Raw genomic sequence first — 144179 nt, forward strand, 5'->3', positions numbered from 1 at the left:
TACAGAAGAGTGGGCCTGGTTGGCAGACATCTGCCAGGTCCTTGGAAACTTTGAGGAGTCTACCCAGATGGTGAGCGGGGATGCTGCAATCATTAGCGTCACCATTCCTCTGCTATGCCTCTTGAGAAGTTCCCTGCAAAGCTTAAAGGCAGACGCTTTGCGCTCGGAAACGGAGGCGGAGAAGACAGTATGTCGCTGGATAGTCAGAGCACCCTCATGTGTATATCTCAGCGCGTTTTGGAGGAGGGGGAGGAGCATGAGGAGGAGGGGGAAGAGACAGCTTGGCCCACTGCTGAGGGTACCCATGCTGCTTGCGTGTCATCCTTTCAGCGTGTATGGCCTGAGGAGGAGGAGGAGGATCCTGAAAGTGATCTTCCTAGTGAGGACAGCCATGTGTTGCGTACAGGTACCCTGGCACACATGGCTGACTTCATTTTAGGATGCCTTTCTCGTGACCCTCGCGTTACACGCATTCTGGCCACTATGGATTACTGGGTGTACACACTGTTCGACCCACGGTATAAGGAGAACCTTTCCACACTCATACCCGAAGAGGAAAGGGGTTCGAGAGTGATGCTATACCACAGGACCCTGGCGGACAAACTGATGGTAAAACTCCCATCCGATAGCGCTAGTGGCCGAAGGCGCAGTTCCGAGGGCCAGGTAGCAGGAGAGGCACGGAGATCAGGCAGCATGTACAGCGCAGGCAGGGGAACACTCTCCAAGACCTTTGCCAGCTTTATGGCTCCCCAGCAAGACTGTGTCACCGTTCTCCAGTCAAGGCTGAGTCGGCGGGAGCACTGTAAAAGGATGGTGAGGGAGTATGTAGCCAATCGCACGACCGTCCTCGGTGACGACTCTGCTCCCTACAACTACTGGGTGTCGAAGCTGGACATGTGGCCTGAACTCGCGCTGTATGCCCTGGAGGTGCTTGCTTGCCCTGCGGCTAGCGTCTTGTCAGAGAGGGTGTTTAGCGCGGCTGGGGGATTCATCACGGATAATCGTACCCGCCTGTCAACTGACTGTGCCGACAGGCTTACACTCATAAAGATGAACAAAGCCTGGATTTCCCCAGACTTCTCTTCTCCACCAGCGGACAGCAGCGGTACCTAAACAATACGTAGGCTGCACCCGCGGATGGAAGCATCGTTCTCTATCACCATAAGAAACGGGGACCTTTTAGCTTCATCAATCTGTGTATTATATTCATCCTCCTGCTCCTCCTCCTGAAACCTCACGTAATCACGCCGAACGGGCAATTTTTCTTAGGCCCACAAGGCTCAGTCATATTACATTTGTAAACAAAGTTTTTATGTTTCAATTCTCATTAAAGCGTTGAAACTTGCTCCTGAACCAATTTTTATTTTTAACTGGGCTGCCTCCAGGCCTAGTTACAAATTAAGCCACAGTAACCAAAGCGATTAATGGGTTTCACCTGCCCTCTTGGTTGGGCATGGGCAATTTTTCTGAGGTACATTAGTACTGTTGGTACACCAATTTTTTGGGGCGATCGCCTACAGTGTAATCCTAGTAATTTTTATGGGCTTCGCCTGCACTCATGGTACAGCAAGGTGTGTGGGGTTGGCCTACACTTTTGCTACGTAAATGAAACTGGGGCCTTGTCTATACTGCAACTACTGAAATGTGAAAGAGACTGTTATCTCCCTAAACTGCTGCAACGGGAATGTTACTGTGGCCTGTCTTGACTGCTACTACTACTGAAATGGAACTAATACTGTGCTCTCCCTATACTGCTGCTTCGGAATTGTTACTGGGGCCTGTCCAGACTGCTACTATTACTGAAATGGAACTAATACTGTGCTCCCCCTATGCTGCTGCTAGTGATATGTTACTGGGGCCTGTCTTGACTACTACTACTACTGAAATAGAACTAATACTGTGCTCCCCCTATACTGCTGCTTCGGAATTGTTACTGGGGCCTGTCCAGACTGCTACTACTACTGAAATGGAACTAATACTGTGCTCCCCCTATACTGCTGCTTCGGAATTGTTACTGGGGCCTGTCCAGACTGTTACTACTACTGAAATGGAACTAATACTGTGCTCCCCCTATACTGCTGCTAGTGATATGTTACTGGGGCCTGTCTTGACTACTACTACTACTGAAATAGAACTAATACTGTGCTCCCCCTATACTGCTGCTTCGGAATTGTTACTGGGGCCTGTCCAGACTGCTACTACTACTGAAATGGAACTAATACTGTGCTCCCCCTATACTGCTGCTAGTGATATGTTACTGGGGCCTGTCTAGACTGCTACTACTACTGAAATGGAACTAATACTGTGATCCCCCTATACTGCTGCTTCGGAATTGTTACTGTGGCCTGTCTTGACTGCTACTACTACTGAAATGGAACTAATACTGTGCTCCCCCTATAATGCTGCTAGTGATATGTTACTGGGGCCTGTCCCTAAGGCTACCACTGAAATGTTACTAATTCTGGGCTCTGCCTATACCGCTGCTAATGCTATGTCACTGGGGTGTGGAAACGGAGGCTTCCCAAAGTCATGATGGTGGCGAGGCCATTTCCCACCAACGCGGTTACTGTTAAGGTGCATATAACCACGGACACGTGGAGAGGACACATAGTTCCTCAAAAACATCCCCCTCCTCCTCAAACAATGAAAACATTCTTGGCAAATACCTTTGCATTGGTCCGTCTGGTGGCAGTCCAAGAATTTCACCTTTACCGACACAACAAGAGAGCCCCCCCACCATCCCCCCGCCACGGCCCACTTAATCCTGGCCACATTCCGAAAACCAACTAAATAAAACCGCGCTACTAGGTCCGCAGTCGCCACCACATTCCCACCAACGCGGTTACTGTTAAGGTACATAATACCAGTCTGACTGGGGCATGCACTGTGGGCCGAAGCACACCTGTATTGTATGTGACGTTAGCTCTGCTGAGCAGGGCACTGCAATGGGATACATTTATGTACCGCCGATGGGTTCCAGGGAGCCACCCATGCTGTGGGTCCACAGGGACTTCACATTAGGGATTTGTACCTGCCAGTGTCTATGTATTAAAAACCCCGGTCAGACTGGGGCATGCAGTGTGGGCCGAAGACCACCTGCATTTAATCGGACGTTACCTCAGCTGTGCTGGGCAATGCAATGGGGTATATTTATGTACCGCCGGTGGCTTCCTGGGACCCACCTATGCTGTCGGTCCACACGGAGTTGTAACTGCATGTGTCTACTTATAAAGAACCCCAGTCTGACTGGGGCATGTAGTGTGGGCCAAAGCCCACCTGCATTAAACCTGACGTTACCTCAGCTGTGCTGGGCACTGCAATGGGATATATTTATGTACCGCCGGTGGGTTCCAGGGAGCCACCCATGCTGTGGGTCCACAGGGACTTCACATTAGGGATTTGTACCTGCCAGTGTGTATGTATTAAAAGCCTCGGTCAGACTGGGGCATGCAGTGTCGGCTGAAGTCCACCTGCATTTAATCAGACGTAACCTCAGCTGTGCTGGGCAATGCAATGGGATATATTTATGTACCACCGGTGGCTTCCTGGGACCCTCCCATGCTGTCGGTCCACACGGACTTCTACTTATAAAAAAACCCAGTCTGACTGGGGCATGCAGTGTGGGCCGAAGCCCAGCTGCATTTAATCTGACGTTAGCTCTGCTGTCCAGGGCACTGCAATGGGATACATTTATGTACAGCCGGTGGGTTCCAGGGAGCCACCCATGCTGTGGGTGCACACGGAATTCCCATTGCGGAGTTGTACCTGCCTGTGACTATTTATAAAAAACCCCGGTCTGACTGGGGCATGCAGTGTGGGCCGAAGCCCACCTGTATTTAATCTGACGTTAGCTCTACTATCCGGGGTACTGCATTTGGACAAACTACAGGAGCAATACAGCGCTAATGAGATGTGCACAGCTATGCTAGCATAGGAGTCTGCTGTAGGCCCGCGATTGCTGAGGGTTTGTGCAGAGGCCTATGTCCTTGGTGCAGTGAAAGTCCACTTCCTGCCTATGATTGCTGAAGCTGTGGGCCGAGGTCTATGTCGTGGGCGCAGTGCAAGTCTGCCATGTTTGGCCACTCAGATCAATTTTTTTGTTCATGTCTTGGGCTTCCTAGGACCCCCCCCTATGCTGTTGGTGCAAACTTAGTTCCCATCGCGGTGTTTCACCTGTCTTGCACAAAGGCACTGACTGACTTGGGTAGAGGGCAGAGCACTGATGGCTTTCCCCTTGCAGTGTGGATTGAGCTATGCGACACCTTGACAGAATGAATACTGTGTGGCACATGGATTCCCCATTGCTATGCCCACGTTTGCAGCTCCTGATGGAGGTGGCACAGGATTGGAGTTCTCATTGCTTCTGTACAGCATTGTGGGCTATCGCCCCGCCCCTTTTAAAGAGGGTCGCTGCCTGGCCCTGCCAACCCCCTGCAGTGTGTGCCTGCGGTTCCTCCTCATGGCAGACGCACTTATAAATAGACATGAGGGTGGTGTGGCTATGAGGCCAGCGTGTGGCATGGGGGCAGCTGAAGGCTGCGCAGGGACACTTTGGTGTGCGCTGTGGACACTGGGTCATGCGGGGGGGTTGGGCAGCATGTAACCCAGGAGAAGTGGCAGCGGAGTGTCATGCAGGCAGTGATTGTGCTTTGTTGGAGGTAGTGCGATGCTTAGCTAAGGTATGCCTTGCTAATGAGGGTTTTTCAGAAGTAAAAATTGTTGGGAGGGGGGCCCACTCTTGCCGCTGTTGTGGCCTAATAGTGGGACCTGGGAACTTGAGATGCAGCCCAACATGTAGCCCCTCGCCTGCCCTATCCGTTTCTGTGTCGTTCCCATCACTTTCTTGAATTTCCCAGATTTTCACAAATGAAAACCTTAGCGAGCATCGGCGATATACAAAAATGATCGAGTCGCCCATTGACTTCAATGGGATTCGTTACTCGAAACGAACCCTCGAGCATCGCGAAAAGTTCAACTCGAGTAACAAGCACCCGAGCATTTTGGTGCGCGCTCATCTCTAGCCCTGACTCATCACTCGAATGGATCTCCTAAATTCCCTTTTTCTCCTTGCCCCATGACGTCAGTGAAAAGTTTGAATGGAGCGGTGGTTGAGCATATATGTTGCTGCTGCTGTAATCAGAAGGAATGGAAGTGATAGAAATAGCCAAGTGATATGTTTATAATCTACTGACTGTGGGGGATTCAGCGTCGGGGCATCCAGTGATCATATATGCGTCACTTATCCTGTAGAGAAGTGATTAAAGGGGTTGTCCCGTGGCAGCAAGTGGGTCTATACACTTCTGTATGGCCATAATAATGCACTTTGTAATGTACATTGTGCATTAATTATGAGCCATACAGAAGTTATAAAAAGTTTTATACTTACCTGCTCCGTTGCTGGCGTCCTCGTTCCCATGGAGCCGACTAATTTTCGCCCTCCGATGGCCAAATTAGCCGCGCTTGCGCAGTCCGGGTCTTCTGCAGTCTTCTATGGGGCCGCTGGTGTAGAATGCCGGCTCCGTGTAGCTCCGCCCCGTCACGCGCCGATTCCAGCCAATCAGGAGGCTGGAATCGGCAATGGACCGCACAGAAGCCCTGCGGTCCACGGAGACAGAGGATCCCGGCGGCCATCTTCAGCAGGTAAGTATGAAGACGCCGGACCGCCGGGATTCAGGTAAGCGCTGTGCGGGTTGTTTTTTTAACCCCTGCATCGGGGTTGTCTCGCGCCGAACGGGGGGGGGGGGGGGGGGGGGTTAAAAGAAAAAAAAAAACCCGTTTCGGCGCGGGACAACCCCTTTAATATCTATGAATAGACATATAAAAAAGTAATACATACTGGTTGAGATCTGAATCATGCAGTGCAATTGAAATACTTGTATGCAATAATTACACTAGGGGAAAAAACGTATTAGAAATAAAATATTGCAATGTAAATTAATTTTTTTTTCCAGAATTGAGTATTCTGTGGCTATAGCCTTTGTGTTTATTTTATTTAAATGATTTATTTTTTATACTTATGCATGGAGTAAATGGGGACTCCAAAACAACGTTTTGCATAGGGTACTGTCTAATCAAAGGCCAGACCCCAATTACACAGAGCATACAGAACAGCTCTGACATTACATGAGCCAGAGGCTGAGCCTCATAGACCGTAGCTAGCAGACTTGGAAGATATATTCAAGCCTTTAGGTGCCATAGCAACCCATGGGGACCCTGTGATCACATCGCAGGGCTCTGATGGGTGACCGAGGGAGCCCCCTCCCTCTGTTAGCCTTTTTTTATGTCGCAGTCAAACTCTCCGCAGTAGGATCCAAAGTTTTTACTATACCAGGTGTTGGCGTAAGTGCCCGGCTGTCATCCGACAGCTGAGCACTCGCTCTTCCCGGTATGGGAGATCAGCGCCGCACTAATGTAGTAACGAAAAAGACGGTGCTACAGAATAAAGCTCCTTAATGGTGGTCGTCAAAAGACATATGAGTGGTTTTTAAGGGGTTAAGATATTGATAGCACCAAGGATAATAATAAAATTGGTCATTAAAATACAAAACAATAATAAACAAACAATAAAAAAAAACACATTGGTAAAATGGACCCTAGAGTTGATAAAAACTGGTGCATGCGCAGGGAGCCTACATGGCACCTATGCCACACTGCTCAAGTCCTATGGACAAACAAGAAATGAAATGAATGGGGATGGGCAGACAAGAGGGGAGTGTTTGGATAGCATGATACATTGCTGATTTTCTCCTGCATCCACCCCATACAGCGGATGCTAATAAAGAGACACCAACACCACTCCTTCTTGTTACTTAGCATAGTTGTGATGTTCTTGCCAGTGGTTTACTTGACTAGGGTATTGTACATAAGCTTTCCTTTCTACACTTGTAACTAATCCACCTCCTTATCCCTTTAAAAAAGCAAAACCAAAAAAACACAAAATGCTGAGTAATGATGGACAATAGTGGACACAGTAGCCTTTTTAGTAAACAAACATTCATTAACCCCTTCCCGCTCCAGAGCGTAAGTTTACGTCCTGGCAGCGGGGTACTTCCCACAACAGGGCGTAAACTTACGTCCTGGGGATAGCGCGAGATTACTTATGATCGTGCACTATCCCGCAGCGGGAGCCGGCTGTCAGTCACAGCCGGCGTCCCGCTGCAACAACGGGGGTGCATTGGCGATGCGCCTCCTGCTATTAACCCCTTCCCTGCCGTGATCTATGTAGATCACGGCAGCAGAAGTGGTCACAGAGGGAGCGCGCTCCCTCTGTAAAGTTGCCGGGCTCTCGTGATATAATCGCAGAGAGCCAGGCCTGTTGCCATGGCAACAGGACGCCAGACACTGGTGTCCTGTAGTGCCATAGCCTATGATAGCTGTATAAGCCCTGTCATGCCTTATCACAGTGATCATCAGTGCTGTGCTGCAAGTCCCTCAGAGGAACTCACACTGTGTAAAAAAAAATTTTTTTTAAAGAATAAAAAAGAAAAATGTAAAAAAAGTAAAAAAAACTTTTTTTAGGCTATTTCTCATATTAGCATAAAAAAAGGTAAAAAAAATTTAAAACCCCCAAATTTGGTATTGTCGCGTCCATAACAAAGCGTACAATAACTTGCACATGCTTTTGACTGTGCACGCAAAAAAGTGTACAAAAAACCGCTAAAAAACGGAGACAAAATGCTAATTTTTAACATTTTACCTCTTTAAAAACGCAATAAAAGTGATAAAAAAAGCTGTATGTAACCCAAAATTGTACCAATAAAAACAACAGCTCGTCTCGCAAAAAATAAGCCCTCAGTGAGCTCTGTAGATAAAAAAATAAAAAAGAGTTACAGGAGTTTGAATGCAGCGATTTAGAAAAAAAAAGACTTCCAAAGAAAGGGTTTTTATTGCAGAAAAGTGGAAAAAGCTAAAAAAAAATATAAGAATTTTGGTATCATTGTAACCGTACCGACCCGCAGAAAAAATGGATTGTGTCTTTTATGATGAATGATTAACGCTGTAAAAAAAAAAATAAAAAAAAATCTATGGCAGAATTGATGCGTTTTCTCTTCCTGCTATCATAAAAAAATAATAAAAGTTTTACAATATAGTCAATGTATCCAAAAGTGGCACCAATAAAAACTACAGTTTGCCACGCAAAAAACAAGCCCTCATACGGCCGCGTCAACAGAAAAATAAAAAAGTTATGACTTTTGAAAAATGGAGAAGAAAATCCGCCAAAAATCGTTGCATTCTCAAGCCCAAAATAGGTCATGTCATTAAGGGGTTAATTAAAAAAAATCAATCATTTCATTTAAACATCTTACATATGAAATAACCCTAACACATCAATTGGTCAAGGAGAACTATCCAGAAAGAGGAGACTGAGGATGGCCATCTTAAAGCAGTACCATAATTGAGCCTGCCTTCCCAGTTGCACCATGCCAACTCTGGAGGATGATAAAGATGCTTAAGGTTCCGCATGGCTCATAAACAGCCAGTTCTCCAGAACCACCCTGGTGGAAGTAACACTTAACCATTGTGTATATTAGTTATTAAAATGGGCTGCTCATACCTCTAAATGGGTCCTGAAACCACCCCAAAAATCACCATCTGTGACCTCCTGCCCACAGCTGCCATGACAAAAAACCCACCAACCCTCCAAGCACGCACACAAGCACCTTCTATATAGAGCAGGTGGGTGGGCTGCTAACTGATCCCTGGGATTGAATAGAATTCCAGAACTCCTCCAGATTCTGGAAGGTACCCTACTCCTCCCTAACCCACATCCTAACTCCTCACTCCCCGTCAATCAGGTTGAATCATATCCAAATCAACCCCCTCACACCACCTAGCTTATTCTTTTGGCCCCTTAGAGCCTTAACCCTTCAGTTCTCTCCAAACCCAGTCATGACGTGCCTAATCTATACTATGCCTACAAAGAATTTACTGGGGCAGAGGGAAATCAAAATACTATACTATGCCCATCCATAATAGTGCAAAAATAATTTGTTACTTGCTGTGTTAGGAACTAGAGATGATCGAGCACACTCGTCCGAGCTTGATGCTCGTTCGAGCATTAGGGTGTTCGAGATGCTCGTTACTCGAGACGAGCACCACGCGGTACTCGAGTCAATCCCATTTCCTTCCCTGCATGTTTAGTGCTATTTTTGAGCCAATAGACATTCAGGGAAGGCATTACCACTTCCTCCTGTGACGTGCCAGCCCAATCCCACCCCCCTGCAGTGAGTGGCTGGTGAGATCAAGTGACCGCCGAGTACTTAAAGTGGTCCCGCCTGTGGCTCGCCTCAGACACACACTGGGAGAGATTAGGGAAAGTGCTGCTGCTGCTACAGGGAGAGTGTTAGTGTAGGATCCTGTCCTCAAGAACCCCAACAGTTCCTTCTTAGGGCCACATCTGACTGTGTGCATTACTGTTGTGGCTGCTGGGAGCAGTTTTGCACCCAAAATTTTTTTCTTCATCTTGGGCTGTGAAGGCTATTACAGCTATAGCATTCTAAGTCTGCAGTCTGTAATGCAGAGTATAGGGAAAGTGGTGCTGAGACAGGGACAGTGGTAGTGTAGGATCCTGTCTACAAGAGCCCCAACGGTCCTTCTTAGGGCTACCTCTGACCGTGTGCATTTTACAGGTTGTCTGGTGGGAGTACTAGTACATCACTATTGCACAGCCAGACCTTTTTGCAGTCTTCCGTATAATTTTTTTCTGCCTGCAGTTTGCGTTACATTACCGCTGTCAGCCTCCAACTGCATGCCAATAATTCCATAATTTTTTACATCAGTCTGTGTCTGCACAGAACTTAACGCACAGCATACGGCCACAGACACTGATAGAGGGAAAGTGATATACACGCTATATAGCCTGTATTCTTTTTAAAAAAAAATTAAAAAAGAAACTCCTTCTTAGGGCTACCTCTGACCGTCTGCATTTTACAGGTTGTCTGGTGGGAGTTGTAGTGTATCACTATTGCACAGCTAGGCCTGTTTGCAGCCTTCCGTATAATTTTTTTCTGCCTGCAGTTTGCGTTACAATACCACTGTCAGCCTCCAACTGTACGACAATAATTCCATAATTTTTTACACCGGTTTTTGTCTGCAGTGAACTTAACGCACAGCGTATGGCCACAGCTACTGATAGAGGGAAAGGCATATACACGCTATATAGCCTGTATTCTTTTTCAAAAAAATTTAAATAAAAGCTCCTTCGTTGGGCTACCTCTGACCGTCTGAAATTTACTCGGTGTCTGGTGGGAGTTGCAGCGCATCACTATTGCACAGCTAGGCCTGTTTGCAGTCTTTCATATAAATTTTTTCTGGCTGCAGTTTGCGTTACAATAGGTCTCTCAGCATCAAACTGTACACCAATAATTTCACAATTATTTACACCGGTCTGTGTCTGCAGTGAACTTAACGCACAGCGTACGGCCACAGCCACTGATAGAGGGAAAGTCATATACACACTATATAGCCTGTATTCTTTTTCAAAAAGAAAAAAAAAAATCCTTTGTTGGGCTACCTCTGACCGTCTGAAATTTACTGGGTGTCTGGGCATCACTATTGCACAGCTAGGCCTGTTTGCAGCCTTCCGTATTCTTTGCTTCTGCCTGGAGTTAGCGTTACAATGCCACTGTCAGCGTGAAAGTGTATGCAAATAATACCATAATTATTTACACCGCTCTGTGTCTGCTCTATTTGTAATCCACCATGCTGACGGGTAGGGGTAGGGCTCGAGGACGTGGACGCGGGCGAGGACGAGGAGGTCCAAGTGAGGGTGTGGGCACAGGCCGAGTTCCTGGTCCAGTTGAATCGCAGCCGGCTGCTGCGGTATTAGGAGAGAGGCAAGTTTCTGGGGTCCCCAGCTTCATATCACAATTTATGGGTCCACGTGGTAGACCTTTATTACAAACAGAGCAGTGTGAGCAGGTCCTGTCGTGGATGGCAGAAAATGCATCCAGCAATGTATCGACCACCCAGTCTTCTACGCCATCCACTGCTGCAACTCTGAATCCTCTCGCTGCTGCTCCTCCTTCCTCCCAGCCTCCTCACTCCATGAAAATGACATATTTTGATGAGCAGGCAGACTCCCAGGAACTGTTCTCGGGTCCCTGCCTTGATTGGGAAAAAATGGTTCCTCTCTCACCTGGGGAGTTTGTCGTGACCGATGCCCAACCTTTGGAAAGTTCCCGGGGTCCGGGTGATGAGGCTGGGGACTTCCAGCAACTGTCTCAAGAGCTTTCAGTGGGTGAGGAGGACGATGATGATGAGACAGAGTTGTCTATCAGTGAGGTAGTAGTAAGGGCAGTAAGTCCGAGAGAGGAGAGCACAGAGGATTTGGAGGAAGAGCCGCTGGACGATAAAGTGACTGACCCCACCTGGTGTGATAAGCCAACTGAGGACAGGTATTTAGAGGGTGAGGCAAGTGCAGCAGCAGGACAGGTTGGAAGAGGCAGTGGGGTGGCCAGGGGTAGAGGCAGGGCCAGAGCGAAGAATCCACCAACTGTTTCCCAAAGCACCCCCTCGCGCCAAGCCACCGTGCAGAGGCCTAGGTGTTCAAAGATGTGGATATTTTTCAGTGAGAGCGCGGACGACCGACGAACAATGGTGTGCAACCTGTGTCACGCCAAGATGAGCCGGGGAGCCACCACTACCAGCCTCACCACCACCAGCATGCGCAGGCATATGATGGCCAAGCACCCCACAAGGTGGGAGGAAGGCCGTATACCGCATCCAGGTCGCACCACTGCCTCTTCCCCTGTGCCCCAACCTGCCACTCAGATCCAACCCCCCTCTCAGGACACAGGCACGAGCGTCTCTCGGCCTTTACCCACACCCTCACCTCCGCTGTCCTCGACCCCATCCAGCAATGTCTCTCAGCGCAGCGTCCAGCTGTTGCTAGCACAAGCGTTGGAGCGAAAGCACAAATACGCCACCACGCACCCGCATGCTCAAGCATTAAAGCTGCACATTGCCAAATTGATCAGCCTGGAGATGCTGCCGTACAGGCTTGTGGAAACGAAAGCTTTCAAAAACATGATAGCGGTAGTGGTCCCACCCTACTCGGTCCCCAGTCACCACTATTTTTCCCGGTTTGCCGTCCCAGCCCTACACCAGCATGTCTCCCGCGATATCAATCGTGCCCTCACCAACGCGGTTACTGGGAAGGTCCACTTAACCACGGACACGTGGACAAGTACAGGCGGGCAGGGCCACTATATCTCCCTGACGGCACATTGGGTGAATTTGGTGGAGGCTGGGACCGAGTCAGAGCCTGGGACCGCACAAGTCCTACCCACACCCAGAATAGCAGGTCCTTCCTCGGTTCTGATATCTGCGGTGGTCTATGACACCTCCTGTAACCCTCCTCCTCCTCCTACGCAACCTCTACCTCTCAATTAAGAAATGTGAGCAGCACGTCGCCAGCAGTCTGTGTGGGGCGGTGCGGCAGCACAGCGGTGGGCAAGCCTCAGCAGGCCGTGCTGAAACTACTCAGCCTAGGTGACAAGAGGCACATGGCCCCCAAACTGTTGCAGGGTCTGACAGAGCAGATAGACCTCTGGCTTTCACCGCTGAGCCTCCAACCGGGCATGGTCGTGTGTGACAACGGACGTAACCTGGTTGCGGCTCTGCAGCTCGGCAACCTCACACACGTGCCATGCCTGGCCCATGTCTTCAATCTGGTGGTTCAGCGGTTTCTGAAAAACTACCCGCACTTATCTGACCTGCTCGGCAAGGTGCGCCGCGTCTGCGCACATTTTCGCAAGTCCACCACGGACGCTGCCACCTAAGGACCCTGCAACATCGGTTTAATCTGCCAGAGCACCGACTGATGTGCGACATGCCCACACGGTGGAATTCTACTCTGCACATGTTGGCCAGGCTGTATGGGCAGTGTAGAGCAATAGTGGAATACCAACTCCAACATGGGCGGCGTAGTGGTAGTCAACCCCCCCAATTCTTTATTGAGGAGTGGCCTGGATGCCAGGTCCCCGGAAACTTTGAAGAGTCTACCCAGATTGTGAGCGGCGACGCTGCAATCATTAGTGTTACCATCCCGCTGCTATGCCTGCTGAGAAGTTCGCTGCAAAGCATAAAGGCATGACAGTATGTCACTTGATAGCCAGACCACCCTCATGTCTATATCTCAGCGCGTTTTGGAGGAGGAGGGGGAAAAGCAGGAGAAGGAGGAGGGGGAAGAGACAGCTGGGCACTCTGCAGAGGGTACCCATGCTGCTTGCCTCTCATCTGTTCAGCGTGTATGGGCTGTGGAGGAGGAGCAGGAGGAGGATCCTAAAAGTCATCTTGCTAGCGAGGACAGCCATGTCTTGCGTACTGGCACCCTGGCACACATGGATAACTTCATGTTAGGCTGCCTTTCTCATGACCCTCACATTAGACACATTCTGGCCATCACGGATTACTGGGTGTACACCCTTCTCGACCTACGTTACAAGGAGAACCTTTCCACACTCATTCCAGAAGAGGAAAGTGGTATGAGAGTGATGCAATACCACAGGGCCCTGGTGGACAAAGTGATGCTAAACTTCCCATTTGACAGCGCTAGTGGCAGAAGCCGCAGTTCCGAGGGCCAAGTAGCTGGGGAGGCGCGGAGATCAGGCAGAATGTTCAGCACAGGCAGGGGCCTTTGCCAGCTTTATGGCTCCCCAGCAAGACGGCATTACCAATCCCCAGTCAAGGCTGAGTTGGAGGGAGCACTGTAAAAAGATGGTGAGGGAGTACATAGCCGATCGTACCACCGTCCTCCGTGATGCCTCTGCTCCATACAACTATTGGGTGTCAAAGCTGGACACGTGGCACGAACTTGCGCTGTATGCCCTAGAGGTGCTGGCTTGCCCTGCCGCTAGCATTTTGTCAGAGAGGCTGTTTAGTGCCGCTGGGGGAATCATCATGGACAAGCGTACCTGCCTGTCAACTGCCAGTGCCGACATGCTTACACTCGTAAAGATGAACAGAGCCTGGATTTCCCCAGACTTCTCTTCTCCACTGGTGGAGAGCAGCGGAACCTAAAGATTCTTTTTCGCTGCAACCGCAGATAAAAGCACTCTTCTCAATCACCGGAAAAGCGGGGCATTTAGCTTTGTCAATCTGTCTCTGATATTAGTCCTCCTCCTGCTACTCCTCCTCCAGAAACAACATGTCATCACGCTGAACTGCCAATTTTTCTGCAGCCCAAAAGGCTCATCTAGCAATGTTTTTACAATTTTTAAAAGTTTCAAAAGTATTGATATTTTAATATGAACCAATTTTTTCAACAGGGTGGCCTCCAGGCTCTGTTACAAATTAAACAACAGCAAGTTGTATCTTTAAAAATATTTATGGGTAAACTTGTACTCTTGGTACACTAATTTTTCGGGCCCAGGCCAACACTCTTATCCAACTAATTTTTACGGCCTTCGCCTACACTCATGGTACCCCAATGTTTCAGAGGTTGGCCTATACTATCACTACAAAAATTTTACCGGAGTCTGCCTGCCTATACTTCTGCTACAAAATTGTTACTAGGGTCTGCCTATATTTCTGCCACATAAATGTTACAGGGGTCTGCCTTTACTGCTGCTTCAAAAATGTTACAGGGGTCTGCCTCTACTTCTGCCACGTAAATGTTACAGGGGTCTGCCTCTACTTCTGCCACGTAAATGTTACAGGGACTGCCTACACTTCTGCTACAAGAATGTTACTGGGGTCTGCCTATACTGCTGCCACGTAAATGTTACAGGGGTCTGCCTATACTGCTGCTACAGAACTGATACTGGGGTCTGCCTATACTGCTGCTACATAAATGTTACTGGGGTCTGCCTCTACTTTTGCCACATAAATGTTACAGGGTCTGCCTCTACTGCTGCTACAAAAATGTTACTGGGGTCTGCCTATACTTCTGCCACGTAAATGTTACAGGGGTCTGCCTATATTGCTGCTATAAGAATGTTTCTGGGGTCTGCCTATACGGCTGCTACAAGAATGTTACTGGGGTCTGCCTATACTTCTGCCACGTAAATGTTACAGGGGTCTGCGTATACTGCTGCTACAAGAATGTTACTGGGGTCTGCCTATACTGCTGCCATGTAAATGTTACAGGGGTCTGCCTATACTTCTGCTACAAGAATGTTACTGGGCTCTGCCTATACTACTGCCACTTAAATGTTACAGGGGTCTGCCTATACTTTTGCCACGTAAATGTTACAGGGGTCTGCCTATACATCTGCCACGTAAATGTTACAGGGGTCTGCCTATACTGCTGCCACGTAAATGTTACAGGGGTCTGCCTATACTGCTGCTACATAAATGTTACAGGGGTCTGCCAATACTTCTGCCACATAAATGTTACAGGGGTCTGCCTATACTACTGCTACAGAAATGTTACAGGGGTCTGCCTATACTGCTGCCACTTCATTGTTACAAGAGTCTGCCTATACTTCTGCTACCAAAATGTTACAGGGGTCTGCCTATACTTCTACTAATGAAATGGTACTGGGGTCTACCTTTACTCCTGCTACCGAAATGTTACAGGGGTCTGCTTATACTCCTGCTACCAAAATGTTACAGGGGTCTGCCTATACTTCTACTAAAGAATTGGTACTGGGGTCTGCCTTTACTCCTGCTACCGAAATGTTACAGGGGTCTGCCTATACTCCTGCTAACAAAATGTTACAGGGGTCTGCCTATACTTCTACTAAAGAATTGGTACTGGGGTCTGCCTTTACTCCTGCTACCGAAATGTTACAGGGGTCTGCCTATACTCCTGCTAACAAAATGTTACAGGGGTCTGGCTATACTTCTACTAAAGAAATGGTACTGGGGTCTGCCTACACTACTGCAACCAAAATGTTACTGTAGTCTGCTTATACCTTTTCTACTGGAATGTTACAGGGGTCTGTTTATACTATGGGTGCACACAGACTGCCTATCGTGGTGTTTTACCTATCCGGATCAAAAACACTCAGTGACTAGGGCATGAATTGTGGGCCGAGGCCAATATGTATTTTCTCTTGTGTTACCACAGTTATCTGTGAAACGTGTTTGGGCCACTGAAGAGGAGCGTTACTGCCTTAATTACACCTTCACAACTGTACTAGCATCGTAGTCCGCTCTATGCCCACGTTTGCTGAGGGTGTGTGCAGTGGCCTATGTCCTCGGCGGAGTGAAATGTTTATTACTTTCTTTTGGTTCCTTTTGCTCGCCTATGCTGTGGGTGCACAAATACTACCCATTGCGGTGTTTTACCTGTCTGGCACAAAGTCACTGACAGACTTGGGTAGGGTGCAGAGTGCAGATGGCTTTCCCCTTGCGGTGTCGATTGAGCTATCCGACACCAACACAGAATGGATAGTGTGAGGGGACCCGGATTGCCCATAGCTATGTAACTCGCAGCACCTTGGGTACCACAGTATGTTTGCTGGAACCAAGCCGTTCCAAGCGCCTGCTCACATACTTCCCACACAGGCTACAGTGAGTTCTGGTCATGGTTTCTTGGCCTTGTAAGGCCACCTCCTCCTCCTGCTTGGGGTCAGGGGATCAGCACTGGGCATCATGTATTTGCTCTCGTATTACCACAGTTATCTGATACACTGCTTTGGGCCAAAAAAGAGCGTTACTGCATTAATGAGACGTTCAATGCTGTGCTAGCATCGAAGTCCGCTTCATGCCCGCGATTGCTGAGGGTGTGGGCTGAGGCCTATGTCCCGGAGGAACTGCAACTGCGGCAGGTTGGGCCTGTGGAACTTTTTCCTGGCTAATCCAGTCATTGGAGCAGTAAAAAAAAAATTTAACTGATTCACTGAGCCCGTCGCAGATGAACTAGCATCGAAGTCCGCTTCATGCCTACGATTTCTGAAGCTGTGGGCCGAGGCCTATGTCCCGGGGGAACTGCAACTGCGCCAGGTTGGGCCTGTGGAACTTTTTGCAGGCTAATCCAGTCTTTGAAGCGCTGAAAGAAAACGTAACTGATTTAATGAGCCCGTCGTAGATGAAATAGCATGGAAGTGTGCTTCATGCCCGCGTTTGCTGAGGATGTGGGCTGAGGCCTATGTCCCGGGGGAACTGCAACTACACCAGGTTGGGCCTGTGGAACATTTTCTTGGTAATCCAGTCATTGGAGCGGTGAAAGAAAACGTAACCAATTTACTGAGCCCGTCGCAGATGAACTAGCATCGAAGACCACTTCATGCCTATGATTGCTGAAGCTGTTGGCCGAGGCCTATGTCCCGGGGCAACTGCAACTGCGTCAGGTTGAGCCTGTGAAACTTTTTCCTGACTAATCCATTGGAGCGGTGAAAGAAAACGTAACTGATTTAATGAGCCCGTCGCAGATGAACTAGCATCGACGTCCGCTTCATGCCCGCGTCTGCTGAGGGTGTGGGCTGAGGCCTATGTCCCGGGGAAACTGCAACTGCGCCAGGTTGGGCCTGTGGAACTTTTTCCTGGCCAATCCAGTCTTTGGAGCAGTGAAAGAAAACGTAACTGATTTAATGAGACCTTCACGGGTGTACTAGCATCGAAGTCCGCTTCATGCCTTCGATTGCTGAAGCTGTGGGCCGAGGCCTATGTCCTCGGCGCAGTGTAAGTCTGCCATGTTTGGCCACTCTGATTTCTTTTTTGTTCATGTCTTGGGTAGCCTAGGACCCACCTATGCTGTGGGTGCACACAGATTTCCCATCGCGGTGTTTGACCTGTCTGGCACAAAGACACTGACTGACGTGGGTAGGGGGCAGAGTGCAGATGGCTTTCCCCTTGCGGTGTCAATTGAGCTATCCAACACCTAGACAGAATGAATACTGTGTGGGCACATGGATTCCCCATAGCTATGTAACTCATGCCCACGTTTGCAGCTCCTGACGGAGGTTGGCACTTTATTGGAATGAAGATTGAACGTCAATTTCTCATTGATTCTCAACTGCATTGTGGGCTGTCGCCCCCCCTTTTAAAGAGGGTCGCTACCTGGCCCTGCCAACCCTACACAGTGTGTGCCTCCGATTCCGCCTCATGGCAGACGCACTTATAAATAGACATGAGGGTGGTGTGGCTATGAAGCGAGCGTGTGGCATGAGGGCAGCTGAAGGCTGCGCAGGGACACTTGTGTGCGCTGTGGACGCTGGGTCATGCGGGGGGTTGGGCAGCATGTAACCCTGGAGAAGAGGCAGTGGTGTGACCCGCAGGCAGTGATTGTGCTTGGTTGGAGGTAGTGTGGTGCTTAGCTAAGGTGTGCCTTGCTAATGAGGGTTTGTCTGAAGTAAAAATTGATGGGGGGGGGGGGGGGGGGGCACACTCTTGCCGCTATTGTGGCTTAATAGTGAGACCTGGGAGCCTGAGATGCAGCCCTGCATGCGGCCCCTGCCCTGCCCTATCCGTTTCTGTGGCGTTTTCATGACTTTCGTATGTTTTCCAGATTTTCACAAGTGAAAACCTAAGTGGAGCATCGGTCATATACAAAAATGCTCGAGTCGCCCATTGACTTTAATGGGGTTCGTTACTCGAAACGAGCTCTCAAGCATCGTGGAAAGTTCTACTCGAGCAAGGAGCACCCGAGCATTTTGGTGCTCGCTCATCTCTATTAGGAGCACATTAGAAGTTTGTAAACACTGTAAATGTTTGTAATTACATTATCTGTTTCAAATGCTTCATGTAATTCCTTCTACACTGCGTGCAGTCTCTATATACAGTGTTATATTCTGTACCTGTTACAGTTGTAGATTGCAAATATATAAATCCATTTTTATTTCACTGCCATAATGTCTCATAATGCATAATTTTCATTCTCCCATGCTTTCATATCCTGGTAGAAGCTTAGAAGTCACATGATTGTGTGATTAAATTGAGCTAAGTTGCAATAGCAGACAAAGCCTATGGACTAAAAAGACGCTGTATCTAAAAAAAGTTTATTAAGTACAGTTTCCTGAACAAAGATTTGGAGCTGCATACAAAGCCAGGAATTCATCTGAAAAGTATATATGAAAGAATCCATGGTAGCAGCTCTCATCCTGTTTGTGGAACTATTCTCAGCATGATCTATTGTGCAATTGACCCTTCACTCTGCACTCTTAACACGCCCCGCCTGTTCTCACAGATTCCAAGTTGGATTACTGCCCTGTAGCTGCTCATTTATAAGTACAAAGGGACATAGTACAGTCAGAGCTGTAATCACAGGACACAGAATGGCTCTGAATATTGCTGCAACGCTTCTCCTGGCTACTGGAGTCACTCTCCTAATTTATCTCATGAAATGGTGGGGAAGTGTTAAACAGAAGAATCTACCCCCAGGACCTACACCTCTACCTGGATTGGGGAATGTCTTTAAGATCAACCCCTCAGAACTGCCACAGTCTTTAGTTAAGGTATGTACACTTACTTGTAGTTTTAGTCTTATTAGGATGCTGTATGTCATATAAAGAGATTTAGAAAGTGTTCCCCCTAGCTGTCCAGTATCAATCAGCTGCCGTTCAGGACATTAGAAAGTTGAGTTGACATCCTTTCTCCCTTGCACCTACTGTGATAATAGATAGATAGATATGAGATAGCTATGTATATATTATGATGTAGAAACGTTAGGCTGTCAGACATTTTGTGTGTGTCAAGCCATGGGCTGGTACAATTGTAACTTGTCTTCACCGGAAGTATGAGTGGAGGCAAGTGTTATTCAGTTTGACAGGCAGGTGATGCCCACAGGCTGTGATTGGCTGCTGAAGGCTACTCACACTCACTACGGCCGAGCATTTTCCCTAACTGCGACTCCACTGTTCCTAGTGGTAGGTGAGAGGCCAAAGCTGGCTTTTGTTCTTTTCAGGCTGACCTCACAGACTGCGACCCCGCTGCTGACACTGCTAGTTCACAGCCCGTAGCTGTAACTCTTTTTACGGACGACCATCTTCCCTGACTTGGACCCCGCTGCCATCGCTGTGCCGCTCCTCTGCCGGCAAGCAGTCACCACGGCACTGCAAGACTTGCTTATATGCCGCACTGGACAGTCTTTGCACTAGGCCTCATGGCTGTGGCTCTAAGAGTTGTGCAGTGGCGTTGGTTTTGGGCCCCTCTTCCCCCACGGACATTCCCCACCGCTATACTTACACCATTTCCTGGTACATGCTGCCCTGCGCTCAGCTCTCCCTGCTCCACTGACACACTGCCGTCCGGAAGCCTGTCTGCGGTGTGTGTGTGTGCTCCCACTACTGCTTCCTCTGCATGGATGCATTTACAGCATCCCAGTCTCCGGTGGGCTCCAATCGCTGCCGGTTGTCGCCGGGCACAATGGTCTCATGGCTCCCCTGTTACTCCGGTGCCTTTACTCCGGTCCTTCTAGCTCTGCAATGCAGTCAATCACCAACAAGGGGCCCGGCATGGGCGTTACCCGTCAACACCCTCGCTTCCAGCGTCAACAAGGTACAAAAGTACCCCATGGGCCTACCTCAGCTTCAATTTTATGTTTGGCAGTAAGGCTATACTGTGTGTACCCTCTGACAACCCCCCCTTTTTGTCTATTCTATCTTTTATTTGGCAAGCAACTGTGCAGATGGCAACTAGGAGGCAGATGGGCGCTAAGCTAAAGGCGCAAGTGACTGAGGTACTGGGAGAAGATGATGTCCAGCACCAAGCCATCGTGAACCCCAAGCCAGAGTTGGATGACCCCAGAGGAGAGCAGACTATGGGTCGATATCGAGGAGATCCAGGAAATGCAGGTCTGCAGGTGGACTCTGACTGGGACTTGACTATGCAGAGGACCCTGTGGCATTTGGACACCAAGGACCCAGCTCTACGCCTATAGCTCATCATCAAGATGAGCAGGACCACAGCTGCGGTAAGAAAGGCTGCACAAGAAGCTGCAGCTACAGCTGCAGAAAGTCACACCGGGCATAAGCACCAGCTGCAGATGGCAGAGCTCAAGGCGTGGATTTCAAGAACACAGACAACTGAGTTCAGTGGCACGAGGACTGTGCAACCCCAGTAAGAATACTGCCCTGTCCCAGAGACAGTAGGGTACCTGGACATTTTCCCAAGGGGGTTTGGAAAGGTCTGCCACCAGTACCAGCTGTCCATCGAGCAATGGGACAGGTACTTGACCCTGGGGTGTACAGGTAAGGCCCTGAATGTGTCTGCAGAAATCTCTAGAGAACAGTATGGTGACTACGCAGTCATCAAAGCAGCCCCGATCCAGCAATGGATCCAGGGGCAACCCATTACACAGTCTGCTGCCCTGGAAGATACAGTGCTGCAGGAGCAGTTGCTGGAGACTGGTACAGTAAACATCCACCAGTTCGTCCTTGACTGTGACCCCCAAAGTTGCAGACAGCTATGTCGGCAACCAGAGGCCTGACCTGCGGAAATCTGGAACCAGCTGCAGAGAGGGTAAGCAGAACAGTGACTCTAACAGACCCTCCCCCCTTGTCTGTAGCTCTTCAGGGGATCTGCCCCCCCCTTCCTCCAGGCCTCCTATGGAAACCCCGCAGATGTTTAGTCTGCAACAAAGTGAGCCATGTCAGCACCATTTGCCCTGACATGAAGAAGATAGCCTCTTTCTTCAAGCCCCCTACGTCTGCCACAGGTATTCTCCTGATGAGTGGGGGTGGTGGGGAGGACACTGGCAACCTGCAAACTATCACTGTGGGAAAGACTGTGATTGTGGAGATGCATGATACTGATGCAGAAATGACCATCACCCGCCTTGAACTGGTGTCCCCTATGGACATAATTTCTAGAAGGGTTGCGTCTGTGATGAAAATTGGGGACACCCACCCTACCCTGCTAATGACCCAGGTGTGTCCCGATTGGGGCGTGGGGAGGGATTTGCGGGAGGTGGAAGTATACAATAATCTGCCTGCAAATGTTTTGCCAAGATCTGATGAAATGCACCAGGATGAATTCATTGGTTCTGTGAATAAAAATGTTGATGTAATCTGTGATCCTGCAGATGTCGGTGATGCTCTGGAAGGGTGTAGCAATGACAGTGATGACGCGATGTGCTTCCCTCTTGAGCTCACTGAACTGAGGCAGCATAATGATGCTGAGGTGTCCTGTGAAACTGCGGAGCTCAGTGATGTCACAGAGGATTCCCCCATATCTCTGATAATAAGTACAGACAATGGTCAAAGATATAACAGCAATGTGAGTTGTACTCGGTTGGAGCCTGCATGCAGCATCGCGTGGTGTGATGTGACAGGTGAAAGCCAACTGGTAAACAACCCTGAACCAGAAGTATGCCCGGCTGGATTGAGAGAGGTGGTATTCCCCCAGAATCCAGCTGGCACCTGCTTAGAGTCGGCTCCAGAGGGGCCCCGTGGGTCCTGGCCTTAACATCCCTCCTGGCTGCCCCCAGCCAGGAGTTCTAGGCTACTGAGCATTCGGATGCCAGCCTGGGGGGTGTTAAGTGACCTTGCGAGGGAACCCTCTTCTGCGTCCAATGAGGGAGAGATCCCAATGTATCTGCTAGCCACTGTCCAAGTGGACGAGTCCATTGGGGATGCAGATTTCAACATGCAGCATGCTGGGGATGAGTAGTCCCAGCTGCAGGAGGGCCTGCTCCCTTCATATCTGCCTTCACTTGGAAACCAGGGAGGGCCCAGTTGACAATTCACCAGGTGAACACTGGTAGCCACCCCATGGTTAGGCAGTCAGCCTATGGCATTTTCCCAGAGGTGTGGGTGGATATGAAGTGGGGGAGCAAGGAGATGTTGCATCTGGGCATCTTCCAGAAGCCCCAAAGTGCATGGACCTCCTCTTGTAGTCCTTGGCAATTTGTCATGTACCGGACACAGAGAGGGGACAATAGCTATCGGTCCCGTCTCTGTCCTTAATCATTTTAGCAGTATTGTAAGCTTGAAGTCATTAGAATACAGGCTGATTTGTATTCAGCTTTCCCTGGCTCCTGCACGCATGCAAAGCGAAAGCTCAAATCATCAACCTCAACCGTTATAACACACTCCAGTGCTCTACAATATGCATAGGAACAAAATGCTGCCACCGCCAGTTTGTCTACTGTAAACTGGAACCCGATTTATGAATTATGAATACAATCTTTGTATATGGTTCGTTGTTAAATCGTACAAGGCTTGAACTGATAAATTTTGGATTTATTCTAGATAAGGCCTGGCAGTGCAATATATATAAAATGTACAAAGATATACAAGAAAAGAGGTTGTTGCATGGGAGAATAACGAAAACACAGGTAATACACACTCAGCAGATTTAAAACAAACAGGAGAAATTAAAAGAAAGTTACCAGATTTGGATTTCGGGTCCAATATCTGCTTGTCGGGGTTCCAGAAACTGGGGGACCATCCATATGCCGCAGCACACACCTGTGGAGTGACTGTTTGGACCTGTGGAATCCTGCATTTTAAAGGGACCCTCAGTACACACCTTCTCCCGACCCCCTCTGAGGTCATACAGAGATGGGAGGGTTGGATTTTTAGGAACTCTGAAAATTCATAATTCCCTAATTTTAGTAATATCTCAGCGGGAGGGCCTCCGATCGTGAAGATATGCCTGCCATGAATATCTATGCATGAATATCAAGCATGAGGCAGAAATCATAACCAGGTATGGGGTTACATAGTTGGAGAGGGTTCCTGAGTGCTTTCTGCACCCTGAGTACCTTGTAGAGATGAGCAAGGTGGGGGCGGGGAGCGGGGGGAGAGTGAGAGAGATCTTGCATGTCTAGCAGCTTTGCCTTTGTCCTTTGCCCATGGTGCTTTCACCATCTTCCAGAACCAAGTTCCACTGGGAGACAACTTCTCCTTCCACACGGCTGTCAGATTCTTCGGCCCCCAGGTCTTCAGGGCTCTTTTGGTATTATGCCTGCTGTTCAGCTCTTAACCCTGTTGAAGCAGCTCATGCCACCTCACTCCACTGCAGACAGACTCCTGATGTCCCTAGTTTGCAAACCACATATACACATTAGAATATATAGGTTGGGGATATTGTTTACTTTGATTATGCACATAACTTTAGTACAGTGTACACACAGTCTGCAAATTTTATCATACACATATGAGGTGGATTTAAGTTATGCAATAAAAGTTAAGTCTTATGGGGGTTACATCAGGCTGATGTACCTTTTGGGCTGCGTTGATAGTGCTGATGATTGTTTAGCCTGACTCACATTAGGGGCAGTGTTGGAATATAGGACGAAAATAGGACATGGTGTGATTTTTGCAAACAATGGAGTCTATTTTTGTGCAGGTTTTGTGCATCTCGCAATGCACAAAACTTGTGCGAGAATTTTGGCAGTATGAATACGGCCTTAAACCACCCCAATTGTTACATACTCAATTTATAATGTTTTCTCTGTTTCTGTAGCTGAGTAAGACATATGGACCTGTCTTTACCATCTACATAGGAAACTTCCCAATGATAATACTGACTGGGTACGATGCTGTGAAAGAAGCACTGTTGGACTGCAATGACGCATTAAGTGATAGGGGACAAATAGGAGCAGGAGAAATTTTTACTAAGCATCTTGGTAAGCTATTTAAGTAAGTTAATAAAATTACAATAAATTGATACTTTCCTGTGATTTCAATGGGAATTATTCAATAATGCTGTGTGCAGAACAAAAATTTCTGATAATTATGATAATTGAAAAGTGGCAAGACCATTATGTTAAGCAGTCTATATTCTTGTTAATGCTATGAAAGTTTTCATGGCTTATACAGTATGACACAAATATCAGTTTAGTGGGTGATGATCGAACAACCATTGAACAAACAATTGATCATTTCACAGATGTAGCTGTACAAACTTTGGTTCATATTGGGCATCACAGTTCTTCAAACTGGCAATACATATTTAAGTACAACCGGCAACAGGCAAAAAACATTTCTGGGAGTTTTCTTTCAAAAGAAAGATCATTCATGAAGAAGATCTTTAATTTTAAACAAAAGATATTTTATCTGACTATGGGACACAAATTTCGAATGAGGCCAACTTCTTTCTAGACAATGACCATCTGTCATCAGTTGGCTGAAACAATTATTCATTTTTAAATTTCATGTGACAAATGATTATTTTGCTTGAAATTGTCCATTTTAACCCCTTAACGACCAGCCCATAGTGTTTTTACGTCCTGCCCAAGTGGGCTTTATTCTCTGAGGACGTAAAAACATGCGTCCTACAGAGAATAAAGCCCCGTGGGCTATGGACGTGACAGCTCCATGCTGTCGGTGCCCGCAGGTAGCTGTCATCCCGGGCTGCGGGGACCCCCCCCCGGCATTGCGATCGGCGCTATCCAATGAATAGCGCCGATCGCAAAAAAATAAATAAACCTGTGAAAAAAGATAGATATTCAGCTGCCCTGATGGATCGGATCCATCAGGGCAGCTGAAAATACTCACCCACCTTCTCCACGCTGCCCGCTGGCGGCCTTCTGCGCATGCGTGCCAGACGATTACGTCACGCGCATGCGCAGAACCCGGGAGCCCCCGGCAAATTCAAAACCTCCTGGCTCCCGGCTCCTGAAGGTAGCCGGGAACCAGGAGGTGTTACGGGCGATCGCGAAAAAGTTTAAAAAGTAAAAAATAAGTGCTAGTTTCACCTCCCCTCATGGATCGGAAAATACCACCTAAGTCCTCCCCGATGTCCCGATAGTCCGGGACCCGAAGTCCCGATCTGCGCATGCACGCCCGATGATTGACATCGGGCGCGTGCACAGAGGGGCTCGAGCCCCAGGAAATTCAAAATCCCTCTGCTCCTGGCTGCCATGTGTAGCCAGGAGCAGAGAGATTATACCGGGGACATGATCACTGTCATCCAATAGATGACAGTGATCATGTAAAGTTTAAAACAAAAGTGTGAAAAAGTAAAAAAAAAAAAAGTTAAAGTTTTAAAAAGTTTAAAAAAAGTTTAAAAAGCATACATTTCATCTCCCCTCATGGATCATATCCGTGAGGGAGGATGAAAGTACGCACATAAGGCCCCCAGATTTATCCGCGGACCTTACCCCAGCTTCTGCGCACACGCCCGTCGCCAAAATGGCGGGCGCATGCGCAAAAGCTGTGGATTGCCAGGATAATTGAAAATCTCCCTGCTCCTGGCTACAAAACTGAGCCAAGAGCCTGGAGATTTCACAGGGGGCCGCGGTGAGCGGTTCCTGGTCATGTGTTCGCCGTTATACAATGGATAATGGCGATCACGTAAAAGTTTTTAAAAAAAAATTGAAGTTTCATCTCCCCTCACCGATGCGATCGGTGAGAGGAGATGAAACTTTTTACCGGAGGCCTCTGTATTTGTACCCCGACGCGATCCTCATCCGTGAACTTACCCGGATTCTGCACATGCGACCGCCGGCAAAACACCGGACACATGCGCAGGAGTCGGGGAGCCCAGGAAATGTAAAATCTCCTTGCTCCCAGCGACCAACGGTCGCCGAGAGCCTGGAGCAGTGACCGGTGGCCTCGTTGAGCGGTCCCTGGTCACGTGATAAAAAGGTAGTGATCTACCTTAGGTCGGTCTCACATGACCGGATAGGGTCCGGTAATACGCAGATCAATCGCATTGGATTACACAATTCCGCTCACATTAGTGGGTTGGAATTGTGTAATCCACTCGCAGAAAAGAGAACGCAGCAGGTTCTATTTTACCGCGGATATCCGCAACATAGAGCCCATTGTGTTCCATGGTTGCGGATATACCCGCAGCCCATACGCAACTACGTTGTATACGGGCTGCGGGTACCCGCGTCATCGCTAAGCGACGGTGCGGGAAATACAAACAAAAAAAAGGTACTGCGCATGACCGCCTGTGTGAGTACGCAGTTATGCGCAGTACATTACGCGTCCGTACGCAGGGTCACAGCTGGGCTCACAGCTGGGATCCGCTGCGGGCCTCCGCAAGCAGATTCCGCCTACGGCTGCGTGAGCCCGGCGTTATTCAGACTGCTACCTGTGATATGTATTTTACAAGAAGCCCCGGGAACGCTAGCCTTCCTGCAGTTCCAGGAGCAGCTTGTTGAGCGCCTTCTGTGTGAGACCGTCGCACTTCATCAAGCTTACAGAGACTCATGGAACGCCACTTTTTACACCCCATACCCGCTACTGAGGTCAAGAAATGACCCCCAAAAAGCATGAGAGGAGGGGGGATACCGGTTTTATTGCCCCATGGGCCCATTCCAACCAGCCTCCGTAATTACCCCTGTCTTCGGAAATACCACACAGTTCACATTATTACTTTTATCTAAGATTTGCGAACGCCAAAAAGGGCGCAGAGTGTGTGTGGGCGGGGGGGAAAATTTTTAGGGAGTCAATTTTTATTCCGTACAAATAAGCAATGGGGCCTGGGATTTATTCAGTTGTGCCCTGAAATCCAACGGGTGTTCCCTCCTTTATAGGCCTTGCGATGGGTCCTGTAAGTAAATTGGGGCCACAATGAGTATGTTTCTGAACACGGGACAAACGGGGGTATCCATTTGGGGGTGAATGTCTTCATTCCTATGTGCACTGTACAAAAAAACTGCTTTTAAATTTAAAAAATTGCCAAAAGAAATTGAAAATCGTAACTTTTTCCTTCTGCTTGGCTTAGATTCATTCAAATATTGTGGGGTCAAAATATGCAGTACACCCCTAGATGAATTTGTTAAGGGGTCTAGTTTTCAAAATGGTGTCATTTGTGGGGGTTATTTATAGTTTTGGCCGCTCAATGGCTCAATAAGTGGGCAATGGGGCCTGGAATTTATTCAGTTGTACCCTGAAATCCAACGGGTATTCCTTTCATTGTAGGCCTAGCCATGAGTCTTGTAAGTCTATTAGGGCCACAATGGGTATGTTTCTGAACACGGGACAAACAGGGGTATCCGTTCCTCAAAATGCTAAAAAGTAATGTTAAATTTGTACGTCTCCTAAATGGTTAAAAAAAAAACGAAAGTTTTTCCAATGTGCGCCCAAAATAAATTAAACGGGTGGAAATATAAATCTTAGCAAAAATTTCTATATTATGTTTGCACATATTTAAGATATTGCAGTTGGAAAAGTGAACATTTTTTTTCCCAATTTTGGCGCTTTTAATAAATAAACACAAATTCTATCGGTCTATTTTTTCTGGCTAAATTAAGTACAACATGTGGCGAAAAAACAATGTCAGAATTGCTTGGATATGCAAAACCTTTCTGGTGTTTTTCCATGTTAAAGTGACACATGTCAGATTTGCAAAATTTGGCCTGGTCCTTAAGGCGCAAACAGGCTTGGTCACTAAGGGGTTAATCAACTTTAGTCCATTATTTCTGCATTGAGCTGCAAGAGTCGATAAAACGCAAAGAGAGGAGCGGTGCTGTTTAAGGGATAAAGGATGAACAGACGTTTCCATAATCTTAGATGACTCATTTAACAGTGTTAAAGGGGTTGTCTCGCGAAAGCAAGTGGGGTTAAGCACTTCTGTATGGCCATATTAATGCACTTTGTAATATACATCGTGCATTAAATATGAGCCATACAGGAGGCTGGAATCGGCACACGTGATGGGGCGGAGCTACGCGATGACACATAGAAGGAGGCGGAGCCAGAACATCGCTGCTGCCGGACAGACCCGAAGGCAGAAGACCCTTCTGCACAAGCGCGTCTAATCGGGCGATTAGACGCTGAAGTTAGACGGAGCCATGGAGACGGGGACGCCAGCGCAGGGAAGGTAAGTGAATAACTTCTGTATGGCTCATATTTAATGCACGATGTATATTACAAAGTGCATTAATATGGCCAAACAGAAGTGCTTAACCCAACTTGCTTTCGCGAGACAACCCCTTTAAGTATATTTATATGTTTTCGCACCGTTGACAGGTACATGATAAAAAAGTGTATTTTAACTACAAATCTCTACACCTTTTGGATGCTGTAGGCTGTTAGGATAGGCTGGGAGTTATGGTTTCCCAATAGCTGGAGGTTCACACAGGTAAGGAACCTCTATCCTACATATTTGCTTCTGCTGTGCTTAAATTAAATACATAATTGCAGTGATACCCATTATGCAACAATTCGGTGGAGCATTGTTGTTTCTTTTATCAATGGAAGACACAATGCAGATGTGAACAGAAACATTAGCTGAATATCTTAAGGGGGATGGGGGGAAGTAGTTTTCGTATAAAAGATGAAAAGCTTATGCATACTATAATAAAAATTCTGCAGTAAGTATATTGAAATTTTCTTGATTGCACATAGAGGCCAAAAATCTGATGGCTTATCTCTACTTGACAAGTCTGTAGGGGTTGTCAGGTGTTTTAGAATTGCTTGTCATCTATATTCATTACAAAATATAAAGGATTTGAAACACAGAACAAGCCAAATAAACTTCTTTAAAGGGGTTGTCCCACGCCGAAATGTTTTTGTTTTTTTCAATAGCCCCCCCGTTCGGCGCGAGACAACCCCGATGCAGGGGTTAAAAAAGAAAACCGGACAGTGCTTACCTGAATCCCGGCGCTCCGGTGACTTCTTACTTACCTGCTGAAGATGGCCGCCGGGATCTTCTCCCTCGGTGGACCGCAGGGCTTCTGTGCGGTCCATTGCCGATTCCAGCCTCCTGATTGGCTGGAATCGGCACGTGACGGGGCGGAGCTACAAGGAGACGCTCTCCGGCACGAGCGGCCCCATTCAGAAAAGAAGAAGACCGGACTGCGCAAGCGCGTCTAATCCGGCGATTAGACGCTGAAAATTAGACGGCTCCATGGAGACGAGGACGCTAGCAACGGAACAGGTAAGTGAATAACTTCTGATAACTTCTGTATGGCTCATAATTAATGCACAATGTACATTACAAAGTGCATTAATATGGCCATACAGAAGTGTATACCCCCACTTTGTTTCGCGGGACAACCCCTTTAACTCTGCTAGCTCAAGCTGCTAATATGGTGCCCACCTGGACAACAAAGAATTAAATATATAGACAAAGTTGGGCCTACTTGAGTTAGAATCTATTTAAAGGGATTGTCCAGAATTAGAAAAAACAGTTTTCATATATAGCACTCCATCTATGTGTAGTTGTGTCTGATACTGAATCGACCCCAATATACTGAAGGGGTTAGGCAACAATACCATAAACACACTATGGATAGGTGTGGTGCAGTTTTTGTTAGAAAAGCAATCATGTTCTTCCTGTTCTGAACCCACATGCTTGATCTTACAGGCATCATTGCAAGTAATGGAGAAAGGTGGAAAATCCTTCGTCGATTTTCTTTGACATCTTTGAGAAATTTTGGAATGGGAAAGAGGAGCATTGAAGAAAGAATCCAAGAAGAAGCCTGCTGTCTCACTGAGAAATTTATGAAAGATAAAAGTGTGTGGAGTTTCAAAAATATCTATCTCATATTCTTAACCTGGCCATATATATTAGATCAAGAGAATAGACCTAAAAACTGGCAGTGGAGAAGGTGCAACACTCCAGGTTAAAGCATGTAGGAAGTGACCAGAGGTGTGGAAAGCTTCTCCTTTTATTTAATAAAAATACGGGATCAGCTTATGAAAACACGTTTCGGGATAACCCCTTCTCTTGCCCTGGCTGACCCTCACTACACAGGCAAAGAGGATCTCATTATTAACCCTTTTTGGGACCCACCAATTGCTTGTATATTTTAAACACCAGCTGAACTGATGAAGGGGTTATCCCCGAAATGTGTTTTCATATGTTGATCACATATTTTTATTGAATAAAAGAAGTTTTTCAAACCTTTGGTCACTTCCTACATGCTTTAACCTAAAGTGTTGCGCCTTCTCCACTGCCAGTTTTTAGTCCTATTCTCTTGCTCTATCACTATCACCAAGGTGGTGCATCATCTGGTCAGGCAACAGCTCTACCATTGAAGATACCATTCTACTTTCTTCACCACATATTTAGTTTCATCATTAACCATAAACACAATCATACGGGTTTTGCTCCACTGCTGCTTCTTTCCTCCTTGTCCACATAAATATTAGATAGCAGTTAGTCCACAACTGTCCAGAGTTCCCCATGAACATGCAAGCTCAGACTGTGGGAGCAAAGTGTCGCGGCAAAAATATATGGCCGTCTAGGGAAAGCGGAGTGTACCTCGTGAATGACGTCATATGACCCATGCTACGGCGATAGCCTGATGAGGGACAGCAGAGTGTACCCTGTGACTGAAGTCTAGGTGACCCGTGCAGTAGAGCTGCCACACCTAGAGTTCAGTACGTCATATGACGGAGGAATTAAATGACAGAGCCCACACAGTTATGGATTCATCAAAGAATTCCCAACAAATCGATGTCGGGCATCTTTATTTATAGTCCCCTTGCATTGGGGTGTCGCAACATCATTGGACAATTAACTATGCAGTTTATTGGTTAGTTTCCAATCCAACATTTGTCATAGGTCAACTTAACCCTTCATTTGCATACCTTCCAGAATCTTCCAAGTCAGCAGTGAATAACCTCTTGATGGAGTGCTGAGGGGCCCAAGTAGCTCGAAGTTCTTATCTTATCAACACACATGTATTCCCTGTACTTTAGCAAAGCATGTGGTCGGCCATTTTGTGTAGTCCTTTTCATGACTCTGTGGCGTAATATTACTTATATACCCACATTTACATACATATAGGCACACATACATACATGTGCACCTTCATATATACATACACATACATATGCACATATATACATATACATACATGTATATTCATATATATACACATCCACATATTTCTAGTTTATGAACATTATTCTCTAGTTTTAGTGTGAGGCGTCAACCCCTCCCTTAGTATCTTGTTATTCCTAGGGCCCCTTCAGCTAACATGTGGAAGCTTCTTGATATTCTTATCTCATCTAGACATATGTCCCTAGTTTGTGAAGTAACTTCTCCTGGTATATTTCAATGGCGTCTCTCATTGCGCATTTTAAATTCATCTAATTACTATAATACCTTACAATCAAATAATTTCCATTACATCTCCTCCTCTTATATGATTTGAAACTGGGCAATGCAATCTTCCTGCGGTGGCTTCTTAACGTCCTCCTCTTCACAGTTAGTAAAATATATATATATTCACATCACACATTATATTCTATGTTGCTATTATCTTATGCTTTTGTCAAGGATGACTCCTGTGATAACAGGTGTCTCATTACCAGTTCCTGGTCTCATAGGTAGTTATAGTGCTTTAATCACTTTTTAACATACCAGAGAGCATTACCTGGACCTTGGTTACTTGCTCCTTAAGAGAACAGCGACGCACATGATTTATTCTTACATCATGTATATACTCACCCAATATGCTACTTGATATGTCAACTCCTAAAGCTTCACACACTATACTCTAACTCCTAGAGTTTAAATTTCTAAGAAACACAACACTTTATTATCTTCCCGATCAGCCCTATTACTGCTACTCTTAATATTTCAATATATGTTAACTCAAAGACACATATACAATTTTATTATCATGACACAAATATGTATTCTTCATTGTTTCCACTGTTTTGAGATCACCTCTGCTGTCCTACTATGTTATACCACGCAAATATCTCATTCTCCTTCCTGACCCCAAACTAAACTATCCTACAGGAGCAGGTTGCCTTACCTAACACTGGGAGAAGGGCATAAACGTCTTGGGCTCTCTTCAGGAGTCCACACCCTTTACCCATACAAGGTAACACCCCGTAGGGCATCCCCTCGCTGGAACCTATGGCAGCTATGCTATCCCTGGGTAGGAGAAGGAGCGTGCGTGTGTCTTCATGAGACAAGCAGAAGCGGAACACAATATTGTAAAGAGGTGTTTAGGAAACACATTTCAAAGTACAGTCCATCTTTGTTCAGCTGTCCATAACTCATGCAGAATGCAGTCTTTGTAAGCGAACAGTACTTGCTGCTTTACTCTGTGGTTCAATAGCTTCATAGATCAGGTAAGCTAGTATGATAGAGATCATGGAGATTTCTCCTTAGAGATGATACTGGAGGGACAACAATTCCACAATGTTAGAACACATATAAATATTAGACTTTTTAAAGTTTATATTTGTCTGTTTCCCAGTCTCAATCTGTGATTCATAATTTGTGTTTTTCATCAATCAGATAACAATTCTTCAAAAATGCTCATTATTGGTCATTAAGTTAGACTGAGCATATTTATACATCTCTCAACCTACATTCTATACTTTAACACTCTAATTAGGCTGAGCAGCTAAGCTGGCATTTTAAAATTCTTAACACATTTTATCACAATCCAAACATTAAACACTGAGGAGAATAAATGGATGGCGTCTACTGGGCCTGTAGATTTACTGCCTGAGCCTCATTTGCTCTGGCCTGAGATCATATCAGTAAAGTTCAGTACTCCCACTGCAATACCTATTGCTCCCAGTAGGGTGTCATACCATTACCCCTTCCCTCATTATTATTATGAGGATAAGTATCACATTTATTTTTCATAGGATACAATGATACATGATTACTCTCCTGCCATGGTCACTCTCTGGCAGTGACCAGCGTGAACCCAGTTTGTTTTCCCTTCAGGCTTCACTGAAGTGGCTGTTATCATCAGAACATGTTTCCAATATCCTGGCTCCAGAACAAGTGTTGTATACACGGAGTCAGGATCTGGAAGGGAAGCAAACACTGGTTTATGCATCAAATAAGAATGTTTTTACAGGGCCTGGACATATCCAGAGAAAGTACCATACTGTATCTGCAACTTCTGCTGAAAGTACCGCCCTGTACTGGAAGCTAATCCAAAGGGGATACAATGCAGAAGGAAGGGTGGCAGGGAGTGTGAAAAGCCGTTATTTCTATTGTCTCTGGAATCCCATAACCACAAAATTACCTCGTTCAACAATTTGGTTGCTACCTCTGTAGTGGCAAAACGATACCTGATCGGACAGGCCTTAACGTATACAGATAAGCTGTCAACACAGATATGGCATAATATACAAATTTGCAACCTTTAGAAGTGGGTAGAGCGGCCCAGGTGTGTGCCTCTGTGCTGTCTTCACTACTCTCCCTATGTATGTAAAGCACAGGTCATATGCTCCTGGGTATACCTGGCTGCGACCGTGCTGAATCCAGGAATAATCCAATGTTGAGACACAAGGTTTCACATCAGTCTTTGACTGGTGTGTTTCTCCGTGTGCACAATGGGCCATCATCGAGTAGAGGGCATGAGAGAGACATAGTCAGTGGTCTCCTCACACAGGCCGGCATCCGTCTGGCTTGCCCCTGCCTTCGTCCAGCAGCTCAGTTATCAAACTCACTGGAGGGGCCGGGGTTACAGGTTTGGACGTTGACCTAACCCTCTTACCCTAGGTCTTGCTACACCTGCCTTGGCAGCAGTGCCCACACGTGCGTTTCCTTTTGCTTCTATTCAGTCCTCCTCTATTATCCCTAGTTATGTAAGCAACATAAGAGCCTGCATGTTAGGCAGTAATCTGTGTATATGTCTGCCTTACCCTCTGCCGCTCTACATGCTTCTGTCAGGGCCTTCACTTCCGCCTCCTGTGCTGACAGATGAGGTGGAAATGGTTCTGCTTTTGTTACCTCATTCTGTGTGACTACTGCATACCGCTGTACCTGCCATGTTCCTGGCATCCTCAGCCATCTACAAAACAAAACTTGAAAATCTGGGTTAGCCATCAGTTCATCATTTTACATATTCAAACCCCTCAGTTTCTTGTGACATGAGGGTAATGCGGTCAGGTGACAGGAGTGCATCCTATTACTGTAACTAAAAAAAACAACTAAAATATTCTCAGTCTTTCTCCCCCCTTCTAAATCCAGCGGAAGACCAAAGTGCGGTATAGCGCCCAATCCAGCCACATGGCTTCTGCCAGATTTAGCAGTACACCACAAAACAAAACAAAATATGGGGGTAGAAGAAACTGTACACGTTTCAAAATAAATACCACAATCCTGCCCTGATACATATACTGGGCATATCCTTGAGATAAAAATGTGTTAATCCTATATATTTATTTATCTCTCCGCCAATTAGGAATGCCAGACAAAACCAAGAGTCTGACTGTAATATACCTGTGAGGACTGTATAGCACTTGAAATAAGCAGAACTAATACATATATTCTCAATATATATCATACACAGCCTGAGCTGTACATTTTCTATGTATGTTATAATTATTTAGTACTCATGTTCACAATTTCTCTAGCACAGGTGAAATACTAATTTACCAAGGGCATTACATGCATCATTCTTTCTGGTCAGCTAAAATGTTGTTGTTTCTCTGAGTGATAAAAGTTTTCTTTTTGTCCTGAGGTAGGTGAGATTCAGCTTATTCACCACCGTGAGACCTGGGTATGCGCAACCTGGGTAGGACGTTGAAGTGAGCCATTATATTAAGCTTTATATCATCACCCATCTTGGTCACTTTGGGGTGGTATCAGCCCCATAGGGTACAAGACGGAGGTGGATTTTTTCGCCTAGTGACCCGTCGTGACGGCACTGGGGTGGTATCAGCCCCAGACGGCTGTGCCTAGACAAAGGGGGGGGGGAGCATCCACCTATGTGATGACATTTGTACATGATTTTGCAGGATACACCTGAGGCTTAGTAATAACCAGTTGGATCATGGAAGGCTCACTGGGAAATGAGGGGGAAGGGGAAGTATGTGTTCAAACGCCCACTAGGCAGATAATCCAGGAGACAATAAGCACCCCTGTCAGATGCGCTGATTGCAATAGATTGACTTATAAGAGTGTCGATAACTTAGACTATACAGACACAGTAGTGACAGATGACGGAACATCTTCGCATACGCAGACAATTACTGGACTGGGACAGTGTACAGAGTTTATACAAGTTAACTTTGACAATGACAATCTTCGCAAGCAACTTTATGCTCAGACACTAGACATCCAGGAAAGGAGAAAGACTATAACACAGCTGAGAGAGATTGGGCGGAGGTATGGGACGCTGTATAGACAACTTACGGTCCAGCATAACAGGTTAATATTACTGACTTGTTACCCTGCTGTACTGGTGAGACATCTGCATATGGAGACCACCAACCGCTGCCCCCTCACATAATGTGTTCAGAATGCAGTATTATATGTTTTGTTGTTATCTGAGCTGTTGATAGAATTTCCCTTTACATTTAATAACTGCATATCTCTATAGTATTTGTACATGGTTTATATATATTTTGTTTTCTGCCTCTTTCACAACCAGTAGGTGGCCACTGCTGGGAAGTGACGGTTTTTGTAAGAACACAATGTCAGCATTACAATATAGACACTTAGTTTTAGCTGATGCATGTAATGCCCGCATTCTCCACCAAAAATGTCGCGGCAAAAATATATGGCCGTCTAGGGAAAGCGGAGTGTACCTCGTGAATGACGTCATATGACCCATGCTACGGCGATAGCCTGATGAGGGACAGCAGAGTGTACCCTGTGACTGAAGTCTAGGTGACCCGTGCAGTAGAGCTGCCACACCTAGAGTTCAGTACGTCATATGACGGAGGAATTAAATGACAGAGCCCACACAGTTATGGATTCATCAAAGAATTCCCAACAAATCGATGTCGGGCATCTTTATTTATAGTCCCCTTGCATTGGGGTGTCGCAACATCATTGGACAATTAACTATGCAGTTTATTGGTTAGTTTCCAATCCAACATTTGTCATAGGTCAACTTAACCCTTCATTTGCATACCTTCCAGAATCTTCCAAGTCAGCAGTGAATAACCTCTTGATGGAGTGCTGAGGGGCCCAAGTAGCTCGAAGTTCTTATCTTATCAACACACATGTATTCCCTGTACTTTAGCAAAGCATGTGGTCGGCCATTTTGTGTAGTCCTTTTCATGACTCTGTGGCGTAATATTAAATATTACTTATATACCCACATTTACATACATATAGGCACACATACATACATGTGCACCTTCATATATACATACACATACATATGCACATATATACATATACATACATGTATATTCATATATATACACATCCACATATTTCTAGTTTATGAACATTATTCTCTAGTTTTAGTGTGAGGCGTCAACCCCTCCCTTAGTATCTTGTTATTCCTAGGGCCCCTTCAGCTAACATGTGGAAGCTTCTTGATATTCTTATCTCATCTAGACATATGTCCCTAGTTTGTGAAGTAACTTCTCCTGGTATATTTCAATGGCGTCTCTCATTGCGCATTTTAAATTCATCTAATTACTATAATACCTTACAATCAAATAATTTCCATTACATCTCCTCCTCTTATATGATTTGAAACTGGGCAATGCAATCTTCCTGCGGTGGCTTCTTAACGTCCTCCTCTTCACAGTTAGTAAAATATATATATATTCACATCACACATTATATTCTATGTTGCTATTATCTTATGCTTTTGTCAAGGATGACTCCTGTGATAACAGGTGTCTCATTACCAGTTCCTGGTCTCATAGGTAGTTATAGTGCTTTAATCACTTTTTAACATACCAGAGAGCATTACCTGGACCTTGGTTACTTGCTCCTTAAGAGAACAGCGACGCACATGATTTATTCTTACATCATGTATATACTCACCCAATATGCTACTTGATATGTCAACTCCTAAAGCTTCACACACTATACTCTAACTCCTAGAGTTTAAATTTCTAAGAAACACAACACTTTATTATCTTCCCGATCAGCCCTATTACTGCTACTCTTAATATTTCAATATATGTTAACTCAAAGACACATATACAATTTTATTATCATGACACAAATATGTATTCTTCATTGTTTCCACTGTTTTGAGATCACCTCTGCTGTCCTACTATGTTATACCACGCAAATATCTCATTCTCCTTCCTGACCCCAAACTAAACTATCCTACAGGAGCAGGTTGCCTTACCTAACACTGGGAGAAGGGCATAAACGTCTTGGGCTCTCTTCAGGAGTCCACACCCTTTACCCATACAAGGTAACACCCCGTAGGGCATCCCCTCGCTGGAACCTATGGCAGCTATGCTATCCCTGGGTAGGAGAAGGAGCGTGCGTGTGTCTTCATGAGACAAGCAGAAGCGGAACACAATATTGTAAAGAGGTGTTTAGGAAACACATTTCAAAGTACAGTCCATCTTTGTTCAGCTGTCCATAACTCATGCAGAATGCAGTCTTTGTAAGCGAACAGTACTTGCTGCTTTACTCTGTGGTTCAATAGCTTCATAGATCAGGTAAGCTAGTATGATAGAGATCATGGAGATTTCTCCTTAGAGATGATACTGGAGGGACAACAATTCCACAATGTTAGAACACATATAAATATTAGACTTTTTAAAGTTTATATTTGTCTGTTTCCCAGTCTCAATCTGTGATTCATAATTTGTGTTTTTCATCAATCAGATAACAATTCTTCAAAAATGCTCATTATTGGTCATTAAGTTAGACTGAGCATATTTATACATCTCTCAACCTACATTCTATACTTTAACACTCTAATTAGGCTGAGCAGCTAAGCTGGCATTTTAAAATTCTTAACACATTTTATCACAATCCAAACATTAAACACTGAGGAGAATAAATGGATGGCGTCTACTGGGCCTGTAGATTTACTGCCTGAGCCTCATTTGCTCTGGCCTGAGATCATATCAGTAAAGTTCAGTACTCCCACTGCAATACCTATTGCTCCCAGTAGGGTGTCATACCATTACCCCTTCCCTCATTATTATTATGAGGATAAGTATCACATTTATTTTTCATAGGATACAATGATACATGATTACTCTCCTGCCATGGTCACTCTCTGGCAGTGACCAGCGTGAACCCAGTTTGTTTTCCCTTCAGGCTTCACTGAAGTGGCTGTTATCATCAGAACATGTTTCCAATATCCTGGCTCCAGAACAAGTGTTGTATACACGGAGTCAGGATCTGGAAGGGAAGCAAACACTGGTTTATGCATCAAATAAGAATGTTTTTACAGGGCCTGGACATATCCAGAGAAAGTACCATACTGTATCTGCAACTTCTGCTGAAAGTACCGCCCTGTACTGGAAGCTAATCCAAAGGGGATACAATGCAGAAGGAAGGGTGGCAGGGAGTGTGAAAAGCCGTTATTTCTATTGTCTCTGGAATCCCATAACCACAAAATTACCTCGTTCAACAATTTGGTTGCTACCTCTGTAGTGGCAAAACGATACCTGATCGGACAGGCCTTAACGTATACAGATAAGCTGTCAACACAGATATGGCATAATATACAAATTTGCAACCTTTAGAAGTGGGTAGAGCGGCCCAGGTGTGTGCCTCTGTGCTGTCTTCACTACTCTCCCTATGTATGTAAAGCACAGGTCATATGCTCCTGGGTATACCTGGCTGCGACCGTGCTGAATCCAGGAATAATCCAATGTTGAGACACAAGGTTTCACATCAGTCTTTGACTGGTGTGTTTCTCCGTGTGCACAATGGGCCATCATCGAGTAGAGGGCATGAGAGAGACATAGTCAGTGGTCTCCTCACACAGGCCGGCATCCGTCTGGCTTGCCCCTGCCTTCGTCCAGCAGCTCAGTTATCAAACTCACTGGAGGGGCCGGGGTTACAGGTTTGGACGTTGACCTAACCCTCTTACCCTAGGTCTTGCTACACCTGCCTTGGCAGCAGTGCCCACACGTGCGTTTCCTTTTGCTTCTATTCAGTCCTCCTCTATTATCCCTAGTTATGTAAGCAACATAAGAGCCTGCATGTTAGGCAGTAATCTGTGTATATGTCTGCCTTACCCTCTGCCGCTCTACATGCTTCTGTCAGGGCCTTCACTTCCGCCTCCTGTGCTGACAGATGAGGTGGAAATGGTTCTGCTTTTGTTACCTCATTCTGTGTGACTACTGCATACCGCTGTACCTGCCATGTTCCTGGCATCCTCAGCCATCTACAAAACAAAACTTGAAAATCTGGGTTAGCCATCAGTTCATCATTTTACATATTCAAACCCCTCAGTTTCTTGTGACATGAGGGTAATGCGGTCAGGTGACAGGAGTGCATCCTATTACTGTAACTAAAAAAAAAAACTAAAATATTCTCAGTCTTTCTCCCCCCTTCTAAATCCAGCGGAAGACCAAAGTGCGGTATAGCGCCCAATCCAGCCACATGGCTTCTGCCAGATTTAGCAGTACACCACAAAACAAAACAAAATATGGGGGTAGAAGAAACTGTACACGTTTCAAAATAAATACCACAATCCTGCCCTGATACATATACTGGGCATATCCTTGAGATAAAAATGTGTTAATCCTATATATTTATTTATCTCTCCGCCAATTAGGAATGCCAGACAAAACCAAGAGTCTGACTGTAATATACCTGTGAGGACTGTATAGCACTTGAAATAAGCAGAACTAATACATATATTCTCAATATATATCATACACAGCCTGAGCTGTACATTTTCTATGTATGTTATAATTATTTAGTACTCATGTTCACAATTTCTCTAGCACAGGTGAAATACTAATTTACCAAGGGCATTACATGCATCATTCTTTCTGGTCAGCTAAAATGTTGTTGTTTCTCTGAGTGATAAAAGTTTTCTTTTTGTCCTGAGGTAGGTGAGATTCAGCTTATTCACCACCGTGAGACCTGGGTATGCGCAACCTGGGTAGGACGTTGAAGTGAGCCATTATATTAAGCTTTATATCATCACCCATCTTGGTCACTTTGGGGTGGTATCAGCCCCATAGGGTACAAGACGGAGGTGGATTTTTTCGCCTAGTGACCCGTCGTGACGGCACTGGGGTGGTATCAGCCCCAGACGGCTGTGCCTAGACAAAGGGGGGGGGAGCATCCACCTATGTGATGACATTTGTACATGATTTTGCAGGATACACCTGAGGCTTAGTAATAACCAGTTGGATCATGGAAGGCTCACTGGGAAATGAGGGGGAAGGGGAAGTATGTGTTCAAACGCCCACTAGGCAGATAATCCAGGAGACAATAAGCACCCCTGTCAGATGCGCTGATTGCAATAGATTGACTTATAAGAGTGTCGATAACTTAGACTATACAGACACAGTAGTGACAGATGACGGAACATCTTCGCATACGCAGACAATTACTGGACTGGGACAGTGTACAGAGTTTATACAAGTTAACTTTGACAATGACAATCTTCGCAAGCAACTTTATGCTCAGACACTAGACATCCAGGAAAGGAGAAAGACTATAACACAGCTGAGAGAGATTGGGCGGAGGTATGGGACGCTGTATAGACAACTTACGGTCCAGCATAACAGGTTAATATTACTGACTTGTTACCCTGCTGTACTGGTGAGACATCTGCATATGGAGACCACCAACCGCTGCCCCCTCACATAATGTGTTCAGAATGCAGTATTATATGTTTTGTTGTTATCTGAGCTGTTGATAGAATTTCCCTTTACATTTAATAACTGCATATCTCTATAGTATTTGTACATGGTTTATATATATTTTGTTTTCTGCCTCTTTCACAACCAGTAGGTGGCCACTGCTGGGAAGTGACGGTTTTTGTAAGAACACAATGTCAGCATTACAATATAGACACTTAGTTTTAGCTGATGCATGTAATGCCCGCATTCTCCACCAAAAATGTCGCGGCAAAAATATATGGCCGTCTAGGGAAAGCGGAGTGTACCTCGTGAATGACGTCATATGACCCATGCTACGGCGATAGCCTGATGAGGGACAGCAGAGTGTACCCTGTGACTGAAGTCTAGGTGACCCGTGCAGTAGAGCTGCCACACCTAGAGTTCAGTACGTCATATGACGGAGGAATTAAATGACAGAGCCCACACAGTTATGGATTCATCAAAGAATTCCCAACAAATCGATGTCGGGCATCTTTATTTATAGTCCCCTTGCATTGGGGTGTCGCAACATCATTGGACAATTAACTATGCAGTTTATTGGTTAGTTTCCAATCCAACATTTGTCATAGGTCAACTTAACCCTTCATTTGCATACCTTCCAGAATCTTCCAAGTCAGCAGTGAATAACCTCTTGATGGAGTGCTGAGGGGCCCAAGTAGCTCGAAGTTCTTATCTTATCAACACACATGTATTCCCTGTACTTTAGCAAAGCATGTGGTCGGCCATTTTGTGTAGTCCTTTTCATGACTCTGTGGCGTAATATTAAATATTACTTATATACCCACATTTACATACATATAGGCACACATACATACATGTGCACCTTCATATATACATACACATACATATGCACATATATACATATACATACATGTATATTCATATATATACACATCCACATATTTCTAGTTTATGAACATTATTCTCTAGTTTTAGTGTGAGGCGTCAACCCCTCCCTTAGTATCTTGTTATTCCTAGGGCCCCTTCAGCTAACATGTGGAAGCTTCTTGATATTCTTATCTCATCTAGACATATGTCCCTAGTTTGTGAAGTAACTTCTCCTGGTATATTTCAATGGCGTCTCTCATTGCGCATTTTAAATTCATCTAATTACTATAATACCTTACAATCAAATAATTTCCATTACATCTCCTCCTCTTATATGATTTGAAACTGGGCAATGCAATCTTCCTGCGGTGGCTTCTTAACGTCCTCCTCTTCACAGTTAGTAAAATATATATATATTCACATCACACATTATATTCTATGTTGCTATTATCTTATGCTTTTGTCAAGGATGACTCCTGTGATAACAGGTGTCTCATTACCAGTTCCTGGTCTCATAGGTAGTTATAGTGCTTTAATCACTTTTTAACATACCAGAGAGCATTACCTGGACCTTGGTTACTTGCTCCTTAAGAGAACAGCGACGCACATGATTTATTCTTACATCATGTATATACTCACCCAATATGCTACTTGATATGTCAACTCCTAAAGCTTCACACACTATACTCTAACTCCTAGAGTTTAAATTTCTAAGAAACACAACACTTTATTATCTTCCCGATCAGCCCTATTACTGCTACTCTTAATATTTCAATATATGTTAACTCAAAGACACATATACAATTTTATTATCATGACACAAATATGTATTCTTCATTGTTTCCACTGTTTTGAGATCACCTCTGCTGTCCTACTATGTTATACCACGCAAATATCTCATTCTCCTTCCTGACCCCAAACTAAACTATCCTACAGGAGCAGGTTGCCTTACCTAACACTGGGAGAAGGGCATAAACGTCTTGGGCTCTCTTCAGGAGTCCACACCCTTTACCCATACAAGGTAACACCCCGTAGGGCATCCCCTCGCTGGAACCTATGGCAGCTATGCTATCCCTGGGTAGGAGAAGGAGCGTGCGTGTGTCTTCATGAGACAAGCAGAAGCGGAACACAATATTGTAAAGAGGTGTTTAGGAAACACATTTCAAAGTACAGTCCATCTTTGTTCAGCTGTCCATAACTCATGCAGAATGCAGTCTTTGTAAGCGAACAGTACTTGCTGCTTTACTCTGTGGTTCAATAGCTTCATAGATCAGGTAAGCTAGTATGATAGAGATCATGGAGATTTCTCCTTAGAGATGATACTGGAGGGACAACAATTCCACAATGTTAGAACACATATAAATATTAGACTTTTTAAAGTTTATATTTGTCTGTTTCCCAGTCTCAATCTGTGATTCATAATTTGTGTTTTTCATCAATCAGATAACAATTCTTCAAAAATGCTCATTATTGGTCATTAAGTTAGACTGAGCATATTTATACATCTCTCAACCTACATTCTATACTTTAACACTCTAATTAGGCTGAGCAGCTAAGCTGGCATTTTAAAATTCTTAACACATTTTATCACAATCCAAACATTAAACACTGAGGAGAATAAATGGATGGCGTCTACTGGGCCTGTAGATTTACTGCCTGAGCCTCATTTGCTCTGGCCTGAGATCATATCAGTAAAGTTCAGTACTCCCACTGCAATACCTATTGCTCCCAGTAGGGTGTCATACCATTACCCCTTCCCTCATTATTATTATGAGGATAAGTATCACATTTATTTTTCATAGGATACAATGATACATGATTACTCTCCTGCCATGGTCACTCTCTGGCAGTGACCAGCGTGAACCCAGTTTGTTTTCCCTTCAGGCTTCACTGAAGTGGCTGTTATCATCAGAACATGTTTCCAATATCCTGGCTCCAGAACAAGTGTTGTATACACGGAGTCAGGATCTGGAAGGGAAGCAAACACTGGTTTATGCATCAAATAAGAATGTTTTTACAGGGCCTGGACATATCCAGAGAAAGTTTAACTTAGACTATACAGACACAGTAGTGACAGATGACGGAACATCTTCGCATACGCAGACAATTACTGGACTGGGACAGTGTACAGAGTTTATACAAGTTAACTTTGACAATGACAATCTTCGCAAGCAACTTTATGCTCAGACACTAGACATCCAGGAAAGGAGAAAGACTATAACACAGCTGAGAGAGATTGGGCGGAGGTATGGGACGCTGTATAGACAACTTACGGTCCAGCATAACAGGTTAATATTACTGACTTGTTACCCTGCTGTACTGGTGAGACATCTGCATATGGAGACCACCAACCGCTGCCCCCTCACATAATGTGTTCAGAATGCAGTATTATATGTTTTGTTGTTATCTGAGCTGTTGATAGAATTTCCCTTTACATTTAATAACTGCATATCTCTATAGTATTTGTACATGGTTTATATATATTTTGTTTTCTGCCTCTTTCACAACCAGTAGGTGGCCACTGCTGGGAAGTGACGGTTTTTGTAAGAACACAATGTCAGCATTACAATATAGACACTTAGTTTTAGCTGATGCATGTAATGCCCGCATTCTCCACCAAAAATGTCGCGGCAAAAATATATGGCCGTCTAGGGAAAGCGGAGTGTACCTCGTGAATGACGTCATATGACCCATGCTACGGCGATAGCCTGATGAGGGACAGCAGAGTGTACCCTGTGACTGAAGTCTAGGTGACCCGTGCAGTAGAGCTGCCACACCTAGAGTTCAGTACGTCATATGACGGAGGAATTAAATGACAGAGCCCACACAGTTATGGATTCATCAAAGAATTCCCAACAAATCGATGTCGGGCATCTTTATTTATAGTCCCCTTGCATTGGGGTGTCGCAACATCATTGGACAATTAACTATGCAGTTTATTGGTTAGTTTCCAATCCAACATTTGTCATAGGTCAACTTAACCCTTCATTTGCATACCTTCCAGAATCTTCCAAGTCAGCAGTGAATAACCTCTTGATGGAGTGCTGAGGGGCCCAAGTAGCTCGAAGTTCTTATCTTATCAACACACATGTATTCCCTGTACTTTAGCAAAGCATGTGGTCGGCCATTTTGTGTAGTCCTTTTCATGACTCTGTGGCGTAATATTAAATATTACTTATATACCCACATTTACATACATATAGGCACACATACATACATGTGCACCTTCATATATACATACACATACATATGCACATATATACATATACATACATGTATATTCATATATATACACATCCACATATTTCTAGTTTATGAACATTATTCTCTAGTTTTAGTGTGAGGCGTCAACCCCTCCCTTAGTATCTTGTTATTCCTAGGGCCCCTTCAGCTAACATGTGGAAGCTTCTTGATATTCTTATCTCATCTAGACATATGTCCCTAGTTTGTGAAGTAACTTCTCCTGGTATATTTCAATGGCGTCTCTCATTGCGCATTTTAAATTCATCTAATTACTATAATACCTTACAATCAAATAATTTCCATTACATCTCCTCCTCTTATATGATTTGAAACTGGGCAATGCAATCTTCCTGCGGTGGCTTCTTAACGTCCTCCTCTTCACAGTTAGTAAAATATATATATATTCACATCACACATTATATTCTATGTTGCTATTATCTTATGCTTTTGTCAAGGATGACTCCTGTGATAACAGGTGTCTCATTACCAGTTCCTGGTCTCATAGGTAGTTATAGTGCTTTAATCACTTTTTAACATACCAGAGAGCATTACCTGGACCTTGGTTACTTGCTCCTTAAGAGAACAGCGACGCACATGATTTATTCTTACATCATGTATATACTCACCCAATATGCTACTTGATATGTCAACTCCTAAAGCTTCACACACTATACTCTAACTCCTAGAGTTTAAATTTCTAAGAAACACAACACTTTATTATCTTCCCGATCAGCCCTATTACTGCTACTCTTAATATTTCAATATATGTTAACTCAAAGACACATATACAATTTTATTATCATGACACAAATATGTATTCTTCATTGTTTCCACTGTTTTGAGATCACCTCTGCTGTCCTACTATGTTATACCACGCAAATATCTCATTCTCCTTCCTGACCCCAAACTAAACTATCCTACAGGAGCAGGTTGCCTTACCTAACACTGGGAGAAGGGCATAAACGTCTTGGGCTCTCTTCAGGAGTCCACACCCTTTACCCATACAAGGTAACACCCCGTAGGGCATCCCCTCGCTGGAACCTATGGCAGCTATGCTATCCCTGGGTAGGAGAAGGAGCGTGCGTGTGTCTTCATGAGACAAGCAGAAGCGGAACACAATATTGTAAAGAGGTGTTTAGGAAACACATTTCAAAGTACAGTCCATCTTTGTTCAGCTGTCCATAACTCATGCAGAATGCAGTCTTTGTAAGCGAACAGTACTTGCTGCTTTACTCTGTGGTTCAATAGCTTCATAGATCAGGTAAGCTAGTATGATAGAGATCATGGAGATTTCTCCTTAGAGATGATACTGGAGGGACAACAATTCCACAATGTTAGAACACATATAAATATTAGACTTTTTAAAGTTTATATTTGTCTGTTTCCCAGTCTCAATCTGTGATTCATAATTTGTGTTTTTCATCAATCAGATAACAATTCTTCAAAAATGCTCATTATTGGTCATTAAGTTAGACTGAGCATATTTATACATCTCTCAACCTACATTCTATACTTTAACACTCTAATTAGGCTGAGCAGCTAAGCTGGCATTTTAAAATTCTTAACACATTTTATCACAATCCAAACATTAAACACTGAGGAGAATAAATGGATGGCGTCTACTGGGCCTGTAGATTTACTGCCTGAGCCTCATTTGCTCTGGCCTGAGATCATATCAGTAAAGTTCAGTACTCCCACTGCAATACCTATTGCTCCCAGTAGGGTGTCATACCATTACCCCTTCCCTCATTATTATTATGAGGATAAGTATCACATTTATTTTTCATAGGATACAATGATACATGATTACTCTCCTGCCATGGTCACTCTCTGGCAGTGACCAGCGTGAACCCAGTTTGTTTTCCCTTCAGGCTTCACTGAAGTGGCTGTTATCATCAGAACATGTTTCCAATATCCTGGCTCCAGAACAAGTGTTGTATACACGGAGTCAGGATCTGGAAGGGAAGCAAACACTGGTTTATGCATCAAATAAGAATGTTTTTACAGGGCCTGGACATATCCAGAGAAAGTACCATACTGTATCTGCAACTTCTGCTGAAAGTACCGCCCTGTACTGGAAGCTAATCCAAAGGGGATACAATGCAGAAGGAAGGGTGGCAGGGAGTGTGAAAAGCCGTTATTTCTATTGTCTCTGGAATCCCATAACCACAAAATTACCTCGTTCAACAATTTGGTTGCTACCTCTGTAGTGGCAAAACGATACCTGATCGGACAGGCCTTAACGTATACAGATAAGCTGTCAACACAGATATGGCATAATATACAAATTTGCAACCTTTAGAAGTGGGTAGAGCGGCCCAGGTGTGTGCCTCTGTGCTGTCTTCACTACTCTCCCTATGTATGTAAAGCACAGGTCATATGCTCCTGGGTATACCTGGCTGCGACCGTGCTGAATCCAGGAATAATCCAATGTTGAGACACAAGGTTTCACATCAGTCTTTGACTGGTGTGTTTCTCCGTGTGCACAATGGGCCATCATCGAGTAGAGGGCATGAGAGAGACATAGTCAGTGGTCTCCTCACACAGGCCGGCATCCGTCTGGCTTGCCCCTGCCTTCGTCCAGCAGCTCAGTTATCAAACTCACTGGAGGGGCCGGGGTTACAGGTTTGGACGTTGACCTAACCCTCTTACCCTAGGTCTTGCTACACCTGCCTTGGCAGCAGTGCCCACACGTGCGTTTCCTTTTGCTTCTATTCAGTCCTCCTCTATTATCCCTAGTTATGTAAGCAACATAAGAGCCTGCATGTTAGGCAGTAATCTGTGTATATGTCTGCCTTACCCTCTGCCGCTCTACATGCTTCTGTCAGGGCCTTCACTTCCGCCTCCTGTGCTGACAGATGAGGTGGAAATGGTTCTGCTTTTGTTACCTCATTCTGTGTGACTACTGCATACCGCTGTACCTGCCATGTTCCTGGCATCCTCAGCCATCTACAAAACAAAACTTGAAAATCTGGGTTAGCCATCAGTTCATCATTTTACATATTCAAACCCCTCAGTTTCTTGTGACATGAGGGTAATGCGGTCAGGTGACAGGAGTGCATCCTATTACTGTAACTAAAAAAAAAAACTAAAATATTCTCAGTCTTTCTCCCCCCTTCTAAATCCAGCGGAAGACCAAAGTGCGGTATAGCGCCCAATCCAGCCACATGGCTTCTGCCAGATTTAGCAGTACACCACAAAACAAAACAAAATATGGGGGTAGAAGAAACTGTACACGTTTCAAAATAAATACCACAATCCTGCCCTGATACATATACTGGGCATATCCTTGAGATAAAAATGTGTTAATCCTATATATTTATTTATCTCTCCGCCAATTAGGAATGCCAGACAAAACCAAGAGTCTGACTGTAATATACCTGTGAGGACTGTATAGCACTTGAAATAAGCAGAACTAATACATATATTCTCAATATATATCATACACAGCCTGAGCTGTACATTTTCTATGTATGTTATAATTATTTAGTACTCATGTTCACAATTTCTCTAGCACAGGTGAAATACTAATTTACCAAGGGCATTACATGCATCATTCTTTCTGGTCAGCTAAAATGTTGTTGTTTCTCTGAGTGATAAAAGTTTTCTTTTTGTCCTGAGGTAGGTGAGATTCAGCTTATTCACCACCGTGAGACCTGGGTATGCGCAACCTGGGTAGGACGTTGAAGTGAGCCATTATATTAAGCTTTATATCATCACCCATCTTGGTCACTTTGGGGTGGTATCAGCCCCATAGGGTACAAGACGGAGGTGGATTTTTTCGCCTAGTGACCCGTCGTGACGGCACTGGGGTGGTATCAGCCCCAGACGGCTGTGCCTAGACAAAGGGGGGGGGGAGCATCCACCTATGTGATGACATTTGTACATGATTTTGCAGGATACACCTGAGGCTTAGTAATAACCAGTTGGATCATGGAAGGCTCACTGGGAAATGAGGGGGAAGGGGAAGTATGTGTTCAAACGCCCACTAGGCAGATAATCCAGGAGACAATAAGCACCCCTGTCAGATGCGCTGATTGCAATAGATTGACTTATAAGAGTGTCGATAACTTAGACTATACAGACACAGTAGTGACAGATGACGGAACATCTTCGCATACGCAGACAATTACTGGACTGGGACAGTGTACAGAGTTTATACAAGTTAACTTTGACAATGACAATCTTCGCAAGCAACTTTATGCTCAGACACTAGACATCCAGGAAAGGAGAAAGACTATAACACAGCTGAGAGAGATTGGGCGGAGGTATGGGACGCTGTATAGACAACTTACGGTCCAGCATAACAGGTTAATATTACTGACTTGTTACCCTGCTGTACTGGTGAGACATCTGCATATGGAGACCACCAACCGCTGCCCCCTCACATAATGTGTTCAGAATGCAGTATTATATGTTTTGTTGTTATCTGAGCTGTTGATAGAATTTCCCTTTACATTTAATAACTGCATATCTCTATAGTATTTGTACATGGTTTATATATATTTTGTTTTCTGCCTCTTTCACAACCAGTAGGTGGCCACTGCTGGGAAGTGACGGTTTTTGTAAGAACACAATGTCAGCATTACAATATAGACACTTAGTTTTAGCTGATGCATGTAATGCCCGCATTCTCCACCAAAAATGTCGCGGCAAAAATATATGGCCGTCTAGGGAAAGCGGAGTGTACCTCGTGAATGACGTCATATGACCCATGCTACGGCGATAGCCTGATGAGGGACAGCAGAGTGTACCCTGTGACTGAAGTCTAGGTGACCCGTGCAGTAGAGCTGCCACACCTAGAGTTCAGTACGTCATATGACGGAGGAATTAAATGACAGAGCCCACACAGTTATGGATTCATCAAAGAATTCCCAACAAATCGATGTCGGGCATCTTTATTTATAGTCCCCTTGCATTGGGGTGTCGCAACATCATTGGACAATTAACTATGCAGTTTATTGGTTAGTTTCCAATCCAACATTTGTCATAGGTCAACTTAACCCTTCATTTGCATACCTTCCAGAATCTTCCAAGTCAGCAGTGAATAACCTCTTGATGGAGTGCTGAGGGGCCCAAGTAGCTCGAAGTTCTTATCTTATCAACACACATGTATTCCCTGTACTTTAGCAAAGCATGTGGTCGGCCATTTTGTGTAGTCCTTTTCATGACTCTGTGGCGTAATATTAAATATTACTTATATACCCACATTTACATACATATAGGCACACATACATACATGTGCACCTTCATATATACATACACATACATATGCACATATATACATATACATACATGTATATTCATATATATACACATCCACATATTTCTAGTTTATGAACATTATTCTCTAGTTTTAGTGTGAGGCGTCAACCCCTCCCTTAGTATCTTGTTATTCCTAGGGCCCCTTCAGCTAACATGTGGAAGCTTCTTGATATTCTTATCTCATCTAGACATATGTCCCTAGTTTGTGAAGTAACTTCTCCTGGTATATTTCAATGGCGTCTCTCATTGCGCATTTTAAATTCATCTAATTACTATAATACCTTACAATCAAATAATTTCCATTACATCTCCTCCTCTTATATGATTTGAAACTGGGCAATGCAATCTTCCTGCGGTGGCTTCTTAACGTCCTCCTCTTCACAGTTAGTAAAATATATATATATTCACATCACACATTATATTCTATGTTGCTATTATCTTATGCTTTTGTCAAGGATGACTCCTGTGATAACAGGTGTCTCATTACCAGTTCCTGGTCTCATAGGTAGTTATAGTGCTTTAATCACTTTTTAACATACCAGAGAGCATTACCTGGACCTTGGTTACTTGCTCCTTAAGAGAACAGCGACGCACATGATTTATTCTTACATCATGTATATACTCACCCAATATGCTACTTGATATGTCAACTCCTAAAGCTTCACACACTATACTCTAACTCCTAGAGTTTAAATTTCTAAGAAACACAACACTTTATTATCTTCCCGATCAGCCCTATTACTGCTACTCTTAATATTTCAATATATGTTAACTCAAAGACACATATACAATTTTATTATCATGACACAAATATGTATTCTTCATTGTTTCCACTGTTTTGAGATCACCTCTGCTGTCCTACTATGTTATACCACGCAAATATCTCATTCTCCTTCCTGACCCCAAACTAAACTATCCTACAGGAGCAGGTTGCCTTACCTAACACTGGGAGAAGGGCATAAACGTCTTGGGCTCTCTTCAGGAGTCCACACCCTTTACCCATACAAGGTAACACCCCGTAGGGCATCCCCTCGCTGGAACCTATGGCAGCTATGCTATCCCTGGGTAGGAGAAGGAGCGTGCGTGTGTCTTCATGAGACAAGCAGAAGCGGAACACAATATTGTAAAGAGGTGTTTAGGAAACACATTTCAAAGTACAGTCCATCTTTGTTCAGCTGTCCATAACTCATGCAGAATGCAGTCTTTGTAAGCGAACAGTACTTGCTGCTTTACTCTGTGGTTCAATAGCTTCATAGATCAGGTAAGCTAGTATGATAGAGATCATGGAGATTTCTCCTTAGAGATGATACTGGAGGGACAACAATTCCACAATGTTAGAACACATATAAATATTAGACTTTTTAAAGTTTATATTTGTCTGTTTCCCAGTCTCAATCTGTGATTCATAATTTGTGTTTTTCATCAATCAGATAACAATTCTTCAAAAATGCTCATTATTGGTCATTAAGTTAGACTGAGCATATTTATACATCTCTCAACCTACATTCTATACTTTAACACTCTAATTAGGCTGAGCAGCTAAGCTGGCATTTTAAAATTCTTAACACATTTTATCACAATCCAAACATTAAACACTGAGGAGAATAAATGGATGGCGTCTACTGGGCCTGTAGATTTACTGCCTGAGCCTCATTTGCTCTGGCCTGAGATCATATCAGTAAAGTTCAGTACTCCCACTGCAATACCTATTGCTCCCAGTAGGGTGTCATACCATTACCCCTTCCCTCATTATTATTATGAGGATAAGTATCACATTTATTTTTCATAGGATACAATGATACATGATTACTCTCCTGCCATGGTCACTCTCTGGCAGTGACCAGCGTGAACCCAGTTTGTTTTCCCTTCAGGCTTCACTGAAGTGGCTGTTATCATCAGAACATGTTTCCAATATCCTGGCTCCAGAACAAGTGTTGTATACACGGAGTCAGGATCTGGAAGGGAAGCAAACACTGGTTTATGCATCAAATAAGAATGTTTTTACAGGGCCTGGACATATCCAGAGAAAGTTTAACTTAGACTATACAGACACAGTAGTGACAGATGACGGAACATCTTCGCATACGCAGACAATTACTGGACTGGGACAGTGTACAGAGTTTATACAAGTTAACTTTGACAATGACAATCTTCGCAAGCAACTTTATGCTCAGACACTAGACATCCAGGAAAGGAGAAAGACTATAACACAGCTGAGAGAGATTGGGCGGAGGTATGGGACGCTGTATAGACAACTTACGGTCCAGCATAACAGGTTAATATTACTGACTTGTTACCCTGCTGTACTGGTGAGACATCTGCATATGGAGACCACCAACCGCTGCCCCCTCACATAATGTGTTCAGAATGCAGTATTATATGTTTTGTTGTTATCTGAGCTGTTGATAGAATTTCCCTTTACATTTAATAACTGCATATCTCTATAGTATTTGTACATGGTTTATATATATTTTGTTTTCTGCCTCTTTCACAACCAGTAGGTGGCCACTGCTGGGAAGTGACGGTTTTTGTAAGAACACAATGTCAGCATTACAATATAGACACTTAGTTTTAGCTGATGCATGTAATGCCCGCATTCTCCACCAAAAATGTCGCGGCAAAAATATATGGCCGTCTAGGGAAAGCGGAGTGTACCTCGTGAATGACGTCATATGACCCATGCTACGGCGATAGCCTGATGAGGGACAGCAGAGTGTACCCTGTGACTGAAGTCTAGGTGACCCGTGCAGTAGAGCTGCCACACCTAGAGTTCAGTACGTCATATGACGGAGGAATTAAATGACAGAGCCCACACAGTTATGGATTCATCAAAGAATTCCCAACAAATCGATGTCGGGCATCTTTATTTATAGTCCCCTTGCATTGGGGTGTCGCAACATCATTGGACAATTAACTATGCAGTTTATTGGTTAGTTTCCAATCCAACATTTGTCATAGGTCAACTTAACCCTTCATTTGCATACCTTCCAGAATCTTCCAAGTCAGCAGTGAATAACCTCTTGATGGAGTGCTGAGGGGCCCAAGTAGCTCGAAGTTCTTATCTTATCAACACACATGTATTCCCTGTACTTTAGCAAAGCATGTGGTCGGCCATTTTGTGTAGTCCTTTTCATGACTCTGTGGCGTAATATTAAATATTACTTATATACCCACATTTACATACATATAGGCACACATACATACATGTGCACCTTCATATATACATACACATACATATGCACATATATACATATACATACATGTATATTCATATATATACACATCCACATATTTCTAGTTTATGAACATTATTCTCTAGTTTTAGTGTGAGGCGTCAACCCCTCCCTTAGTATCTTGTTATTCCTAGGGCCCCTTCAGCTAACATGTGGAAGCTTCTTGATATTCTTATCTCATCTAGACATATGTCCCTAGTTTGTGAAGTAACTTCTCCTGGTATATTTCAATGGCGTCTCTCATTGCGCATTTTAAATTCATCTAATTACTATAATACCTTACAATCAAATAATTTCCATTACAAAAGTAAGATGCATGTTGAAATCCAAAATGCCTCATTCATTTTTCCTCAAATGTTCACAATTAAGAAACAGCCAGGCTGTCCCCATACATATTAGATAAAGGACTGATCCTCTTAAATTAATAAGTTAATATTAATCTGATATGTATGACCAGCATTAGTGAGCATGTTGCACACCAGACTACGCATCTGCAGTATATTTTCTAATGACAACTTCTTTGTATTTACTAACAGACACTCCAATTGACCCAATGCATATATTACGACTCACTGTCTCCAATGTCATTTGTTCCGTTGTGTTTGGTGAAAGATTTGAGTATGAAGATCAGAAATTCTTGGCCCTCTTGTCATATATGAACAATCTTCTCCAGATGTTCAACAGCAGTTTTGGGCAGGTAAATATTACAAAAAAGTGTAAAGTATATGGGTGTAGTGCCACTAACACAAATTTACAAAGATTATACAGTTTCACTACCTCTGGCAACCTCTACTCCTGTGGTTGAGGTTAGACCTGCATTGTGTCCAATATAGTCACATGTCAATGCACACAAATCCATCTGCATGTATGGGGAATACACTGTAGTAATTTACAAGTATGAAAGGACCTATTGCTGATATTTGGACACTTTGACTTGCATAAAAGAGGTCTACAGCTCCTATACAGACTGTGTTGTGGCATTATGGGGTGCAGAGGTAGCAATCACACTAGGGGATCAAACTACACAGGGTTTGTTTGCAGTCTGTAAACATAAAGATCTAAACAGTTACAACAAAAATTATTCAACCCCCGTTGCAAATAATGTTGACTTGAAAAAATTGCAGACTTTCATCTGCTTGCAAAACAAGCACAACAAATTTAAATAGCTCAACATAACTAACATAAATGCAAATCCAAGAATATTACCGTAGTAAACTGGAGGCGACTGACTGTAAGGAACGCTGTCAGAAGCAGGTATGTAGCTGTGCATCACATTTAAATCACAGAATGCGGCCATATGCTTACTGATATACTGATACAAAATGCAAGCGCAGGTATAAGCACCAAATCCCTCAGCATGCAAGTAGCCAAATTGCAGAATGGTGCAGCATTGCACAGGTGTAAAATACTGATGTACAACCACTCACACATCTACCACATATTGAGAGAAGTGGTTGCATTCAAAGGGTGCTAGAGCAAACAGATATGTGTGGTGCACTATACAGGCTTATAACCTTATGATGCCACAATCGACTTAGACTGATAGATTACCTTACACCTCAAAAATGAACCACACTGGTAATGCCACCCTGAGCATTTAAAGCCACACAGTATGCTGCAAAAGTAACAATAAATATGTGGTCGCAGTTAATGTTTTGGCCAAAATACAGAAGCATGCAAGCCCATTTCAAGGGTCCACATCCTCTTGTTGGTCCCTACGCTACCATCACAAACAAATCAAGGAAAGAAGATATATCAACTTAAGCAAATCATAGAATTTGGCCATACTTACTGATACAAAATACAAGGGCAGGTATAGACAGCACATCCCTCAGCATGCAGACAGCCAAACTGCAATATGAAGGAGCATTGCACAGGTACAAAATACTGATAAGTAACCACTCACACACCTACCACATATTGAGGGAAGTGGTTGCCTAGTACTATGCATCACATTTGCAGCAAGTCATAGCAATAAAAGGGTGCTCTACTAAGTACTAAATACACTTTTTATGAAGGGGTTAAATAATTCTGAGACTGAAGTAGTCATTCAAAGTAGCATTTTGTGTTGAATTTCGAGTTATACTGGTTGTACTCAGCTCTTTGAAATATTCTTGTGTAATTTTTTTTTGCATATAGCTGAAAGTTTTGCAAATTTGACAAATTCATTTAATTTGCAATCTGAGGGTGTTAAATAATTTGGTACTTGTGGATTATATGTCACCATTTTTTGGAATATTATTCAGGTGGTATAAATGCAGTAATAGCCTGCAAGAAAGCTTTGAATGGCATATATTAACCCCTTAATGATGCGGCCCCCTTTTGTTTTTCCATTTTCGCTTTTTCCTCCCCCCTTCAAAAAAATCGTAACTCCTTTATTTATCAATCAACATCGCTGTATGAGGGCTTGTTTTTTGCGGGACGATTTGTATTTTTAAATAGTGACATTTACTGTACCATATAATGTTTCAGTGCGTCTTGTTTCTATGATGCACAAACTCCAATAAAAATGACATGATAGCTTTATTCTAGGGGTCAGTGCAATTACAATGATACCAAACTTGTATAGTTTTTTTTTTTTACTGTATTACTCTTTTTTTTTCAGACATTTAATTTTCTTTCATTATTTTCTGCCGCCATCTTCTGCGCGCAATAACTTTTTTATTTTTCCGTCAATGTAGTTGTGTGAAGGCTTATTTTTTGTGGGATGTCCTATAGTTTACATTATACTAATTTGGAATACATACGACTTTTTGATCCCTTTTTATTGCGTTTTTTTTCTGGGAGACAGGGTAATTGAAAAAGTGCATTTCTGTGTTTTTTTGTTTTTTTTTCCAGACGACATCCAATGGGTGGGGAAAATAATGCACTATTTTGATAAAGCAGACTTTTACGGATGCGGCGATACCAAATATGTATTTTTCTTTACTGATGTAGACTTTTTTGTATTATAGGTATGGCAAAAGGGGAGTGATTTAAACTTTTATTACTTTTTTTTCTTTATTTTTACAATTAATATAACTTTTATTGATCTTATTTTCTCTTTTTTCTTGAGCCTCCCTGGGGGACTACAACATGTGATGCTTTGATCGCTCCTGCAATATGACGTAATGCTATAGCATCACGTCATACTGCAGTTTGACAGGCAGTCTATAGAGCCACCCCATGGGGATGGCTTGATAGGCAGCCTGCTAAGGCAGCTCTGGGGCCTTTTTTAGAAGGCCCCCAGCTGTCTTGACACCTGCACAGCACCCCCGATCCCCCCGTGTGTGTGTGTGTGTGGGGGGGGGGGGGGTGTGTACGGGACCCTCAAACGTTATTCGGGGGATTTACATGCCGCTGTCAGAATTAACAGTGGCATTTAAAGGGTTAATAGCTGCGATCAGCCGCACGGCCAATTGCAGCTATTGCCCGCGGGTGTCAGCTGTAATGAACAGCTGGCGCCCGCACTGTATGAAGAGAGGATGCCCCGTGACCTCTCTTCATACATACCCTGATGCTCCAGGACATAAATATACGTCCTGGAGCGGGAAAGGGTTAAAAGAGTGGTGACAGATAACCCACAAGTACCAATAATTTTGATTGCAACTGTAGTTCCATACAGGAGCTATAGATAAAAAATTGAAGTATTTGAGATAATGAAAGAAACATTTTGCAAAGGTAGACATATGCTTTAAAGTGATATAAATATTGGATTGTATAATGTATATTAATATGACTCTCAGCAATCAAAAGAATACATTTTCTTTCACTTTTTTCTTTAATTAGCTCCTTAATACATTCCCAAACATAATGTCCTACATTCCTGGTCCTCACCAAAAGATCTTCAAAATTTATGACAAGTTGAACCTCATTTTTAAGGAGTTGGTGAATACTCACAAAGACACCCTGGATGAGAACTGCCCTCGTGACTTCATTGATTGCTTCCTTATAAAGATGGAAGAGGTAGGTTTGTAGATAAATTTAGATTTTCAGACCTTTGAAAGTCATGCATGCTCAGAGGGCCCAAAGCAATCAAAGTTCAACTTTCTTTGAAAATAGGTTGTGAAAGCAATTATACCACTGGTTGCACTTGTTTTGGTTCCTATTTCATCTACAAAGTGTGTATAGGTCTTTGACAGCTTTTGATAATTAGACTGATAATAAATTGTAATTTTCCAGGAAAAAAATAACCGGGACACAGAATTTAATGAGAAAAACCTAGAGGCGACAATATTTGACTTATTCTTCGCTGGAACAGAGACTACAAGTTTGACATTGAGATACAGTTTTCTTATACTCTTGAAATATCCAGAAATACAAGGTAATCATTCTAATGTATTTTTTAAAAAAAACATATCAAGCTCTCCTCATAGGACCATTGTTATGGTGGGTGCAGAGGTAGCAGTCACACTTGACCCTGGTGCCTTAAGGAGCCTAAAGTCCTGCCACATAAGAAGACACCATTTTTTTAAATGGCACATGGTAGTTGGGGGCCTGTTACATATTTTTAAATAAAGCCCAAGAACTTCAAGTACACTCCTGACTACCCATATCCATGAAGTTCGCCAATGCCATCATTTGCTCTTTTGTTAAAAACAGAAAATACAGTTAAATACCCCTAGAAAGCTCAATTTTTACACTTGTGAAATTTAAGTTCATGACAATTCAACCAGCAGGTGAAGCATGACCACTGACAATAATGGTCAGATTGAGATTGAGCCTGGAGCTCAGTTACACAACTGCAGAGAGGCTACCTTACTGATCACAATACAAGAACTAAAATGATCAAAACAGGCAGAGATAAAAGTAACTGGGCACACCAAAGGTCAATAAAACTCAAGAGGACTTACAGAAGTTCTTGAAAAGAGTACTCACTCTGCTGCCAGGCTTCTCAGGATGGTGATGAACATTTAAATCACTGCAGGTTCCAATGAGTATTCTAATCTAGACAGTTTAGCATATGGTGATCTGAATGAAGCAGCTGTAGTTTAGATATCTAAAAGTTTCCCAGTAAAATTCTGATGCAAGCACTTTGACTAGTGATGACAAAATTAGCAGATGTAAAGACTGAAGCCTATCAAATAGGAAAATGAGTAGAAGGTCTTGAGAGCTTGTGCGCAGAAGTAATCTTGTCGGGAGCACTAGCCACACAAATTTCTCAAAGCACAGACTATATAAATCATGACCTCATCCTTATGGAAGATTGGAACAGGAACCAATGGTAATACATAGTGATTAAAAGACTTCCTGAAATCTGAACAACCAAAGCTCTCCGCAAGGAAGCTTCATAGATTTTGTGTAATAAGCCAGGAAAGAGCTTCCAAAGTTACCAGACAAGGGATATACAGTATAAAGCTCTGAAACTCAGAGCTAAAGGCCCATTTACACCAGCCGATGATCGCTAAAAAAATCACTAAAAGGCAATTGTTTTAGAGATAATTGTTGTGTCTAAACGTGCGCCCATTGTGCACTTTTCAGGCAATGCTAGCTGATCGTTAAATTCAGTCCAAACTAAAAATCATCCTTCAGCCTTATCAGCAGTTCTCCACAGGGAGTGCTGATAGCATTGTTTTCCCCTGGAGAACAAAGGATCTGAACGCAGATAATAGCCCTTGGACTATTAACTGCTTTCAGCTAAAGGCGTCATTTGCACATTTAATTGCTCTTAAGTAGCTGAGAAGCTACTTAAAAGTTTATGCAAAATGATCGTTCAAAGCTGTCACTCAAACTGTCCTTTGAGCGATCTTTGAGCGATCATTGGCTTGTGTAAATGGGCCTTTAGCAAAATGAACTGCCAAGAGATATAATCTATTGATTATATTTATATGTGGACATAGTAGACATCCTATTGGTAGCAAGGAGAAAAATATACTTCTTTGCAACAACAAAATACTCAGCAGTCATGGTCAGGATACCGCACTGTGACAAAGCCATACAAATCTTCTGGCACTGAAAGAGAGTGTTGACTTCTGGACACTCCTTTTTATATTATACAGAGGTTTTGGGGTCAGCATGCCTCATATGACCAGCCACAGTCTATTAGAAGAAACACAAACATATAAATGACAGAACAACATCACCATACCAACAGCTGTCCAGAAGTGGGCAGACTACCTTAGAAACAACCCAACATATAGTTCTCTATCTACACAACTCTCTAAAGTAAGAGGGTGCATGTGCATGAATTTTCCCTGCTACAAAAGCTGCCAAGCTAACCTAAGCTACAAATTTGAAACCCACATAAAAACAAATAATTTTGTTATTTTCACTATATAGCCTTCTCCTCACCTCTTTCCCTCTCACTTTTATTCCTCTTCTATCCTCACATTAACTACTAACCCCAGTACCCTCATGCTCACTTCTGTTCTTATTCAGCATCCTAATTTGATCATCGTCAAAGCTATAATTACTGCCTTCTAAGCCAATAGCTTAAAGTTGCTTAACAAAACACACCACATTATTTTACTATCCAGAAAGCCTAAATGCTGAATGCCACCATTTTCTTCTTCCAGGGAACATATTTTAGAAAAAAGATTCCAAAACTTCTCAAGCAATATTTCTTATTGGGGTGCCATAGTTGCCATTCTAGCTCTTTGTCAAAGGGAATTGCCACGTCCCATGGATCTGTAAATAAAAAGTTTTTTTGTATAAAAAATAATTAAAAAAAAAAATAAATTCTATTGCTTTAGAAATAAAAATTTTTTGGTTGGGGGGCATAAGATAATCTTCATTTAAATATGATTGTACAGCTAAAATACCGAGATCGTGGGGAATAATCGTATATAGGGCTTCAACATCGAGAGTACATAATATATAATGACTTTTTATTTACAGACCCATGGGACGGCCATGGGATGTAAATTCGCCCCGGCTTTTGCCAACCTGTATATGGGCCATTTTGAAAAATCGTTTTTATCACATAAATATTTAGCTTTCTATAAACGCTATATTGATGATGTTTTTAATAATTTGGAAGGGCCCTTTAAATAGTTTAGTAGAATTTATAGATATTTTGAATAATAACACTAATAATTTAAAATTTTCTAGTACCTATAGTCAGGAACAGATAATCTTTCTAGATTTAGAACTAGCCCCTATGGATAAAAGAGTTATTACGAGAACACACTTTAAAAAGGTGGACAAAAACTTCTATTTGGATTACAGTAGCTGTCACGCTAAACATTGGCTGAAAAATATACCATACGGCCAATTGAAGAGAGTTCGGAGAAATTGTACATTAAACAGTGACTACGAAAGACAAGCTGCACTTATAAAAGATAGATTTAGAGAAAAACATTATCCTTTAAAAATCCTAGAAAATGCATAGAAGAAAATTGCCGAAGAACCAAATGCGATTAATAAAAAGCCATTAATCAAAAATAAGTCTAATAAGAAAAACCTGATAAATCCATCATTTATAACAAAATTTAGTAATAATAGTACCACAATTAGAAATATTATTAAAAAACACTGGTCAATATTAGCAGGACCCATTTCTCTCGAAACATCTAGACAAGAACCCTTTATTGATCTTTAAAAGAAATAGGACAATCCAAAACATTATTTCTCCATCAAATCCTGATAAAAAATCTACTCAGTCTAAACAAATGTGCGCTAAATTACCGGGAGTATATAAATGCCAACATGCAAAATGTAAATGCTGTCATGTGATAGCTAATAAAAGAACAGAAATTGTGTATGATGAGAATATTAGTAATAAAAATTTTTTAATTAGTCAGTTTTTGTCCTGCAACACGACCAAGGTTATTTATTTAATTGAATGCCCCTGTAAGTTTAAATATATTGGTCGCACTAAAAACAAATTAAAAGCAAGAATCAATAATCACCGACTCAATATTAAAAATAACTTGCGCACCCATAGTGTGTCGAGGCACTTCAATGATTTTCATAGTGCCGACTATTTAAAAATGACCGTAACTCCAGTAGAGTGTGTAAAAATAGATTCAGTTAATGAACTATGACGACGTGAAATGTACTGGATCCACAGATTTAACACTTTATGTCCACATGGTCTAAACGAAATACTTGAAAAAATATAAAATAAAATATAGTAAAAACAATTCATTATAGTAAATTATTAGAGGATATTATGGGTATTATCTTGTTCATGGGGTTAATAAATTAATTTTTATATGCATAAATTTTTATATACATTAATTGATAGTTTTATATTTATTGATTTTATATAGAGAGGTGTCTTATAAATATAGTTAAATATGCATATGTAGATTAATTATGAACATAATTACTGGTTTATATATATATATATATATATGAATTTATAGTATAGAGTGAAATTATTTTTATAACATATTGATTGATAATTGGCATAAGAGTATTTGTTTTTATATGTAAAATTTATTCATTAAGTTCTGTTTATGAATATTGTCTAGGTGTAAGAAGGTTTATTGAAACCATAGCAATTATTACTTAGCTTATAGCGAGTGCGCACATAACATTGAACGGAGATTGCTGTTCATTAGCAATATAAATAACGTTTTGTTGAATAACTTGGAACGCAACGTGCGCTCCAAGTGCCGTACCTATGTGACGTAAGGGTTAGTCAGGAGGCTCTACCCCGCCCCCTCTAATTACGGAGTTGTCCTGCGGCGTGCTGCAGACAATCTCGTGGCTATGTAAGTTCCTATTTATGTTTGTATGTTTAATGAAAGTGTCAAGAGCTTAAAAAAGGTATTATATACCGAAACGCGTTGCTCATTGTTTACTATTAAATAAAGAAGGACGATATTTTCCTTAAATTGGATCCCTTTATCCTTGGAGCGCGGATAGTTGATTTTCCTACTTTGTGCATTTTGTATTAAACCCCGGTTATCCGGTGTAGCTTATTGTAACGGTCCTGCGGCTCTCCGTGCAAGTTCGGATGGAGTAAAGGCTTAACTATAAGTGAACTTGGATTACGGTGTCAGCGAGGTACCCTTGTAAAGGTATCCTCGCCTGGCACCAGGTGAGTTAACACTCATTTTTGTTATATTTATATAACACAGTTGAAAAATACATCGAGGCGCTTCTTCATAATATTCTTTGAATCTTTAACACCTTCTTTTTTTGAATTATGAGTAAAAAAGACCTCTGTGTGCCTCTGTATGCAATTAAAAGAACAGGGAGGTATATGGTGGTTGTTGCATTATGGATCTATGTTGTATGCTTGTATGCTATGTTTATGAAGCCTAAGTAGTTAACATTTTCAAATAATCTTTAATCATTAATTTGTTTGTTTTTGCACTTTGGATTCAATTATACTGTAATATAATACAAGACTGAAAAGTATGTATTTTGTTCTGTTCTTGTTAATTTCAGAGAAGATCCACAAAGAGATTGACAATGTAATAGGCAGAGATCGTTGTCCATCAATGGAAGACAAAAGTAAAATGCCGTATACAGAAGCTGTAATCCATGAGATCCAGAGATTTGCTGATATTGTCCCTGTAGAAATGCCCCGTAAAGTCAGCAAGGACACAACCTTCAGAGGATATCACATTCCAAAGGTACAGTATGATAGTCAACTCAACTTTTTGATTCTCCTAGGGTGGTTTTAGACACAACTATAATCGTTCGAAAAAATCATTCAAATAAGTGAAAGTGAACAATAACCATTGAGTCTAAATGCGAGCCAATGACCAAATAACAAATTGTTAAAGGGGTTGTCCCGCGCCGAAACGGTTTTTTTTTTTTTCAACCCCCCCCCCCGTTCGGCGCGAGACAACCCCGATGCAGGGGTTAAAAAAGATCACCGGACAGCGCTTACCTGAATCCCCGCGCTCCGGTGACTTCTTACTTACCTGCTGAAGATGGCCGCCGGCATCTTCTCCCTCGGTGGACCGCAGGGCTTCTGTGCGGTCCATTGCCGATTCCAGCCTCCTGATTGGCTGGAATCGGCACGTGACGGGGCGGAGCTACACGGAGCTACACGGAGCTACATGGAGCCCCATTGAGAAAAGCAGAAGACCCGGACTGCGCAAGCGCGTCTAATTTGGCCATTAGACGGCGAAAATTAGACGGCAACCATGGAGACGAGGACGCCAGCAACGGAACAGGTAAGTGAATAACTTTTGATAACTTCTGTATGGCTCATAATTAATGCACAATGTACATTACAAAGTGCATTAATATGGCCATACAGAAGTGTATAGACCCACTTGCTGCCGCGGGACAACCCCTTTAACTTTTTTTCGTTGTTCATTTAATGTTGGCATAAAAATCATTGCTAGCTCAATCACTTATCTTTCGATTTCATACAGCACTCGTTCAGTCCATGTCATTCGCTTATACGGCAAATTTGAAAGATTTAATGATCCTGAATAGAGATGAGAGAGCGTACTCGTCTGAGCTTGATGCTCGTTCGAGTATTAGAGTACTCGAGATGCTCGTTACTCGAGACGAGCACCACGCGGTACTTGAGACAATTCCATTTCCTTCCCTGAAAGTTTTGCACCATTTTCTGGCCAATAGACAAGCAGGGAAGACATTACAACTTCCTCCTGTGACGTGCCAGCCCTATCCCACCCCCCTGCAGTGAGTGGCTGGTGAGATCAAGTGACCGCCGAGTATATAAAGTGGGCCCGCCCGCGGCTTGCCTCAGACACACGCTGGCAGAGATTTGGGAAGGTGCTGTTGCTCATTCAGGGATAGTGTTAGCATCTACAAGAACCCCAACGGTCCTTCTTAGGGCCACATCTGACATAGTGCATTACTATTGTGGCTGCTGGTAGCAGTTTTGCCCTTTTTTTTTAAATTTCGGGCGTGCAGGCTATAGCGTTCTCAGGCTGCAGTCTGTACTACATATTATAGGGAGAGTGGTGGTGAGGCAGGGACAGTGGTAGTGTGGAATCCTGTCTACAAGAACCCCAAAGGTCCTTCTTAGGGCCACATCTGACCTATTGCATTACTGTTGTGGCTGCAGGTAGCAGTTTTGCCCTTTTTTTTATATCGGGCGTGCAGGCTATAGCGTTTTCAGGCTGCAATCTGTACTACATAGTATAGGGAGAGTGGTGGTGAGGCAGGGACAGTGGTAGTGTGGAATCCTGTCTACAAGAACCCCAACGGTCCTTCTTAGGGCTACCTGTGACCGTGTGCATTTAACTCCGTGGCTGCTGGGAGTTGTAGTACCTCACTACTGCACAGCTAGGCCTGCTTGCAGGGTTCTGTATAATTTTTTTTCTGGCTGCAGTTTGCGTAACATAAGCGCTGTCTGCCTCCAACTGCACGCGAATAATTCAAAATTTTTTTTACACCGCTCTGTGTCTGCCGTCAACTGCACGTACAGCATAAGGCAACAGCCCCCGATAGAGGGAAAGTCAGATACACGCTATATAGCCTGCATTGCATTTCAAAAAAAAAAAAAATCCTTCTTACGGCTACCTATGACCGTGTGCATTTAACTGCGTGGCTGCTGGGAGTTGAGGTGCATCACTACTGCATATTGCACAGCTAGGCCTGCTTGCTTTTTTTTCTGGCTGCAGTTTGCGTTACAAAACCGCTGTCAGCCACCAACTGCGTGCCAATAATTTACAAAAATTTTTACACCGCTCAGTGTTTGCTCTATTCGTAATCCACCATGCTGAGGGGTAGGGCTAGAGGACGTGGCTGTGGACTCGGGCAAGGACGCGGAGTTCCAAGTGAGGGTGTGGGCATAGGCCGAGTTCATGGTCCAGGTGAATCGCAGCTGGCTGCTGCGGGATTAGGAGAGAGGAAAGTTTCTGGGGTCCCCAGCTTCATATCACAATTTTTGGGTCCACGTCAAAGACCTTTATTGCAAAATGAGCAGTGTGAGCAGGTCCTGTCATGGATGGCAGAAAGTGCATCCAGCAATGTATCGACCACCCAGTCTTCTACGCCGTCCACTGCTGCAACTCTGAATCCTCTCGCTGCTGCTCCTCCTTCCTCCCAGCCTCCTCTCTCCATGAAAATGACACATTCTGATGAGCAGGCAGACTTCCAGAAACTGTTCTCGGGCCCCTGCCCTGATTGGGAAAAAATGGTTCCTCTCCCACCTGGGGAGTTTGTCGTGACCGATGTCCAACCTTTGGAAAGTTCCCGGGGTCCGGGTGATGAGGCTGGGGACTTCTGGCAACTGTCTCAAGAGCTTTCAGTGGGTGAGGAGGTCAATGATGATGAAAAGACACAGTTGTCTATCAGTGAGGCAGTAGTAAGGCAGTAAGTCCAAGGGAGGAGTGCACAGAGTATTTGGAGGAAGAGCTGCTGGACGATAAGGTGACTGACCCCACCTGGTTTGATAAGCCAACTGTGGACAGGTCTTCAGAGGGGGAGGCAAGTGCAGCAGCAGGACAGGTTGGAAGAGGCAGTGGGGTGGCCAGGGGTAGAGGCAGGGCGAGAGCGAATAATCCCCCAACTGTTTCCCAGAGCACCCCCTCGCGCCAAGCCAACGTGCAGAGGCCAAGTTGCTCAAAGATGTGGCAGCTTTTCCCTGAGAACGCGGACGACCGACGAACAGTGGTGTGCAACCTTTGTCGTGCCAAGATCAGCCGGGGAGCCACCACTACCAGCCTCACCACCACCAGCATGCGCAGGCATATGATGGCCAAGCACCCCACAAGGTGGGACGAAGGCCGTTCACCGCCTCCTGGTTGCACCACTGTCTCTTCCTTCTGTGCCCCTACCTGCCACTCAGATCCAACCCCACTTTCAGGACACAGGCACGAGTGTCTCCCGGCCTGCACCCACACCCTCAACTCCGCTGTCCTCGGCCCCATTTAGCAATGTCTCTCAGCGCAGCGTCCAGCTGTCGCTAGCACAAGCATTGGAGCGAAAGCGCAAATATGCCGTCACGCACCCGCACGCTCAAGCTTTAAACATGCACATTGCCAAATTGATCAGCCTGGAGATGCTGCCGTACAGGCTTGTGGAAACGGAGGCTTTCAAAAACATGATGGCGGCGGTGGCCCCGCGCTACTCGGTCCCCAGTCGCCACTATTTTTCCCGGTGTGCCGTCCCAGCCCTGCACGACTACGTCTTCCGCAACATTGTACGCGCCCTCACCAATGCGGTTACTGGGAAGGTCCACTTAACAACAGACACGTGGACAAGCACAGGCGGGCAGGGCCACTATATCTCTCTGACAGCACATTGGGTGAATTTAGTGGAGGCTGGGACCGAGTCAGAGCCTGGGACCTCTCACGTCCTTCCCACCCCCAAAATAGCGGGCCCCAGCTCGGTGCTAGTATCTGCGGCGGTGTATGCCACCTCCACTAAACCTTCCCCCTCCTCCTCCTCCTCCTCCTACGCAACCTCGCAATTAAAATGTGTCAGCAGCACGTCGCCAGCAGTCGGTGACGCGCGGTGAGGCAGCAGAGCAGTGGGCAAGCGTCAGCAGGCCATGCTGAAACTAATCAGCTTAGGAGAGAAGACGCACACGGCCCACAAACTGTTGCATGGTCTGACAGAGCAGACCGACCACTGGCTTTCGCCGCTGAGCCTCCAACCGGGCATGGTCGTGTGTGACAATGGCCGTAACCTGGTGGCAGCTCTGCAGCTCGGCAGCCTCACGCACGAGCCATGCCTGGCCCACATCTTTAATTTGGTGGTTCAGCGGTTTCTAAAAAACTACCCACACTTGTCAGACTTCCTTGGCAAGGTGCGCCGGGTCAGCGCACATTTCCGCAAGTCCAACACGGACGCTGCCACTTTGCGGACCCTGCAACATCGGTTTAATCTGCCAGTGCACCGACTGCTGTGCGACGTGCCCACACGGTGGAACTCTACGCTGCACATGTTGGCCAGGCTGTATGAGCAGCGTCGAGCTATAGTGGAATACCAGCTCCCAACGTGGGCGGCGTAGTGGGAGTCAGCCTCCTCAATTCTTTACCGAGGAGTGGACATGGATGGCAGATATCTGCCAGGTCCTTGGAAACTTTGAGGAGTCTACCCAGATGGTAAGCGGCGATGCTGCAATCATTAGCATCACCATTCCTCTGCTATGCCTGTTGAGAAGTTCCCTGCAAAGCATAAAGGCTGACGCTTTGCGGTCGGAACAGGAGACGGGGGAAGAGAGTATGTCGCTGGATAGTCAAAGCACCCTCATGTCTGTATCTCAGCGCGTTTTGGAGGAGAAGAAGGAGGAGGAGGGGGGAGGAGCCTGAGGAGGAGGATGGGGAAGAGACAGCTGGGCCCACTGCAGAGGGTACCCATGCTGCTTGCCTCTCATCTGTTCAGCATGTATGGCCTGTGGAGGAGGAGGAGGATCCTGAAAGTGATTTTCCTAGTGAGGACAGCGATGTGTTGCGTACGGTACCCTGGCACACATGGCTGACTTCATGTTGGGATGCCTTTCTCGTGACCCTCGCGTTACACGCATTCTGGCCACTACGGATTACTGGGTGTTCACCCTTCTCGACCCACGGTATAAGGAGAACCTTTCGACTCTCATTCCCGAAGAGGAAAGGGGTTCGAGAGTGATGCAATACCACAGGGCCCTGGTGGACAAACTGATGGTAAACATCCCATCTGACAGCGCTAGTGGCAGAAGTCGCAGTTCCGAGGGACAAGTAGCAGGGGAGGCGCTAAGATCAGGCAGCATGTTCAGTGCAGGCATGGTAACACTCTCCAAGGCCTTTGCCAGCTTTATGGTTCCCAGCAAGACAGTGTCACCACTCCCCAGTCACGGCTAAGTCGGAGGGAGCACTGTAAAAAGATGGTGAGGGAGTACGTAGCTGATCGTACCACCGTCCTCAGTGACGCCTCTGCTTCGTACAACTACTGGATGTCAAAGCTGGACACAAGGCACGAACTCGCGCTGTATGCCCTGGAGGTGCTTGCTTGCCCTGCCGGTAGCGTCTTGTCAGAGAGGGTGTTTAGTGCAGCTGGGGGAATCATCATAGATAAGCGTACCCGCCTGTCAACTGCCAGTGCCGACATGCTTACACTCATAAAGATGAACAAAGCCTGGATTTCCCCAGAATTCTCTTCTCCACCAGCGGACAGCAGAGTTACCTAAAGATTCTTTTCGCTGCAACCGCAGATACAAGCATTGTTCTCTATCACCGTAAAAAAAGGGACATTTACCTTTGTCAATCTGTGTATGATATTAGTAATGAGCTTAAGAAAGGCCATCACGGCCGAAACGTCGCTTTTCATTTGATGGGGCGATAAAGAACTTTTTTGCACTATTTACATCCGCATATGCTGCCATTTACTGTATTACTGTATTACGATTTTGGAGCCCTTCTGGTTTGGTCTCCTATTTTGGCGCTGCATCTCTCTAGCCTGACCCATAACTGGGGCGACCTCTGTGCTGCGGGTGAGAACCTTACTTTTTTGTGTATGATATTAGTCCTCCTCCTCCTGAAACATCATGTAATCACGCTGAACTGCCAATTTTTCTGCGGCCCAAAGAGCTCATATAACTTTTTTCAAACAATATTTCTACGTTTCTAACTAAAGCATTGAAACTTAAACATGAACCAATGTTTTTAACAGGGCTGCCTCCAGGCTCTGTTACAAATTAAGCCACAGTAAGCTAAAATATTAATGGGTTTCACCTGCCCTCTCGGTTGAGCAATTTTTCTGGGGTACATTTGTACTGTTGGTACACTAATTTTTTGGGCCTTTGCCTACACTGTAATCCAAGTAATTTTTCTGGCCTTCGTCTACACTCATGGTACACCAATGTGTCAGGGGTTGGCCTACACTCTTGCTACAGAAATGTAACTCGGGCCTGTCTGCCTATACTTCTGCAACAGAAATGTTACTGGGGTCTGTCTATACTGTTACTACTGAAATATTACTAATACTGGGCTCTGCCTATACTGCTGCTACGGAAATGTTACTGGGGTCTGCCTATAGTGCTGAAACTGAAATGTTACTGGGGTCTGTCTATACTGTTAGTACTGAAATGTGACTAACACTGGGCTATGCCTATCCTGTAGCTACTGAAATGTTACTGTGCTCTGCCTATACTGCTGCAACTGAAATGTTACTGGGGCCTGTCTATACTGTTACTACTGAAATGTTACTGGGCTCTGCCTTTACTGCTGCAACTGAAATGTTACTGGGGTCTGTCTATACTGTTACTACTGAAATGTTACTAATACTGGGCTATGCCTATACTGCTGCTACTGAAATGTTACTGGGCTCTGCCTATACTGCTGCAACTGAAATGTTACTTGGCTCTGCATATACTGCTGCAACTGAAATGTTACTGGGGTCTGTCTATATTGTTACTACTGAAATGTTACTAATACTGGGCTCTGCCTATACTGCTGCTACGGAAATGTCACTGGGGTCTGTCTATACTGTTACTACTGAAATGTTACTAATACTGGGCTATGCCTATACTGCTGCTACTGAAATGTTACTGGGCTCTGCCTATACTGCTGCAACTGAAATGTTACTGGGGTCTGTCTATACTGCTGCAACTGAAATGTTACTGGGGTCTGTCTATACTGTTAATACTGAAATGTTACTAATACTGGGCTATGCCAATACTGCTGCTACTGAAATATTACTGGGGTCTGTCTATACTGTTACTATTGAAATGTTACTAATACTGGGCTATGCCTATACTGCTGCTGCTGAAATGTTACTGGGGTCTGTCTGTACTGTTACTACTGAAATGTTACTGGGCTCTGCCTATACTGCTGCAACTGAAATGTTACTGGGGTCTGTCTATACTGTTACTACTGAAATGTTACTGCACTCTGCCTATACTGCTGCTACTGAAATGTTACTGGGCTCTGCCTATACTGCTGCAACTGAAATGTTACTGGGGTCTGTCTATACTGTAACTACAGAAATGTTACTGGGGTCTCCCTAGGCTTCTGCAACATAACTGTTAGTGGAGTCAGCTTATACCTTTGCTACAGGAATATTTCAGTGGTCTGTGCATAGTATGGGTGCACTAAGTTTTCCCATCGCGGTGTTCTACGTATCTGGTCCTAAAAGTAAAACCCAGACTGACTAGGGCATGAAGTGTGGGCCGAAGCCAACCTGTATTTTATCTCACGTTACCTCAGCTATCCGGGGCACTGCATTGGGACAAACAAGAGTAGCAATACAGCGCTAATGAGACGTTCACAGCTACGGTAGCATTGGAGTCCGCTCTAGGCCCGCGGTTGCTGAGGGTTTGTGCAGAGGCCTATGTCCTGGGTGCAGTGAAAGTCTGCTTCCTTCCTACGATTGCTGAAGCTGTTGGCCGAGGCCTATGTCCCAGGGGAACTGCAACTGCGCCAGGTTGGGTCTGTGCAACTTTTTCCTGGCTAATCCAGTCATTGGAGCGGGGAAAGAAAACGTAACTGATTTAATGAGCCCTTTGCAGATGAACTAGCATCGAAGTCCACTTCATGCCTACGATTGCTGAAGCTGTGGGGCGAGGCCTATGTCGTCGGCGTGGTGCAAGTCTGCCATGTTTGGCCACTCTGATTTCTTTATTGTTCATGTCTTGGGTTGCCTAGGACCCACCTATGCTGTTGGTGCACACTTAGTTCCCATTGCGGTGTTTGACCTGTCTGGCACAAAGACACTGACTGACTTGGGTAGGGGGCAGAGTGCAGATGGATTTCCCCTTGCGGTGTCGATTGAGCTATGCAACACCTAGACAGAATGAATACTGTGTGGGCACATAAATTCCCCACAGCTATGTAACTCATGCCCACGTTTGCAGCTCCTGACGGAGGTGGCACTGGATTGGAATTAAAGGGGTTGTCTTGTGAAATCAAGTGGGGTTCAGCACTTCTGTATGGCCATATTAATGCACTTTGTAATATACATCGTGCATTAATTATGAGCCATACAGAAGTTATTCACTTACCTGCTCCGTTGCTAGCGTCCCCATCGCCATGGATCCGTCTAAATTCGCTGTCTACTGGCGTTTTTAGACGCGCTTGCGCAGTCCGGTCTTCTCCCTGGTGAATGGGGCCGCTCGTGCCGGAGAGCTGGTCCTCGTAGCTCCGCCCCATCACGTGTGCCGATTCCAGCCAATCAGGAGGCTGGAATCGGCAATGGACCGCACAGAGCCCACGGTGCACCATGGGAGAAGACCCGCGGTGCATCGTGGGTGAAGATCCCGGCGGCCATCTTGGTAAAGGAAGAAAGAATTCGCCGCAGCGCGGGGATTCGGGTAAGTAATAAACTTTTTTTTTTTTAACCCATCCCTTGGGTTTGTCTCGCGCTGAACGGGGGGCCTATTGAATAAAAAAAACCCCCGTTTCGGCGTGAGACAACCCCTTTAAGATCGAACGTCAATTTCTCATTGATTCTTTACAGCATTGTGGGCTATGGCCCCGCCCCTTTAAAAGAGGGTCGCTCCCTGGCCCTGCCAACCCTCTGCAGTGTGTGCCTCCGGTTCCTCCTCATGGCAGACGCACTTATAAATAGACATGAGGGTGGTGTGGGGGAAACAGTGGTGTGGCTATGCAGCCAGCGTGTGGCATGAGGGCAGCTGAAGGTTGCGTAGGGACACGTTTGTGTGCGCTGAGGACGCAGGGTCGTGCAGGGGGGTTGGGCAGCATGTAACCCAGGAGAAGAGGCAGCGCTGTGTCCCGCAGGCAGTGATTGTGCTTGGTTGGAGGTAGTGTGGTGCTTAGCTAAGGTGTGCCTTGCTAATGAGGGTTTGTCCGAAGTAAAAATTGTTAGGGGGGGGGGGGCACTCTTGCCGCTATTGTGGCTTAACCCTTTCCAATCCATTTATTTTTTCTCACCAATTCTCCCCAGCTCCAAATAAATTGGAGCTGGGGAAAATGGGTGAGAAAAAATACATTTTCCCTGCACCCTCCTGAACTGACAGAGTTCAGGAGGGTGCAGGTGCTCACTGCACCGTGGAGGGACCTGCTTACCTGTCAGGCGTCTTCCGCATTCTCCTTCTGCCTCCCGGCTCGGCGATCATGTGACCGCTGGGGTCAGGTGGCACACGGTGGTCACATGATCACCGGGCCGGGAGACAGAAGGAGAACGCATAAGACGCCGGACAGGTAAGCAGGTCCCACAGTGCAGGCTCCCGGCTCGGAGTTCATGTGACTGCCGGGGGTCAGGTGACACCGGCGGTCACATGATCGCCGGCCGGAATCTCTATGCATTACATAGCGTTAATTGAGCGCTATGTAATGTGTAAAAGAGAAGGCAGAAAGGATTAAAAACCCTTTCTGCCTTCTCCTAGGGGGTCCTCGATGGGGACCAGTGCACAAGTGTACCTGCACCCGATGTGTCTGCCGATCGGGTGCAGATGCACTCCTGCACTGCAGTGTCGGGCCTGCCCCGACATTGGAGCTGTGGAGGAAAATGATGATGTCGGGGCAGGCCCGACATTGGATTGGAAAGGGTTAATAGTGAAACCTGGGAACCTGAGATGCAGCCCTGCATGTTGCCCCCCGCCTGCCCTCTCCGTTTCTCTGTCGTTTCCATCACTTTCTTAGGTTTTCCAGATTTGCACAAATGAAAACCTTAGCGAGCATTGGCGAGATACAAAAATGCGCGAGTCGCCCATTGACTTCAATGGGGTTCGTTACTCGAAACGCACCCTCGAGCATCGCGGAAAGCTCGACTCGAGCAACGAGCACCCGAGCATTTTGGTGCTCGCTCATCTCTAATCCTGAACAATTCTCGTTTGAACGAGCGATCGACGTATCTGTGAATGAGCTAGCGATGATGTCAAACGATAATCAGCTCATCTAAAAGGACCCTAAGTTCTTCACTGTGCCTGTATTTTAAGCTTACAAATCAATACAGACATTTAACACTTTCTCTTAGAGATCATATACTACTCTTATTTACAAAGTAACTGGTTTGGAAGGTTCATAGCTGAGTAAGATAACTCAGAAACACTACATTCAATAGATATCTTAAGCTGAAGATCTTCTCAATGTCTTGATTAAATTCTTCCCATCAACAACTAACGAGATGAAACTTTTAACACTAATGGTTTCCTAGATCTATTTTTTATATATTTACTTACAGGGAATCATGATGTTACCAATCTTGACATCTGTCCTGAAAGATCCCAAACAATTTAAGAACCCAGATGAGTTCGATCCTGGACATTTTCTTAATGAGAAAGGTGGCTTTAAAAAAAGTGATGCTTTTATGGCATTTTCTACAGGTGAGAGATTATTACTTGATCATAATTGTAAGGAGCTGTGCAAAAGGGACTAGCTGGTTGCCATGTGACAATGTGTGTGACAAATAGACCCCTGCAAGAATTTTTCCGACAATTTCAATTGAGCATTTCCAGGAGAACATGGGCTGATTGTCTGCTGTCTGGGCTATAAAATGAATTGTCTGCTGCAACACAAGGGCAGGGCAGAGCAGAGACTCTGGTGGAGGCTGCAAGTCCTGCTGGAGTGATCAACTGAAAGTGCAGTACTCTGCAGAACAGCTGCTGCCAGCAGGTAGATAATAATATGAAAGAAAAAGAAGCACAACATCTAGAAAGAGGCAACAGGAGATGCTTTGAGTCTATTGGGGATGCTGTGTACTGTAATCGTGCAATGATTGGTCCGAAGGACAACAGCTGCAAGTGCTACTTTAAGAGGCACTTCTGTCACTAGGCTGAGCTATTGGAGACTGTCTAAGAAGATTATCTGCACAGCAACTCTTCCCCTTCCAAGTGACTAACTGTAAGTGAGGTCAACCTCAACACCAAAAATAAGTGTGCACAATTACAGGGACTAGATTAACTTAACAAGCCTGTTATATACAGAAATGCTGCAGAAGTTACTAAGCAAAGAGACCTGTCTTACAGGCTATGGAATGAGACAGAAGTGATACATCAACATGAGGACTTAAAATAGAGATGCTGTGTTCAACAATATGTTGTGCTTGGTTATATTGCGTTAGTAGGAGGGCTTTGTATTGTACTATGTGAACTTTATTTCAGTGTAAAGGACCAATCTTCAGTAAGTTTTGTTAATTTTGTTTTAAGAGTATTGCTGTTATCCTATATACTACATTGATCATTATTCCTAGGATATAGCTAGTGTAGATAGCTTTAACTAACCATACTGTGAAATTTTGATTGCTCACTTATTCCAATACTATTATTTGCCTACATTTCTGTGTTCCTAAATATGCATTGCATATTTTTAGTAATTTCACCTGCTGCATCATATCCTGAAACTTGTGTTGCACACCACCACACAGCATAATTAATGGCTAACTAGCAAAAAAAATGTCAGGAAAGCTATGACTGAAGTTGAAATTTATATTTTTCCGGGGTTCAGTATATGAAAATATTATGAGTGCCTCCTATTTTGATATGGTTGGTGAATCTAGGTTGCGCTTAGAACCACAAAATACAACAGGATTTAGGAGCTCACTGTATTGCGTTGTCTTTACATACATATTTCACATTAATATAAGTTAGAGCTGTCACATAAAACAGTTTAGGATACGACATACACAATTTGTAATGGAAACAGGGCTAGATATGGAGCATGAGTGTAGTGCCTATTGAAATTGCTCTTTGCTCTTATAACAAGCCCTTTAAGTTTAGCTTGACTTATTGCGTATGTTCATTCTCTCTTCTCAGGCAAACGGGTGTGTTTGGGAGAAGGCCTGGCTCGCATGGAGCTCTTCCTCTTTCTAACAACTATACTGCAAAAGTTTACCTTGGAGTCCACAGTAGATAGAAAGACTTTGAGCATAAGACCAGAGCCAAACACCAATGGTTCAAGACCTCACTCATACAAGATGAATGTTGTCCCTCGTTTCTGAGTTAAGGATGAACTTCTTGCATTAAGGGAACCTCAAAGTTCAAGAATTTACACTAATTTTGGAAAGACATCAATTAAAAAAAATACGAAGACTAATTTCTCCAAAAAAAACATAAGATAGTTTTATTTTAGTTTTAGTCTTGTTCGTGGCTGTATCAATGTACACAATATAATATACATTGCAACATCTGTAATTTTTTTATATTAATACTGTACTGTGTTTTTCATGTTTTTTTTATTAAGGCTTGTATGGCAGTGTGTAACATTTGTAACTGAGCTGCAGTACATCACTTTTCTTGTTGCACAAACAATTCTTTGATTAATATGTCATGTTCCATTATCTAAAGCTGCTCATACACATGGTTGATGAGTGGATTGTGTAGAGAGGATCATCAGTGAACTGCATGAGGAAGTGTCAGCTCCTGAGAATTTCAGCATCTGTGTTTTAGTAGTCATGTGCCAGTAATGCTCTAGTGCATGATGGGTAAAGAGAAGAATCCTGCTGCATAGGAAGAGAACAACCCATAAAGCTACATAAAGCAAGAGGCAAGAGACTTGCGCATGGTGGTGACCTATGATTGTGCCAAAAGGCCAGCTGCATATGTAATGAGAGCAGCGTGCCTGCAGTTACAATCTGTGCATCAGTGCCTGCATGTTTTGCTATTGAGCATGTCTGTTGGAGGCAGGGAAGAGGGTTAGAGACTATGTCCACTAACAATAGCAAACAAGTTCAAGTGCGGAAGTCCTCCTCTTGAAAAACAGAGCAGATGTACAATATAGAATAGAGTTTATGCTGCAACCTTTAGGCCACATTCCGACAGCTGTACACAAGTTGCACCCGAGAATCTCAAGTGCAACTTGCATTGATTACACACATACACCAGCCCATGTGCTTTTTAAGCTGCTCAGACCCACACATTGCATGTGCTTTTCTGCACCATGAAAACAGAAGAGATTAGAACATTCTGCAATTTCTTTCAAACAGACTATTGTCACGTTGTGCTCCTGAGACCTATAGTTCTATGGGTTTCCAAGAGCACATTTCCACAGGTGTGGAATGATTGAGCTAGCTGGGTATGTATTGCTGCAGTCAGCCAATCACCACCGGTCTGCTGTAGATAAATGCCAGCACCTCTTGCTAGAGGGTGCTGGTCATTTATCTTTCTCTTCATTCTCTCCCAGAATGCTGGCGTTTGGAGTCATGCATGTTTTGCTTGGTGTTGCTGCATGCATGAGATTCTGGGAGTGATTCCCTTGTCAGTTGGTGTGAACAGTGTCCTGTTCTGCTTGTATGCCGTTTACCATCTAAAGTGAGCCAGGCCTCTAGGTTTCAGCATGGGGCTGTTCCTATTGGGATGCTCACCCTGCTTGTAGGCAGGACTCCTGGGTTTAAGTTGTTTTTTTAGAGTAGGGATTCACGAAACAACGAGAAGCCTTGTCGCGGGCTCATGAACTTAAGTATCTTGGCCAAAATACAACCAATACCTCGTACATACTTTAGTTATCCCATCTGCTTACGCATGTTGGTATTGTAGGTAATTGTGGTGTTTGCCAGTCGTTGTTTGATGTCTGTTCACAAGTCCTGGCCTGCACTGATCCTAAGTATATTGGACAAAATATGAACCAATACTTTGTACATACTTTAGTTATTCCATCTGCTTACGCATGTTGGTATTGTAGGTAATTGTTGTGGTGTTTGCCAGTCATTGCTTGATGTCTGTTCACAGGTCCCAACCTGCACTGACTAACATAATGATTAGCCTTCAATTTGCATTTGTCCTGGGCGTGGTGTGCATTACACTTAGGGCAAATGTGACAACTATCAGTCTATGTGAAAGATTGCCTGTCTGAAGAGCCTCATAGGCTATAATGGGTATGTGTGCTAAAATACACAGACAGCACACAAATGTGAAATAGGCCATTAGGGATTACTGTGTGTGAAATATTGTTCTACTGTTGTGGCCAATGTTTGGCCTTTAACCCATTAAGGACCAAGCACTGTAAATATAGGGTGCTTGGTCCCGGGCTTAAAGCCCAGCCGTATTTAAAATTACGGCAGGGATTAAAGCCTCCTGTTCTGCAATCAATCAGAAGCAGGAGGGGTTGTCAGTTGTTAGTCACAACTGATAATCTGGAGGATGCTAAATGAGCGCGATGTACTAGAAAAGTGAAAGTGGAATTCTTTCTTTGATTATGTGAGCCGGCAGTTAGTGACTGCCATGTGACCTCTAGCACAGCAGAGCTACAGGGTCCCAGCAGACCCTGATCAGCTCTGCCAGTAAGTAATGTCACTACAGGGGATGTTTTCCCTGTAACTGAGGGGCCTATTGATGCCTCAGCTACAGTGGAGAAATGTCAAATAAAAAAACAAAAACATGTCATTATGTGATCACAGTGAGGAGGAGCTTGAGTGTAATTGTAACTGAGCATGCACACTGCAGCTGTATTAAGAATGAATGAAAGTGGTGGAAATAGTCAAGTATTAATGTATTAGTGATTGTGGAGGAGTCAGCAGTAAGACTCCCTTATCATATGTATATCAATTATCCTGTAGATAAGCAATAAATGTCATAATACATACTAGATAAGATCTGAACAGTATTAGACAAAATATTGCAGTACAAAATCAATTTTTTTCTGAATCTGGTATTCTGTGCTTATTTGCATAGCATATAAAATTTGTGTTTTGTTTTATGTAAATTATTCACTTTTTATAATTATGAACGAAGTGCGTACAACAAAACAATCTTTTGAATAGCATACCATCTACCTTAGAGGGGTTGTCCAAGTTGTAAGATCTCAGTACAACCCCTTCGCCATACAATACTATTAGAAATAGTGATATACTCACCTCTTCCCACTCCCATTGTGTCCTACATCAGTGCTCACTCTATGTACACAGCTGCAACCCGGTCCAGTTTACAGGACGTCACAGGGTCTGCAGCTAATGACAGAGCTCAGCAATTGATAAATATCTTTAAGATCTTACAATTTGGATAAACCGTTTAAGGCCAGTCAAGTGTTGAAATGTCCAATTGGAACGAGCATACAGAACAACTCTATTCTATCCTAACTATTAAGAATTCTATCTCTGATCCTGTTAGTTTTGAATTTCCAATTGAATGTAGATTTATTCTTGCCAGAGTTATTAACAATGCTATTGTGACATGGAACACAATGACAATCCACTACAGGATCTACTTGTTGTGCTCCTGATGGCTATATTTGGAATTAGCACCCTGAATATAGGTAAGAACACTGATTTTTACACTGGAAAATGTACCCTTGTAGCATAGTGTTAGCAAACATAGTGGGGTTGTCCAAGACAATATGTTTTGTTAAAACCAGGTACGCCATTTGTGTAAGAATAATAAACCAGCTATACTCATCTCTACTTGTTCCTTGCATTCTCCTCGTTGGCAAATCCAGGTCTCCACTGTGACGTATTGTTTACAGCTTTCAGGAGCCAATGTACAGAATCTTACAGGCTGCTAACGCCAGTCATAGATGAAAAGGAGGGTGGAGCAAGACCCAGTAAAAGTGATGAAATAGTTCTGGAGTGGGCAGTGTTTCAAATAATGGACGTGCTGCCAACCAAATAACACTCCACCAAGGTGGGCGTGAGTATAGCGAAAAGAGAGTGTGGAAAATACTGGTGTGAAGGCCCAACACTCTAAGCTAGTAGAAGATTAAGGTCCAATACGCGATAGTTAAAGCACTTCTTTTTTATTATTTAACAATAATAAGCTGCTGAAGCACTTCTTTCCCCCCTAACTCCCTGCCACATACAGGACCTCTGGCACATCCAAAAACCTTAGAAATTGTGTCAGGTCCAGGCATCCTGTTGTGTTTAATCCAGCCAAACTGATGAAGGGGCTCATTTCCAAAATGTGTTTTCACTTGTTGTTTGTTTATTTTGTTAAATAATAAAAAAGAAGTGCTTTCACTATCGCATATTGGGCCTTAATCTTCTACTAGCTTAGAGTGTTGCGCCTTCATGCCAGTATTTTCTGCACTCTCTTTTCACAGCCAATCATAGACCTTAGTGATCAAGTGATGAGCTCTGTGATTGGCTGCAACAGCCTACATGTAACAGAGAAGACCCAGAGCTGATGACAGGTGAGATGCAGACAGCTGGGAAAGGAAAATATTAGCTGGTTTATTATTATACATGGGGGACCTGGGTTTAATAAAAAATATCTTAGACCCTTCAACACTTTCTGTTTTCTAGATCTACATATTTTGTACAATTACTTACGGGGAAGCTTGGTGTTTCCAGTCCTGACCTGTATCCTGAAAGATCCCAAACTATTCAAGAACCCAGGGAAGTTTGATCCTGGACATTTTCTAAATGAGAAAGATTGCTTTAAGAAAAGTAATGCATTTATGCCATTCTCTGCAGGTAAGCGATTATTATTTGATTAGATTTAATAGTTAACCAGCAAAAATTATCTGTAAGTTATGTCTGAAGTTTTACAACCTCCTTTTTTGGTATGGCTGGTGGATCTAGGCTGTGTTTAGGACTAGAGATGAGCGAGCACACTCGTCCGAGCTTGATGCTTGTTTGAGTATTAGGGTACTCAAGATGCTCGTTACTCGAGACGAGCACCATGCGGTACTCGAGTCAATTCCATTTCCTTCCCCGCATGTTTAGCGCCAATTTTCTAGCCAATAGACATGCAGGGAAGGCATTACCACTTCCTCCTGTGACGTGCCAGCCATATCCCACCCCCCTGCAGTGAGTGGCTGGTGAGATCAAGTGACCGCCGAGTACTTAAAGCGGTCCCGCCCGTGGCTCGCCTCAGACACACACTGGCAGAGATTAGGGAAAGTGCTGCTGCTTATTTAGAGATAATGTTAGTGTAGGATCCTGTCCTCAAGAACAACAACGGTCCTTCTTAGGGCTACATCTGACCGTGTGCATTACTGTTGTGGCTGGGAGCAGTTTTGCACAATTTTTTTTTCTCCATCTCAGGCTGTGCAGGCCATTACAGCTATAGCATTCTCAGTCTGCAGTCTATTATACAGAGTATAGGGAAAGTGCTGCTGCTGATATAGGGAAAGTGTTAGCAGAGATGCTGTCTTCAAGAACCCCAACGGTCCTTCTTAGGGCTACATCTCACCGTGTGCATTTTACTTGGTGGCTGCTGGGAGTTGTAGTTCTACCATTTTTGTATTACGCAGCTAAGCCTGTTTGCAGCCTTTCATCATATTTTTTTCTGGCTGGAGTGTGCAGCAAAATACCACTCTCACCGTGAAAGTGCTTGCACATAATTCCTAGCCTGCTACAAACATACTTATTTATACCAGCACCATCTCACGGGATAAAGATGCAGTAGACAATCATTTAGAAATCCATTTTTTTATTGTACAAAGATGCAGCCCAGTATGTACAACAGCGTTGGCGATGTTTCGACAGCACCGCTGTCTTTGTCAAGCTCATATTGCAACAGTAAAATGCTTCCTTAAATAGTAAAAAACCCAACCCCTAAAATCAACACACAATACAAATCACCTGAATCCAAGGTGGTACGTCTCCACAGCGGCCCTCCACCAGCTTCCATTATCAGTCACTACATGAAACCGGAAGTGCGTCACATTCAGCCTCACAGCCAGGCGGAAGTGATGTCTCGCGCATGCACCGATTATTCGGCATACTCAGCCTCATACCGTTCTGTGTCTGCAGTGAATTAGACAGTGGTCTCACAGCTGTCTCAAAACAGTACCGTTATATTACTGGGGCCACTGCATAGTATTTTAGCTCAGCCGCTGTGCAGAGCATCTCACAATACCATTTCTGTTGGTGGGATTGAGATCGCTGCAGTTATCAACACTATCCACTGGCTTTACAGTCTTCTCCCCCTCCACACAGCCTCTATAATCTACAAGTCTCTGCGAACAGTAAATTACCCCTAGGTATCAGCGCAAGACAGCGGGTTACTTTTTTCTTATCACAGCATAGAGCCTCCGCTATCTACAAGTCTCTGTGTGCGGTGAATTAAGGCCCAGTTGTCAGTGCTGTACAGTGGGGTAATTTATTTGGCCCCTGCTCTATTCGTTATCAGCCATGATGAGGAGTAGGGGTAAGGGTCGAGGATGTGGACGTGGACGCGGACGTCCAAGCGAGGTGTGGGCATAGGCCGAGTTCCAGCCGGCTGCTGCGGGATTAGGAGAGAGGCAAGTTTCTAGGGTCCGATGAGCAGGCAGACTCCCAGGAACTGTTCTCGGGTCCCTGCCATGAGTGGGAAAAAATGGTTCCTCTATCACCTGAGGAGTTTTTCGTGACCGATGCCCAACCTTTGGAAAGTTCCCGGGGTCCGGGTGATGAGGCTGGGGACTTTCGGCAACTGTCTCAAGAGCTTTCAGTGGGTGAGGAGGATGATGATGATGAAGAGACACAGTTGTCTATCAGTGAGGTAGTAGTAAGGGCAGTAAGTCCGAGGGAGGAATGCACAGAGGATTCGGAGGAAGAGCAGCTGGACGATGAGGTGACTGACCCCACCTGGTTTGCTAAGCCTACTGAGGACAGGGCTTCAGAGGGGGAGACAAGTGCAGCAGCAGGACAGGTTGGAAGATGCAGTGGAGTGGCCAGGGGTAGAGGTAGGGCCAGAGCAAAGAATCTCCCAACTATTTCCCAAAGCACCCCCTCGCGGCAAGCCTCCGTGCAGAGGGCTAGGTGTTCAAAGGTGTGGATGTTTTTCACTGAGAGCGTGGACGACCGACGAACAGTGGTGTGCAACCTGTGCTGCACCAAGATCAGCCGGGGAGCCACCACTACCAACCTCACCACCACCACCAGCATATGATGGCCAGGCACCCCACATTGTGGGACGAAGGCTGTTCACCGCCTCTGGGGCGCACCATTGCCTCTTCCCCTGTGCCCCAACCTGCCACTCAGATCCAACCCCCCTCTCAGGACGCAGGCACGAGCGCCTCCTGGCCTGCACCCACACCCTCACCTTCCCTGTCCTCGACCCCATCAAGCATTGTCTCTCAGCGCAGTGTTCAGCTGTTGCTAGCACAAGCGTTGAAGCGAAAGCACAAATATGCCGCCACGCACCCGCACGCTCAAGCTTTAAACGTGCATATTGCCAAATTAATCAGCCTGGAGATGCTGCCATACAGGCTTGTGGAAACGGAGGCTTTCAAAAACATGATGGTGGGTTTTTGGAAGAGACCCGGGATGGCTGCTGCAGTGTGAGCTGGGCCCGGTACAGACACTCTAAAGGCTACTCACAGCGCACTACAGGTGGCAAAAATAACATCACACACCTCAGATGACAAGAAAGAAAGCATGTTAAGAAGGAGGACATCTAAGGCAAATCGCAGGAGATTAGAGGAGTTCTTTGAGACACACAGGTCTCCTCCAGCAGCAGCAGTGAGAGACACGCCCACCTCCTGCTCAGCTTTGGAGGAGCTGCACAGTAAGGGCGCCCACCCACTGGCGTTTTTTTTCCCTGCGAAATTCGCAGCATTTTTTTCTCTGCAGGGGTCTATGGGACTTGTAATGTTAAAATCGCGATCGCGCAAAATCGCGATTTCGCGGTAAATTGCGATTTTGCGCGATCGCGATTTTAACATTACAAGTCCCATAGACCCCTGCAGAGAAAAAAATGCTGCGAATTTCGCAGGGAAAAAAAACGCCAGTGGGTGGGCGCCCTAAGGGTGCCCACCCACTAGCATTTTTTTACTGCGAAATTCGCAGCGTTTTTTTTTTTCTGCAGGGGTCTTTCGGCTATGGGACATGCAAAGCTAAAATCGCGATTTTGCGCGATCGCGATTTTTACATTAGAAGTCCCATAGACCCCCTGCAGAAAAAAAAAGCTGCGAATTTCGCAGTGAAAAAAAACGCCAGTGGGTGGGCGCCCTAACTCAGAGAAAATGCTTGCATCAAACAAAGATAAAGGTGATGCTCCCTATACAGAGAAGACAAGAAAGAACAGCCAGATGAATTGCAGAATGGCAAAAGGAGAGGAGAGAGAGGGCTGGAAACAGCTCCTACAAACAGGTACATCTCATCCAAGATGGCGCCGACCACGCTGTCACAGGGCTGCTGTTCCCCAACTAATAGCTCAGAAAGGCAGAGGCAGAGGCTGTCAGATACAGAAACCTCTGCAAACACAGGGGCTATTACACTTGAGAAAGGAGAGGAGGGCTGCATTACACATCTCCCTTCATCTGATAAGCCAGCCACAGAATCCTTTATCAAGGAAGCCATTATAGCTCTCAGGTAGACTATTCAGGCAGATTTTAAGCATTTTTCTTCAAATGTTAATGCCTCCGTTCAGGAATTAAATAACAAGATAGAACACACAGAAAATAAGATGAAAGAAATAGTTGAATCCTACAATGAGTTAGTGGATGCCCATTATGCCTTGGAGGAAGTAGTAGTCAAGCGGCAAAATAAATTAACGGACTTGGAGGATAGGAACAGGCGAAATAATATTAAAATACAGGGAGTCACGGAGAATATAACATCGGAAATTCCAGAATAACTATTGCGCCTCATGCGTAAAATCCTCCCTGGCGTTCCTGAGCACGACTTGAAAAATCGATAGGGCTCACAGACCGCCATGTCCTAAATGTTTAAATGAAGCTAGTCCAAGAGACATTATCGCATGCCAGTAGTATACGTACATACCTTATGTCAAGCCACCCACTTTTGGAAAGGGACCGGTGCCACGCCCCCCTCCCATGACCTTTGACCCTCCCCCCTTTGGCGCACCACCTGGCCGCCATCTGGCAGATGGTGGGCCCCCTTCCACATTCCAGGGGTGTGACGTGTATCAGGTCCCCCACCCTCATTCCAGGCCTGTGACGTATCATGAGACACACTTTAGAATACAGTGTGTCTCATGATAATCAAGGGTCTTATTATATTTATAGCCTGACTTGATGTTATATACCATTCAAGTCCCCCATCAATGGACTTATTATATTTATAGTCTGACTTGATGTTATATACCATTCAAGTCGCCTTATGAGTATAAGGGTTAATATAAAGAATGTTATATACCATTCAAGTTGCCTTATGAGTATAAGGGTTAATATAAAGAATGCATTTCCATTCACTAATAGCCTTTTCATCATTCCCACCCCATCCTAAAAAGCTTTTATGTATAGGCTAACAGTGACCGTGCTAGAGAGAACACACAGTAGACAAAATGCAAAGTTTTATAAAGCTTTATTGAGCGCACAGAATATATAAACGATGTGCGATAAAGAAAAAATACAGAATATAGAGTTATTACATAAAGGAATGCATAAGAATTATTACATAGATGTTTATAACGCTGTATAATGTTAAGAGATATATTTACATTTTTACAATCCTTTACAAACTTAACCACGAAATGGGAAATAGTGGTGTCAGTCGCTTTTTAGGCTCCCCTGTGTTATACCGGCTGGGGGAGGGGAGAAAGACAGGATTTTGTTTTTGGGGGTACCATGTGCAAAGCTGGGGTCCACACCTGTTTTCAAACCCTGGAGAATTTCTCTAGTGTTGTGGCTGACGATGACCGTAGAAGGCGTATTAATCTCGGCCAACGCTCGCATAAAAATGTCCCAGCTCAGAGGATGATTTTTCTTGGTAGCACTATGACTCTGCGTAGCATGACGGGTCAAGTCCAAAATGTTTGATCCATTAATAGGCTCCCCCTTATAAACAAACTCGTCACGCATATTCCACGATATAATATCACCATGCTGCGACAGTCTGTTTAGCAAAAGCTCAGCATTTTTTTTGAACCGTGGATTGACTTGACTTACAATTTCATGAACAGTATTTCTATTATCAGGAGAGGTATTTGACAATTGCTGATGATCAGTTTCACCTGTGATTACAAGGTTTAAATTTGTTAGCTCTTTTGCGTCCTGTTTAGCATGTACCAAGTATCTTTGTAAAACAGCTATGCATTTTTTAATTTTCACATCATCAGGTATGTCACTACGTTGTAAAATTGAGCTAATTTCATCATCAAGGCGATGAATAGTTGTTTGTCGTATGCTCGGTGTCATTGTAGCGGATTGTCTTATCTTGTTAAGATCGTGTTTAGGCACCAAGTACATTTTCTCCGCATGCTTCATTATCGATTGGCAAGCAGACTCGTAATTATTGGGATTGCAAAACCCAAGAGCGATCCTATAAAACCGCCGGCCTGATTCACTATACGCTTCTTTTTCTTAACGGCCAGGGTTTTATCACCCAGAGGCCTTATAGCACTTTGCCATTTTTTTAGTATCTTTTTCTGACGAGGTTTTAGAGGTATCCTACCATTTAAAATATTTAATGCGATCTCAGCTATGGCTGTAATTAGATCGTTGCTTGCCTCGCGTAAAATAGATTTTCTAACGCCAGGTTTCGCTTTCACCAGGCTTCTTAAGAGAGCCCAATTACGACATATTCTCTCAGACATCCTGTCGACACAATGTGCACAGAATAAAATAAGTCGCGAAAAAGACAAACTCACTTTTTAGAAGCATTTTTCTTGGGTATATACACAGCTGGTAAAGCAGGTGGAAACAAACCCGTTCTCAAGCGGTACTCCTCAGGCGTATTGCCTCTTAAGTCAACTAGCAGATATCCGTAAGGAGCACTCGTGGCATCCTCAAAAGCTTCTAAGAAGAAGCGTGTCTGCCCCGGATACATCTGTCTAGCCAACGTGACAATTTGGAGTTTATCATGCGCTGATACTAAATAAAACCATATAATTAGTATTCAGATTTATTGTTTTGCTTTTTTTACCTTGACAAAATATGTTCTGCACAAGGTACAAAATGCTCAGATTTCTGTGATGTACATACTTGGTAAACACTTTCTCTATTTCGCTGTTCTCGCTGGCACTCTCCATGAGTTCATCAACAACAGTCAAATTTACCTTTTCAGGAGGGAATAAGTCATCATCTATAAAAGTCTGAGGTAGTCCTTCTATAAATCTAATGTTAGAAAAAGAGGCGGAAAGTTCATCATAAAGCGGCTGCCAACACAAATAAAAATAGACGATGTTGCTGGGGATATGAGATATATGCGTTGCTGAGTTAAGTAACAACTGCTTAACAAAGTAACTTTTCCCAGAGTTAGACGAACCTACTAAAATACAAGAGAAGGGGTGTTGCAAACGTGTGTCCATTATGCTGCCGTTAACACCCATAAGGTTATATTGTGAATTCGTCTAATAGTCGCCTCCTCACACGATCTCGTGGATTGTGTGGCGTTAATGCTGCATCGATCCGGTAGTACGTATTCCTTACAGATCCTGGTTAGGAGAATAAGCAGTTACCCCCCGACATATAATTACGCCAACATGCCCCAAAATCAAACAATATTACGGGTTTGCATCTTTGGATGGATTTGCATACTATTTGATCTAATAACCGTAAGGGAGAGTTGTAAAATCATCTAGTAGATACCTCTTTGTATAAACACACCTCTGTGTTTTTTGTAGTGGCCTTGTTTCGATGTCCCAATACTTTTTATTTCTTACAAACCCAGGCTGCTCTACGGTGAAAGTCTTTTGTGTTTCAGGGTTTGTGTTACGAGGATAATCCAAAACCAGATCTTTCAGGCTGTCAAAATTTATGACCTGAGTGGCTGTTGTATTTAAAGTTATACCTTTAACTTTTAACACTGTTTTACCAGTGTTCAACTTGTACCCGTAGGTTTTGGGACCAGCAGATACAAACTCTGTAATGTGTGTATCATCGGAGAGCTCACTGGTCAATTCCCCCAGGTAGTCGTCTAACGGCGGGTTCCACTCACCTTCACGGTGTACAAAAATGACAGAGTCTGTGTCATGATAAAGACAGCGTTCCTGCAATCTATCCAGAAACGAGTAGAGCTCTAGGCATGCGTAGGCTGTTGTAAAGCAAGCTATAAAGATGTTGGTGTTTTTGTTGACCATGTGGTGCTCTTTTCCGTATTTCCACGTGACATTGGCTGTTTCGTCATCAATAAAATTTAGCCCTGAAATTTCGTACTGCGGTAAAAACACATACTCAAAGAGTTCATCAGGGTCAGTCACAATGCTGGTACAGGGAAGGTTCGATTTCTGTGCAAACTTTCCCCACAATGAGTTTAAGAAAAGCTTGGAGATTTGGCGTTTAGCAGGGTTTACGCCTATCTCCCCCTTACGCAATTGAACACCTTCTTGTTGAAGAAAGGAATCAATATATTCATTTTTCTTATCATCGTCAGTGCACCAATTAGGATACCCTGAAGCCTCATGCTTATCCCTAAGATGCAACTTGATGTAAGATGCAAATAGATCATCCAATGTTTCTGGAAAGTGCCATATTTCATAGGTGTGGGCTATCCTGTAGCCTTTCTCTACAGCCATCTCGAGCTCTATCATACACCATGTACCAACGATAGACCTCTCTTCATTGGTATGACTACACGGCTCGGTCTGTGAATTTAAAGCGCAGGTGTAACACAGCGGAAACATCAACTTATGATTAATTTTCACCGGTAGCATCGGGAAAAATAAATCGCGCGGTGGGTACACTTTAACTTTTGCGATACCAAAGTAATTTTTTGGTTCAAATAAGTTTTTGGTTCAAATAAGTTTTATTACATTTTTTAATTAGAAGTCTGTCAAGTAGTGTTAATATTTAAATCATTGCAAAAAATGAACAGCGACCTAAACCAGATCTATAAGAAAGAAATGAGGAAAAAGGGGGGGAGACAGGGAAGGAGTTCTGAGGGCAGATCATGTCTACCCTGGTGGATTCAGACAACTAGCGAATATAAACCGTAATTACTCCAACTCGCGTCGTCTTCAGTTCTCCTCTGCTTCTATATGGAGTTCGAGTCTGGGAGTTTGTCTCGAGCTTGTTCAATGTTGTAGAGGTGTCTACCTTTTCCTTCAGATAAACTTAACTAAACTATAACACTCACATGTACAGATGGGGGGGGGGGGACACAATACATTAGGGGGGAATAGGATGAGGGTGAGGGGGGGGGGAAACCAATTTCGGGGAATGATCCTGGGTGGAGTTACCTCTGAGCGCTAGTCTGAGTAGTGTTTTAATCGAGTGAGCCGTGGTCTATCCAGCGTTTGAGGTCATCTGTGTCTCTAAACGCGACCCATGGTTGCCATGTCTTGTAGTGGGCTTCCCATGCTTTAGGGTCGTCAGCCCCCAGTTCATCAAATCTCATAAGAGTATGGAGTTCCTCGACCCACATGCCCCTGGTTGGGGATTGCCAGAACCTTGGGATAAGTCTTCTCACTGCCAAAATGAAATGTTTTAAGATACCTAATTTAGCGGTTCTTGTGTTGCCCGGGAGCAGTGAGAGCAGGGCCAGTTTCGGTGTCAGGATTACTTCCGAATGATTAATGTGGTTATAAAGAGTGGCTACCTTTTCCCAAAGGTCTGCCACTGGGTGACATTCCCACCATATGTGAGTCATTGTGCCTCTGCTCCCACTGCATCACCAAGACAAGGGGGAGGTCTGGGGGAAGATCCTCTGAAGTTGGTCAGGGGTCCTATACCACCTCAAGACTATCTTGTAGTTGAGGTCTTGAATTTTGCCTGCTGTGGAAAGCTTGTGCGTTAGGACCCAAATTTTGCACCAGTCCTCATCGGTGAGGTCTTCCCCTAGTTCCCGTTCCCAGGCCCCTCTGTAATTCAGGGTCTCCTCCTCCATCTCCCGATCCAGCAGCAATTTATATAACATAGAGATCAAGTGCCTCTGACTTTGGCCCGACATGCAGAGTTGCTCAAACGCCGTCAAAGGCGCTGTCAGGTTACCTCTGGGTGTCAGCCAGCTCACAAAGCCTCTCAGCTGTAGATATTGAAGCCAGGATCCTGGCTGAGGTAGATTCTGACCTAGGATCTCAGTCATGGGCTTCAGGCCCGTCTGGGTCACTACGTCCCTCACTCTGGGTAATGGATCTGCTGGGATGGACAGCAGACCCCTCTGGCTTGAAATTACTTCGAAGAAGGGGTTTGCTATGAGTGGGGTTAGGAGGCCTGGCACTGTGATCAGTCCGTATCGGGGAGCAAAACTCACCCATGTTTTAAATAGTTGAAGGCCGAACGGGGAGATGTTGGGGATGAATTTGACACCTTTAAGCGGGATCCAAGGGGCTCCGTATAGACCATCTATATCTCCCGCGTGTTCTATGTCGACCCAGAGCCTGGAGCTTCTGTGTTTGAGCATGTCCAGGACGCAGTTTGCGATGCTAGCCTTGTGGTAGAGGGAAAAGTCCGGTAGGCCTAGGCCCCCTTTCCTTTCCCCTCGTCAGCAGCGAGTAACGTAGGCGTGGTTTTCTTCCCCTCTAGACAAAGTCAGTAATCAAGGATCTAATTTTTTTCAGAAAGGTTTTTGGGAGCCCGATCGGCATTGTTTGGCATGGATAAAGGAATTTGGGCAGTACATCCATCTTAATTGCGTTTACTCGGCCATTCCAGGAAAGGTATAGGGGCCTCCACTTGCCCAGGTCCCTCTCTAAGTTTTCAGCAAAGGGGGTGAAATTTAATTTGAAGGAGAGTGGTAGTTCCGTTGGGATATTTACTCCCAAGTACTTTAGGTGAGAGCTGACCTAGCGGAATAGGAGTACTGACTCCAGGTGGGAGACCTCGGCCTGCGAAAGTCTGATGTTGAGGGCTTCTGATTTCTGCGCGTTAATTTTGTAATTGTTGACCCTACCGAATTTTTCGAATTCTTTTAGCAGTACGGGCATGCCGACTCGGGGGTTGGACAGGTACAACAATAGATCGTCGGCAAATAGTGCCATTTTGTGTTCCGAGGCGTTGATCCTGATACCATTAATTGTGTTATTGCTTCGGATGGCGTTCGCCAGGGTCTCCATGGTCAGGGTATATAGAAAGGGGGAGAGGGGACACCCCTGTCTTGTCCCATTGCTAACTCTGAGCGGGTCCGACAGGGTCCCGTTCACCCTGATCCTGGCCATAGGGTCTCGGTAAAGAGCCATGATCTGCTGAAGCATCCGCGGACCTAGTCCAATTTTCCCCAGGGTGGCAGAGAGAAAGTCCCAGCTAACCCTATCAAATGCCTTTTCGGTGTCAATTGATATTAGACATAGGGTTTTTTTTGTTGATTTTGCTCTGGCTATCAGGGACATTGTTTTAATAGTATTGTCCCTGGCCTCTCTGCCCGGGACAAAACCGGCTTGCTCCAAGTGGATCAGTCTGGGAATGAGGTTCTGCACTCTGTTTGCGATCAGTTTGGCGAACATCTTTATGTCGACGTTTATTAGCGAAATAGGCCTATAACTTCCGCAGGCCGAGGGGTCTTTACCCAGTTTAAGGATGATTGTGATATGAGCTTGTAGCGCCTGTGGGGGAAACAGCTGTCCTCTATTTACTGAGTTGTAGGCTTCTAGGGCTATTGGGGCAAGCTCCTCGGCAAAAAGTTTGTAGAATCTGGCCGTGTACCCGTCAGGCCCCATACTTTTATTTACTTTTAGGTTTTGTATTATGCTCTCCTGTGACTGCCCCTTCGGTCTCACTCACCCCTCCTGCCGCCTCGGATGTAGAGCCTCCTTCCCTGCTCGCCACTTCACCTCTCTCTCCTGCTGTGCCGTCTCTGGTGAGTGCCTGCATTTCACCCCGCGCTGCCGGCTCCCCGCTGTCTCTGTCACAGCGCTCAGTGTCTCCAAGCTCCGAGGTCGGGCTAGTGCTGCCGCGGTCGCCAGGATTCCCCTGGATTCTCTCCTCGGTGTCCTGGTCTGTGTCGGAGCCGGGTTGCCTCTCCAGACGTACTGCGGGCGCCATCTTGGGAGCGGCTGATCGGGGCTCAGTTCCCGCTGATTTCATCAGGAACGCCGTGATATTCCTCCTGGAGTCGTCTGGGGAGGCCTAAGGTACTCCTCTTCTCCTTCCTCTTGGCATGCTTGTTAGGAGCCGGGTCTGGAGCATCCACATGTGGGGCTAATTAGGGCTGGAAGCGGGAGCCGAGCTGAGGTGCGTCTCACTCCTCCATTAGCCGGCCACGCCCCCCCAAAGTAATTTTTGATGTAACCAAAATCTTCATAAATAATCGTCGGGTGTCCTATAGGGTAAGTCTTTGTTTTATTGACGAAGGGGTACAGACTAGTGAAATCATAATAATTTATTGTCTCACCAGCGTTCAGCCTGTGGTATAGCTTTATTGCGTTAGTTCGACCCCCGTAAAGCGCGTCACGAGGCTCTAACGGCAGGGGAACTGCATTTTAAGAAGAAATGCCTGAAGGTCTGAATTGGTCTCAATCATTTCACGCCATTCGTGTTCCCATAAGACACGTAAAGAGTACCCCTGCTGTTGTAAATAATGCTTTTTAGCTAAACAAAGCCTGGTATAGCTGACTGTACTTCGTTTTTGTGACTTTATTTTGGGCGTTTTCGTTGAAACAGATGACACACCCATGGAAAAAGCATCCCTGAAATTCGAAAGCGATATGCTGTCCGACAACATACACGTAACCATCTAAATAATACTTACCGACCTGTTTTTCGCCACCTCTCAGCGCGTGCTGTATGACTATGTTTTTACTGTGAGACACGTACATCAGCCACTGAATAGCTGGAGTTGAGTACCTTTTTTTGGCCTTGTGATAATTATCAGAGGGCAAAACAGCTATAGTTTCTTTAGGTAAGAAGTTAAACCTATATATAGCCATGCATACAGACGCGAGAGTGATGTGCTGGAACGGGTGAACGCAATAAGTCACAGTAACGTTTTTCTTTTTTTCTGCACAATACCTTTTAACCTTTTTCTTAGCCATGTCCATTACCTGGTCTCTGTAATGCTCACAGGCTTTCCGCAATACATCAACATCCAGCTTACAATAGGCCTTCAATTCTGCATTAAAATCAAAAGTACAGCCCTTTTGCAGTTCATACCACTCCATGAACTCTTTTCTGTCGTCAGGCATCATGTACTCTGGGCCGTAAAATTTAGCATCAGGTATGGGTCCGACATAATTCTGGTTTTCTTTAGTATTGAAAAGTGAGGGAAATGTCCCTTCCCCCCTGAAAAACCCATAGCCTGAGGTAGCTTAATGAAGTTAAAGGGGTTGTCCCGCGCCGAAACGGTTTTTTTTTTTTTTTCAATAGCCCCCCGTTCGGCGCGAGACAACCCCGATGCAGGGGTAAAAAAAACCAAACCATCCAGTACTTACCCGAATCCCCGCGCTCCCGCGACTTCTTACTTACCTTAGTAAGATGGCCGCCGGGATCTTCACCCACGATGCACCGCGGGTCTTCTCCCATGGTGCACCGTGGGCTCTGTGCGCTCCATTGCCGATTCCAGCCTCCTGATTGGCTGGAATCGGCACACGTGACGGGGCGGAGCTACAAGGAGCAGCTCTCCGGCACGAGCGGCCCCATTCGGAAGGGAGAAGACCGGACTACGCAAGCGCGTCTAATCGGGCGATTAGACGCTGAAATTAGACGGCACCATGGAGACGGGGACGCTAGCAACGGAGCAGGTAAGTGAATAACTTCTGTATGGCTCATATTTAATGCACGATGTACATTACAAAGTGCATTAATATGGCCATACAGAAGTGTATAACCCCACTTGCTTTCGCGGGACAACCCCTTTAAGCAAGTCTATGAACCTCAAGTTCAATGCAGGTACCGTCACATACAGAAGGCGTCCGCCTTGAGTTATCATTTCTATATGAATTCTTTCGCTAATCAGCTGTTTGACTATGAAATAAGAATCATATCGACTGGCATTGTGGGCAATCTGTAAAATCGCCGCTGAGAAAAAAACTGAACAAAATCGCGTGTGCAAAACTCACCCTCAAACTCCCAAGACACTGGGCCGTGCAACGGTGTGGCAAAAATAAAATTTGGAATGTGTTTACCTGTATCCTGTTGGCACTCAAAGTCGTAGAAAATATACGATGAGGCGTCCGCAGCTGGTTTCCACTGTTAAGGCTGCATGTAACACAAGTGCTTGTCAAATTTCATTACGCTCCCTTTACAAATGTTACAGCATAGCCCCTTGCATTCGTGAGGATCGGAGCGTTTAACCACATAGCGGTAACAACTCTCGCAAAAGATTTTAGTCTTGCAAAACGCTTTATTCGACGCAGCAATGATCTTGTGGGGGGGCTAAACAATCGGATGAGCGACAAAACACACGGCAAGTGGAGCATTGGTATATCGATTCCGGGGTTTCGACACACGATTCTGTCTGGCAAGCCTTGCAAAAATACTGACACGAGTGATTATTTTTGTGGTGAAAAACAGAACTGCAATGATCACAAAAGTAATTGGCCCCGATGAAAGCTTTTATATTCATAATCCGATAATAATGATTATCATGGTGAAGGATGTATGCAACAACCCTACCAGATGTTTCGCCGGTGTGAAAATAACGCCAATCACCGCGATTGTGGTATAGAACCCTTTTGATTATGCCCAGGTGCTTCTCAAATGCCTCAATATTGCTAAAACTCACTAGTAGAGATGAGCGAGCACCAAAATGCTCAGGTGCTCGTTGCTCAAGTCAAGCTTTCTGAGATGCTTCAGAGTTCGTTTCGAGTAACGAACCCCATTGAAGTCAATGGGCGACTCGAGCATTTTTGTATATGACTGATGCTCGCTAAGGTTTTCAATTGTGTAAATCTGCAAAACCTAAGAAAGTGATGGAAACGACACAGAAACGGATAGGGCAGGCGAGGGGCAACATGCAGGGCTGCATCTCAGGTTCCCAGGTCTCACTATTAAGCCACAATAGCGGCAAGAGTGCCCCCCTAACAATTTTTACTTCGGACAAACCCTCATTAGCAAGGCACACCTTAGCTAAGCATCACACTACCACCAACCAAGCACAATCACTGCCTGCGGGACACACCGCTGCCTCTTCTCCTGGGTTACATGCTGCCCAACCCCCCCGCACGACCCTGCATCCGCAGTGCACACAAAAGTGTCCCTGAGCAGCCTTCAGCTGCCCTCATGCCACACGCTGGCCTCTTAGCCACACCATCCTCATGTCTATTTATAAGTGCGTCTGCCATGAGGAGGAACCGGAGGCACACACTGCAGAGGGTTGGCAGGGCCAGGCAGCGACCATCTTTGAAAGGGGGGGTGATAGCCCACAATGCTGTTGAGAATTGATAATAGATTGACGTTCCATCTTCATTCCAATTCTGTGCCACCTCCGTCAGGAGCTGCAAACGTGGGCATAAAGGGGACTATGCTGCCTGCCCAGCACTTCTACACATCTCCACAATGCAACAATACTCGGTGTGGGAAGTATGTGAGCGGGCCCTGGGTCAGCCTCTGTCCCAGCAAACACCTTGTGAGGCCCAAGGTGCTGCGAGTGACATAGCAATGGGAACTCAATGTGTCCACACACTACTCATTCTGTTTGGGTGTCGGATACCTCATCAACAACGCAAGGGGTAAACCATCTGCACTCTGCACCCTACCCAAGTCTGTCAGTGTTTTGGGGACAGGCAGGTACAACTCCGCTATGGCAAGTCTGTGTGCACCCACAGCATGGGTGGCTCCCAGGAACCCACAGACGGTACAGAAAGAAATCCCATTGCAGTGCCCTGGATAGCTGAGGTTACGTGACAGGAAATACATGTTGGCTGCGGCCCACACTCCATGCCCTAAACATTCTGTTTTTTTTTTAAAGTGTGAGGCAGGTACAACTCCGCTATGGCAAGTCTGTGTGCACCCACAGCATGGGTGGCTAGCAGGAACACACAGATGCTACAGAAAGAAATCCCATTGCAGTGCCCCGGATAGATGAGGTTACAGGAAATACATGTTAGTTGCGGCCCACACTCCATGCCCTAGTCAGTCTGGGTTTTTTTGGGGGCCAGATAGGTAGAACACCGCGATGGGAAGACTTAGTGCACCCATAGTATACACAGAGCCCTGTAATATTCCTATAGCAAAGGTATAAGCTGACCCCAGTAACAGTTATGTTGCACAAGTCTAGGGAGACCCCAGTAACATTTCATTAGCAGAAGTATAGGCAGACCCCTGCAACATTTATGTGGCAGAAGTATAGGCAGACCCCAGTAACAGATATGTAGCAGCAGTATAGGCAGACCCCTGTAACATTTCATTAGCAGAAGTATAGGCAGACCCCTGCCACATTTATGTGGCAGAAGTATGGGCAGACCCCAGTAACAGTTATGTAGCAGCAGTATAGGCAGACCCCTGTAACATTTCTGTAGCAGCAGTATAAGCAGACCCCTGTAACATTTATGTGGCAGAAGTATAGGCAGACCCCAGTAACATTCTTGTAGCATAAGTATAGGCAGACTCCGATAACATTTAAGGGGCAGCAGTATAGGCAGAACCCTTTAACATTAATGTGGCAGAAGTATAGGCAGACCTCAGTATCATTTCTGTAGCAGCAGTATAGGCAGACCCCTGCAACATTTCTGTAGTAGAAGTATAGACAGACCCCAGTAACATTTTTGTAGCAGAAGTATAGGCAGACCCCAGTAACATTTAGGTAGCACCAGTATAGGCAGACCCCAGTTTCAGTTCTGTAGCAGCAGTATAGGCAGACCCCAGCACCATTTCTGTAGTAGAAGTATAGGCAGACCCCTGTAAAATGTACGTGGAAGCAGTATAGGCAGACCCCAGTAACATTTTTGTAGCAGAAGTATACGCAGACCCATGTAACATTTCTTTTGTAACACTATAGACAGATCCCAGTAACATTTTTGTAGCAGAAGTATAGGCAGACCCCTGGAACATTTACGTGGCAGAAGTATAGGTAGGCAGACCCGAGTTACATCCTTGTGGCAGCAGTATAGGCAAACCCCTGGAAAATTAACGGGGCAGCAGTATAGGCAGACCCCAGTAATATCCTTGTGGCAGCAGTATAGGAAGACCCCTGTAACATTTACGTGGCAGCAGTATAGGCAGACCCCTGTAACTTTCTTGTAGCAGAAGTATAGGGAGGCAGGCAGACCCCAGTAAAATTTCTCTAGTAATAGTATAGGCCTACCTCTGAAACATTGGGATACCATGAGCGTAGGCGAAGGCCGGAAAAATTAGTTGGATAAGAGTGTAGGCGTGGGCCCCAAAAATGAGTGTACCAAGAGTACAAGTGTACCTCTGAAAAATTTATCAACCGAGAGGGCAGGTGAAACCCATAAATATTTTTTTAAAGATACAACTCACTGTTGCTTAATTTGTAACAGAGCCTGGAGGCAGCCCTGTTGACAAAATTGGTTCATGTTACAGTCTCAATACTTTTTGAAACGTAGCAAAATTGTAAAAACATTGGTAGATGTAGATGAGCCTTTTTGGCCGCAGAAAAATTGGCCGTTCAGCGCGATGACATGTTGCTTCTGGAGGAGCAGTAGCAGGAGGAGGACTAATGTCAGAGACAGATTGACAAGGAGAAATGCCCCGTTTTCCCGGTGATAGAGAAGAGTGCTTTTATCTGCGGTTGCAGCAAAAAGAATCTTTAGGTTCCGCTGCTCTCCGCCGGTGGAGAAGAGAAGTCTGGGGAAATCCAGGCTTTGTTCATCTTTATGAGTGTAAGCATGTCGGCACTGGCAGTTGACAGGCGGTTACGCTTGTCCGTGATGATTCCCCCAGCTGCACTAAACACCCTCTCTGACAAGACGCTAGCAGCAGGGCAAGCCAGCACCTCCAGGGCATACAGCGCAAGTTCGTTCCACGGGTCCAGCTTTGACACCCAATAGTTGTATGGAGCTGAGGCATCACGGAGGACGGTTGTACGATCGGCTACACACTCCCTCACCATCTTTTTACAGTGCTCCCTCCGACTCAGCCTTGACTGGCGAGTGGTGACGCAGTCTTGCTGGGGAGCCATAAAGCTGGCAAAAGCCTTGGAGAGTGTTCCCCTGCCTGCGCTGAACATGCTGCCTGATCTCCGCGCCTCCCCTGCTACTTGGCCCTCGCTTGGAAGTGTGCCTTCTGCCGCTAGCGCTGTCAGATGGGAAGTTTACCATCAGTTTGTCCACCAGGGCCCTGTGATATTGCATCACTCTCGAACCCCTTTCCTCTTCGGGACTGAGAGTGGAAAGGTTCTCCTTATACCGTGGGTCGAGAAGGGTGTACAACCAGTAATCCGTAGTGGCCAGAATGCGTCTAATGCGAGGGTCACGAGAAAGGCAGCCTAACATGAAGTCAGCCATGTGTGCCAGGGTACCAGTACGCAACACATCGCTGTCCTCACTAGGAAGATCACTTTCAGGATCCTCCTCCTCCTCGTCCACAGGCCATACACGCTGAACAGATGGGAGGCAAGCAGCATGGGTACCCTCTGCAGTGGGCCCAGCTGTCTCTTCCCCCTCCTGCTCCTCCACTACCTCCTCCAAAACGCGCTGAGCTATAGACATGAGGGTGCTCTGACTATGAAGCGACATACTCTCTTCCCCCATCTCCTGTTCCGACCGCAAAGCGTCAGCCTTTATGTTTTGAAGTGAACTTCTCAACAGGCATAGCAGAGGAATGGTGACGCTAATGATTGCAGGATCGCCGCTCACCATCTGGGTAGACTCCTGAAAGTTTCCGAGGACCTGGCAGATGTCTGCCATCCAGGCCCACTCCTCGGTAAAAAATTGGGGAGGCTTACTCCAACTACGCCGCCCATGTTGGAGTTGGTATTCCACTATTGCTCTACGCTGATCATACAGCCTGGCCAACATGTGCAGCTTAGAATTCCACCATGTGGGCACGTCACACAGCAGTCGGTGCTCTGGCAGATTAAACCGATGTTGCAGAGTCCGCAGGGTGGCAGCGTCCGTGGTGGACTTGCGGAAATGTGCGCAGACGCGGCGCACCTTGCCGAGCAGGTCTGACAAGTGCGGGTAGTTTTTCAGAAACCGCTGAAGCACCAGATTGAAGACGTGGGCCAGGCATGGCACGTGTGTGAGGCTGCCGAGCTGCAGAGCCGCCACCAGGTTACGGCCATTGTCACACACGACCATGCCCGGATGGAGGCTCAGTGGCGAAAGCCAGAGGTCGGTCTACTCAGTCGGGCCCTGCAACAGCTCGGGGGCCGTGTGCCTCTTGTCACCTAGGCTGAGTAGTTTCAGCATGGCCTGCTAACGCTTGCCCACCGCTGTGCTGCTGTGCCGCGCCACACCGACTGCTGGCGATGTGCTGCTCACTTTTCTTAATTGGGAGTTAGAGGTTGCGAAGGAGGAGGGGGAGGGTTTAGAGAAGGTGGCATAGACCGCCACAGATACCTGAACCGAGGAAGGACCCATAATTCTGGGTGTGGGTAGGGCGTGTGTGGTCCCAGGCTCTGACTCAGTCCCATCCTCCACCAAATTCACCCAATGTGACGTCAGGGAGATATAGTGGCCCTGCCCGCCAGTACTTGTCCACATGTCCGTGGTTAAGTGGACCTTCCCAGTAACCGCGTTGGTGAGGGCACGATTGATGTTGCGGGAGACGTGCTGGTGTAGGCCTGGGACAGCACACCGGGAAAAATAGTGGAGACTGGGGCTGAGTGGAGACCGAGTAGGGTGGGACCGCCGCTGCCATCATGTTTTTGAAAGCTTCTGTTTCCACAAGCCTGTACGGCAGCATCTCCAGGCTGATCAATTTGGCAATGTGCACGCTTAATGCTTGAGCGTGCGGGTGCAGGGCGGCGTATTTGCGCTTGCGGTAGCTGGACGCTGCGCTGTGAGACATTGCTGGATGGGGCCGAGGACAGCGGAGGTGGGGATGTGGGTGCAGGCCGGGAGGCGCTCGTGCCTGTGCCCTGAGAGGGGGGTTGGATCTGATTGGCAGGTTGGGGCACAGGGGGAGAGGCAGTGGTGCGACCCGGAGGGGGTGAACGGCCTTCGTCGCTCCTTGTGGGATGCTTGGCCATCATATGCCTGCGTATGCTGGTGGTGGCGAGGCTGGTACTGGTGGCTGCCCGGCTGATCTTGGCGTGACACAGGTTGCACACCACTGTTTGTCGGTCATCCGCGCTCTCACTGAAAAACATCCACACCTTTGAAGACCATGGCCTCTGCAGTGGCTTGGCACGAGGAGGTGCTTTGGAAAACAGTTGGGGGAGTCTTCGCTCTGACCCTGCCTCTACCCCTGGCCACCCCACTGCCTCTTCCAACCTGTCCTGCTGCTGCACTTGCCTCCCCCTCTGAAGACCTGTCCTCAGTTGACTTAGCAAACCAGGTGGGGTCAGTCACCCCATCGTCCAGCGGCTCTTTCTCCGAATCCTCTGTGCGCTCCTCCCTCGGACTTACTGCCCTTACTACTACCTCACAGATAGACAACTGTGTCTCATCATCATCGACCTCCTCTCCCACTGAAAGCTCTTGAGACAGTTGCCGGAAGTCCCCAGCATCATCACCCGGACCCCGGGAACTTTCTAAAGGTTGGGCATCGGTCACAACAAACTCCTCAGCTGAGAGAGGAACCATTTTTTCCCAATCAATGCAGGGGCTCGAGAACAGTTCCTGGGAGTCTGCCTGCTCATCAGAATGTGTCATTTTCATGGAGTGAGGAGGCTGGGAGGAAGGAGGAGCAGCAGCCAGAGGATTCAGAGTTGCAGCAGTGGACGGCGTAGAAGACAGGGTGGTCGATACATTGCTGGATGCATTTTCTGCCATCCACGACAGGACCTGCTCACACTGCTCATTTTGTAATAAAGGTCTACCACGTGGACCCATAAATTGTAATATGAAGCTGGGGACCCCAGAAACTTGCCTCTCTCCTAATCCCGCAGCAGCCAGCTGCGATTCTCCTGGACCAGGAACTCGGCCTGTGCCCACACCCCCACTTGGACCTCTGCGTCCTCGCCCGCGTCCACGTCCTCTAGGCCTACCCCTACCCCTCAACATGGTGGATTACAAATAGAGCAGACACAGAGCGGTCTGAATAATTATGCAATTATTGGTGTGCAGTTGGAGGCTGACAGCGGTAATGTAACAAACACTGCAGTCCCAAAAAAATTATACGCAAGGCTGCAAAAAGGCCTAGCTGGGTAATAGTGAGGCACTGCAACTCCCAGCAGCCAAGCAGTAAAATGCACATGGTCACAAGTAGCCCTAAGAAGGAGCTTTTCTTCCAATTTTTTTGAAAAAGCTTAGAGCCTAGAGAGCGCGTATATGTCTTTCCCTCTATCAGGGGCTGTCGCCGCACTCTGTGTGTGAATTTGCAGGCACACACAGAGCGGTGTAAAAAAATTGGCAATTATTGGCCTGCAGTTGGAGGCTGACAGCGGTTATGTAACGCACACTGCAGTCTCAAAAAAATTATACGCAAGGCTGCAAAAAGGCCTAGCTGGGTAATAGTGAGGCAACTTCCAGTAGCCACGCAGTAAAATGCACATGGTCACAGGTAGCCCTAAGAAGGAGCTTTTTGGGGTACTTGACAGGATTGTACACTACCACTGTCCCTGCCTCACCAGTACTGCCTCTATACTCTGTATAATTGACTGCAGACTGAAAACGCAAGTCTGCACAGCGCAAGATGAAAAAAAAAATTTGTGCAAAACTGCTCCCAGCAGCCACAACAGTAATGCACACGGTCAGATGTGGCCCTAAGAAGGACCGTTGGGGTTCTTGAAGACGCTAACAGTAGCCTAACACTCTCCCTATAGCAGGAACAGTACTCTCCCTAATCTCTGCCAGCGCATGTCTGTGGCGAACCGCAGGCGGGACCGCTTTAAATACTCGGCGGTCACTTGATCTCACCAGCCACTCACTGCAGGGGGGTGGGATAGGGCTGTCACATCACAGGAGGAAGTTGTAATGCCTTTCCTGCATGTTTATTGGCTAGAAAATGGCGCTAAACATGCAGGGAAGGAAATGGAATTGACTCGAGTAACGTGTGGTGCTCGTCTCGAGTAACGAGCATCTTGAGCACCCTAATACTCGAGCGAGCATCAAGCTCGGACGAGTACGTTCGCTCATCTCTACTCACTAGCTGATTGTCGGGAATGTCCAATTCGTGATGTAATTCTCTAGCTCGCACCAATAAAACACTATCATCACGAGACCCCTTCTCTTACAGTACAAATAGGCTGGCAGCTAAGCACAGGTTAGAGTCGTAATTGTTAAAATCAAACAGCCATCGTTTTTTCTTTTTGATGATCTGTGTGTAAAGTATTGATTTTTACCGTCTGCGATGTCTTCTACCTCCGCGCCTATTCCGCACTATTAGCACTCTGAGAGTCAGACATTCACCAGCTAAATGCGTTGGCCACAGCATTTAAGAAACCCTCAGCATTAAAATCATCCCTGGCCTGTTTTAGGGATTAAATAGGATCCAGCCATCGCCCGCCATCGACGCTCAGTTGTATAAAATCACCGGGTTGTTTATCTCGTCTGATTCTGTCAAGCAAAGAATGAATGACACCATGTACAGCATTAATTGCTCCAATAAAAGACTGAATCCTGTGCAAATTTGCAAAGCTGAAATGATCAATGTGCTCCACGGCATTGAAGTGATCAACTTCACGTCATATATGGAATAAATGCTGTAAAAACACAGACGCGTCAGCAGGTTGTTCAACATGAACGCGGTGAGGGCTTATTATTTACAGGCGGATCGGTCGTGTTTGGAATCTGCGGGGTTCGATCAGGTCTTTGTGGGGATGCCTCAGGATTTTGCGCGTGGATTTTGCGCATAAATTCTGGGTTGACTCTTTCTGCATCTGCATCTTTCTGCATCTTCTGGCGGATTCCGTCCTAGCGGCCATACACCACATTTTCATGGCTTTTTTAACAGACTTTGCTTTACGCCAAGCGCTGCCTCTGTTTCTTCAACCCTGACCCAACCATAGATAGTCATAAGGTGGGCGGTTGAGGGAGCGCCGCAATTCCGATGGCCTTGGAAATCTTTTGATACTCTACGATCTGTTTTAAAAGTTCATTGGTACTAAGGTGCTCTACAAGTGCGTGGTCTAGCGCTGCTCTCCTCGCCCCCAGTTGGGAAACTTTAGTGAGATATTCTGCTAGCGTAGTGATAATGGTGTAATGTAGAAACCGCATTGTATTTAACATATCTAGCCGCTGCGTCACCCAGTAACGGCAAATAGGATCATCAACATTTCTGTGTGTTGTCGACCTTTTTGAAACTTGATACTCATCAGATGAGTTTCTCTTTCTACGAGCTGTAGTGGATTGTGAGGGGATAGCTAGCGACTGTTGTGTATCAACACATATTACGGTTACAGTGTTAGTACTAGCAGTGACTAGCTGGTGTTGTGTATCATTTTGTGGTGCATTATGACAAACCCGAATATTATTTGACATTACGGCATGCGGCTTACCATTACTGGTACCACTCTTGCTGTCCCTGGGCTTTTCGGGCTCTTCCCAAATAGACGATAGCTGTGTTTTTCTCACACGATTTTTCTCGCGCTTCAATAAGTTGCGTCGTTGTTTGACAACAGTTGGAGTGGCGACGCGGTTGATGGTTATGTGTGGTTCTAACGGCAGCGGGTATCTCACTGGGTCGATGCGTGTCTGTAACACAGGGCTAGATGCATCCGCCGACGCACTCACATGTTCCACAGGGTTTAGCGTCAGGTTTGCCATCCCTAATGTTGTGTTTTCCCCGACGCTGCCGCGAGCATTCTCTGGAAGGAAAAAAAACACAACAAAAATGTGTTATGCTGTTAATGAATTACGCTGGACTTACGCATGTAACAGCCAAACTATAATTGAACATTCGCTCAAATTGTTGCAAGCAACTTACCGACGACACTTTGACCGTCGTGCCCCAACTGATTTCCATACGTATCCGATATAGGCGATAGCTCTACCATTCTCACGCATCCATTTTGCTGTCTTAGCGGACTCCATGGATGATTGCTGAGTCCCGTCGACTGCGCTGGTCTTTCATGAATTATGGGTGTTTCTAAAGGATATAACGGCTCTAGGTGTCCATTTACATCTGCGGCATCTGTATCGAGGCAATACTTATTTAACATAACACATAACAAGTGCGTAAACAAAACATCTCATACGCTGTGATAAAACCTACCATTGGCAGACTGAAATAATAGAATTGCGATTCGTCAAAATCTTCGAAGACGCCATCCCAGTTAGCTTCTTTATACAGCAAATGATAAAAATGGATAAAATTAACGTATTTTTAAAACGTATTCTTATTGGCAATGTCTGACTCTCAGAGTGCTAATAGTGCGGAATAGGCGCGGAGGTGGAAGGCATCGCCGACGGTTAAAATCAATACTTTACACACAGATCATCAAACAGAAAAAACGATGGCTGTTTGATTTTAACAATTACAACTCTAACCTGTGCTTAGCTGCCAGCCTATTTTATAGTTAGAGAAGGGGTCTCCCGATGATAGTGTTTTATTGGCGCAAGCTAGAGAATTCCATCACGAATTGGACATTCCCGACAATCAGCTAGTGAGTTTTAGCAATATTGAGGCATTTGAGAAGCACCTGGGCATAACCATAATAGTTCTATACCACAATCGCAGTGATTGGCGTTATTTTCACACCGGCGAAACATCTGGTAGGGTTGTTATATACATCCTTCACCATGATAATCATTATTACGGGATTACGAATATAAAAGCTTTTATCGGGGCCAATTACTTTTGTGATCATTGCAGTTCTGTTTTTCACCACAAAAATAATCACTCGTGTCAGTATTTTTGCAAGGCTTGCCAGACAGAATCGTGTGTCGAAACCCCGGAATCGATATACCGATGCTCCCCTTGCCGCGTGTTTTGTCGCTCATCTGATTGTTTAGCCCACCACAAGATCATTGCTGCGTCGAATAAAGCGTTTTGCAAGACTAAAATCTTTTGCGAGAGTTGTTACCACTATGTGGTTAAACGCTCCGATCCTCACGAATGCAAGGGGCTACGCTGTAACATTTGTAAAGGTAATGAAATTTGACAAGCACTTGTGTTACATGCAGCCTTACCAGGGGGAACCAGCTGCGGATGCCTCGTCGTATATTTTCTACGACTTTGAGTGCCAACAGGATACAGGTAAACACATTCCAAATTTTATTTTTGTCACACCGCTGCACGGCTCAGTGTCTTGGGAGTTTGCGAGTGAGTTTTGCACACGCAATTTTGTTCAGTTTTTTTCTCAGCGGCGATTTTACAGATTGCCTACAATTCCGGTCGATATGATTCTTATTTCATAGTCAAACAGCTGATTAGCGAAAGAATTCATATAGAACTGATCACTCAAGGCGGCCGCCTTCTGTGTGTGACGGTACCTGCATTGAACTTGAGGTTCATAGACTCGCTTAACTTCATTAAGCTACCTCAGGCTATGGGTTTTTCAGGGGGGAAGGGACATTTCCCTCACTTTTTCAATACTAAAGAAAACCAGAATTATGTCGGACCCATACCTGATGCTAAATTTTACGGCCCAGAGTACATGATGCCTGACGACAGAAAAGAGTTCATGGAGTGGTATGAACTGCAAAAGGGCTGTACTTTTGATTTTAATGCAGAATTGAAGGCCTATTGTAAGCTGGATGTTGATGTATTGCGGAAAGCCTGTGAGCATTACAGAGACCAGGTAATGGACATGGCTAAGAAAAAGGTTAAAAGGTATTGTGCAGAAAAAAAGAAAAACGTTACTGTGACTTATTTCGTTGACCCTTTCCAGCACATCACTCTCGCGTCTGTATGCATGACTATATACAGGTTTAACTTCTTACCTAGAGATGAGCGAGCACCAAAATGCTCGGGTGCTCGTTACTCGGGACGAAATTATCGCGATTCTCGAGGGTTCGTTTCGAGTAACGAACCCCATTGAAGTCAATGGGCGACCCGAGCATTTTTGTATATCGCCGATGCTCGCTAAGGTTTTCATTTGTGAAAATCGGGGCAATTCAAGAAAGTGATGGGAACGACACAGCAATGGGTAGGGCAGGCGAGGGGCTACATGTTGGGCTGCATCTCAAGTTCCCAGGTCCCACTATTAAGCCACAATAGCGGCAAGAGTGGGCCCCCCCCCCCAACAACTTTTACTTCTGAAAAGCCCTCATTAGCAATGCATACCTTAGCTAAGCACCACACTACCTCCAACAAAGCACAATCACTGCCTGCATGACACTCCACTGCCACTTCTCCTGGGTTACATGCTGCCCAACCCCCCCCCCCCACCGCACGACGCAGTGTCCACAGCGCACACCAAAGTGTCCCTGCGCAGTCTTCAGCTGCACTCATGCCACACCACCCTCATGTCTATTTATAAGTGCGTCTGCCATGAGGAGGAACCGCAGGCACACACTGTAGAGGGTTGGCACGGCTAGGCAGCGGCCCTCTTTATAAGGGGCGGGGCGATAGTCCACAATGCTGTACAGAAGCAATGAGAAATATAATCCTGTGCCACCGCCATCAGGAGCTGCACACGTGGGCATAGCAATGGGGAACCTATGTGCCACACACTATTCATTCTGTCAAGGTGTCTGCATGCCCCAGTCAGACTGCGTTTTTTTATAAATAGTCACAGGCAGGTACAACTCCGCAATGGGAATTCCGTGTGCACCCACAGCATGGGTGGCTCCCTGGAACCCACCGCCTGTACATTAATGTATCCCATTGCAGTGCCCATCACAGCTGAGGTAATGTCATGTTTAATGCAAGTGTGCTTTGGCCCACACTGCATGCCCCAGTCAGACTGGGGTTCTTTAGAAGTGGACACATGCAGTTACAACTCCGTGTGGACCCACGGCATGGGTGGCTTCCTGGAACCCACCGGCGGTACATAAATATATCCCATTGCAGTGCCCAACACAGCTGATGTAACGTCAGCTGTAATGCAGGTGGGCTAAAAATTAATTTGATTACACTGTAGGCGAGGGCCCCCAAAAATTGGTGTACCAACAGTACTAATGTACCTCAGAAAAATTGCCCATGCCCAACCAAGCGGGCAGGTGAAACCCATTAATCGCTTTGGTTAATGTGGCTTAATTGGTAACTAGGCCTGGAGGCAGCCCAGTTAAAATAAAAATTGGTTGAGGTGAAAGTTTCAACGCTTTAATGAGCATTGAAACGTATAAAAATTGTTTACAAAAATTATATGACTGAGCCTTGTGGGCCTAAGAAAAATTGCCCGTTCGGCGTGATTATGTGAGGTTTCAGGAGGAGGAGCAGGAGGAGGAGGAGGAATATTATACACAGATTGATGAAGCAAAAATGTCCCCGTTTTTGATGGTGATAGAGAACGATGCTTCCATCCGTGGGTGCAGCCTACGTATTGCTTAGGTATCGCTGCTGTCCGCTGGTGAAGAAGAGAAGTCTGGGGAAATCCAGGCTTTGTTCATCTTGATGAGTGTAAGCCTGTCGGCACTGTCGGTTGACAGGCGGGTATGCTTATCCGTGATGATTACCCCAGCCGCACTAAACACCCTCTCTGACAAGACGCTAGCCGCAGGACAAGCAAGCACCTCCAGGGCATACAGCGCGAGTTCAGGCCACGTGTCCAGCTTCGACACCCAGTAGTTGTAGGGGGCAGAGGCGTCACCGAGGACGGTCGTGCGATCGGCTATGTACTCCCTCACCATCCTTCTACAGTGCTCCCGCCAACTCAGCCAGAAAGCCAGAAAGCTGGCAAAGGCCTTGGAGAATGTTCCCCTGCCTGTGCTGTACATGCTGCCTTATCTCTGCGCCTCCCCTGCTACCTGGCCCTCGGAACTACGCCTTCTGCCACTAGCGCTGTCGGATGGGAAGTTTAACCATCAGTTTGTCCACCAGCGACCTGTGGTATAGCATCATTCTGGAACCCCTTTCCTCTTCGGGAATGAGAGTGGAAAGGTTCTCCTTATACCGTGGGTCGAGCAGTGTGTACACCCAGTAATCCGTAGTGGCCAGAATGCGTGTACCACGAGGGTCACGAGAAAGGCATCCTAACATGAAGTCAGCCATGTGTGCCAGGGTACCTGTACGCAACACATGGCTGTCCTCACTAGGAAGATCACTTTCAGGATCCTCCTCCTCCTCCTTCTCCTCCTCCTCCTCCTCTGGCCATACACGCTGAAAGGATGACAGGCAAGCAGCATGTGTACCCTCAGCAGTGGGCCAAGCTGTCTCTTCCCCCTCCTCCTCAACGCGCTGAGATATAGACATGAGGGTGCTCTGACTATCCAGCGACATACTGTCTTCCCACGCCTCCGTTTCCGAGTGCAAAGCGTCTGCCTTTATGCTTTGCAGTGAACTTCTCAAGAGGCATAGCAGAGGAATGGTGACGCTAATGATTGCAGCATCCCCGCTCACCATCTGGGTAGACTCCTCAAAGTTTCCAAGGACCTGGCAGATGTCTGCCAACCAGGCCCACTCTTCTGTAAAGAATTGAGGAGGCTGACTCCCACTACGCCGCCCATGTTGGAGTTGGTATTCCACAATAGCTCTACGCTGCTTCTAGAGCCTGGCCAACATGTGGAGCGTAGAGTTCCACCGTGTGGGCACGTCGCACAGCAATCGGTGCACTGGCAGATTAAACTGATGTTGCAGGGTCCGCAGGGTGGCAGCGTCCGTCTTGGAGTTGCGGAAATGTGCGCTGACCCGGCGCACCTTTCCGAGCAGGTATGACAAGTGTGGGTAGCTTTTCAGAAAGCGCTGAACCACCAAATTAAAGACATGGGCCAGGCATGGCACGTGCGTGAGGCTGCTGAGCTGCAGAGCCTCCACCAGGTTACGGCCGTTGTCACACACGACCATGCCCGGTTGCAGGCTCATCGGCGCAAGCCAGCAGTCGGTCTGCTCTGTCAGACCCTGCAGCAGTTCGTGGGCCGTGTGGCTTTTCTCTCCTATGCTGAGTAGTTTCAGCACGGCCTGCTGACGCTTGCCCACCGCTGTGCTGCCGTGCCGCGCGACACCGACTGCTGGCGACGTGCTGCTGCTGACACATCTTGATTGCGAGACAGAGGTTGCGTAGGAGGAGGAGGGTGGTTTAGCGGAGGAAGCATACACTGCCGCAGATACCAGCACCGAGCTGGGGCCTGCAATTCTGGGGGTGGGTAGGACGTGAGCGGTCCCAGGCTCTGACTCTGTCCCAGCCTCCACTAAATTCACCCAATGTGCCGTCAGGGAGATATAGTGGCCCTGCCCGCCTGTGCTTGTCCACGTGTCTGTTGTTAAGTGAACCTTGGCAGTAACCGCGTTGGTGAGGGCGCGTACAATGTTGCGGGAGACGTGGTCGTGCAGGGCTGGGATGGCACATCGGGAAAAGTAGTGGCAACTGGGAACCGAGTAGCGCGGGGCCGCCGCCGCCATCATCCTTTTGAAAGCCTCAGTTTCCACAAGCCTATACGGCAGCATCTCCAGGCTGATCAATTTGGCAATGTGCACGTTTAACGCTTGAGCGTGCGGGTGCGTGGCGGCATACTTGCGCTTGCGCTCAAACAGTGGCGCTAGCGACGTCTGGACGCTGCGCTGAGAGACATTGCTGGATGGGGCCGAGGACAGCGGAGGTGAGGGTGTGGGTGCAGGCCAGGAGACGGTAGTGCCTGTGTCCTCAGAGCGGGGTTGGATCTCAGTGGCAGGTTGGGGCACAGGGGGAGAGGCAGCGGTGCAAACCGGAGGCAGTGAACGGCCTTCATCCCACCTTGTGGGGTGCTTGGCCATCATATGTCTGCGCATGCTGGTGGTGGTGGCTCCCCGGCTGATCTTGGCGCGACAAAGGTTGCACACCACTGTTCGTCGGTCGTCTGCACTCTCAGTGAAAAACTGCCAGACCTTTGAGCACCACGGCCTCTGCAGGGTGGCATGGCGCGAGGGGGCGCTTTGGGAAACAGTTGGTGGATTATTCAGTCTGGCCCTGCCTCTACCCCTGGCCACCGCACTGCCTCTTGCAACCTGCCCTGCTGCTGCCCTTGCCTCCCCCTCTGAAGACCTGTCCTCAGTAGGCGTAGCAAACCAGGTGGGGTCAGTCACCTCATTGTCCTGCTGCTCTTCCTCAGAATCCTCGGTGCGCTCCTCCCTCGGACTTAATGCCCTTACTACTACCTCACTGATAGACAACTGTGTCTCATCGTCATCGGCCTCCTCACCCACTGAAAGGTCTTGAGACAGTTGCCGGAAGTCCCCAGCCTCATCCCCCGGACCCCGGGAACTTTGCAATGGTTGGGCATCAGTCACGATAAACTCCTCTGGTGGGAGAGGAATCACTGCTGCCCAATCTGAGCAGGGGCCCGAGAACAGTTCCTGGGAGTCTGCCCGCTCCTCAGAATGTCTCATTTTCATGGAGTGAGGAGGCTGGGAGGAAGGAGGAGCAGCAGCCAGAGGATTCTGAATTGCAGCAGTGGACGGCGCAGAACTCTGGGTGGACGATAGGTTGCTGGAAGCACTTTCTGCCATCCACGACAGGACCTGCTCACACTGCTCATTTTCTAATAAAGGTCTACCGCGTGGACCCATTAAATGTGCTATGAATGTGCCTACGCCAGAAACGTGCCTCTCTCCTAATCCCGCAGCAGTCGGCTGCGATACACCTGGATCAGGAGCTCGGCCTGTGCCCACACCCGGACTAGGGCCTCCGCGTCCTCGGCCGCGCCCACGTCCTCTAGGCCTACCCATACCCCTCAGCATGCTGTATTACCAGGAATGCAGAAACACAACACTGTAATTAAATGTGCCGCTTATTGGCCTGTGGTTGGAGGCTGAGTTCGCTTACGGAACGCCAGAAAATAATTTGGCGCAAGCCTGCTGTAACACTTAGCTGGCTGCGTATTTATTTGGAGAACTACTACCCCCAGCAGACACGGACCCAGAACACTGAGCACAGTGACAGGCAGGCCAAATAGATTTTTTTTCAATATTTTTTTCAAAAGGACCACTGCGTATATTCAATCTATAATATATGTCTTCTGTCCCTGCCTACACAATTCTGTCCCTGGACTGTGTCACGGAACTGCAGTGTTGCACTGTTATTAACTGCAACAGACCGGTGATTTCAGAGCCAGGAAATAATTTGGCGCAAGCCTGCTGTAACACTTAGCTGGCTGCGTATGAATTTGGAGAACTACTACACCCAGCAGAGACCCAGAACACTGAGCACAGTGACAGGCAGGCCAAATAGATTTTTTTTCAATATTTTTTTCAAAAGGACCACTGCGTATATTCAATCTATAATATGTCTTCTGGCCCTGCCTACACAATTCTGTCCCTGATGTGTGTGTCACGGAACTGCAGTGTTGCACTGTTATTAACTGCAACAGACCGGTGATTTCAGAGCCAGGAAATAATTTGGCGCAAGCCTGCTGTAAGGCCTCATGTCCACGGGGAAAATCAGATCCGCTGCAGATTCTCCATGGAGAATCTGCAGCGGGTCCCTCCTGCCCCGCGGACATGAGCGCCAAAAATAGCAATTTAAAAGAATTTACCTATCCGGCGCGGGCGACGAAGCTCTGCTCTTCCTCACGGCCGGATCTTCATTTTCGGCCGGCGGATGAATTCCTGACGCCGGCGGCACGTCGCCGGCACGTCGTCGACGTGCCGCGCGCATGCGCCGGGCACATCCGCCGAGCCGAAGCAAGGGAGATGCGGCCGTGAGGAAGAGAAGAGCTTCGCGGTCCGCTGCGGGTGAGTAAATCCTTGAAATTCCTATTTTAGGTCTCCCGCGGATCCGGACGGCTTCCATAGGCTTCAATAGAAGCCCGCGGGAGCCGTCCCCGCGGGAGACCCGCATGAAAATGGAGCATGGTCCAGATTTTTTCATGCTCCATTTTTTTTAAAATCACTTTTATTGACGATCCGCGGGTATTTATGTACCCGCGGGTGGTCAATGCATCCCTATGGGGTGCGGATCCGCATGCAGGAAATCCGCTGCGGATCCTAAATCCTATTTTCCCCGTGGACATGAGCCCTAACACTTAGCTGGCTGCGTATTTATTTGGAGAACTACTACCCCCAGCAGACACGGACCCAGAACACTGAGCACAGTGACAGGCAGGCCAAATAGATTTTTTTTCAATATTTTTTTCAAAAGGACCACTGCGTATATTCAATCTATATATATAAAGCTGAAAGCCCTCACTGACTCACTCACTCACTCACTCACTGACTGACTGACTCACTGACTGACTCGCCAAAAGTTCTCCAACTTCCCAATGTCGTAGAAACATGAAATTTGGCGCAAGCATAGATTATCTCCAAAATAGGAAAAGAAATTGGATCCCAACTCGATTATTCAATTCTAGCGCAAAAGAATTGGCGTCGAAATTTAACGTACATAATCTTAATCACTCACTTCCCAATGTCATAGAAACGGGAAATTTGGCACGAGCATTAATTATGCCATAAATAGGAAAAGTTAATGGGTCCCAATTCGATTATTCATTTCTATGCGCAAAAGAATTGGCGTCGAAATTTTACGTGCGGAATGTAATTTTTTCACTTTCCAGTGTCATAGAAACGGGAAATTTGGCACGAGCATTGATTATGTCATACATAGGAAAAACTAATGGGTCCCAACTCCATTATTCAATTCTATGCGCAAAAGAATTAGCGTCCAAATTTTACGTACGGAATCTAATTTTCTCACATTCCGGTGTCATAGAAACGGAAAATTTGGCACGAGCATTGATTATGTCATAAATAGGAAAAGCTAATGGGTCCCAACTCGATTATTCAATTCTATGCGCAAAAGATTTAGCGTCCAAATTTTACGTGCGGAATGTAATTTTCCCACTTTCCGGTGTCATAGAAACGGGAAATTTGGCACGAGCATTGATTATGTCATAAATAGGAAAAGCTAATGGGTCCCAACTCGATTATTCAATTCTATGCGCAAAAGATTTAGCGTCCAAATTTTACGTGCGGAATGTAATTTTCCCACTTTCCGGTGTCATAGAAACGGGAAATTTGGCACGAGCATTGATTATGTCATAAATAGGAAAAGCGAATGGGTCCCAACTCGATTATTCAATTCTAGCGCAAAAGAATTGGCGTCCAAATTTTACGTGCGGAATGTAATTTTTTCACTTTCCGGTGTCATAGAAACGTGAAATTTGGCACGAGCATTGATTATGTCATATATAGGAAAAGTTAATGGGTCCCAACTCCATTATTCAATTCTATGCGCAAAAGAATTGGCGTCGAAATTTTACGTACGGAATGTAATTTTTTCACTTTCCGGTGTCATAGAAATGTGAAATTTGGCACGAGCATTGATTATGTCATAAATAGGAAAAGCTAATGGGTCCCAACTCAATAATTCAATCCTATGCGCAAAAGAATTAGCGTCCAAATTTTACGTACGGAATGTAATTTCTTCCCTTTCCGGTGTCATAGAAACAGGAAATTTGGCACGAGCATTGATTATGTCATAAATAGGAAAAGCTAATGGGTCCCAACTCCATTATTCAATTATATGCGCAAAAGAATTAGCGTCCAAATTTTACGTGCGGAATGTAATTTTTGCACTTTCCGGTGTCAAAGAAACGTGAAATTTGGCACGAGCATTGATTATGTGATAAATAGGAAAAGCTAATGGGTCCCAACTTGATTATTCAATTCTAGCGCAAAAGAATTGGCGTCAAAATTTTACGTGCGGAATGTAATTTTTTCACTTTCCGGTGTCATAGAAACGGGAAATTTGGCACGAGCATTGATTATGTCATAAATAGGAAAAGCTAATTGGTCCCAACTCCATTATTCAATTCTATGCGCAAAAGAATTAGCGTCCAAATTTTACGTACGGAATGTAATTTTTTCACTTTCCGGTGTCATAGAAACAGGAAATTTGGCATGGGCATTGATTATGACATAAATAGGAAAAGCTAATGGGTCCCAACTCCATTATTCAATTCTAGCGCAAAAGAATTGGCGTCGAAATTTTACGTGCGGAAGGTAATTTTTTCCCTTTCCGGTGTCATAGAAACAGGAAATTTGGCACGAGCATTGATTATGTCATAAATAGGAAAAGCTAATGGGTCCCAACTCCACTATTCAATTTTATGCGCAAAAGAATTAACATCCAAATTTTACGTGCGGAATGTAATTTTTTCACTTTCCGGTGTCATAGAAACGTGAAATTTAGCACGAGCATTGATTATGTCATATATAGGAAAAGTTAATGGGTCCCAACTCCATTATTCAATTCTAGCGCAAAAGAATTGGCGTCGAAATTTTACGTACGGAATGTAATTTTTTCACTTTCCGGTGTCATAGAAATGGGAAATTTGGCACGAGCATTGATTATGTCATAAATAAGAAAGGTTAATAGGTCCCAACTCGATTATTCAATTCTAGCGCAAAAGAATTGGCGTCGAAATTTTACGTGCGGAATGTAATTTTTTCACTTTCCGGTGTCATAGAAATGTGAAATTTGGCACGAGCATTGATTATGTCATAAATAGGAAAAGCTAATGGGTCCCAACTCAATAATTCAATTCTATGCGCAAAAGAATTAGCGTCCAAATTTTACGTACGGAATGTAATTTCTTCCCTTTCCGGTGTCATAGAAACAGGAAATTTGGCACGAGCATTGATTATGTCATAAATAGGAAAAGCTAATGGGTCCCAACTCGATTATTGAATTCTATGCGCAAAAGAATTGGCGTCGAAATTTTACGTACGGAATGTAATTTTTTCACTTTCCGGTGTCATAGAAACGTGAAATTTTGCACCAGTACCAAATTAAGTCGGGCGAAGCCGGGTATATCAGCTAGTCTATAATATATGTCTTCTGTCCCTGCCTACACAATTCTGTCCCTGGACTGTGTCACGGAACTGCAGTGTTGCACTGTTATTAACTGCAACAGACCGGTGATTTCAGAGCCAGGAAATAATTTGGCGCAAGCCTGCTGTAACACTTAGCTGGCTGCGTATTTATTTGGAGAACTACTACCCCCAGCAGACACGGACCCAGAACACTGAGCACAGTGACAGGCAGGCCAAATAGATTTTTTTTCAATATTTTTTTCAAAAGGACCACTGCGTATATTCAATCTATAATATATGTCTTCTGGCCCTGCCTACACAATTCTGTCCCTGGAGTATTACTGCAGGGCGCAATGCCCTGCACGGCCGATATACCAAAAAAAAAAAAAAGTGCAACACTGCTAAAAGCAGCCTCCACACTACTGCACACGGTTAGATGTGGCCCTAAGAAGGACCGTTGGGGTTCTTGAAGCCTACACTAACTCCTAACGCTCTTTCTGCCTCCACACTTCTGTCCCTGGACTATTACTGCAGGGCGCAATGCTCTGCACGGCCGATATACAAAAAAAAAAAAAATGTGCAACACTGCTAAAAGCAGCCTCCACACTACTGCACACGGTTAGATGTGGCCCTAAGAAGGACCGTTGGGGTTCTTGAAGCCTACACTAACTCCTAACACTCTCTTTATAGCAGCTCCGGCACCAACAGCACTGTCCCTCAGCTATCTCACAACGCATCTGAGGCGAGCCGCGGGAGGGGCCGATTTTTATACTCGGGTGACACCTGATCTCCCCAGCCACTCACTGCAGGGGGGTGGTATAGGGCTTGAACGTCGCAGGGGGAAGTTGTAATGCCTTCCCTGTCTTTCAATTGGCCAGAGAAGCGCGCTAACGTCTCAGAGATGAAAGTGAAAGTAACCCGAACTTCGCGTGGTACTCGTTAGGAGTAACGAGCATCCCGAACACGCTAATACTCGAATGAGTATCAAGCTCGGACGAGTACGTTCGCTCATCTCTAGTAGTTTTTTTTTTTTGCTGTAGTACTTGTATTTTTTTCAAAGACATTTAATTCTTTAAAATTATTTTCTGCTGCATCTTCTGCGCGCAATAACTTTTTAATTCTTCCGTCAACGTAGTTAAGTGAGGGCTCATTTTTTGCGGGATATCCTGTAGTTTCTGTTGGTTCCAATCTGGAATACATACGCCTTTTTGTTCGCTTTTTATTGCATTTTTTCTGGGAAACAGGGTGACTGAAAAAGTGCATTTGTGGCGTTATTAATTTTTTTTTCGGACTACGTTCACCGTGCGGAGTTAATAATGGACTTTTTTAGTAGATCGGACATTTATGGATTCGGCGATACCAAATTTGTATTTTTCTTTCAGGATTTAGATTTTTTAAATATAGATATGGCAAAAGAAGGGTGATTTAAACTTTTATTACTTTTTTTTTAAGTGTGAAAAAGTCATGAAAAAGGAAAAATAACTCTTACATTTTGGTATTAGCATAATCGTACTGGCCCGTAGAATTACTTTAATACATTATTTATACTGCTCAGAGAATGCAGTGAAAAATATAAAAAATAAAAAGCATGCCAGAATTACAGATTTTGTTAATCTTGCCACTAGAAAAAATGGAATAAAAAGCGATTACAATTTTACATGTTCCAAAAAAATAGATAAATGAAGACTGGAGTTCATCCTGCAAAAAACAAGGCCTTCTAGAGCGCCAGCAATGGAAAAATAAAATTATTACGGCTCTTGGAATATGGCGACACTAAAGCAAACGTTTAAAAAAAATGCTTAAAATGTACAAAAATAGCAAAACATAAAAAAACTGTAAAAACTTGGTACCGCCGGAATCATGTGACTCAGAGAATAATGTTATAACACTATTTATTCTGCACGCTGAACGCCGTAAAAATGAAATCCAAAAAACAAATGGCAGAATTTCTTTTTTTCCCCCAATCTCCCTACAAATGTTTTTACAAAAGTTATGCAATACATTATATATACCCAAAAATGATGCTATTAAAAAGTACAACTTGTCCCGCAAAAAACAAGCCCTCATATGGCCTGGTCAATGGAAAAATGAAAAAGTTATGGCTCTTGGAACGCGACTGGAAAATTAGTTGAAATTCAATGATTAGACCATTTAAAAAACCTGCCCTGGTGGGTACGACAGGGTGGTAAGAAACCCGCCACTCAAGGGGTTAAGGTTCATATGCTTTTGCCACTCACAGACATGTGATATTGGATAATTTTCTTCAGTAAAAAAATGACCAAATGTAATATTTTTGATTCATTTCTTTGGTGTGGTTCCCTTTACATACTTTTAAAAACTGTGAAAATCTGATGTAGTTTTAGGTCAATTAAAAAAAGAAATATGGAAAAATATGAAAAATTCTGAAGTATTTATAAATAGAGATGAGCGAACGTGCTCGTTTAGAGCAATTACTCGAACGAGTATTGCTTTTTTTCGAGTAACTACCTAATCGGGCGAAAACGCCGGGGGGGGGGGGGGGGAGCGCCCCCCTGTTCCTCCCTGCTACACCCCGCCGCCCCCCAAATCTTTTCGTCCAAATAGGCAGTTACACGAAAAAAAGTGATGCTCGTTCGAGTAATTGCCCTAAACGAGCACATTTGCTCATCTCTATTTATAAACTTTAAATCCCCACTGTATGTAGATTCAAGGCATATTGCATAATAAAAGAAGCAAAAGCATTCCTTCTAACAGTCCCGATTTTAATTGAAAGGAAGAAACAAAGACGCATTGCATAAAATGGAGCGTTTTTATGCAGTTTGGGGAAGGTGGTCTTCCTGGGCAGAAGAGTGTGGTGTTTGGAACTCAGTTGCTGAGAGCAAGAAAATACATGAAACTGGTGGTTTATCTTTTCGAAATTGATTTCACCTTGCTAAACCTAAATAAATTGCACAATTTGATCAATAAACTTCCATTGACTTGCAGAAGTCATCACTGTTTTTTTATTATCTGTGTTCACTTCAGGTATTAATGCAAAGATCAAGTGCTGATTTAGCACTATTAATGCCTGCCTTCAGATGTTTATTGCTGCTATGTAAAAATTAAAAACATTCAAAAAATAACATTTAGTGTAGTTTCTAGTCTACAATTGGTCATTACTAGAGATGAGCGAGCACCAAGATGCTCGGGTGCTCATTGCTCTAGTCGAACGTTTCGTAATACTCGAGAGCTCGTTTCAAGTAACGGACCCCATTGAAGTCAATGGGCGACTCAAGCATTTTTGTATGGGACTGATGCTCTGCATAGGTCATGACTAGAGATGAGCGAGCACCAAAATGCTCGGGTGCTCGTTGCTCGAGTCGAACTTTCCGCGATGCTCGAGGGTTCGTTTCAAGTAACGAACCCCGTTGAAGTCAATGGGCGACTCGAGCATTTTTGTATATCGCCGATGCTCGCTAAGGTTTTCATTTGTGAAAATCTGGGAAATTCAAGAAAGTGATGGGAACGACACAGAAACGGATAGGGCAGGCGAGGGGCTACATGTTGGGCTGCATCTCAAGTTCACAGGTCCCACTATTAAGCCACAATAGCGGCAAGAGTTGCCCCCCCCCCCCCAACAATTTTTTTACTTCTGAAAAACCCTCATTAGCAAGGCATACCTTAGCTAAGCACCACACTACCTCCAACAAAGCACAATCACTGCCTGCATGACACTCCGCTACCACTTCTCCTGGGTTACATGCTGCCCCCCACGACCCAGTGTGCACAGCGCACACCAAAGTGTCCCTGCACAGCCTTCAGCTGCCCTCATGCCACACGCTGGCCTCATATTTTTATAAATAGTCACAGGCAGGTACAACTCCGCAATGGGAATTCCATGTGCACCCACAGCATGGGTGGCTCCCTGGAACCCACTGGCGGTACATAAACAAATCCCATTGCAGTGCCCAGCACAGCTGAAGTAACGTCACATTAAATGCAGGTGGGCTTCGGCCAACACTGCATGCCCCAGTCAGACTCGGGTTCTTTATAAGTAGACACATGCAGTTACAACTCCGTGTGGACCGACAGCATAGGTAGGTACCAGGAAACCACCGGTGGTACATAAATAATTCCCATTGCATTGCCCAGCACAGCTGAGGTAACGTCAGATGAAATGCAGGTGGGCTTCGGCCCACACTGCATGCCCCAGTCAGACCTGGGTTTTTTATAAATAGTCACAGGCAGGTACAACTCCGCAATGGGAATTCCATGTGCACCCACAGCATGGGTGGCTCCCTGGAACCCACCGGCGGTACATAAACAAATTCCATTGCAGTGCCCAGCACAGCTGAGGTAACGTCACATTAAATGCAGGTGGGCTTCGGCCAACACTGCATGCCCCAGTCAGACTGGGGTTCTTTATAAGTAGACACATGCAGTTACAACTCCGTGTGGACCGACAGCATAGGTGGGTCCCAGGAAGCCACCGGCGGTACATAAATAATTCCCATTGCATTGCCCAGCACAGCTGAGGTAACGTCATATGAAATGCAGGTGGGCTTCGGCCCACACTCTATGTCACAGTCTGACCGGGGTTTTTAATACATAGACACTGGCAGGTACAAATCACTAATGTGAAGTCCCTGTGGACCCACAGCATGGGTGGCTCCCTGGAACCCATCGGCGGTACATAAATGTATCCCATTGCAGTGCCCTGCTCAGCAGAGCTAACGTCACATACAATACAGGTGGGCTTCGGCCCACAGTGCATGCCCCAGTCAGACTGGTAATATGTACCTTAACAGTAACCGCGTTGGTGGGAAATGGCCTCGCCACCATCATGTCTTTGGGAAGCCTCCATTTCCACACCACAGTGACATAGCATTAGCAGCGGTATAGTCAGAGCCCAGAATTAGTAACATTTCAGTGGTAGCATTAGGGACAGGCCCCAGTAACATATCACTAGCAGCAGTATAGGGGGAGCACAGTCTTAGTTCCATTTCAGTAGTACTAGCAGTCAAGACAGGGCACAGTAACATTCCCGTTGCAGCAGTTTAGGGGAATAACAGTCTCTTTCACATTTCAGTAGTTGCAGTATAGACAAGGCCCCAGTTACATTTATGTAGCAAAAGTGTAGGCCAACCCCACACACCTTGCTGTACCATGAGTGCAGGTAAAGCCCATAAAAATTATTAGGATTACACTGTAGGCGAGGGCCCAAAAAAATTGGTGTACCAACAGTACTAATGTACCTCAGAAAAATTGCCCATGCCCAACCAAGAGGGCAGGTGAAACCCATTAATCGCTTTGGTTACTGTGGCCTAATTTGTAACTAGGCCTGGAGGAAGCTCAGTTAAAATAAAAATTGGTTCAGGTGCAAGTTTCAACGCTTTAATGAGAATTGAAACGTATAAACATTGTTTACAAAAGTAATATGACGGAGCCTTGTGGGCCTAAGAAAAATTGCCCATTTGGCGTGATTACGTGAGGTTTCAGGAGGAGGAGCAGGAGGAGGAGGATGAATATAATACACAGATTAATGAAGCTAAAAGGTCCCCGTTTTTTATGTTGATAGAGAACGATGCTTCCATACGCGAGTGCAGCCTACGTATTGTTTAGGTACCGCTGCTGTCCGCTGGTGGAGTAGAGAAGTCTGGGGAAAACCAGGCTTTGTTCATCTTTATGAGTGTAAGCCTGTCGGCACTGTCAGTTGACAGGCGGGTACGCTTATCCGTGATGATTCCCCCAGCCGCACTAAACACCCTCTCTTACAAGACGCTAGCCGCAGGACAAGCAAGCACCTCCAGGGCATACAGCGCGAGTTCAGGCCACGTGTCCAGCTTCAACACCCAGTAGTTGTAGGGAGCAGAGGCATCACGGAGGACGGTCATGCGATCGGCTACATACTCCCTCACCATCCTTTTACAGTGCTCCCGCCGACTCAGCCTTGACTGGGGAGCGGTGACACAGTCTTGCTGGGGAGCCATAAAGCTGTCAAAGGCCTTGGGGAGTGTTCCCCTGCCTGCGCAGTACATGCTGCCTGATCTCCATGCCTCCCCTGCTACCTGGCCCTCGGAACTGCGCCTTCGGCCACTAGTGCTGTCGGATGTGAATTTTACCATCAGTTTGTCCGCCAGGGTCCTGTGGTATAGCAACACTCTCGAACCCCTTTCCTCTTCGGGTATGAGAGTGGAAAGGTTCTCCTTATAGCGTGGGTCGAGCAGTGTGTACACCCAGTAATCCGTAGTGGCCAGAATGCGTGTAACACGAGGGTCACGAGAAAGGCATCCTAACATGAAGTCAGCCATGTGTGCCAGGGTACCTGTATGCAACACATGGCTGTCCTCACTAGGAAGATCACTTTCCTCCTCCTCCTCCTCCGGCCATACACGCTGAAAGGATGACAGGCAAACAGCATGGGTACCCTCAGCAGTGGGCCAAGCTGTCTCTTCCCTCTCCTCCTCATGCTCCACCCCCTCCTCCTCCTCAATGCGCTGAGATATAGACATGAGGGTGCTCTGACTATCCAGCGACATACTGTCTTCCCCCGCCTCTGTTTCCGAGCGCAAAGCATCTGCCTTTATGCTTTGCAAGGAACTTCTCAAGAGGCGTAGCAGAGGAATGGTGACGCTAATGATTGCAGCATCGCCGCTCACCACCTGGGTAGACTCTTCAAAGTTTCCAAGGACCTGGCAGATGTCTGCCAACCAGGCCCACTCTTCTGTAAAGAATTGAGGAGGCTGACTCCCACTACGCCGCCCATGTTGGAGTTGGTATTCCACTATAGCTCTACGCTGCTCATAGAGCCTGGCCAACATGTGGAGCGTAGAGTTCCACCGTGTGGGCATGTCGCACAGCAGTCGGTGCACTGGCAGATTAAACCGATGTTGCAGGGTCCGCAGGGTGGCAGCGTCCGTGTTGGACTTGCAGAAATGTGCGCTGAGCCGGCGCACCTTTCCGAGCAGGTCTGACAAGCGTGGGTAGCTTTTCAGAAAGCGCTGAACCACCAAATTAAAGACGTGGGCCAGGCATGGCACGTGCGTGAGGCTGCTGAGCTGCAGAGCTGCCACCAGGTTACGGCCGTTGTCACACACGACCATGCCCGGTTGGAGGCTCAGCGGCGAAAGCCAGCGGTTGGTCTGCTCTGTCAGACCCTGCAGCAGTTCGTGGGCCATGTGCCTCTTCTCTCCTAAGCTGAGTAGTTTCAGCACGGCCTGCTGGTGCTTGCCCACCGCTGTGGGTCCCAGCCCCACTAAATTCACCCAATGTGCCGTCAGGGAGATATAGTGGCCCTGCCCGCCTGTGCTTGTCCACGTGTCCGTTGTTAAGTGGACCTTGGCAGTAACCGCGTTGGTGAGGGCGCGTACAATGTTGCGGGAGAAGTGGCCGTGCAGGGCTGGGACGGCACATCGGGAAAAGTAGTGGCGACTGGAAACCGAGTAGCGCGGGGCCGCCGCCGCCATCATGTTTTTGAAAGCCTCTATTTCCACAAGCCTATACGGCAGCATCTCCAGGCCGATCAATTTGGCTATGTGCACGTTTAACGCTTGAGCGTGCGGGTGCGTGGCGGCGTACTTGCGCTTGCGCTCAAACAGATGCGCTAGCGACGGCTGGACGCTGCGCTGAGAGACATTGCTGGATGGGGCCGAGGACAGTGGAGGTGAGCGTGTGGGTGCAGCCTGGGAGACGGTCGTGCCTGTGTCCTGAGAGGGGGGGTTGGATCTCAGTGGCAGGTTGGGGCACAGGGGGAGAGGCAATGGTGCAAACCGGAGGCGGTGAACGGCCTTCGTCCCACCTTGTGGGGTACGTGGCCATCATATGCCTGCGCATGCTGGTGGTGTTGAGGGTGGTGGTGGTGTCTCCCTGGCTGATCTTGGCGTGACAAACCTTGCACACCACAGTTCGTCGGTCGTCTGCACTCTCAGTGAAAAACTGCCACACCTTTGAGCACCTTGGCCTCTGCAGGGTGGCATGGCGCGAGGGGGCGCTTTGGGAAACAGTTGGTGAATTATTCGGGCTGGCCCTGCCTCTACCCCTGGCCACCCCACTGCCTCTTCCAACCTGTCCTGCGGCTGCAATTGCCTCCCCCTCTGAAGACCGGTCCTCAGTTGTCTTATCACACCAGGTGGGGTCAGTCACCTCATCGTCCAGCGGCTCTTACTCCGAATCCTCTGTGCGCTCCTCCCTGGGACTTACTGCCCTTACTACTACCTCACTGATAGACAACTGTGTCTCATAGTCATCGTCCTCCTCACCCACTGAAAGCTCTTGAGACAGTTGCCGGAAGTCCCCAGCCTCATCCCCTGGACCCCGGGAACTTTCCAAAGGTTGGGCATCGGTCACGACAAACTCCTCTGGTGGGAGAGGAACCATTGCTGCCCAATCTGGGCAGGGGCTCGAGAACAGTTCTTGGGAGTCTGCCTGCTCCTCAGAATGTGTCATTTTCATGGAGTGAGGAGGCTGGGAGGAAGGAGGAGCAGCAGCCAGAGGATTCAGAATTGCAGCTGTGGACGGCGTTAACGACTGGGTGGTCGATAGATTGCTGGATGCACTTTCTGCCATCCATGACAGCACCTGCTCACACTGTTCAGTTTCTAATAAAGGTCTACCGCGTGGACCCATTAATTGTGAGATGAATCTGGGGACCCCAGAAACTTGCCTCTCTCCTAATCCCGCAGCAGTCGGCTGTGATACACCTGGACCAGGAGCTCGGCCTGTGCCAACACCCTCACTTGGGCCTCCGCGTCCTCGCCCACGTCCACGTCCACGTCCTCTAGGCCTACCCCTACCCCTCAGCATGGTGTATTACGAATAGAGCAGAAACAGAACGCTGTAATTAAATGTGCCGCTTATTGGCCTGTGGTTGGAGGCTGACTTCGCTTACGGAACGCACAGGGGAGCCAGGAAACAATTATGCGCAAGCCTGTAGTGAGACCTAGGTGCGTATGACTGAGCTGCTGCAATTCACAGAGCAGAACCAGTGAAGTGGACAAAGCGCAGTGGTAGCCCTTAAAGGGGTTGTCCCGCGGCAGCAAGTGGGTCTATACACTTCTGTATGGCCATATTAATGCACTTTGTAATGTACATTGTGCATTAATTATGAGCCATACAGAAGTTATAAAAAGTTTTTCACTTACCTGCTCCGTTGCTGGCGTCCTCGTCTCCATGGTTGCCGTCTAATTTTCGCCGTCTAATGGCCAAATTAGACGCGCTTGCGCAGTCCGGGTCTTCTTATCTTCTCAATGGGGCTCCGTGTAGCTCCGTGTAGCTCCGCCCCGTCACGTGCCGATTCCAGCCAATCAGGAGGCTGGAATCGGCAATGGACCGCACAGAAGCCCTGCGGTCCACGGAGGGAGAAGATGCCGGCGGCCATCTTCACCGGGTAAGTAAGAAGTCACCGGAGCGCGGGGATTCAGGTAAGCGCTGTCCAGTGATCTTTTTTAACCCCTGCATCGGGGTTGTCTCACGCCGAACGGGGGGGGGGGGGGTTGAAAAAAAAAACCCCTGTTTTGGCGTGCGACAACCCCATTAAGTATTTTGCCTCAATTTTTTAAAATGGTGAGGTGAAAAACCAGAGACACCGCATGCAGCGGATATAATGTGTACTGATTCCCTGTGGCGGGATGACGACAATGATGTTACGGAACGCACAGCGGAGCCAGGAAACAATTATGCGCAAGCCTGTAGTGAGACCTAGGTGTGTATGACTGAGCTGCTGCAATTCACAGCGCAGAACCAGTGAAGTGGACATAGCCCAGTGGTAGGCCTTAAAGGGGTTGTCCCGCGGCAGCAAGTGGGTCTATACACTTCTGTATGGCCATAATAATGCACTTTGTAATGTACATTGTGCATTAATTATGAGCCATACAGAAGTTATAAAAAGTTTTTCACTTACCTGCTCCGCTGCTGGCGTCCTCGTCTCCATGGAGCCCGCCTAATTTTCGCCGTCTAAAATGGTCGAATGGCCAAATTAGACGCGCTTGCGCAGTCCGGGTCTTCTGCTTTCATCAATGGGGCTCCGTGTAGCTCCGTGTAGCTCCGCCCCGTCACGTGCCGATTCCAGCCAATCAGGAGGCTGGAATCGGCAATGGACCGCACAGAAGAGCTGCGGTCCAAGGAGGAAGAGGATCCCGGCGGCCATCTTCAGCCGGTAAGTATAGAAGTCACCGGAGCGCGGGGATTAAGGTAAGCGCTGAGCGGTTTTTTTTTTAAGTCCCTGCATCGGGGTTGTCTCGCGCCGAACGGGGGGGGGTTGAAAAAAAAAAAAACCCGTTTCGGCGCGGGACAACCCCTTTAAGTATTTTGCCTCAATTTTTTAAAATGGTGAGGTGAAAAACTAGAGGCACCGCATGCAGCGGATATAATGTGTATTGTTTCCCTGTGGCAGGATGACGACAATGATGTTACGGAACGCACAGCGGAGCCAGGAAACAATTATGCGCAAGCCTGCTGTTATGCTTAGCTGGGTATTAATTAGCGACTACTACCCCCAGCAGACACGCAGTAAACTGAAGACGGTCACAGGCAGCCCAAATATAGTATGTTTTTGAAAAAGCCCACTGCCTATATAGCCAGTATACCTCTTTCCCTGTACCACTGACCCTGCCTCACCAGTACTGCCCCTATACTCTGTAAAATGACTGCAGACTGAGGACGCTATGGTCTGCACGCCCGATATACGGAAAAAAAAAATTGTGCAACACTGCTAAAAGCAGCCTTAACAGTACTGCACACGGTCAGATGTGGCCCTAAGAAGGACCGTTGGGGTTCTTGAAGACTGAAAATAAACCTAACACTCTCCCTATAGCAGCAGCAGCATCAGCAGCACTGTCCCAGATCTCTCTCAGCGTGCATCTGTGGCGAGCCACGGGCGGGGCAGATTTAAATACTCTGGTGTCATCTGATCTCCCCAGCCACTCACTGCAGGGGGGTGGGATAGGGCTGGAATGTCACAGGAGGAAGTTGTAATGCCTTCCCTGTGCTTCTGTTGGCCAGAAAAGCGTGCACATTTCTCAGGGAAAGAAATGTAATGGAGTTGAGCACCGCGTGGTGCTAGTCTCGAGTAACGAGCATCTCAAACACCCTAATACTCGAATGAGCATCAAGCTCGGACGAGTACGCTCGCTCATCTCTAGTCATGACTTGTCAAACACCAGAAAATATCAGAAAGTCATGGAAACACCACAGAAACGGATAGGGATGCGCAGGGGCAGCATGCATGGCTGCATCTGAGGCTCCCAGGTCCCACAATTAAGCCAAAGAGTCTGGTGTCACCCCCCTGACAATTTTTTCTTTGGACAAACCCTCATTAGCAAGGCACACCTTAGCTAAGCACCACACTACCACTGCCTCTTCTCTTGGGTTACATGCTGGCATTGCTGTCCAACCCCCAGCACGATCCTGCGTCCACAGGGCACCCAAAAGTTTCCCTGCGCAGCTTTCAGTTGCTCTCATGCCACACGCTCGCTTCATAGCCACACCACCCTCATGTCTATTTATAAGCGCGTACTGGATGAGGAGGAATCAGAGGCACACACTGCAGAGGGTTGGCAGGGCAAGGCAGCGACCCTCTTTGAAAGTGTGGGCGATAGCCCACAATGCTGTTGAAAATTGATGATAAATTGACCTACGATCATCGTTCCATACCGTACCACCTCCGTAACAAAATTGTCAGTAGCCGCAAACGTAAGCATAAAGGGGACTCAGGTGCCAGCACTTCTACACATCTCCACAATGCAGCAATACTCTGTGTGGGAAGCACGTGAGTGGGCCCAGGGTCAGGCTCGGTCCCAGCCTCCACCTTGTGTGACCCAAGGTGCCGTGAGTTACATAGCAATGGGAAATCCATGCGTCCCCACACAATTCATTCTGTGTAGGTGTTCATTCTGTGTAGGTGCTCAACACCGCAATGGAAAGTCTTTGAGTTCCTTGGGCTTGCCTATGCTGTCGGTGCACAAAGATGGTATTACACAAGAAGAAATCAGAGCGCCCAAACATGGCAGAGTTTCACCCCACCAAGGACCTCGTCCCACATTAATACCCTAGTCAGTCAGTGTATTTATGCCAGACAGGTAAAACAAAGCAATGGAAAGTCTATGTGCACTCACAGCATAGGCGAGCCCAAGGAACTCAAGCATGGTATTACACATAAGGAAATCAGAGTGCCCAAACATGGCAGAGTTTCACCCTGCTAAGGGCCTCGGCCTACATTTCTACCCTAGTCAGTCAGTGTGTTTGTGCTAGACAGGTAAAACAACGCAATGGGAAGTCTTTGTGCACTCACAGCATAGACGAGCCAAAGGAACCTAAGGAAAATATTAAACATGAAGCAATTACAGTGCCCAAAGTTGGCAGACTTTCACTCCGCCAAGGACCTCAGCCTCTCCACACACCCTCAGCAATCGTGGGCATAAAGCGGACTCTGATGCTAGTACAGCTGTGAATGTCTCATTTAATTAGTTGCGGTTGCTTTCATTGCTCCAAAGACTGGATGAACCAGTAAGAAGTTCCACAGGCCAAACCTGGCGCAGTTGCATTTCCCCCAGGACTTCGGCCTCTGCGCACACCCTCAGCAATCGTGGGCATAAAGCGGACACCCATGCTAGTACAGCTGTGAACGTCTCATTAATGCAGTAACGCTCCTCTTGTTTGGCCCAAACCAGTGTCTCAGATAACTGTGGTAACACGAGAGAAAATACATGTTGCCCAGTGCTGATCCCCTGACCCCAAGCAGGAGGATGAGGAGGTGGCATAACAAAGCCAAGAAACCATGACGTAGGTAGGACCCGCAATAGTCTGTGTGGGAAGCACGTGAGCGGGCCCAAGGTCAGGTTCGGTCACAACCTCCACCTTGTGTGACCCAAGGTGCCCTGAGTTACATAGCAATGGGAAATTCATGTGTCCCCACACAATTCCTTCTGTGTAGGTCTCAGATAGCTAAACACCGCTAGGGGAAGTCTTTGAGTTCCTTGGGCTCGCCTATCCTGACAGTGAACAAAGATGGTATTACGCAGGAAGAAATTAGAGTGCCCAAACATGAGAGAGTTTCACCCCGCCAAGGACCTAGGCCTCGGCCCACATTTCTGCCCACGTCAGTCAGTGTATTTGTGCCAGATAGATAAAACACCGTGATGGGAAGTCTTTGTGCACCCACAATATAGGCAGACCCCAGTAACATTTCTGTAGTAATGGTGTAGGCAGACCCCTGTAACATTCCTGTAGCAAAGGTATAGGCAGACCCCAGTAACATTTCTGTAGCAGAAGTATAGGCCGACCCCTGTAACATTACTGTAGCAAAGGTATAGGCAGACTCCAGTAACATTTCTGTAGCAAAGGTATAGGCAGACCCCTGTAACATTTCTATAGCAGAAGTATAGGCAGACCCCAGTAACATTTCTGTAGCAAAAGTATAGGCAGACCCCTTTAACATTTCTGTAGCAGAAGTATAGGCAGACCCCAGTAACATTTCTGTAGCAGAAGTATAGGCCAAGCCCTGTAACATTCCTGTAGCAAAGGTATAGGCAGACCCCAGTAAAATTTCTGTAGCATAAGTATAGGCAGACCCCTGTAACATTCCTGTAGTAAAAGTATAGGTGGACCCCAGTAACATTTCTGTAGCAAAAGTATAGGCAGACCCCTGTAACATTTCTGTAGCAGAAGTATAGGCAGACCCCAGTAACATTTCTGTAGCAAGAGTATAGGCTAACCCCTGAAACATTCGTGTACCATGAGTGTAGGCGAAGGCCAGAAAAATTAGCTAGATAACAGTATAGGCGAGGGCCAGAAAAATCTGTGTACCAAGAGTACAAGTGTACCCCTGAAAAATTGCTCAGCCGTGAGGGCAGGTGAAACCCATAAACATTTTTTAAAGATACAGCTCGCTGTTGCTTAATTTGTAGCAGAGCCCGGAGGCAGCCCTGTGAAAAACATTGGTTTCTGTTAAAGTATCAATACAAAACTTTTGAAACTTTGAAAAATTGTAAAAAAAATTATAAGCAGAGCCTTTTGGGCTGCAGAAAAAATTGGCAGTTCAGTGTGATGACATGCTGTTTTAGGAGAAGGAGTTGGAGGAGGAGGAGTAATAATATCTGAGAGTGATTGACAAAGCTAATTCCCCCTTTTTTCTGGTGATAGAGAATGCTTTTTCTCTGGTTGCAGCGAAAAGAATCATTAGGTTCCGCTGCTCTCCGCCGGTGGAGAAGAGAAGTCTGGGGAAATCCAGGCTTTGTTCGTCTTTATAAGTGTAAGCATGTTGGCACTGGCAGTTGACAGGCGGGTACGCTAATCCATGATGATTCCCCCAGCTGCACTAAACACCCTCTCTTACAAGACGCTAGCGGCAGGGCAGGCCAGCACCTCCAGGGCGTACAGCGCATGTTCATACCACGTGTCCAGCTTTGACACCCAATAGTTGTATGGAGCAGAGGCTTCACTGAGGACAGTGGTACGATCGGCTATGTACTCCCTCACCATCTTTTTACAGTGCTCCCTCCGACTCAGCCTTGACTGGGGAGTGGTGATACAGTCTTGCTGGGAGTCATAAAGCTGGCAAAGGCCTTGGAGAGTGTTCCCCTGCCTGCGCTCGACATGCTGCCTGATCCCCGCGCCTCCTCTGCTACTTGGCCCTCGGAACTGCGTCTTCTGCCACTAGCGCTGTCAGATGGGAACTTTATCACTTTTTCCACCAGGGCCCTGTGGTATTGCATCATTCTCGTACCCCTTTCCTCTTCAGAAATAAGAGTGGAAAGGTTCCCCTTATACCATGGGTCGAGAAGGGTGTACACCCAGTAATCCGTGTTGGCCAGAATGCGTCTAACGCAAGGGTCACGAGAAAGGCAGCCTAACATGAAGTTAGCCATGTGTTCCAGGGTACCAGTACGCAACACATCGCTGTCCTCACTAGGAAGATGACTTTCAGGATCCTCCTCTACAGCCCGTACACGCTGGACAGATGAGAGGAAGCAGCATGGATACCCTCTGCAGGGTGTCCAGCTGTCTCTTCCCCCTCCTCCTCCTGCTCCTCCCCCTCAACCTCCTCCTCCAAAATGCGCTGAGATATAGACATGTGGGTGATCTGGCTATCTAGCGACATACTGTCATCCCCCGTCTCCTGTTTCAACCATAAAGCGTCGGCCTTTATGCTTTGCAGCGAACTTCTCAGCAGGCAAAGCAGCAGGATGGTAACGCTAATGATTGCAGCATCGCTGCTCACCATCTGGGTAGATTCCTCAAAGTTTCTGAGGACCTGGCAGATATCTGCCATCCATGCCCTCTCCTCAGTAAACAATTGGGGAGGCTGACTACCACTACGCTGCCCATGTTGGAGTTGGTATTCCACTATTGTTCTACGCTGCTCGTACAGCCTGGCCAATATGTGCAGCGTAAAATTCCAGGGTGTGGGCACGTCACAGAGCAGTCGGTGCTCTGGCAGCTGAAACCAATGTTGCAGGGTCCTCAGGGTGGCAGCGACTGTGGTGGACTTGCGGAAATGTGCGAAGACGCGGCGCACCTTGCCGAGCAGGTGAGACAAGTGGGGGTAGTTTTTCAGAAACCACTGAACCACCAGATTAAAGACGTGGGCCAGGCATGGCAAGTGAGTGAGGCTGCCGAGCTGCCACCAGGTTATGGCCGTTGTCACATACAACCATGCCCAGTTGGAGGCTCAGCGGCGAAATCCAGCTCGGGGGCCATGTGCCTCTTGTCACCTAAGCTGATTAGTTTCAGCACAGCTTGCTGACGCTTGCCCACTGCTGTGCTGCCGCGCCGCGTGTTACCGACTGCTGGCGGCGTGCTCACACTTCTTAATTGAGAGATAGAGGTGGCGGAGGAGGGGGAGGGTTTGTACGAGGTAGCATAAAACACCGCAGATACCAGCACTGAGGTAGGACCCGCTATTTTGGGTGTGGGTAGGATGTGAGCGGTCCCAGGCTTTGACTTGGTCCCAGCTTCCACCAAATTCACCCAATGTGCCGTCAGGGAGATATAGTGGCCCTGCCCGCCAGTACTTGTCCAAGTTTCCGTGGTTAAGTGGACCTTCCCAGTAACTGCGTTGGTGAGGGCACGATTTCTGTTGCGGGAGACGTGCTGGTGTAGGGCTGGGATGGCACACCGGGAAAAATAGTGGTGACTGGGGATCGAGTAGCGTGGGACCGCTGCTGCCATCATGTTTTTGAAAGCCTCCATTTCCACAAGCATGTAGGGCAGTATCTCCAGGCGGATTAATTTGGCAATGTGCATGTTTAAAGCTTGTGCATGCGGGTGGGTGGTGACGTATTTGCGCTTTCGCTCCAACGCTTGTGTTAGCGACAGCTGAAGCTGCGCTGAGAGACATTGCTGGATGGAGTGGAGCACGGTGGAGGTGAGGGTATGGGTGCAGGCCGGAAGGCGCTCGTGCCTGTGCCCTGGGAGGAGGATTGGATCTGTGTGACTGGTTAGGGCACAGGGCATGAGGCAGTGGTGTGACCCGGAGGCGGTGAATGGCCTTCGTCCCACCTTGTGGGGTGCTGGGCCATCATATGCCTGCGCATGCTGGTGGTGGTGAGGCTGGTAGTGGTGGCTCCCCGGCAGATCTTGGTGCGACACAGGTTGCACACCACTGTTGGTCGGTCGTCCATGCTCTCACTGAAAACATCCACACCTTTGAACACCTAGTCCTCTGCACAGAGGCTTGCCGTGATGGGGTGCTTTGAGAAACAGTTGGGGGAGTCTTCGCTCTTGCCCTGCCTCTACCCCTGGCTTCTCCACTGCCTCTTCAAACCTGTCCTGCTGTTGCACTTGCCTCCCCCTCTGAAGCCACATCCTCAGTAGGGTTAGCAAACCAGGTGGGGTCAGTCACCTCATCGTCCAGCTGCTCTTCCTCCAAATCCTCTGTGCACTCCTCTCTCAGCCTTACTGCCCTTACTACTATCTCACTGACAGACAACTGTGTCTAATCATCATCACCCACAAAAAGCTCTTGAGACAGTTGCCGGAAGTCCCCAGCCTCATCACCCGGACTCTGCGAACTTTCCAAAGGTTTGGCATCGGTCATGACAAACTCCTCAGGTGAGAGAGGAACCATTTTTTCCCACTCATGGCAGGGACCCGAGAACAGTTCCAGGGAGTCTGCCTGCTCATCAGAATATGTCATTTTCATTGAGTGAGGAGGCTGGGAGGAAGGAGGACCAGCAGCCAGAGGATTCAGAGTTGCAGTCCCTAGGCCGGGAGTAGTGGACTGCATAGAAGACTGGGTGGTTGATACATTGCTGGACGAATTTTCTGCCATCCACGACAGGACCTGCTCACACTGCTCTGTTTGCAATAAAGGTCTACCACGTGGACCCGTAAATTATGATATGAAGTTGGGGAGCCCAGAAACTTGCCTCTCTCCTAATCCTGCAGCAGCCGGTTGTGATTCACCACGACCAGGAACTCGGCCTGTGCCCACACCCTCACTTGTACGTCCGCGTCCACGTCTGCATCCTTGACCCTTACCCCTACTCCTCATCATGGCGGATTAAGAATAGAGCAGGGCCCAAATAAATTACCCCACTGTACAGCACTGACAACTGTGGCTTAATTCACCGCTCACAGAGATTTAAATAGTTTGCAGTGGCCCAGGTAATATTACAGTACTGTTTAGCGGTGAGACTTCTGTCTAATGCACTGCAGACACAAAACAGTATAAATGAAGTCGTTCTCAGCAGGCTAGGAAATATTTGAGTGTAGTTTCATGGTGATAGCTGGTTGATTGGCACTGTAGCCTGAGAAAATGCCAAATTTCATGTTTCTACGACATAGGGAAGTTGGAGAATTAGTGGCGAGTCAGTCAGTGAGTCAATCAGTCAGTCAGTGAGGGCTTTCGTCTTTATATATATAGATAACTTTCCCTATAGAAGTGGCTGTGCCCCAACACTCTTTTATGCACTGCAGACACAGAACGGTATAAATGAAGTCGTTCGCAGCAGGCTAGGAAATATTTGAGTGCAGTTTCACGGTGAGAGTTGGTTGTATGGCACTGCAGCCTGAAAAAGCTATTACTGAAAGGCTGCGAACAGGCCTAGATGCGTAATACAAAAAATGGATGCACTACAACTCTCAGCAAGCCACAAGTATAATGCACACAGTCAGATGTAGCCCTAAGAAGGACTGTTGGGGTTCTTGAAGACAGGACCCCTGCTAACACTTTCCCTATATCAGCAGCAGCTCTTTCCCTAAACTCTGTATAATACACTGCAGACTGAGAATGCTATAGATGAAATGGCCTGCACAGCCCGAGATGAAAAAAAAATGGTGCACTACTGCTCCCAGCCAGCCACAGCAGTACTGCACATGGTTAGATGTAGCCCTAAGAAGGACCGTTGGGGTTCTTGAAGACAGGATCCTACGCTAACACTATCCCTGTATGAGCAGCACCACTTTCCCTAACCTCTGCCAGCGTGTGTCTGAGCAAGCAGCAGGCGGGACCACTTTAAGTACTTGGCGCTCACTTGATCTCGCCAGCCACTCACTACTGTGGGGTGGGATAGGGCTGGTACATCACAGCAGGAAGTGGTAATGCCTTCCCCGCATGTCTATTGGCTAGAAAATGGCGCTAAACATGCGGGGAAGGAAATGCAATTGACTCGAGTACCGCGTGCTGTTCGTCTCGAGTAACGAGCATCTCGAGTACCCTAATGCTCGAACGAGCATCAAGCTCGGACAAGTGTGCTCTCTCATCTCTAGTCATTACCAAACAATTCCGATAATTAAAAAGAATAGAATTACATAAAGTGCAATACATGCATAGATTCATTATACTATGTTTGTGTACTAAATTAATAGCAATAATACAACATTTTAAAAGTTTTAAACTGCTCTGGAAAAATGAATGTCGAGCTCTTATTAATGGCTAGGGAATCACAGAGGCAGAGGGAACTAATTTTTGTAAAAGCCCAAAATCACAGAAGATCCCTTAAAATGTATACTATTTTATTTTAATACCTTAAAAAACATACACACATTGGGTTCAATCATCAATAGATGAAAAGACAAAGACAGGACAACAAATAAAACATATGTGCTCATATAGGACAAAATATAACCATATACGGGAGATTTCAAACCGCAACTGAGTTAGTGCAGATATGATGTGACTGCATGAATCTCAGATGGCGAAAGATTTCCCAAATGGTCAATATTTGTTTTGAAATGTTTCACAATTGGTTCAACTTTATAGAATGGTCAGTTAGTCAACGACTAGATCAATATTCAAAGTACAGGGTTCGATGCATTTCTGTCGGACCTTCGACTTATCAAGAACTGTTTGGTCAGTGGTTAGTAAGATGTTAGTATGTCTGTCTGTATATCAATCTGGCAGACATATGTAGAGTAATATCAAAGAAGATTTCGCTAGAAAGTTGATATTTAAGTGAACCAAAACACTTCCTAGTATCCCCTGGTCTCCCAACAAAGATGATCAGAGATCTCAGGGTTATTGTATAATACTAGGTAGTGACTGACTTTCCCTCGCTTGATGGTTATCAAGACAATTATCTGCTTTCTCTCCTGAATAATCAGAGATCGGTCAGACAAATAGATTTTCTCCTTACAGGCTTCTGCTTCTAATTGCCTAAGTCTTAGAGCCTAGAGCTTGCAAGTTTCAGCATAGGAAGGGAATGATGCCCTTTGGTCTAAGTATCACTCTAACTAGATATTTTTCCTTTAGTCCCCTGTTTCGGGGTAAAATAGTCTAAATAGAGAGTAATTCCTAATAAGCTGAAGGTAAGGGTGAGGGAGAGTGGTGTAGCCTCCTGCCCTGATGGTGGGTAGGTGGCCATCTGAATGCATCAGCAGCTTACTCATGTTATATAGCCTGTGACCTTTAATTGGTATCCGCCCAGATCATATGATGGCCACCAATCACACGATTGTATATAATTAGCCATGTGCTTTTCATAGTCCAGCCCCCTTACTTGTTAACTCTCAAAATAAGATATTTGCTTACTATTACCTCGCCAATAGAGTTCCCGGTATTTACGTGCTTGATATGGAAACCTATCCCCTATGATCTTAACCTCAGTTAATTGTCCGATCGCATAGATGAACATCCGAGATGTAGTAAATGGATGCTTACATCATCCAAATGCGTCTGATCCCTAGTGTTATTGTGCCGGCGTCTGACGCGGTGACGTCAGACGTATCATGTGGCACGGTCACATGACCGCACTCAAAGCCCGACGTGCAGAAGGCTGGTGCGTGATGACAGCCGAGGGACATTCCCTATCAGCTGATCGCGTGTCATGAAGGTCAGCTGACCGCATTCATGCCCGGCATATAGGGGACCTGTACGTGGTGATTTAGGCATACAGAGTGGGAGGGGCCTCCCTTATCAACTGATCACGCGTCACATGACCGCCCTAATACACGGAATACCGGGGAATAGTTCTTAATAGCATTGCACGTACGATGTTAAGAAGCCTAACCTATCAGCTGATCGTGCATCATAGAATAGTTCATAATAGCATTGCACGTACGATGCTAAGAAGCCTAACCTATCAGCTGATCGTGCATCATAGAATACTTCTTAATAGCATTGCACGTACGATGTTGATAGGGGTCAATCATTATTAATCAATAACCTAACATAAGAAAGATAAGGAAACAGTGTAATAAATGTGACATTAGTTATTTGGTTATATAATGTTATGTATTATATGTAAAACATTCCGGAAGTTGCTAGTAGAATTTGGATATAGAATCATATGTAAAAAGGTATATTCAAGCGTTTATTTGAATATTGATTTTAAAATACTAAATGTATGATTAATTAGATTTTATTCAGCTATCTTACTGAATACCAACTTACCAACTTTGTGCTGACTCCCAGTAGGTGTCTGGACCAGTTTTGTCTATGTGAAAAGTAGAAACAATGTCCCCTCTTTTGATGTGCAAATTGCTGATGAACTTTGAAGATTACACTTCTAGTCAAACGAGAAATGTAATTAACAAAAGTAGACAGCCAAGAGTATCACACTGTAACTGTTTCTATGTCTACTTCAAACAGTTTTGTTGATACCTTTTGTTTAGAAAAGCTTGTTGATTTACAGTTGCCAAAAGTACTTTGTAACCAGGCATCAGGTAACATTTGGCTTGTTGATTTACAGTTGCCAAAAGTACTTTGTAACCAGGCATCAGGTAACATTTGGAAATGCCTTCTTTACAACTTGCATATAAACTAGCAATGTACAACAATAAACAGAATTCATTCTGATCACTAGACGGTCTTATGTGTAGTGGTTATTATGGTTCTCTATGAGTACTCTATATAATATTTCCTCTTAATTTGGATACAGGCAACATTCGCATTACGGTCTGCGTTCCAGACCCCCCACAGTTTATTTGGCGCCCAACGTGGGGCAGAAGCTAACTCCTTACCTGCAGCCGATACCTGACGACACTACCTGCCGACCAGCCGGACGAGAGGCCACGGGACCCCAGATCTACAAAACACCGGTATACGGTAAGCTCTTGACTTACCACTCAAGCTCTGGGCTCTCCTGACTTCAAGTCTCGTGTCGACAGGGGGTGAGTTGCTGTATGTTATATAGGACGCTTCTGCCTGTTATTTACGGTGTTCTTAGTGACCGTGCTAGACGGAAGAACCCTTGTGTGTATATTGCCATGTTGCCTGTAGTAATTGTTGAAATCTGTACGTTGATAGTCTGTGTCGTGTTAGCCATAATTTGCTTTTACTGAGTCTGTTATAATATCACCAGAAGTTCCCTTAGAAGAGAGGTCTGGTCTCCCCTAAACCCCCCCCTTAAGTAGTCCGTAAAACTATTCCAGGACCAGGGGTCCTTAGTGTACTGTGTGAAATAGAAGCCTGTGTGAAATAAAAGCCTCTGTGAAATAAAAGCCTGTGTGAAATAAAAGCCTGTGTGAAATAAAAGCCTGTGTGAAATAGAAGCCTGTGTGAAATAAAAGCCTCTGTGAAATAGAAGCCTGTGTGAAATAAAAGCCTCTGTGAAATAGAAGCCTGTGTGAAATAAAAGCCTCTGTGAAATAGAAGCCTGTGTGAAATAAAAGCCTCTGTGAAATAGAAGCCTGTGTGAAATAAAAGCCTCTGTGAAATAGAAGCCTGTGTGAAATAAAAGCCTGTGTGAAATAAAAGCCTGTGTGAAATAAAAGCCTGTGTGAAATAAAAGCCTGTGTGAAATAAAAGCCTGTGTGACAAATAAAAACCTGTGTGACAAATAGAAGCCTGTGTGACAAATAGAAGCCTGTGTGACAAATAAGGTTCTGTGTGCCATAAGCTGTGTGAGAAAGGGAAGGGGGAGACGATTGCAGACAAGTGTATAAAATATAGAAAGATAGGACTTAGAAAAGCAGGAACCTTTAACTATGAGTTCTGGCAATAGTACGGGAAAAAGCATGAAAGATATCAGAAACGCCGGTCTAGAAAAAGGAGTAGAGGCCATAATAAGATATAGCAAAAACGTAAATGTAGAACAATGGGATTGTGCACCGAAGGATGACGGCATACTTGTGTACTCATCCCCGGTGCCAAACCCGGCTAGGATGTACCCGGTCCTACCAACCGCGGACAGCTCCGACATTCTTCTTGACTGTCAGGATTGTCCCAGGTGCGGACAACAAAACCCTTTACGAAGACAAATGGCTTTAACTATGTGTAGACGGGAAAAGAATGAAACTATTGAATGTTATTTTGGTAGGCTGGGAACGAAGGCTAGGGACATTGGTTTCACCCTCTGTGCAGATGAAGTGTACTACCCAATGATGTGTGAGGTGTTCATGCAAGGCATCGGCCCATCATTGGCAGATAAAGTAAAGGCATGTACCCCCGGCTGGCGACAAGCCAAGCCCATGGACTTGTATAAAAAGGCAGTAGGGTTTGCTATGGATGAGAAGCGCCCTGTAGCGGCGGTTAAATACTATAGCAACCAAGGGGGGAAGGTGCAGTTCCAGGACAGACCCAACAGAGGAATACGTAAGTGTTATAATTGCCGCAAGAATGGCCACCTGGCCAAGAATTGCCCTTGTCCCAAGAAACCTCATGATCAGGAGACAGATCAGGGCACCACTCCCAGCGGCGACAACGCACCGCATCGCCCGAATCTGTCCCAATGAAAACCACTATCGTTTGTCTTGTAAGTCTTGTTGTTATGTAAACTAATCTTTGTTGTACGTCTTAGTGTTCTTGTAATGTCTAATTTCTAAGTGTAAGAAAGTTATACCCCACTCACATCTGTGGGGGTTCAAAAGAACAATGCACGGTAATAATAGTTGCTATCTGGAGTGGTGAATATAAGTATGTGGGTGGAAATGGGCATAAGTTGTATTATGTTTGTCATTGGGTAGCCTATTCTGAGCGAATTGTGTAAAAACTGCGGTACTAAGAGTTTTTCTTATCTATACATAATTCGCTCATTATTGGAAGTCTGGTGTACAGTAAATACAATCCCAATTTCTACTTCACATATTATCAGTCCGTATAGGAATGAGAAAAAAAAACAAAAAAAAAAACCCCTTAGTGAGTGTGAATTTGCAGTTTTGTAAGGTGGGGGCAAGTGTATTACATTCTGGGTTAATCTTAAATAGTCAGCCCAGGTTATTTACACACAATAGAAGATGGTCACAGGCAGTGGAACCTGTTATACAGCTTTGCTATCTGTCTGGAGAAGTTTCTCTGTAGACTAGAGGGCCTACTTGTCTTTGCAAAGAAATGTGAATTGAGAATTGGTTATATTTTGCTGCACAAGAAAAAAGCCCCTATGTTGTATTATATTAAATATATATATATATATATATATATATACTTTGTTCAATATGGGAAGTTCTATGAACAGTAAATACAATCCCAGTTTCTACTTCACATGAGATACTTGTGTTATATGGTATATACTGTCCGGTGGCTAGAAACTAAATGAGGCAAGAAAGACCAAACGCTGAGCCAGATCACAGGGGGTGGAGCTAGGTGATGTAAGGAGATGGGAGGGAAGAACAATAGGAAGAGGTGTTCTTTCACCCTCAACACAGACCAGCCTAGGAGAGAAGTATACGTCTAGTAATTACTAATAATTAATGCTGTTTGAAGTCTGAATGTTTTAGTTGCTTATTAATATCTTAGCTATTGTTTCATAGAGATAAAATTCAGTGTCATAGAAAGGAAGAAAGACGCTGATGAAATAAGAAACTTGTAATGAATTATGTGAATTACACGGTCTTAAAAATAGAGAACATATAGGGATTTTTAAGATATATTTTAGGTTTTTTTTGCTTTTTGTGTAAATGTCAGTTCTGTAATTGGTTGGACGTCTATATCACTGCTAAATGCTGTTAGTACTGCACTGTCTCTGAGAGAATGTTCTGTAGGAGAGACATGCAGATGACCAGCATCGAAGGGGTGGAGCTAGATAATGTAAAAGTAGGTAATGTTTCATCCTTCTTTTGTCTACAAAGGAGGGGGTGAGGAGCTTGGGCAGTTAGGAAGTTTTTTTTTCCCTTCTCAAATTTGATGAGACATTGCAGGCAGGATCAGATTAATAATGAATTTGCTTAAAGAATATCATATTCCAATATGAATACATGTTTGTGGATTATTCTGCCTTGTTGTAATTCATGTCTGTTATTTGTACTAATATCTTACAAGCCTTATCTGCATCCATCAAATTTTCACCGGATGGATCGGTACGGGTTGAGACCTCAAGTGACAGTTCAGAGGAGGTTTTGTAAACTAACTGCTCTCTTGGTAGATCCGGCTCATGTATTTGTCTTGATAGCCACTGCAGAAACTCAGCTTTCCGCAGGTCCTGACAAATAGTAAGTCACCTCCAAGACAAACTCCAATTCCTGAGTCATTGCTTAGCCCAAGGAACTGGATATCTGACATAGGTGATCCAGGTATTGCAGGTCAGCAATTTCTAAATTTTTAATTTTTAATTTTTTTTGCTACAAGGTTCTGATCTATTTTAAATAGAATACCAGCCTGATTGTCTAGCAGTAATTGGTGCAAGGGGTTTCAGGAGTGCCGATTCAGCTGGCAGAAACTGAACCACTAGAGGTAATGTTTAAAGGGTCACGATGCCTCATGCGCTTCCTTGTGCTGGAAAGTCCTGAAAGCATATTGGGAACCGAAATGATGGGATCCTTGGGATCTTGTATCGAACTTCACTCGTCCGGTGAGGCTCGTATACACCCCAGGTCTGAAAGTCACCCGACCTTCGGTCGGATGGCAGCAGACCTAGCGACACCTCTCCCTGTCTTCACTCTTACGCACGCAGAGAAACAAGTTCTTAGTGTCGTTCCTTCGAGCCTTTGGGCTACCAGTCAGACGGACCTCGACAGACTGTCTGTATTTGTTTGTATTTAATTTCAGAGGAAAGCAGTACTGTTGGATAGTGCTGGCACAAGGGGCACAGTATAGCCCAATACCAGTTCACCAGATTCATGAAACTGGTATTAGACGCCTGGCCAATTCGTGAGGGCACCGCCCTCTTGTAATATGTTGATGATTTGTTTTTAATTTACTTTTATGTACTGCTGACACAAATAGTTACCTCAATGCATCACTAAGCCTTTTGTGTTTCCTCCATCAGAGTAGAATGGCTGCAAAGCCAGCAAAGAGAAACTTCTTAGATCACACCATGGTGATCTACACCCCACATGACATACATGGTATCCTGACACAGGTAAGCCGTAGACATCTGTCTCTTGCTAGACGGATCAAAATGGAACTTGCATTTACACTCTTCATCCAATGTCTCATTTCAACGTTGCACCACTTTGAATCCGGCCACCTTATTGCCATTAGGTGACACTGATTCAAATGGGGGAGTAAGTACAGAGGACCAGCTCTTTGCAAATTCTCTGACTGATGATGAAGAGGAGGCCTTTGACGCAGAACACCAGCATGATTGAGACAGCTGGGTTCGCACATGTCACTGACAAACACCTCCTAAACCCCCACCTTGAAATGTTTGTGGATGGATCTAGATACCTGAATGACAAAGGAAGGTTTGTAACAGGTTTTGAAGAAGTCACACTGAATTAGATGCTTGTACAAAAGCCACTGCCGCCATACATGTCAGCGCAGGAACTGAGGCCTGTACGATTGAAAAATATACCACTACTAATATCTACACTGATTCCAGGTACGCCTTTGGTACTGCACACGATTATGGACCCATCTGGCGGTCCAGGAGCTTTCTCACGGCACAAAGCAAGCCCATTAAGCTATCATGTTGCCAGGACAGGTGGCCATAATAAAGGTTAAAGCACACACGCAGGGGCAGTCACCAGAGAACAGGGGGATAGGGCAGCCAAGGCTGCAGCTCTCCCAGGACAGGACGCAAGACCCCTTGTGCTGTAAGTTGGATCTTGGTCCCACCACTCTTGTTGATTTGGGATTTGGCGTCCTACGGGACGTAGATGATGTACCAGCGGCTGCCTACCCCCACCTCGCCGTCCTAGCTCACGGGAAAGTGCATGCCTCTCGGAATGCCATGGTTTCTGTTATGGACAAGGTATGGTATGCTCCAGGGTTCGACAGGTTGGCAAAGGCATATGTGAAGGCATGTGAAGTGCACACCCAGACCACTGTATCCTATTCAGAGATTACAAATCGATTACATCCAGCTTCCCAAATCAGGCAGGTATGAGTATGTCCTTGTGTGCGTGGACCTGTTCAAAGCCACCACACAATGTACAGTGGCTAAACTTGTGTCAGAACTTGTATGTAGATTTGGGGTACTAGAGACAATTGAGAGTGACAGAGGTACACAATTTACAGGTTAAGTGATGCGAAAGGTTATGTCAGCCTTGGGGTGGAACAAGCGTTTTACACTCCATATCACCCGCAGAGTTTAACAAAGTTGAAAGAACTAAAATTATATGCTTAAGTTAAAAGAAGTGTTGTTTGGCTCTATGCCAAGATTAGGCCTGTACCATCCACAGGCCCTACAGCGGGAGTGTGATAAGGTTATTGAAAATGTACAAGAACTATGTCGTAAACTGAAAATAACACCCGATCTAGTGTTTTCCCCAATTCCAGACCCTGACAACCTAGAGGGGACTCATTTCTTGCCACCTGGAGATTGGGTGGTCACAAAAAGACACGTAGTAAAGGCCTTGGACCCAAGGTTTGACGACCATACCAAGTTCTGTTGTCAACGCCTACTTCTGTAAAAGTGGATACATGCCTCCCACTGCAAGAAAGTTCCCGAGCCAGAGGAAAAGTGATGGGTGGGATCCCGGCGTTGTTTGGGTGGGGGAGGTAATGGACATTTTGATTTTGACTTCTGCATTTGTCTTATTGGACTGTCTTCTTATTGGGAAACACCACTACGAACGATCCACATGGAGAAGCGATGGACTGGATGGGCAAATATTTCCCACACATGTATGCCCAACCTCAGGAGTGGAGAGGACATTTTGCGGACTTGTCTATTATCTGTCCCTACTCCTGTAGAGACTTTTTGAGACATACCCAAAAATACACCCCTTTAAGTGTCTAATATGACAATGACGATATTGATGTTGATAAATCTAAGATTACTGTATTGTAAACTTGATTGACTTGCAATATTTGATATTATGTCTTCATATCTTGATGGACATAGAGTGCACCATTCCTACCTGGGAACCCGGCACCTATGGGTGACAGAACCAGGAGATAATGGTGGCTCTGATGTCCAAATGGGGGAATGATAGGGGTCAATCATTATTAATCAATAACCTAACATAAGAAAGATAAGGAAACAGTGTAATAAATGTGACATTAGTTATTTGGTTATATAATGTTATGTATTATATGTAAAACATTCCGGAAGTTGCTAGTAGAATTTGGATATAGAATCATATGTAAAAAGGTATATTCAAGCGTTTATTTGAATATTGATTTTAAAATACTAAATGTATGATTAATTAGATTTTATTCAGCTATCTTACTGAATACCAACTTACCAACTTTGTGCTGACTCCCAGTAGGTGTCTGGACCAGTTTTGTCTATGTGAAAAGTAGAAACAATGTCCCCTCTTTTGATGTGCAAATTGCTGATGAACTTTGAAGATTACACTTCTAGTCAAACGAGAAATGTAATTAACAAAAGTAGACAGCCAAGAGTATCACACTGTAACTGTTTCTATGTCTACTTCAAACAGTTTTGTTGATACCTTTTGTTTAGAAAAGCTTGTTGATTTACAGTTGCCAAAAGTACTTTGTAACCAGGCATCAGGTAACATTTGGCTTGTTGATTTACAGTTGCCAAAAGTACTTTGTAACCAGGCATCAGGTAACATTTGGAAACGCCTTCTTTACAACTTGCATATAAACTAGCAATGTACAACAATAAACAGAATTCATTCTGATCACTAGACGGTCTTATGTGTAGTGGTTATTATGGTTCTCTATGAGTACTCTATATAATATTTCCTCTTAATTTGGATACAGGCAACATTCGCATTACGGTCTGCGTTCCAGACCCCCCACAATGTTAAGAAGCCTAACCTATCAGCTGATCGTGCCTCATAGAAAGGAGGGGGCAGGTCGTTATCAATGAAGCCTGAGGTTGTTGCGCAACGATATGGAAACAAACCATAACTTAAGTGACAGATGTACTGCTAACTACAGGAGGATTTGTACAATGCTCCAAGCACCACGATTAGAGAACTGAAAATAAACAGCAATGAGCTAAGGATGGGGGTAGGAATATAAAGCCCTCCTCCTGCTGATAGGTAGACCAGAGAAGAAACCACACATAATAAAACCTCTCTCAAAGGTCGAGGACTCTGAGGGAAATACCAACATGCAACTATGTGGATACAGATAGTAGCAGACAACCCCCACACAAAGTGTCAACCAGCGACCCAAGTAGGAGCAGAGCGACCAGTCTGCTTCCGCATCATGGTTAATGCACCCCGACACAGTCGCGACCGACAAGCCATGGCAGAAACTCTCTAGATCTCCATCCTATTGAGAACTTGTAGTCAATCTTCAAAAAGCGGGTGTACAAACACAAACATTGTGATAAACTCCAAGCACTGATTAGGCAAGAATGAGTTGCCATCGGTCAGGATTTGGCCCAGAAGCTGATATCCAGCATGCCAGGGTGAGTAGTAGAAGTCTTGGGGGGAAAAAAGGTCAACACTGTAAATATTGATTTTTTTCCCCCTAAACTTGATAAATGTGTCAATAAAAGTTTAAAAACTTATGAAAAGTTAACAATTGAACCTCCATATACCACAAAAACATCTGAATGAAGGATTTAAAAACATTGAATCAGCAAACGTTGTGAAACACAATTTGTGTCAGTCTAAAAACTTTTGGTTACAACTGTACTGTATTATGAAATAGAACTGTAACTCTGCACCCTAAACACGCCCATCCTGTTTTCACTGATTCCAGGTTGGATTGTTGCCCTGTAACAGCTAATATATAGAGGAACATAGTGCAGTTAGAGCTGTAATCACAGGGACACAGAATGGCTCTGAATATTGCAGCAACGCTTCTCCTGGCTACTGGAGTTATGCTACTGATTTATCTCATTAAATGGTGGGGTAGTGTCAAACAGAAGAATCTACCCCCGGGACCTACACCGCTACCCGGCCTGGGGAATGTCTTTCAGCTTGGCACCACAGAACTGCCACAGACTTTAGTGAAGGTATGTACACCAACACTTGCAATCTTACCCTTATTAGGATACTGGGTATATAGCAATTCCTACAAAAATCTGTTGTCAAAATATCTCACAAGTCTCAGTGATCCAGTAATGGACAAGGAAAGCCTAGAGGTGCCAATAAACATTCAACAGCTCTCAGCCAAATGATCATTGAACCCCAAACTGTCTTCCCCAGTTTCCCCATATACATGAATGTTAGGCTCCGCTGTGCTTTTGTGTGTTTAGCGAGGTAAACCATATCCAGACAACTCTAAAAGTGGGTTATCTGGTGGAAACAAAAGGATCAGGCATTGAAACTCATTAGTCCTGGTCTTTCTTACCATCTTCTATCAGATAAAGGCTGAGCGACCCCCATACACATCAGAGAGTTATCTGGCCCTGCCATTGTTAGCAGGTTTAAATGACTAAAGACTGATGCTTATGTGGATCTTTAAGGAATTCATATTCCCCACAGCTACTCTACCAGCCCATCATCATAAACAGGCTATTTTAGAGCTATTTTGCTATATTTCTCTCTGGCTCTATTGGCTA

General features: G+C 45.5%; 3 protein-coding genes across 5 annotated transcripts in view; all 3 read left to right on the top strand.

The window, feature by feature from the left end:
* Positions 1–19071: 19071 nt before the first annotated feature.
* On the top strand, positions 19072–75712 carry LOC136580508 (cytochrome P450 2C8-like). 3 transcript variants are annotated; one of them, XM_066581113.1, is made up of 10 exons: positions 19224–19343; positions 20505–21756; positions 24298–24460; positions 30100–30249; positions 54361–54521; positions 57593–57769; positions 57986–58127; positions 63146–63333; positions 73751–73892; positions 75321–75712. In XM_066581113.1, the coding sequence occupies exons 2-10, from the start codon at positions 21295–21297 to the stop codon at positions 75503–75505; spliced, it is 1770 nt and encodes a 589-aa protein (XP_066437210.1). In that variant the 5' UTR covers positions 19224–19343; positions 20505–21294; the 3' UTR covers positions 75506–75712. The 3 variants fall into 3 exon arrangements, with proteins under 3 accessions (XP_066437213.1, XP_066437210.1, XP_066437211.1); XM_066581114.1 differs by having other exon boundaries at positions 19246–19343; positions 20516–21756; XM_066581116.1 differs by lacking the exon at positions 20505–21756 and having other exon boundaries at positions 19072–19343.
* Positions 75713–78258: 2546 nt separating this feature from the next.
* LOC136580509 (putative inactive cytochrome P450 2G1) lies at positions 78259–116940 on the top strand. Its single transcript, XM_066581117.1, has 3 exons — positions 78259–78753; positions 79736–79906; positions 116786–116940. Exons 1-3 carry the CDS (start codon positions 78672–78674, stop codon positions 116932–116934), a joined length of 402 nt encoding a protein of 133 aa, XP_066437214.1. The 5' UTR covers positions 78259–78671; the 3' UTR covers positions 116935–116940.
* A 26510-nt stretch (positions 116941–143450) lies between these two features.
* LOC136580506 (cytochrome P450 2C8-like) overlaps positions 143451–144179 on the top strand; it is a 68496-nt gene continuing 67767 nt past the window's right edge. Inside the window, exon 1 of the mRNA XM_066581111.1 lies at positions 143451–143630. Coding sequence (XP_066437208.1) covers positions 143451–143630 — 180 coding nt within the window. The remainder of the gene's footprint in view (positions 143631–144179) is intronic.

This window comes from Eleutherodactylus coqui, chromosome 10 (assembly GCF_035609145.1).
Source record: "Eleutherodactylus coqui strain aEleCoq1 chromosome 10, aEleCoq1.hap1, whole genome shotgun sequence".
Classification (NCBI taxonomy): Eukaryota; Metazoa; Chordata; class Amphibia; order Anura; family Eleutherodactylidae; genus Eleutherodactylus; species Eleutherodactylus coqui.

Coding starts and splice junctions, on each gene's coding strand:
- LOC136580508 (XM_066581113.1), top strand. CDS start 21,295: ATGTCGGCAACCAGAGGCCTGACCTGCGGAAATCTGGAACCAGCTGCA. Junction 21,757..24,297: donor CTACCCTGCTAATGACCCAG/GTGTGTCCCGAT, acceptor CTGTTTCTGTAG/CTGAGTAAGACATATGGACC. Junction 73,893..75,320: donor TTTTATGGCATTTTCTACAG/GTGAGAGATTAT, acceptor CTCTCTTCTCAG/GCAAACGGGTGTGTTTGGGA.
- LOC136580509 (XM_066581117.1), top strand. CDS start 78,672: ATGGAACACAATGACAATCCACTACAGGATCTACTTGTTGTGCTCCTG. Junction 78,754..79,735: donor AATTAGCACCCTGAATATAG/GTAAGAACACTG, acceptor TCTGTTTTCTAG/ATCTACATATTTTGTACAAT. Junction 79,907..116,785: donor ATTTATGCCATTCTCTGCAG/GTAAGCGATTAT, acceptor TTTAATTGAAAG/GAAGAAACAAAGACGCATTG.